The sequence below is a fragment of the Podarcis raffonei genome, chromosome 13 (assembly GCF_027172205.1).
Source record: "Podarcis raffonei isolate rPodRaf1 chromosome 13, rPodRaf1.pri, whole genome shotgun sequence".
Lineage (NCBI taxonomy): Eukaryota > Metazoa > Chordata > Lepidosauria > Squamata > Lacertidae > Podarcis > Podarcis raffonei.
Window position 1 is genome coordinate 49653897 of NC_070614.1, and position 142427 is coordinate 49796323.

At 48.5% G+C, this 142427-nt stretch overlaps 2 protein-coding genes and 1 non-coding gene across 6 annotated transcripts; all 3 read left to right on the forward strand.

Annotated features, from left to right (window-relative positions):
* The first annotated feature begins 507 nt into the window (after nt 1-507).
* Nucleotides 508-81975, forward strand: CARMIL3 (capping protein regulator and myosin 1 linker 3). 4 transcript variants are annotated; one of them, XM_053362927.1, is made up of 41 exons: nt 508-641; nt 18019-18113; nt 22934-22984; nt 24737-24796; nt 25695-25816; nt 29341-29438; nt 32663-32733; nt 33499-33572; nt 34685-34760; nt 37588-37676; nt 38801-38895; nt 38992-39078; nt 41680-41789; nt 42552-42629; nt 43651-43727; nt 44008-44112; nt 47047-47116; nt 47338-47419; nt 48227-48323; nt 49363-49417; nt 51515-51687; nt 52877-52945; nt 53382-53475; nt 54290-54388; nt 54551-54679; nt 56222-56335; nt 58375-58550; nt 60121-60208; nt 61259-61387; nt 61473-61536; nt 62705-62919; nt 65290-65402; nt 67971-68298; nt 68416-68550; nt 69436-69502; nt 71958-72047; nt 73494-73627; nt 76823-77024; nt 79396-79506; nt 81034-81150; nt 81274-81975. In XM_053362927.1, the coding sequence occupies exons 1-41, from the start codon at nt 602-604 to the stop codon at nt 81399-81401; spliced, it is 4407 nt and encodes a 1468-aa protein (XP_053218902.1). In that variant the 5' UTR covers nt 508-601; the 3' UTR covers nt 81402-81975. The 4 variants fall into 4 exon arrangements, with proteins under 4 accessions (XP_053218902.1, XP_053218903.1, XP_053218904.1 ...); XM_053362928.1 differs by having other exon boundaries at nt 76823-76967; XM_053362929.1 differs by having other exon boundaries at nt 81290-81421.
* TRNAE-CUC (transfer RNA glutamic acid (anticodon CUC)) lies at nt 19623-19701 on the forward strand. Its single transcript has one exon. It is a non-coding gene; the product is annotated as a tRNA-Glu (tRNA).
* Nucleotides 81976-94567: 12592 nt separating the features above from the next.
* On the forward strand, nt 94568-126337 carry CPNE6 (copine 6). The gene is made up of 17 exons (XM_053361797.1): nt 94568-94783; nt 100647-100807; nt 105027-105215; nt 107031-107105; nt 110018-110092; nt 111224-111307; nt 113669-113758; nt 114901-114999; nt 116726-116812; nt 119129-119188; nt 119983-120116; nt 120192-120246; nt 120356-120407; nt 121389-121522; nt 122260-122493; nt 124342-124515; nt 126021-126337. Exons 2-16 carry the CDS (start codon nt 100655-100657, stop codon nt 124462-124464), a joined length of 1644 nt encoding a protein of 547 aa, XP_053217772.1. The 5' UTR covers nt 94568-94783; nt 100647-100654; the 3' UTR covers nt 124465-124515; nt 126021-126337.
* Nucleotides 126338-142427: the final 16090 nt, after the last annotated feature.

Below are 142427 nucleotides of genomic sequence, written 5' to 3' on the forward strand. Positions count from 1 at the left end.
TAAAAATTATTAAATCTTGATCACTAAAATATAACCTAAAATTATCATTTTTAAAATTATAATTTTGGTAGTACAGCTTGTTCCCTAAGTTTTATGGCAGTCGCACAGAATTTGGCCACCCTTAGCGTGGTCTCTAGATCCTTGTCCTCTACCAGGAGTTTTAGACATTGGAGTTCGGACCCATTTGGAGATTTTTGTATAACAGGAGTGATAAATACCGAGCGTGTATCCCCATAGAAACGAAAATAAGAAGGTGAGATTGCGGGGGTCAGACTAGAAGACCTTTGGGGGGTCCCTCCTCAGCTTCTACAGATTTTTTTCCCCCTCCCCGGCTACCTGCTCAGGAAAACCCGCTTCTCGCTCCGGGTGGGGTGGGAAGAAGGCGCTTGGCCAGGTACTGGGGTGGGGGTGGAAGGGACTCAGGCGTCCGAGGAGCAGGGCGGGGCGAGAGGGAGTCTGCCTCCAGCCCGCCCAGCTGGTCCCCCGAGGGAGAGAGAAGGAAGGGGGGGCGGAGGGAGAGGGAGATCGGGGAGGCTGCGCAGACGCGCTCGCTGCCACCGCCGCCCTAGCCGGGCATGTGCCGGCTTCTGCCGCAGCCGTGATGGCCCAGGCCGGAGGGGAGGTCGCCCGGGAGCTGCAAGGTAGGGACCTACCTTTTGGGGGGGGGTGAGATGGAGTGGAGAGATCCCCCCCCGCAGGGCTTCCCCTCTCCCCATTCATCCTCAGCCCCCAGCACCATCCAGCACCAATCTTTGGCGACCCCCCCCCTCCTCTCTCCATCCCTCCAGCAACACTCCTCACCCCCCCAAATACCCCGGGGAGAAATGGTCTAAAGGGTTAAATCCACCCCCCCATTAAAAACACCTGTGGCCCCCCTCCCGCACGCTGCCTCCCCCCCAAATTCTAGCGCCCCATAAAAATTTAGGGCCACCCTCCTCAGTTCCCACCCTCCCCGGGGAAATCTCTCCCCCCCCGGGTTTGGAAATATACCCCCCTTTACCTGCGTCTCTCTCATTCCCCCCTCCCTCCAACAGGTGAATTGGCTCTTCCCAAGGCACCCCCCCCTAATTCTCAGGGCGAGCAAATGGTTGCTGCCCCAGAAACGCCCCCCCCACATGGTACTCAACCCCATCGCAGGGAACTATGTTGGCTCCTCTTATTATTATTATTCCTGCCCCCCCATGGATGGAGGGGCACTGCTCCATTCTCTCTCCCCCCCCCCCCCAATAACGACACTCCAAAGCTCCTAGCCGCTGCCCCACCCAGGTCAAGAGCCCCCCTCCCTCAGTGCAAGGAAAAGGCCCCCCTCCCTTTCTACACCTAGAGACCCCCTTTGCCTTCAGTCGCCTCCCAACCCAGTTCCTAGGATGTGACCACTGTGATGCAGGCTCCCCCCACAGATATACTCACCCCCCCAGCTGAATCTCCAAGCTGTCTCTCTGCTTCTCTCAGCACCCCCCCCCCAAATAAATCCCACAGTCTTCCCAACCAACCTATCACCTTCCTGTCATTCCAGCTCCAGGGATAATCCAAAAGTCCATGGGGAGCAGTGTGTAAATCCTGGCTACCCCCCATCACCCCACTTCTCTCCTCCCCCCCTTGAAAAATCGCCTCCCTCAACCCCAAACCTTTCCCCCTCCAATCTCCTGCAAGCTCTCATCCAAGGGGAATGGCCCACCCCCCCCCCTTTGCAATTGCTTTTATGGCCATTGCAATTCATTTCTCTGCAAACCGCCCCCCCCCCGCACAATTCCCTGTTCAGGGGCCTGGATTTTCCCCTGCCCACCCCCTTCCCTGGTACTTAAGCCCCTTCCCATCTCTCTCTCTCACACACACATAACATTCAATCTTGCAGGCTGTATCACTTAATGGCTCTTCAGGAGATAGCTGGGTCTCCCCTGGGGGTGGGGGGGGAGGGGGCGGAGGGAGGGCCAGAACTCCTGGGTTCTTTCCAGGGGTAGAGTAGAGTGGGGGTGGGAGGTAAGGGGTGGCTCTGATCCAGGACTCCTGGGTTTCCGCGCTGGGAAAGGGAGCTGTTTCTCTGTATCTGCTCACACCTCCTGCTTGCTATAATAGTGGATTTATTGCTGAAAGCTGCCTGTGGGTTAATGGGTTGTCTCTTGAGGCTTCTATAGGCTCTGGTGTGCCTCTCTATACACACACACACACACACACACACACACACACAGAGACACACTTCCTGCTGTTGTCACTCCTGGCATGTCCCTGCTTGGGTATCTGGGAACAGGGAGGAAGAGAAGGTGTCGAGACACAACTGGGATGGTGTGTTTGTTTGTGTGTGTGTTTTGCAATATCCCTTTTGTGTGCATGCATGCGCACACACACACACCCCAAGGATCTCCCCAGGCGTCAGAGAGAAGCACGCAAAATCATGCACACGATTCTGCCCCGCCACTTGAAACTGAAAAACACCATTGACACACCCAAAGTTCTTGTGAATTTCTCATCTGCCTATCTACTACTTTGATGTGTTTAGGGTTTCAGATGGGGGGGTGGGAAAGAGAGAGGTCTTTCTGCCCCCCCCCATTATTACCTGGTATCTGAACCTTTGGAGGGGCCTGAAATGGGCCCCTCCCCAAATAGTTCTGAGTCCGACAAATGCCATTCCAAACACCCACCCCGTGACCCATATACATATCCACATAATCTGGCGACCCACAGTTTACTCACAGGGGTCGGCTCCCTCCTTCCCGATCTCTGTTTCCATTTGCCAACCTGTCTCTTTAAGGCCGGGCGCCGATGTTAGTCCTACTCAGAGGAGACCCATTGAAATCAACGGGCCTCAGTTTGCCCCCAATCCCATCTGTTTCCCAAGCGTGCGAAAGGAAAATTGAAGGGAGCTTATCCTTTTTTTCTTTTTTACAATGCCTTCTCTGGTCAATTTCAGTTGCGAAAAAGAGAGAGCGAAAAAACCTGTGTCTGTTTATGTGATGCCTATGAATGTTCTAGATGATAGCAGGAGAAGCTGCGAGTGCCTTCGGCATCTTAACACACACACACACACACACACACAATGCAACCGCTTTGCTTCACGACAACAACAACGAAAAAACACATCTTCGCTCCAGAAGGAGAGCTTCCAGGGCTTATGCTTACGACTTCAGAAACCCGGTTTCCCATCTCGGCCACGAGGCGAGGCGGAAGGTGCTCTCTGCACATGCTCAGAGGCCTTCTCTCCCCTTGCAGTCACTGCACAGAGCCCGGCAGCAGGTGTTAAGTAAACACTGTGTTGCTGCTTTTGCCTCCTGCATTCATAAAAACCAGACAGGGATGCTGTAGGGCATGACACGGTTGGAAGGTGCAAAGGCGATGTCACACTTCTTCCTGGGATTTCTGTCTCTCTCACACACACTTTCACACACACACACACAGCCTGCCAGATAGTAAATAAAATGAATGGAGACTCTCGTATTTAAAGCGGCGGGCACACATGACTACTGTGTCTAAATGGCTGCTTTCAACTCCCCTCAAAATGAACGGGTGGAACTCAAGGCAGTGGCGGAGCAGACTGTATCACTTCACTTGGCAAAGAGGGGGTGCCACTGTGCTATTTCTGCCCCCCCAACACACAGGAAGGTGCCATTGGTCCACCTAGCTGAGTAGGTCTACACCACCGTTCTTCGACCTTGGGTCCAAAAACGCTGTTGGACTACAAAGCCCATCATCCACAGCCAGCTTAGGCAATGGTCATGGATGATGGGAGTTGTAGTCTAACAACATCCGGGGACCCAGAAGGTTGCATGACACCCAAAAGATGCTTCATGAGGCCATGGCTCATTGGTGGGGAGGCTGTGTCCCCCCCCAGCATGTTTGACCACAACTCCCATCATCCCCGAGCTGTGGGGCACATAGCGGCCAAAATGTTATTTAAGGTAACTTACGATATTCCCGAATCGGACCTACAGCAGAAAGGTAGCCCTTCCCACCATTCCTTTAAAAGAAATTCACTGTTAATTTATCGTTTGCACATTTAACAAGGGACAGAGAAAGCGAAGAAACGAGGTGAATTAAAAAAGAAAAATGAAAGGGAACGCAATCATAATAATATGCAAAAAAAAAATAAAAATACTAACTACAGCAGTAAAATGTTAGAGGCAGGAATGTTTCTGAATGCCAGAATGCCACAGGAGAGGAGAGGGATCTTGTGTTCAAATCCTCCTTGCAGGTTCCCCACAGGCTTCTAGCTGGCTGCCGTGAGAACAGGGTACTGGGTTGGGGGGTGGCCGTAGGCCTCATCTAGCAGGCCCTCCTTATTTCCTTAAATAGCCCTGCGGACACAGCAACCATCCAGACATGGATCTTAAATTGAACATCAGCCCTCCAGGCGCTATAGAGGGATCCAAACAAGTTTGATGCCTACATGAAACAAGTCGCCGAAGCGCTGAGGCCCTCAGACCATTGTGTGATAGTTGGCAGTGCTTATCCTTCCAACGCATAAGTCTCGGAGCCAAGTCCCTTCTGTCGTCCCCTCAGCCATGGCGACTGAGGCCGACAGGGGTTCCTCAACCACATGCCTCCTCTGCCTAATGACAGGACCGGCTCTGGCCCAACCTAAAGAGAATGCCAACCTGGTGTACAGCAGCTCTGAAAAGACTGGAAGTTTTGTTTCTGGCCCTTTCCCTAATGATTCCCTGTGGGAAATCCATCTTTTTCAGAGCTGCCCCCTCTGGGTTGGCATTTTCGTTCAGCTATCCACCGTGACCCTGAGTTCCCTTTCTTGGGTAGTCGCCAACAGCCCAGGCCCCTGTCAGTGCATATTTGAGTGTGTGTGGGGTTTACATCCCTTTACATTTACATTGTTTTTCCTTTCCCATTTTAACCCCCATTCCCCCAGTTTGGAAAAATCCTTTTGGAGCATCTTACCATCCTTTTAGGGACGCGGGTGGCGCTGTGGGTTAAACCACAGAGCCTAGGACTTGCCGATCAGAAGGTCGGCAGTTCGAATCCTGCGACGGGGTGAGCTCCCGTTGCTCTCTCCCAGCTCCTGCCAACCTAGCAGTTTGAAAGCACGTCAAAGTGCAAGTAGATAGATAGGTACCGCTCCAGCGGGAAGGCAAACGGCGTTTCCATGCACTGGTCTGCTTTGCCAGAAGCGGCTTAGTCATGCTGGCCACATGACCCGGAAGCTGTATGCTGGCTCCCTTGGCCAATAAAGCGAGATGAGCGCCGCAACCCCAGAGTCGGTCACGACTGGACCTAATGGTCAGGGGTCCCTTTACCTTTACCATCCTTTTGGGGGGGATGTCACCTGCAAACGTGGGTCACCTCACTTCTTACCCCTAACTTGAGCAAGTTCAGAAGCACAAGTCCCACTTCAGTTCCTTAGAGCACACCGACTTCCTACTTCCCTCCGGTGTGAGAAGTGTGAATTTGGTCCAGATCTGTGCTTCCTGTTCTTTAACCAATTCTCCATCCCTACCCAAGGACCCATCCTCTCACTCACTTGCTCCTAAGATTACCAAAAAGCCTTTGGAACTTGTTGAAAACTCTTTCAAAATCCAAGTACACAATGTCTACCTGATCAACACTCTCTTCGTTCTTACTGATACCCTCAGATAACCCAAAAATGTTAGAGAGGCGGGACTTCCTGTTACGGAAGCCATGCTGCTTTTTCTTCAGCAAGGCTTCTTCTTCTTCATGCTTGATCATCTGAGGCCTTCTGCCAGTTTACCTGGAACGCCGCATTAAGCTAACTCGTCTGTAATTTCCCAGATGCTCCCTAGAACTCCTTTAAAAAAATAAAATAAATCAGTGTTAGATTGGCTATTTTCCAGTCCTCTGATATGAAGACCGACCTAGGATCAAGTTAACATATTTTCGTTAGAGGATCAGCAGTTTTGCATTCAAGTTCTTGGGTGGGTGCTATGTATATCTACGGAATGATTTGTCAATTGTTCGTTTTGCCAAACCTCTGCTTAAAGGGAAAGGGACCCCTGACCGTTAGGTCCAGTCGTGGACGACTCTGGGGTTGTGGCGCTCATCTCACTTTATTGGCCGAGGGAGCCGGCGTACAGCTTCCGGGTCATGTGGCCAGCATGACTAAGCCACTTCTGGCGAACCAGAGCAGTGCACGGAAACACCGTTTACCTTCCCTCCGGAGCGGTACCTCTTTATCTACTTGCACTTTGACGTGCTTTCGAACTTCTAGGTTGGCAGGAGCAGGGACCGAGCAACGGGAGCTCACCCCGTTGTGGGGATTCGAACCGCCGACCTTCTGATTGGCAAGTCCTAGGCTCTGTGGTTTAACCCACAGCGCCACCCGCATCCCAACCTCTGCTTACCTTACACAAAATCAGTTTTTCAGATCCCACCCCACAGAAAAATGGGTTCAGGCATGGGCGTGTGTGTGTCCTACATCATCTTAAGTTAGACACAGATTAATCCTACTTTTCTATAACCTCCATTTTCCTCTCCTTTCGCTCCCTTGCTGCCTAGTGGCCCAGCCACCCCCAGCCCCTGATGTGTTTAAATATACTGTTTTGGTTGGCCTTAATGCCTTTATCAATATGCTGCCCAGATTTCCTCTTCACTTCCTTGCTCGCCAACGTCACATTTGCTTCTCCAGGTTTAGTGCTTCTTCTTTTTCTGTTCTCCGCAATTGGGCAAGCCTTCAGTTTTTTTGATAGAAGCCTTTCTTCCCCTTTTCATAGCTTCCTCGACGCTGCTAGTTAACCACATTGGCATCCGCTTCAACTTGACGGCATTAAAAAAAAATTAGCTTAAGCTTCTACTAGTGTGGTTTTAAATAAGCTCTGTGCAGTTTGGAGAGATTTTACTGGCTTTATCTTCCCTTTCAGCTTTCTTCCTATTGCCTCCCTCATTTTGGAGAAGTTTATTCTTTTGAAGTCAAATGCGACTGTGCTTGGAATCATATCTGGCTGTTGTCTGCTTGCGTTTGTGTTGAATTGCGTTGTCGGTTGCGGCTTCCAGTTGGTTCAACGATATGCCCATCTCATATCAGGTTTTAGGTGCTACTTCAATTATCATTATTAATTAAAATTTTATACCGCCCTTCATCCAAAGATCACAGGGCCGTATGCAACGTATTAATATAAGACTTCCTTCTCTTGACGCATTCCTTTTTTGATAATAATTTTTATTAGTTTCCAATTACAACAATCCAATAATATCCTCATTATAACGATGCCAAATTATATTACAATTAGTAATGCCGATCATTGCCAAATTATACAATTTAGGTGCCCCCTCCCCCGTGTGCTAGAATTGATGGTTTGATTATTCTCTTTGTTTCTGCGTACCAAAATCTTATAAATTTCAATTACACTCCAGTCAAAATACCAATCCCTTATGCAGCAACTGCAGTTTTAACTACTTCCATTCGTCTTGATCGCCCTTAGAATTCTGGTTGGGGGAAGGTGGAATTGTGCTTCCCCAGGGCTCAAATTATTTTTCCGATTCAATATTCCTACTCACAGTAGGTGTAAGAGGTAATTTAGGTCACACCTGCAGCATGAGCCCAAAACCCTGTCATAGCAGTCCTGGGGAATCCTGGGAAGTGTAGTTTGTTAACCTTGCTGGGAATTGTAGCTCTGTGAGGTCAGCAACCATCCACAAACTACAGTCCCCAGGAGTCTTTGCGGGACGTAGAGAAGCTGTGACAAAGTGGTACAAGAGCGCTCTAAATGGATGTTGTGTCTGTGACGGAGAGGCAACTTACACGTCATCCGAAAACAGGATAAAAGAGGGTTTAGATCTGTGTAAAATCTGTATATTCTGATTCATATGCAAATTTAGAAAGAATTGCTGTAATTTAGATAGAAGTGCGATACATCTCGTCATAGTGGGGGAAGCTATGTTTGTTGTTGAAGTGCTAACTGTTGATGGGCAATTTTGTTCTCCCTTCTTAGGGTTTTGTACTGGTTTTGTACTGGACAGCCTTTCAGGTAGAGGAGCGCCTGTCTAAAGTAGGGCAGCCGGCCTCAGTTGCTTAATACTACTACTAATAAATTTATTATTTATACCCCGCCCATCTGGCTGGGCTTCTCCAGCCACTCTGGGCAGCTTCCAACAAAATATTAAAATACAGAAATGCATCAAACATTAGAAGCTTCCCTAAACAGGGCTGCCTTCAGATGTCTTCTAAAAGTCTGGTAGTTGTTTTTCTCTTTGACATTGGGTGGGAGGGCGTTCCACAAGGCGGGTGCCACTACTGAGAAGGCCCTCTACCTGGTTCCCTGTAACTTGGCTTCTCACAGTGAGGGAACCGCCAGAAGGCCCTCAGCGCTGGACCTCAGTGTCCGGGCAGAACGATGGGGGTGGAGACGCTCCTTCAGATATACTGGACCAAGGCCGTTTAGGGCTTTAAAGGTCAGCACCAACACTTTGAATTGTGCTCGATGTGCTCCTCACTCCTCCTCTGACATGCCAAATTCTCTTTCCTGTCGAGCATTTCCTAAATCGAACCAGGAAACCGTGGTTTGCGAACCAGCCGTGGTCTCAAGGCATCCAGGGCCGGCTAGTCTCAGTGCAGATGCAACAGTAAACTGTGGTTATAGCAAACTATGGGAGGGAGAAGGGGAATTTGCATGTTAGATGGGAAGAGGAAAGGGGAGCCTGCCAGCTTCTGCCACATTCCTGCTTGTCAAACCATGGTTTGGCGTGCAGAGAGGATTGCCCCTGAAACCAGATCGCTATCACCGTCAGAAGAGTCTCAGCTCTTGCAGCTTCACATCTGAAATCCCGAGACCTGCAAAATGTCTCAGCCCACGCTGCTCCTTGATGCGCCAGCACGGAGGAATAATTTATAAAGATGCCATCAGTAATCCAAAACACGGACCTCTCTGCTGGGACTGGCTCTTAAAGAGCGTTCAGGAAAATGCAGATGTGTGCAGCACAGAGCAAATAGGAATCCATCTCAAATCACCCCCCACCCCCGTCTCACATGCACAGCGCTAATGCTGCTTTTAACCAAAGCACACCAGCTCTAAGCGCCCATTTAAATCCCCTAATCCGGCTCAAAACAAAATTGCAAAGGTGACCCTACCAAATCACTAAAAGGACACGCCGCAGGTTGGTGTTGCTGTGTGTATATTTTTTATTAAAAGGCTGCAGGCATCTGCCAGGGCTTTCGGTGTGAAGCAAAGGGGCGTTTGTTGCCTCAAGCCTTACAATATGCATTGGCAAAACTTCCTCCCGTCTTGAGGTTTTGTTGCCCAAGAGCCTCTCTGGGTGTTTTTGTGTGTGTTTTTTGTGGGGGCGTGGGATGGGTTGCTTTCTCCCCCAGCCCTTTTTCTTGAGACATACACAGTTCAGACAGGAAGAAGCCAAGACATAGAAATCTAAAAATGAACACCGTTTCCCCTTTTCCCTGAGCATAATTGCTCACGAGAGAAATTAGGTCACAGCACCCCAATCCTAGATGCTTCTTCTTCTTCCCAAAAAAGGACACTGTTAGGGTTGCTGCTGTTGCGATCTATTTGTCCCCCCTCCTTCGCGCTGATTTGGGGAGGGGCCTTGGCACCCTCTGATGGGGTATAGAATCATAGTCTCATGGAACCATAGGCTTGGAAGGGACCCCAAGGGACATCTAGACCAACCCCCAGCGATGCAGGAATCTCAACTGAAGCATTCATGGCCTCCCAACCTCTGCTTAAAAACCTCCAAGGAAGGAGTGTTCGCCACCTCCCGAGGAAGGCCAACTCCTTACTGCCGGAAAGTTCTTTTCGATGTTTAGTTGGAATCTCTTTTCTTGTCACTTGAAGCCATGGGTTCGAATCCTACCCTCCCGAGCAGGAGAAAACAAGCTTGCCCCACCTTCCACATGACAGCCCTTCAGATATTTGAAGATGGCTATCTCCTCTCAGTCTCCTCTTTTCCAGGCTAAACATACCCAGCTCCTTCAACCGTTCCTCATCAGGCTTGGTTTCCAGACCCTTCATCATCTTGGCTGCCCTCCTCCGCACACACATTCCAGCTTAAATCGTGGCACCCAGGCCTGGGCACAGTATTCCAGCTGTGGTCTTGAGGAAGGCAGAATTTGGGTGGCGCTATTACTTCTCTTTATCCGGACGCTATACTTCTGCTGATGCAGCCTAGAATAGCATTAGCTATTTTGGTGATGCATCACGTTGTTGACTCATGTTCAGCTTGTGGTCCACCAAGACCCCTAGAATTCTTTTCACATGTACCGCTGGCAAGCCAGCAGTCCCCCATCTTATATTTGTGCACCTGGTTCTTCCTGCCTAAGTGCAGAACCTGACATTTGTCCCTACTGAAATTCATTTTGTTAGTTTGGGCTCCAGTTCTCCAACCTATTAAGGCCACCTTGAATCCTGATTCTGTCTTCTGTGGCGTTGGCTACCCCTCCCAGTTTGGTGCCACCTGCAAATTTGATGAGTATCCCCTCAATTCCTATTTTGGGAGAGTTGGCACCTAGCAGGCCACACCTGATCGCCTCTGATTCTCTGTGCAAAGTGGAAATTGTTGCACCGTTAGGGTGGCAGACCCTGGCAATAGTCTCACCATACTACTTTCTGGAGCTTGGCCCTGCCTCCAAGGAGCTATAGGGAAAGTGCATGGTTCCTCCCACCTCACGCTGGGCTGAGAGAATGAATGTGAGCGGCTCGGGGTATTGAAAGAGGCCGAGTCAGACTGATGAATCACGCAGATTCAGCAGCCATCTTCCCCTGGGGACGGGTGTTTGGTTAATACCCATTGCACAGTTTGGGAAGTAGCTGGTGATTTGAGAGATTGATGGCAGAGAAGGGCAGTTGTTGGCTAACAGCTAAACCAGGTGATTCAAAACATCAGCGATCAGAAGCAAGATGCCTCTGAACAGCAGTTGCTACAGGAGACCTTAGCTGCCTTGTGGGAGAAGAAAAGTCTCAGGAGTAATAATAATAATAATAATAATAATAATAATAATAATAATAGTTTATTATTTATACCCCGCCCATCTGGCTGGGTTTCTCCAGCCACTCTGGGCAGCTTCCAACGGAATATCAAAATACAATAACCTATTAAACATTAAAAGCTTCCCTAAACAGGGCTGCCTTGATTTTTAGAAGACATCTGGTCTTCTAAAAATCTGGTAGTTGTTTTTCTCTTTGACATCTGGTGGAAGGGCGTTCCACAGGGCGGGTGCCACTACCGAGAAGGCCCTCTGCCTTGTTCCCTGTAACTTGGCTTCTCGCAGCGAGGGAACCACCAGAAGGCCCTCGGCGCTGGGCCTCAGTGTCCGGGCAGAACAATGGGGTGGGGAGGCTCCTTCAGTAAACCATACACAAATCTGGAGTCCTTAAGACAGTTGGATGGCACCTTGTTCACCTCCTTCCAGCAACTCCTGCAGCTGAGTTGGTGCCCAATGCCTTGTTCTGCTTTCCTTTGGACCACATCAGTGAGACTGGCGGGGGGTCTTGTTGTCTAGGCACCCCAGGACCTCCATACACCCTGGCCAGGCTTGTGCGCCAGGGAGGTCACTTTCGTGCTGCTAGTGCGGCTGTTTGTGACTTCACCCCCGGAGGTACACTTCATTGTCTCTGGAGACAGACAGCTGCCAAGCACACGAGCCAAAGATCACCCAGCGCATAGGTTGACTATGGAATTGGCTCCCACATGGTGTGGTGATGCCATCAACTTGGACCGGGCGAAAAGAGGATCAGAGAAATTTATTCTCACGTTCTTACACCTAGATATACTGGAGGGGTTGTGCCTCAGACCCTAGATGCTTGCTGTGTGAAGCACAGTGCCCTACTGCAGAGCTATGGCCCATCCCCCTGTTGAGGCAAGGGCATGCTGTGTACGCTCAGAGGCACTCTTTTTGCCACCCGCTCTGCATGTGCTCAGGAGACGAATCCCGGGTTGCTTGGCTACTTATGGCCGGATGGAACGAGGGATTCTTCAGATGAACAGTTGTGAGAATGGGGCTAGGTGGTTGTCGTGAGCTCTCAGTACAAAAGTATGATCAGGGGTCAGCAAACTTTTTCAGCAGGGGGCCGGTCCACTGTCCCTCAGACCTTGTGGGGGGCCGGACTATATGTTGCCATGATTATGACCTGCATTTTTGGCAAAAACACTTACTGGGACCAACCCCAATGTTGCCCGAAAGCGATATTTTTTTGGGCGGGGGTGTTCCCTCATACACCCACGCTGCTTCCTTTGCGTTTTATGCGTTGACAGTTATTATTTCTCTCGTAAGGTGGGGTGGAGGCTGGGGGGCTGAGGTAAGCGCGCCATTCCCGTCAGCCCTGGAAAGTGTGTGCGCATGCTTGGGTGAAGGGAAAAGCCATTGGCCACACTACGTCAGGCTGGCGCCGCTCAAGCAAAAACGTTCTTTTCCCCGCGTGAGGGAAGACGAGGCGGCGGCAGCGGCTATTTACCTTTCCATGGCTCACACCGTGTAGCTAACAAGCGGCCTCCCCAGCAGAGGCCATAATTGCTTTGGAGTGCAGCCGCCCAGGCGCTCCCCGCTTCCTTTGCTGCAGAGCACTGCCGCCACAGACACTGGTGGGTGTTGCTCCTGAGGCGCCTCTGAGCCCCTGTCGCCACAGCTGCCCTTCCTGAGGTCAGTCGCCGGCAGTTCCATGGTGGAAATCCGAACTGTGGCTCCTTTTCCCTCGTCCCTACCCCCCACCCTGGAAGAAAAGATTGCCGTGCGCGTGCGACGGACGGAGAAGGGGCTTGTCTCGAACAGCCGCCCGCCTCGCTTTTGACCCCCAAGCCTGGCTGAGTTGCAAAAACCATGGCGCGCACACGTTATGCCGGCTGCCTGGATTCCCAGACCGTCCGCGGGCCGGATCTAGAAGGCAATTGGGCCTGACCCGGCCTGTGGACCTTAGTTTACTGACCCATGAGTATGATCTTGTGCTAAAGCAGCGGTTCTCAACCTGTGGGTCCCCAGATGTTGTTGAACTACAACTCCCATCACCCCTAGCTAGCAAGGCCAGAGCTCAGGGATGATGGGAGTTGTAGTCCAACAACATCTGGGCACCCACAGGTTGAGAACCGCTATGCTAAAGGAAGGCACTGATCCTAATCTATGGGGATGCTCATAACTGCAGAGCAGTGACTGCCCAGGCAAGAGGAAGAAGGTCGGGAATCCCAGGCAGACTAGAAGGCAAGCGAAGGCAGGGATCAGCACCTTGGAGAGCGATCTAGGTGTGAGTTTCAGGACCATGGCCAGCGACCCTGCAGCAGAGGTAGAACATGCATGTTGTCTCAGCAGAGCAACTGGCAGAGAGAGGCCTTGGGCTATGCATTTATTGACTGAGGCTCTGCCCCCTGAGAGTTGCGTTAGGCCAAGTAAGGAGCTGCTGCCTTCCTCTTTGCCCAGGGGTTGGAGGGTGCAGAGAACCTCTTTCAGTCTGAGGACTGTGTTCCATGACGAGCAGCCCTTGGGTTGTGGCCAGAGGCAGAAAGTGGGCGGGATGACAGAGGCATCTCTTACCTTTATGTGGTTGGTGACTGTGCAGCCATGAAAAGGCCAGCAGTTCCTACAACCCCTACGCTTATCTCTCCCATTCTTCATCCAGGCAAGCAAGAGATGTTGTCACACACCTGGGGAGGCTCCCGAAGGCCTGATAGAGAGAGCTGGAGAGCCACATTCCCATTCTGCCCAAGATCTTGGGGCTTCATAGAATTGTTGAGTTGGAACAACTCATCTAGTCATCTAGTCCAACCTCCTGCAATACAGGAATCTTAGTTCTCAGTTCAAGCAGTGCAGATGTCTCCTCCGGGTTCTTCTGCTCCTCCAGAGTGTCTGTCATGCCCTCCACCAGCTCCAGTCAGCACACCTAATGGTCAGGGAGAATGCAAACTGTAGTTCAAAAGCATCTGGAGGGGACCCTGCTGGCTTCCTTGAAGCTGCGCACTCCTATGCCACGGGCCAGGTCTATTGGTGGAAGCCACGACACTTAGGCCAGTTTAAAAAGCTGTGAGGAAAATGGCCTCTGCGTGGCATGGCCACTCCTAGTGCTGCTACTTGCCTTTTATATTCCTTGATTTTGCCAACACTCTCCCTAATGGTCTTCAGCCAAATTTGATTTCCCATCTAGGCCTCGCCAGCAGCAATATTGGTTCCTTTCTCTCCCCGTTGCCTAAGATGGGGAAACCACACAGGGGGGAAGCGGGCTTGATATTGCTGGAGCGTTAGAAGCCGTCTCGGGTAACATTAGTTTTTCCACCACACTGGCTTGGATCTTGTCCCAAAATAACAAGCTGAGGAATCAGACTGTAGTAATATCGCAGGCTAATTTCTTAGCAGAAGGTGTATTCTCCGATCTTAATGTCACCTCTAAAACAGATGGCAAACAGTCGTTGCTCTGCGGGGAAGGGGAGAACTCTGCATTTGCTCAGAGGCATATTATCGTTGTCACTATTATTATTATTTTTATGTTCATTCATTCATTCCCTATGGGGAAGGGCTTTTAGCTCAGAGCATGGAGCATCTATTTTGCAAGCAGAAGGTCTCAGGTTCAGTCCCTGATAGGACTGGGAGAGAGCCATGCCTGAAACCTCCAACAGCGGCTGCCAGTCAGTGCAGACAGTACTAAACTAGAGCTAGTGTGAGGTAGCTTTCCATGATCTTATATTGTTCCATTGTCGTTAGCGGTATTTAGCTATCATTATTATTCTCAGTATTGCGCGGATTAATCAATCAAGCTTTAGTTTGAGTCGGAATCCGCTCATTCTCTCTTTGTCGTTTTCATCCTGGGGGAGGGGAACCCCACCCAGTGTGGAAATGTTGTAAGGGGAGAAGATTCACCAGTGGGATTTCTGCCTGGCGTGCAGCTGCTAAGTAGAGGTAACATGAAGCAAATTGAGTCAGTTGTTGGACTGCAACACACGTCAGCCCAAGCCGGCATGACCATTAGAGTAAGGCATTATGGGAGTTGTAGTTCAGGGCAGGGCAGTCTTAAATAAGGCCCATTAGTAAGCCCAACTGACTCACTAGCAGGGATGTGGGCCACGGATTTGTTTCATTTCTCTCTTGTTTCTTTTCTCCCCGCTTCCATTCCTATTATGTTTTATTGTAATTTTATTCATGTTAGCTGCCCTGAGCCCGGTTCTGGCAAGGGAGGGCGGGGTAAAAATAAAAAAATATTATTATTATTATTATTTATTAAATGCAACCCTACCTAATTTGTTCTTTCCAAAAAAGAGGCCATCTGAAACACACCCATGGACTTCATGGCAGGGCATGGATTTGAACCCTGGTCCTTGCAAGCTTGGGACGCAGGTGGCGCTGTGGGTTAAACCACAGAGCCTAGGGCTTGCCGATCAGAAGGTCGGCGGTTCGAATCCCCGCGACGGGGTAAGCTCCCGTTGCTCGGTCCCTGCTCCTGCCAACCTAGCAATTCGAAAGCACGCCAGTGCAAGTAGATAAATAGGTACCGCTGCGGCGGGAAGGTAAACGGCGTTTCCGTGTGCTGCTCTGGTTCGCCAGAAGTAGCTTAGTCATGCTGGCCACATGACCCAGAAGCTGTACGCTGGCTCCCTCGGCCAATAAAGCGAGATGAGCGCCGCAACCCCAGAGTCGTCCACGACTGGACCTAATGGTCAGGGGTCCCTTTACCTTTACCTTTACCTTTGCAAGCTATCGTCCAACACTAACCACCATGCCATGCATCACGCAGCCTGGCTTGATGGCACGAGTCGCCTGTAGTTATTTGCTCTGTTCCACCAGGTAGGGGAGCTAGTATGGCGTATGAATTGCGGACCTGCATTTGAACATGACTGAGGGGGTTTCAACTGGCCCTGATAAGTCTCAGAGAGACATATCCGACCTGGGAGCTTTGTGGGCCTCACAACCGCTGTGTGTGAGGGGAGGTGGTGGGGAAAGACCTTGGGGAGGCCTTGAAGCCTCTTTCCCTTCTCCAGAGGAACTGGGTCCTCCCTTCCTCAGCTGTCAGGACCAATTTGTCTCGGCCGCCAGGCCTGTCACCTCCAATGCTTCGCCCCAGTTCCCTGCACACCCAGCCGAGGACACCACACACACATACAAACACACGCTCATTCTCTTTCTCTCAGCTCACACCAGACAGAGGCGGCCGGTGGCCTCAGTTTACCCCGAGGCGTTGTGAGTCGGAAAGAAGCGGTAGTGGGGGACAGTTTCATCCTGTACGCTTTTGCTTGGCTGAAGCAGAGAAGCTACCCGGAGCGAAGCGATTGATTGAATGGTGCCTGCCTGCCTCTGGCGGGTCGATCCGAGCTCCCGAAAAGTCCTCCCTTCAGCTCCCAGGACAACGCGATGGAGCAATGCCATGAAGAGAATTCCCCCGGGCATGCGCAGAGCGCCTTCCTCTACTCCACGTCACTCCTTAACATATTTGGGACCCCCGGATCGGGGGCCCTTGAGCCCCACAGGACCTCTTCCTTTAGAAACTATGTGTAGGGTTTAATTTGATCAAGAGTCCAACATCTGAAGGCAGCCCTGTTTAGGGAAGTTTTTAATGTTTAATGCTGTATTGTGGTTTTTAATATTCGGTTGGGAGCTGCCCAGAGTGGCTGGGAAAACCCAGCCAGATGGGTGGGGTATATATATATATATATTTAATTTTTATTGGTTTTTTCCACACATAATATAAGACAATACAACACAATACAAGACAAACAAACATACAAACACGTATAATTTCTTGACCTTTCATTTCTTAAGCCTTCTTTCAGCGACTTCCCCATACCTCCCCTTTCTGCATCCCTGTTGACAATCTTTTCAGCATCCCCTAGTATCAATATAATATTTTCTTTAAGTCTTATTTCTCATATCCAATTGCTAATCGCTGCAATTCTATTTTACGTTACCCAAAGCATTTTAGCATTCATTAATTTTACAACAGTTCTTAAGATAGATTTTAAACTTCTTCCAGTCCTCTTCCACCGTCTCTTTCCCTTGGTCACGGATTCTGCCGGTCATCTCAGCCAGTCCCATGTAGTCTATTACCTTAGTCTGCCATTCTTCCAGTGTGGGTAGTTCTTGGGTCTTCCACAGATGGGTGGGGTATAAATAATAAATTATTATTATTATTATTATTATTATTATTATTATTATTATTATTAGTTGGGTCTCTGGACCATAATAAAGATTATTTATTTATTTATTTATTTATTTATTTATTTATTATAATTAACCCCAGAATCTCTTTCTTTTAAAGTTTTTGCCACAAAGGCAGGGGCTTAGAATGCATGGAATCCTGATAAGAAAGAGATAAGAAAGAGACCACTATTACGTATTTTATTTACATTTTTATCCAGCTTTTCTTATTCCCCCTCCTGTTTTATCTTCACAACAACCCTGTGTTGTAGGTTGGGCTGAAGAAAGTGGCTGGCTTAATGTCATCTAGTCCGCGTCATAGCTGTGTGGCGATTTGAATTTGGGCTAGGAAAGGGCTAAAAGGATGTAATTTGGGGGGAGTGCTTAATCTCTCCAGATTCTCAGTCACATTTTGTTTACCTTTGGTGTGCAGAGGCTGAAATCATGATTATCACTTTATATCCAGTGGGACATTTGTATGTTCTGGAAATGTTGCAAAATCTGCAGAATCTAACGTGTGTGTGGTTTTTTTTTAAAGAAATATTTTCTTCAGGATTCAATCTTTGAAAAACTTAAATGCTTTAAGCAGTTGCGTAAACATTTTCCTGGAATACCCCAGGATTCCTCATGGGTAACTCTGAAAACTCTAAACTAGGAGAAAGTATCAGACTCTTAGTTCTCCCCTTTTGCAGACATCAAAAAATACGTTTAGAGGCAGCGGTTACCTTGGTGGGGGAGGGAAAGGCACTCTGCACAAGCTCAGTGGCACCCTTCTCATTTATTCGTTCCCAAAACCCCAGACCCTTGCTTTTCTTTGGAAAGCTGACCTGAAGTTCACCAAGGGAAGGGCAGACAGGGCAACTCAGCGACTGTCCTTCCTTCCTGACACTGGACAGCGGAGGCTTATAGGCTCTGGCTCCCCCTACTGGCTGCCTCCTTGCATTCTGCCCAACCAGCCCCATTGAGTCCCAGCCACCAGATCCTAACCTGCTACGCTTCCTTTCCAGACAGCATCCGGAAGTTCCTGAACCGGCCTCCCATCCACCTGCTGGTGAGGGTGAAGCTAGAAACCAAGCCGAAGAAAAGCGAAGACAGGGTGCTGGTGAGAGACTCCCGGGGGGTTTGGGGACCAGGTGGTGGTGGTGGGGAAATACCGTATTTTTCCATGTATAAGACAACCTTTTTTCCCTGAATTTTTTTTGGGTGATAAATTGAGGGTCGTCGTCATACACGGGTTAATATGCTAAGATCACTGCAGATGGTGACAGCAGTCACGAAATTAAAAGACGCCTGCTTCTTGGGAGAAAAGCAATGACAAACCTACACAGCATCTTAAAAGGCAGAGACATCACTTTTCCAACAAAGGTCCGTATAGTCAAAGCCGTGGTTTTCCCAGTAGTGATGTATGGAAGTGAGAGCTGGACCATCAAGAAGGCTGATCGCCGAAGAATGGATGCTTTTGAATTCTGGTGCTGGAGGAGACTCTTGAGAGTCCCATGGACTGCAAGAAGATCAAACACATCCATTCTGAAGGAAATCAGCCCTGAGTGCTCACTGGAAGGACAGAACCTGAAGCTGAGGCTCCAAGACTTTGGCCACCTCATGAGAAGAGAAGACTCCCTGGAAAAGACCCTGATGTTGGGAAAGATGGAAGGCGCAAGGAGAAGGGGACGACAGAGGGCGCGATGGTTGGACAGTGTTCTCGAAGCTACCAGCATGAGTTTGACCAAACTGCGGAAAACAGTGGAAGACAGAAGTGCCTGGCGTGCTCTGGTCCCTGGGGTCACGAAGAGTCGGACACGACTAAATGACTCAACAACAAAAGCGAGGGCTGGTGCTGCGGCAGTAGCAGGGAAATGTTGGAGGGAAGGCTGCTTACCTGCTCTTCCCGGCTTAGGAAAAGTTTTTGGTGAGAGCCAGTATGCGGTGTGTTACGGCACCAGTTCCGTCAGCCAGAGTGGGGGATCATCAAGAAGCTGCTCAGCAGCTCAGCGAACTTACAGAAGAAGCTCAACAACTGCTGAGGGCTCCCAAAAATAGGGGTCGTCTTATACATGGGGTTGTGTTATACACGGGAAAATACGGTAATCCTGGTGGTGGCTGGACTGCTTTGCAAGCTGCTTGTTCGCCCAGGGCTGCTGGTGCCAAGGCTCTGCTCTGGCAGATATCTGCAGGGAGGCCCCCTCACCCAATCCAGCTTGGTGGTCTTTGGACCCGCTTCCTCCTTTTCACCTTGGGAACTACCTGCCACTTGCTCTGGCCGAGGTGATGGGGGGGTGGCTCAGGAGGAGAAGCTGCTGTTGTTATGTTATGTTTGCATTTTATATGTTTTCATTTCATTTTACTTGTTATGTTGTTGTTTTATCTTACTTTAATGTTTTTATTCTATTGTTTTCTTTTCTTTTAATTCATTTTCTTTTCTTTTCTTTTCTTATAATTCCCAGTGCTTTTTTAGTTTAGAGGTACTCTCATTTTGACTCAAGAAAATCACCATGTTGTAGTTCAGATCGGGGAAAATAAATACAGTAAATGGACAAAATTAAAAAGATTCACAAACTGTTTAGGGGTATTCGTTCCCCCACGTATCCCCATAAAAAAGAGCACGGATAATTCCCATGGTGGGATAGCTCAGTTGGTAAAGCATGAGACTCTCAATCTCAGAGACGTGGGTTCGAGTCCCACACTGGGCAAAAAGATTCCTGCATTGCAGAGGGTTGGACTAGATGACCCTTGTGGTCCCTTCCAGCTCTAAGGTTTTAAGATTCTCTGTTCTACTTATTTATCGCACTGATATCTATTGTTCTATGGTGAGGTGAGGGAATAAAGAAGGGAGGGACCCTGGGCCACAAATCGTAGGTCAACCACACATCTTGCTCTTGGGATTCTCCACCCCCCCAGCCCAGAGATAATGCCCCCCTGCTCAGATATACTCCCAAATAGTTTATTTCATTTGATTGTTCTCATTGCCCTCCTCTGAGTACTTTACGTGCACCTTCCTCCCCGTTTTATTTATCTTTACACCACTGATTGTACAGTGGTACCTCGGGTTACAGATGCTTCAGGTTACATACGCTTCAGGTTTCAGCCTCTGCTAACCCAGAAATATTACCTCAGGTTAAGAACTTTGCTTCAGGATGAGAACGGAAATTGTGCTCTGGCGGCGTGGCAGCAGTGAGAACCCCCATTAGCTAAAGTGGTCTTCAGGTTAAGAACAGTTTCAGGTTAAGAACGGACTTCCGGAACGAATTAAGTACTTAACCCAAGGTACCAACTGTAAATAATATCTATGTGGTGAACAAAGGAGTTGAAAGAAAGAAAGAAAGAAAGAGCGGTATAAAAATTATTATTATTATTATTATTATTATTATTATTATTATTATTAATTGAATTTATATACCGCCTTATATACCGGGGGTCTCAGGGCGGTTCACAGAATAAAATTAAGATATAAAACCACAAAAATCATAATAAAAATAAAAACCACAACCCAACAGCCCCCCCAAAACACATTTTAAAAGGGCATAGGGATGTAAAACAGAAATCAAATTTCATCTACATGACAACCCTACCAGGTAGAGTGGGCTAGAAGAGTGACTAGTGTAAGGATTTGAACCCAGGCCTCTCTGAATTCCTGGTCTTGGGCTGCATACACCCCAGGCATTTAAGTGTCTGGGGAACGGTGCAGGGAACTGTAGCTCTGTGAGGGGCAAACTACAGTTCCCTGGGTGCTTTGGGGGAAGTCCTGCGCTTTAAATAATATGGTGACACCAGGCGCTATTTCAGCTCCCTCTGATCACTGGTTCCTGGTCCCTTAAGCAAACCAGAGGAGCAGAGACAGAAAGGGTAAAAGACTCTCTAAACAAAGTGGGGAATTTCTGAAATTGTTCGGGGGGCCACTCACCCTGGCCCCTGTCCCTTCCTCCCAGTGGTACGGCCTTGGGGAGCGTCTCGCAGCCCTTCTTCCCTATTCCTCCCCCCGTCCATCATTTCTTCTCTTCTCTCAAACTCTCCAGCTCTCGAATCCTGTCCTCGCAAATTAGGTCAGGGTTTGCAAATTTGCTGCTGGCAGCAAAAGTGGAGGTCGCAGGCAGGAGCAGACAGGGGAGGGGGCTGGCGGAAAGGAGAAAAGGAGAGGGGGGGAAACTTTGCATCGGCTGATGCAAAAAGAGCCTATAGTTTTCCCCCACCCCACCCCCCGCAAGGATTCGGAAGAGGGGAGGTCTTGGCAAAAATGGGGTTTGGGCCAAACTCTCTGCAATGGTGTCTTGAGCCTGTGTGTGGATTTGCCAGGCCAGGTTCCGCCTCACAAGGTTGTTGTGATTGAATGATACAGAATAAAGGCCAAAGGATCTCTGAGGGTGGGAGGGAGCTGATTTCCGGGTGGCCAAGTGATGAGGAGGTTTGGTGGGGGGAAGGCTGTGGGTTGAAATTAAGGGGGCATCAGGAGCAGTTAACTTCTAGGGCAAAAGGGGACAGGACACCCCCCCTTCAGCTAAGGGGCAACAGGGTGATCTTCCAATCACTGCATCAGAGGACGCCCCCCCAAAGGTTGCCACCTCCCCTCCCCTCGTGGGTGCCAGGAACACCAGAAATCCATGCCTTTAAAGCTTTGCTACAGGCCAGTATTCAACAGGTGCAGCCACGGGGTTGAAACGCTGCACCTGTTGAATTTCCACCTTCTGCCCCACACTGTGATTTAAGGCGAAATGTGGCGATCCCATTTACGGGTCTGGAGAGTGAACGGAGCCAGTATGAGTTTTCCCCCTAGTTAAGTTCTAGCACAGGGGTCAGCAAACGTTTTCAGCAGGGGGCCGGTCCGGACCTTGTGGGGGACCGGACTATATTTTGAAAAAAATAATAATGATCAAATTCCTATGCCCCACAATAACCCAGAGATGCATTTTAAATAAAAGCACACATTCTACTCATGTAAAAACACCAGGCAGGCCCCACAAATAACCCAGAGATGCATTTTCAATAAAAGGACACATTCTGCTCGTGTTAAAAGCACACCGCTTCCCGGACCATCCGCGGGCCGGATTGAGAAGGTGATTGGGCCGCATCCGGCCCCCGGGCCTTAGTTTGCCTACCAATGTTCTAGCACATACGCATTCTGTTTTTTCCGATTGGCACAAAGTTACACATTTGTTTCCTTGCTGACCCCCTGATTTCTGGAGTGCCCTGAGTGCGGATCTTACCATCATGGCTTAGAGATGGAGGAGGAGAGCGAGAAAGACGTGGCAGGCTGGGAAATCAGTAATTCACTTCCCAACATTGCAAATGTGATTTCCAGCAGCAGCGTAATTTTTAGCTTGCTAAAGGTTTCTATAGGTTAGCAGCTCTTGCGCAACTTACTCGTGAAGCTGTCGAGAGCTCATGCGCTGTAATAAACAGGATAATAGAATTGTAGTGTTCAAAAGGACCCCGTGGGTCATCTAGTCCAACCCCTTGCAATGCAGGAATCTCCAGGACAGCCAGCCATCCAACCTCCGTTTAAAAACATCCAATGAACAAGAGTCCACCACCTTCATTTCACCACCACTGCACATGGCAATATTTTAATTCTGAATTTTCAAAAAATTTCGCCACCCACCCTGGGACCTGCAGGTTGAAGGGCAGGTAATAATGGCACTAATTGTTAAAAGGCCAAATGGCAAACTTGGGGAAATGGAATGCTTCCCTGCTAGAACGTTGCATCAGAGGCAAAATGTCTTCCGAAATAAACAAGTTCAATGCTCATCAGTATTCTAGAAGATCCAGGTTGGGAAGACATGTTTGGAGAGAGGTGGTGTCTGGAAAGACACCGATAGCAGAAGGCAGAAAAAGCAACGCAACATCCACATGAGGATTGTGTCTCAAAGGGAAACAGAAAAAGATTGTGCTGTCGTTCACCTCTTCTGTTCTTCGCCCTTTTTCCAACAGGTGCTCACCACTTGGCGAATCTATCTCTTTGGGCTAAAGGTACCAGCCAAGGTGAGTGGAGGAACAAATGAGAAATTGTGTGTGTGTGTGTGTGTGTTTGTGTGTGTGTGATTTAAAATACATTTATACCTCTTTACACACCGTACATTTAAAGCACAACAAAGTACAGTTTGGGAATTGTAACTCTGTGATGGATAAACTACAGTTCCCACGATTCTTTTTGGGAAATAAAGTGCTTTAAATGTATCATTGTGTACAATCCTATCTCTGAGCAGTGAGAGACTCTTTGGGTCCCAGTGCTTACCCCAGAGTTCGGTTTCCTTGGGACGAAGGTCCTTAGGGACAATGGTGTTTTTAAGATAAACGGTTTTATTTACACATATAACCTGGCTCACTCCCAGAGATCTTGCTTCCCCATTAGGTTCTCAGGGAAGCCCCAAATAGATCCCTTTGGGATCTAGCACACAGCAAGAGAAGCCTCTGGGTCTCCGGCTTCCAGTGTCAGCCAAAAAAACGTACACCTTGGCCTATAGTTCTCCATCGGGTGAGGTGGGAGAAGACCCATCTCCATGGCAACAGGGCAACCTCTTTGGACATGTAAATGGCGGTACTTAACTGGCCAGCTAAAGCCGTTACCTTCACAAAGGAACTGGCTTGGGTTTCTTCTTATCCATTCTAACCTCACGGGTACAGGATCACAGGCTTAGAAGGGACCTCTGGGTGTCATCCAGACTGACCCTTGAGGCGTTCCCAAAGTAAAGGAAGGATTGAACTCTGATTAATAAGAATACACACAGAGGCTTGAACCAGCAAGACTCTGGGAAGGGTGCGTATAATCATCTCTGTCTCCACCCTCCGGCCCAGGTCGTTTTATTCACAAAAGAACTTTTTACAGAGTGTTCGTAAGAGCCAATCAGATTTCTTCTGAGCATTTCAACAAACCCCACGTGGGGACAAAGTTAAACTACCAAAACTAATTAAGCACACATATTTCTGCGGTAAACAAAACAGAACTACAAAGGAGTGCATTTGGCAACCCCTGAGGTCATAAACAAGCAATGCACATGATAAGGAGGATGGCCAGGAAGACAGCGATCATTATCACCTTCAGGTGAGATCTATTTCCTGGTCCTAAGATTAACATCCTAAGATTAACATATCGGAAAAGCTACATCAATGAAACTTGCCCACTATCTTTATGGCCCAGGATCCCTTCCTGGCAAGCAACTGGAAGCAACTGGGCTGCATACGTGACTGGTCAAGAAAGAGAAATGGGCAGTAGAGGAAATGGCCAGAGATGCAGAGGGTTGTGGGATTTGATCAGAAATTATTGTCAATGAATTAAACCCAGTCAACACAATGTATTCATCGTGGACACAATGGCTTGATGCATATTTTATAATTCCTCATAGTAATCCCACCTGACCCCACACTCTGGATATTTGCACTTCTACAGACCCTCCCCAAACCTATAGCAGTATGATGTGTATGCAGCCTAACAGTCATGGCTTCCTCCAGAAAATCCCGGGAACTGTAGTTTATTTATTTGTTATTACATTTATATAGCCACCTTTATCTTCCAAGGATCTCTAGGCTTCTGGCTCTCCTCCTCCATATTTCGTCCTTACAGCAACCCTGCCAGGCGGTTGTTTATCCCTCAGAGAGCTACGATTCACAGCATCCTTAAAACTCCCGTTCCCAGGATTCTTCAGGGGAGGTTATGCGCTTTGAACGTGTGCCGTGGACGCGACATTCGCTTCTGTCGCGTCACAACAAGTGACTCTTCTTTTCCCTCCCTTGCAGCTCGAATGCTCGTTCAATGTCCTGGAGATCCGAGCCTTAAACGCACTGCATCACAACCAGGTAGGAGCAAGGGGCATCTCCCACAAAGGGGTGCTCTTGCGATACAATAATCTTTTTGTCATTGTCCCATACAGAACAACGAAATTGAAAAAATCCACATCAGACATTTAAAAACCAATAAGCCTGCTATCCCAGCTATCCCAGCCTGGTTAGCCCCCTAAAAACTCTGATAAGGTAAAGGGACCCCTGACCATTAGGTCCAGTTGTGACCAACTCTGGGGTTGCGGCGCTCATCTCGCTTTATTGGCCAAGGGAGCTGGCGTACAGCTTCTGGGTCATGTGGCCAGCATGACTAAGCTGCTTCTGGCGAACCAGAGCAGCGCACGGAAACGCCATTTACCTTCCCACCGGAGCGGTACCTATTTATCTACTTGCACTTTGACGTGCTTTTGAACTGCTAGGTTGGCAGGAGCAGGGACCGAGCAACGGGAGCTCACTCCGTCGCGGGGATTCAAACCGCCGACCTTCTGATCGGCAAGTCCTGGGCTCTGTGGTTTAACGCACAGCGCCACCCGCGTCCCTTAAAAAAACAACAAAAAACAACTCTGATACCCCATAATTAAATACAATATACTCCCACAGAGACTACCTTATACTGCATTTAAAACCAAAATCGCATTTGGATAGAAACTGTTTCTCAGGCGGCTAGTCCTAGTCTTTAGAAGCTGAAAGAGATCATTTCCGCACTATCCTGCGCTATCTCTGCAGCTTTCTTATGGCACCTGGAAGCATAGATTTGATCCAAGGTGGGAAGAGTGCACCCAATTATTCTCTCCGCAGTCTTTACAACCCTGGACAGCTTTGTTTTTTCCCTGAGCATGCAGCTCCCAAACCACACATGATGGCGACATTGGTGTCTGTCGGGTGCTGACGCCTTTTGCCTTCCTTCTGCATTCAGATCCTGGTGGAGACGGAGAAGGCCAACTACAGCTTGAAATTCCCCACCCCGGAAAGCGCTGACCAGGTCACGAGGCATGTCAACACTTCCTTAGCCAAAATCTTCCCTAGCCCGGCCTCTGTGTGAGTATGAAGAAGCTGTAGGGTGGGGAGAACACTGGCTGCGGGTGGCGGGGTTGCCAAATTCAGTCATTCGCCATAACAGCGCCTCTCACGACAACTTGTGTGTGGGGGTGTGAGCGGAGGACCAAGGTATGCTTCCATGTTGTGGAAAACATGGAGGCGACGGCGACGATGATGATAAACTACAGTGGTACCTCAGGTTACATACGCTTCAGGTTACAGACTCTGCTAACCCAGAAATAGTACCTCGGGTTAAGAACTTTGCTTCAGGATGAGAACAGAAATCGTGCTCCGGCAGCGGGAGGCCCCATTAGCTAAAGTGGTACCTCAGGTTAAGAACAGTTTCAGGTTAAGAACGGACCTCTGGAGCGAATTAAGTACTTAACCCGAGGTACCACTGTATAGAAAAGGCCAGAGTCACACAGCACAATTCAAAGTGTTGGTGTTGACCTTTAAAGCCCTAAACGGCCTCGGCCCAGTATACCTGAAGGAGCGTCTCCACCCCCATCATTCTGCCCGGACACTGAGGTCCAGCTCTGAGGGCCTTCTGGCGGTTCCCTCACTGCGAGAAGCAAAGCTACAGGGAACCAGGCAGAGGGCCTTCTTGGTGGTGGCGCCCGCCCTGTGGAACGCCCTCCCACCAGATGTCAAAGCGATAAACAACTACCTGACATTCAGAAGAGATCTGAAGGCAGCCCTGTTCAGGGAAGTTTTTAATGTGTGGCATTTTAATGTATTTTTAATCTTTGTTGGAAACGGCCCAGAGTGCCTGGGGAAACCCAGCCAGATGGGCGGGGTACAAATAAATTATTATTATTATTATTATTATTATTATTATTATTATTATTATTATTATTATTATTATTATTCTTGTCAGTGTGGAACTGACTTCCCTTTCTAAATTCTAATGTGGAATGTATAGGATTTTCACCACAGAGATGCTAAAGGCTAGACTAGCAGCCTTCCCTTGCACCCGGTACCCTCCAGACATCCAATTTCTTGAGCTTTCATCCTGATCTGCTTGTGCATAGCTTTCATTGCGCATCCAGCATTAATTCTGATTTGCTTGCAGGGCGTTTACGCAATAGCTCTGTGGTTGGAGGCTGGGTACTTCTGAAAACCAGTTGCTGGAAGCGGCAGGAGGGGGGAGTGCCGTGTTTCTGTTGCCCTCAGGTCTTGCTTGTGGGTTTTCCTTGCTTGGCCGCTGTGAGAACAGGACGCTGGACTAGATGGGCCCCTGGCCTGATCCAGCTGCCAATCTCTTCTCATGCTTTTAGACGTCTCCCCATTAGCAATCCATAGCCCATCCTTCTCCAAGCCACAAAAAGTCTTTCTCTTTTTTAAAGTGGATTTTTTAAAAAATGCTAGGCCGTGAGAGTGCTTCAGACCACTTTATATCTCCAAACTCCTGGAGTGCACTTGACTCCCTCTTGTGTGCCCCACAACTCCTGTTTGTTCCAGCCAGGCGCCAGGGGCGCTGGGAGTTGTAGTTCAACTTGATTTGGGGGTTGGAAGAGGCTGGCACACAGAGAGAGACCACCCTGTGCCCGCTGAGAAATATAGCTTTTGACAGTGCGTTTCTCCCCGCTCCCAATTGTTTTCACACTAATTGATTTCTATCTCCTGGGGTTAACAACATCCTTGCAGAGGCAGAGACGGCTTGGCCCCCAAAGCCACCACCCCCCTCGTACCTACGGGATCGCCTCTCCTGGTATGTCCCACAGAGGAACTTACGGTCTTCAAACAAAAACATCTTGGAGGTCCCAGGCCACAGGGAGGTTAGGCTGGCCTCAACCAGAGCCAGGGCTTCTTCGGCTGTGGCTCCGATCTGGTGCAACGCTCTGCCACAAGAGACTGGGGCCCTGCGGGACTTGACATCTTTCCGCAGGGCCTGCAAGACACAGCTGTTCCACCAGGCCTTTGGCCAGGGCACAGCCTGACTCCCTCCTTTGGTAATCCTCACAGAACTCTAGCCCAATGGTTGCCATTGGTTTGATTTGAATTAATTTTATAACGAATGATTTTAGAGTATTGTGTTGTACTGTTGTACTGTTTTATTGTTGTTAGCCGCCCTGAGCCCGGCTTCGGCTGGGGAGGGCGGGATATAAATAAAATTTATTATTATTATTATTTATTTATTATTATTATTATTTCTCATGCCTCACCCTTAATCCCAGAAAGCCTGACCCCAAGGTTGTTCTGGTGCCCCCCATTGCTGGTGTCTCATAAGCAGAGCCTTGCTGAACAGGTCAAAGTCCCCTGTGGCGCAATGGGCAACGCATCTGGCTGTTGACCCGAAGGTTGGTGGTTTGAGCCCACCCAGGGACGGCTGTGGGCAGGGTGCCTGCATTTCAGAGGGGTTGGACTAGATGACCCTCGGGTCCCTTCCAACTTCTCAATTCTATGATTCCAAGAGTGGTGGGGGGAAAACCTAGTTCTCACAGAGGCCGCATATGAAGCCCAAAAACAGGACCAGAGTGAAAGAGTGTCAAAGCTCTCTCCCTGCTTGCGATCCTCATCAACTTGTAGGGCTCCATTTCCTGACCCAGACAGCCGAGTTCTCTTGCAGGGGAATTTAAAACCCCCTTTTTGAAAGAGTGGGAGGGGGAGGCAGGCAAACAGGCGACAAGCTGTTAGGTCGGGGCGGGCAAACGTTTGGCCCTCCGGACATTGCTGAACTACAGCTGCCGTCATCGCTGGCCATAGGCAGTGATTGGAGTTGTAGTTTGGCAACACCCAGAGGGACCAAAAAGGGTCCCCCACTGCTGTGTTAGGGAAGAGGCGACCCCCAAATTTACAGAGGTGTGCGCATATCCCTCGCACTTTCAGTGTGGCAGAGTGGTTTGTGGAGAATGGGCCTAGGAGTTTAAATCTCTGCTCAGCTATGTCTCACCATGTTAGGATGTCCCTTTTTTCATCGGAGAAATGTTGGAAGGTGTGGATTATTGTGAGGATTAAAGGGGGGGGAAACCATGGATACCACTTTAAGCTCCTTGGAGAATGGATGAGTGGATCAATCGATCAATACCTTGTCGTGCTCTTGTGATGCAGTATTTAGACAAGACTATCAGATCAGTTAAAGCTTGGTGGCAGTGGGACTGTTACTATGATTATTTTTTTGTTATGCTGTCCATTGTTGTGCTTTTTTATTACAGTGGTACCTCGGTTTTTCAGCGTCTCAGAAGCTGAACGTTTTGGTTTTTGAACACCGAAAACCCAGAAGTAATTGCTTCTGTTTTCAAACGTGCCTTGGGATCTGAACGGCTTCCACTGTGTGCTTTTCCATTTTTCCAGTTGAAAAATGCCCTTTGCACCTCAGTTTTCAAACATTTCGGAAGTCGAATGGTCTTCTGGAACATACTACATTTGAGAGCTGAGATACCACTGTACTATGCTCCGTAAAATGTGTGTTTAATGTCGTACACCGTTACACTGAGATCTTTTGATAAAGGGCAGTATATAAATCAAATAAACGATAACAAAATAACTCAGGAAATGCCTTCCTTCTCCTCCTCTTGTTGCAGCTGCCTCATACGCCATGGGACCGTGGAGACCCCAGAGACGCCACGGGACATGTCCCCCAACTCTGAAAGCTCCAGCTCCACGACGCACAGCATTTGCGGTGAGGGGGGAAGATGGAGAGGCGGGGTGGTGGTGGCGGCCATTGGGTGTGTGGAATGTTCCGGAACCTGCCAGGGTTTTTCCTCCCGCTTCCCAGCGCCCAGAGAGGCAGGTGGTGCGATCTTCATTCACAGGAAATTATATGAAATTTTAATTACAGCCGCTGCATTATGCACTTAACCCACTGACCCGAATCCCGGAAGGGGTGTCCTGAAGAAAACACAAATTGCTTTCCTGGATCGGGCAGAAAAGTGCATTTAGCCCAGCCTTCTGTCTCCAGGGCTAGCAGCCAAATGGGCCTCGGAGGCCCACGATCCGGGCTTGGCGGTCAGAGGCATCTTCTCAAGCCTGCCTCTTAACAACAGATAATCAAAGGAATATTGCATCAAGGCAGATAGAGGTTTTCAACCTTTCTGAGTCCACGGCTCCCTTGATCAACTGCATTCTTTCTGCGGCACCCCTGTGGGGCTCAGAAGCCCAGTTATGACACCCCTTGCCTGCAGAGCGGGCAGCCCCACACCCCTTTTCAAACGCCCTTCTCTCGGATTCCCCTCCTTGGGAGTCCTCTGGGCAGCCGCTCCTGGTCTCTGAGCTGCCTCCCATGATCCATAGATAGGTGCTTCTTCACACTGTCCCACAGGGGCCTGGAACTTGCCTGTCCACTCCCATCGTGGGTCCTATGCGGCCTAGGACCCACGTACCTACGGGACCGCCTCTCCTGGTATGCCCTGCGGAGGACTTTTAAGGTCCACAAATGACAACACTTTGGAGGTCCCAAGTCGCAAGGAGGTTAGATCGGTCTAAACTAGGGCCAGGGCCTTTTCAGCACTGGCCCCGACTTGTGGAACGCTCTGTCACAAGAGACCAGGGCCCTGCGGGATTTGACATCTTTTCGCAGGGCCTGCAAGACGGAGCTGTTCCGCCTGGCCTTTGGTTTGGACTCAGTCTGACCCTCATGTCTTCCCTCCCCTTATGGTTTTGATTAATAATAAAAATAAATAAATAAATAAATAAATAAAAATAAAAATACAATTATTTATACCCCGCCCTCCCCAGCCAAGGCGGCTAACAAGCAATAATAAAAACAAGTTGAATACATCTTAAAAACAAATTAAAATACAGCATTAAAACGTTGAAACATTAAAATGCAGCCTCATCACAGGAGGAGAAAGGGCTACTACTAAAATGAGGCTGCATTTTAAATTGTATTTTAACTCATATTTTAACCCATATTTTAACCCGTATTTTAATTAACTGTTTTTTTTCTTTTTCTATTACGTTTTATTGTAATTTTATTGGTGTTGGCCGCCCTGAGCCCAGCTCTGCCAGGGACGGCGGAGTATAAATAAAATTTATTATTATTATTAACAGCAAGGGCTGAGGGCAGCATCTTACTCACTTTGGGAGGCGGCAGCAGGCACTGCTAGGCCTGCATGGTAGAAAGGCTCCCCCTCAGCACTGGGCACTCAGCTCCCAGGCAGGCATTGGACACAGCAAGCACAAGAAATGCCAGCACATTGCCTGTCTGCCCAGCTTCCCACCTATCTGTCCATTCCCAACAGCAAGCGCTGGCGGACTGACTGGCCGGACTCCCTCACCCACTTGCCTGCTTACTCTGAGGCCGCCTCAGCTGCTGGCAACCAGCACCCCCTGGCCAGCCCCAGAGGCACCATTTGCCTGCAGAGCTTGTAGCCAGGGCTGCTGCAACAAACAGCTGTGCAAGCCTTTGGGGGGCAGAGACATGAGAGGGCGTCAGAAGATGGAGGGAAGGAAATAAATTTAAAAATTAATCCAGAATGCAGCAGCTAGACTGGTGACTGGGAGTGGCCACCGAGAACATATAACACCGATCCTGAAAGATCTTCATTGGCTCCCAGTACGTTTTTGAGCACAATTCAAAGTGTTGGTGCTGACCTTGAAAGCCCTAAACGGCCTCAAAGGCCCAGTATACCTGAAGGAGCGTCTCCACCCCCATCGTTCAACCCGGTCCAGCGCCGAGGGCCTTCTGGCGGTTCCCTCACTGTGAGAAGTGAGGTTACAAGGAACCAGGCAGAGGGCCTTCTCGGTAGTGGCACCTGCCCTGTGGAACGCCCTCCCACCAGATGTCAAGGCAATAAACAACTATTTTACTTTTAAAAGACATCTGAAGGCGGCCCTATTTAGGGAAGTTTTTAATGTTTGAACGCTGTATTGTTTTTGATATTTGGTTGGAAGCCGCCTAGAGTGGCTGGGGAGACCCAGTCAGATGGGCGGGGTATAAATAATAAATTATTATTATAAGAGGGACAGAGGCCAGTATTGCCCACGGCACCCCTGACTATCATTCAAGGTATCCCAGGGTGCCAGGGCACACTGGTTGAGTACGAATGAGGACAGGGAAGCTCCATGTGAGCCTGAGACATGGGTAGGCAAATTAAGGCCCGGGGGCCGGATCCGGCCCAATCGCCTTCTAAATCCAGCCCGCGGATGATCCGGGAATCAGCGTATTTTTACATGAGTAGAATGTGTGCTTTTATTTAAAATGCACCTCTGGGTTATTTGTGGGGCCTGCCTGGTGTTTTTACATGAGTAGAATGTGTGCTTTTATTTAAAATGCATCTCTCGATTATTTGTGGGGCATAGGAATTCGTTCATTCCCCCCTCCCAATATAGTCCGGCCCCCCACAAGGTCTGAGGGACAGTGGACCGGCCCCCTGCTGAAAATGTTTGCTGACCCCTGGCCTAAGATATTCCATTTTCTTGCTGCCTGTGACAAATAGGGGTTTTCGGGAGGTTTGGATTGAATTTGACAGTGGCTCCCAAATCCCCCCCCCCACAGATGACTTGAAAATTGCTAAGGGTCTTGATGGACCACTTAAATTGTTTTTCTGCCTGTGGTAGCATTTGTAATGCGCTGTGCTAGGAAATGAATGATTCATAATCTTTTTTTTAATCGCTCCCTTTATTGCTCACATCCTGCATTTTATCGTATTGCGATTTCAATCCCACAGAATCCAAATTGCAATACAGTAAAACAAAATGTGAGTGATAAAGATCCAATTGCAAATCAATAGGAGCCTTGAATGCCACGGGTGTGCTGCTCCCATGGCGAATTCAGGCCTGTGAATTCCAGTAGGTCTACTTGGAGTAACAGTTAGCCAAAAGACATCCCCCGGCGTTTGCGAGAACAAAGCCTCCGTACAGAGGAGCCTGAGCGATAATATGCGCCCTTTTGCTTTTCCTCAGGAGGCTTTTCCGAAACCTATGCGGCTCTCTGCGACTACAACGGACACTCTTGCCGCGAGGAGGTGCAGTGGGTAAGTCGGTGGACCCGATTCTCAGGCGCCCTCTCCGATAACCTTGAGGAGAGAGACCCCCTTCGCCAGAGCAAGGGGGTTAGCGATTGTATCCTGAAAGAGAAACCGCCAGAAAAGTAGCAATTGTTCAGGATGTGGCTGCTTTGTGGCTTTCTCACCTCCTCGCTCGCCACAAGGACTTTTAGGTGGAGCAACTCGCACGGGGTGGCGGTTCCCCCCCCCTTCCGCCTCGCCCAGGGGTTTGGTGCAAATCGAGGCACCTTCGCTCTGTTTCCGAAACCCTCGCTTCCTGCTCTTCTGCTCAAAAACAATATGCAAATCTGCTCTGGGAGGTTTCTGGGCGAATGTGACAGGCAAATCCAGGCCACAGTCAGTGACGATGGCAGCCTTGGAAAAATATGTGTGTGGCTTGTTTTTGGTTTTTGGTTTTTTTTATAGTGGGAAGTTTGAGCTGGAAATAGAGAACCTGGGGGGTGGAGAAGATCTGGCAGCAGAATGGTTTCATGCACGCTTTGTGGGTGTATGAAGATGGATATATTATCTTGGTTTTTGTGGCGGGTGGGGAGGCCACAATTTACCTCTTCCTCCATTCAAAACTCTGAAACTCACTGGCTCATCTTGAGCCTACCTCACACGATTGTTGTGGGGGGACAGGGTTCGGGAGGAGAAAACCTTTATGTTGCCCTGAGCTCCTTAAGGCAAACTATATTAATCATCAATTGATTTATTTCCTTTCTGGCTACCGTCTTATCCCTCGTGCTGTAGGACGTTGACACAATTTACCATTCCGAAGACAACCGGGAATTCAACCTCCTCGATTTCTGTCACCTGGAAAGCCGGTGAGGAGAAGCCACGTAAAACCATCTCTGTTAATAATAATAATAATAATAATTTATTATTTCTACCCCGTCCATCCACAGACCTCAAATCCATCCTCAAACTGCTATGCGCTCACTAGGCAAGTGCCTCAGTCTCTCCCCTTCAATCTGCAGTATGGGTCTAATAGTGGCGGCCTACCTTGGAAGGCTGTTGTGCAGACTGCCTTGTGAAGCACACAGGTTGCCCGCACCATCCATTTAAAGTACACGGCTTCCCCCAGAGAATTCTGGGAGCTGTTGTTTGTGGAGGGTGCTGGGAATTGTAGCTTGGGCCAGGGGCAAACTGCAGTTCCCAGGTTTTCCTTGAGGAGAAGCGATGTGCGTTAAGTGTACAGCCAGTGCCGGATTTACGTATAAGCTAAACAAACTATAGCTTAGGGCCCCATTCTCTTGAGGGCCCCCAAAAAAATAAAAGAAAAAAAACCTGGATGTACATTTCCAAAATATAAGATAAAATACAAATAAATTAAAACCTACAAACAGCAACAGTGTTTGGTGTTGTGTGGGCTCCTATGATGTAAGTCATGGGCCCCGCCTGCTAGCCTGCTCCCTAAAATATCACTGGTTTGCTCCTTTCTATATGGCTTTAGATACCCATTAGGTCCATAAATTACCATATAGCATATATTCAACACAAAAAAACAGTGACAATTTGTTGTTGACACAGGACAGATGGACATATAAAGGGCCCCATTACCTTCGGCTTAGGGTCTCATCAAACCTAAATCCGGCCCTGTTGGGGCAACATAATTAACAGGGCACTGAAATATTAAAGAGGTCGAAACGAAACATTGCTAAGGGAAGTCGGATATAAAACACGCATTTCAAACGGCACAATTAGCAAGAGAATAAAATCAGAATGGAAGGTATCTGCTACCGTCGCTGGCGGTGGTTCATGGTGGGCAGAAGCGGCTGCAGAAGGTCAGGCCCCGTGACTTGAGTCTGCACTGAGAGGCAGCCAAGATTGGCTCAGCAGCCTTAGCTTTTTGCAGCTGGAGTCAGTCCAGGCAAGGATTTGCCACTCCCTCCCCTAATCCCATTTCCCTCTCCCCCCTTTCTGCTTCTCCTCGCAGGGACTTGGCTCTGATCGTGGCTGCTTTGGCATACAACCAGTGGTTCACCAAACTCTACTGCAAGGACTTGCGGCTGGTAGGTCTCCCAAACTGCGGGCAGGCGGCTGGGTGCCGATTGGGTCGGGAGGCAGGGAGGCTACCATTAGGTGGCGCCAGAGCCCACAACCGGAAGAGCCAAGTAATTCAAGTTTGGTCCTCCTCCCTGCCGAGTCCTCCAAAGGCCACTCTTGAGACAAAGGAGGAGGAATTCTGACAGCCAATGGCAACCCCGGGACTGGTTGTTAAGCAGGAAGGCGAGTCGGGGGCTGGCCAACAGCAGTGCAGTGTAGTGGTTAGCATGCCAGACTAGGATCTGGGAGAGACCAGGGTTCAATTTCCCGCTTGACCCACAAAGCTCACTACTGGGTGACCCTGGGTCAGTCTCACTGCCTCTCAGCCTAAGGTAAAGGTAAAGGGACCCCTGACCATTAGGTCCAGTCGTGGCTGACTGTGGGGTTGCGGCGCTCATCTCGCTTTATTGGCCGAGGGAGCCGGCGTACAGCTTCCGGGTCACGTGGCCAGCATGACTAAGCTGCTTCTGGCGAACCAGAGCAGCGCACGGAAACGCCGTTTGCCTTCCCGCCGGAGTGGTACCTATTTATCTACTTGCACTTGGACGTGCTTTTGAACTGCTAGGTTGGCAGGAGCAGGGACCGAGCAACGGGAGCTCACCCCGTGGTGGGGATTCGAACCGCCGACCGGTTCGGCCGACCGATCGGCAAGTCCTAGGCTCTGTGGTTTAGACCACAGCGCCACCCACGTCCCTGCCTCTCAGCCTAGCCTACCTCGAAAGGTTGTTGTGGGAATTTAAATGAGCAGGGAGAACTTGTGTACACCAGTTTGAGCTTCTTGGAGGGACTTAGGTGGGGCAGAAATGCAGTAAAATAAAAATACATTTTAAAAAGAACGAGTGCCTCCACTGACAGGAACCAAGTGGGTGCGCGGAACAAAGAATTTCCTTCTCTCTTAGGATAACCCACACCTGGGATTTTCGCTCTGCCGTCTTAGAGGCAAAGGAGCCTGTTCATAGGAATGGCTACCAGCTTTGGCAATAAGAATAAGAATAATAGTAATAGTAATAATAATTTAATATGTGTACCTGCCCATCTAGCTGGGTTTCTGCCGCCACTCTGGGCGGCTTCCAACAGAAGGCAGCAGCGATGCTCGGTCCAGGTTTGCTCCAAGCGTCGCCTCCCGCCGTTAACTCCCTTCCCACTGAAGGAATGGGTTTCCCAAATCTAAAGCCTGACTGTGCAGTCAGTCTGAAACGGGCCCCAAAATCCCCATTTTTCCTTCTCCAAGGGTCCATTAGCTAAAAACCGTTAACTTGAGCACTTGAGCCAATGTATAACAGGAACCCAGCTGTATAAACAAAGCCCTCTCCTTTATCAGTCCGTGACGCTTAATGGATGGCCTTGTCAGTTCCGAAGTGGAGACGGGATGGCAGGGCTGGGGCTTATCTTATCTTGTAGGTTGTAAATATCCTGACACACTGACGCACAGACTCTGCAAGACAGGGTCTGTCAGCCCCCACGGCCGGAGATAGAGATGGCGTCAAGGGAAACTCCTATAGCTGAGTGACCCTCTTAACCCCAAGATAAGAGTACAGGAACAGGAACATCTGTTTATGTTTATGGATTTCAACTTACGTGTATGAACGTACGAGGCTGGATTCCTGGGGAAGGGGGGAGAGGGTGCCTGGAGGATATATATACTGTGTGAAATCTCTCTTTCTTCGGACTTGCTGTGAACTGACCACGCAAGTGCCTTTCTGCTACTCCAGAGAGCAGAAATAAAGAACTCTTTTTCGGAATCTACCTCGGTGTCTTTTGACTCCTTCCTCCCTCTCCGGGAGCAACGCTCACCCTACCAATTGGTAATAATAATAATAATAATAATAATAATAATAATAATAATAATAATAATAAATTTTATTTATATCCCGCCCTCCCCAGCCGAAGCCGGGCTCAGGGCAGCTGACAACAATAAAACAATACAAAAGTACAACACAAACAACACTCTAAAATCATTCATTATAAAATTAATTAAATTCAAGCCAATGGCCACCATTGGGCCAGAGCTCTGCGAAGATTGCCAAGGGAGGGAGTCAGGCTGTGCCCTGACCAAAGGCCTGGCGGAACAGCTCTGTCTTGCAGGCCCTGCGGAAAGATGTCAAGTCCCGCAGGGCCCTAGTATCTTGTGACAGAGTGTTCCACCAGGTCGGAGTCACAGTCGAAAAAGCCCTGGCTCTAGTTGAGGCCAGCCTAACTTCTCTGTGGCCTGGGACCTTCAAGATGTTTTTATTTGAAGACTGTAAGTTTCTCTGTGGGGCATACCAGGAGAGGCGGTCCCGTAGGTATGAGGGTCCTAGGCCGTATAGGGCTTTAAAGGTTAAAACCAGCACCTTAAACCTGATCCTGTACTCCACCGGGAGCCAGTGCAGTTGATATAGCACCGGATGAATGTGATCTCGCAGCGAAGACCCCGTAAGGAGTCTCGCTGCAGCATTCTGCACCCGTTGGAGTTTCTGGGTCAGTCTTAAGGGCAGCCCCACGTAGAGCGAGTTACAATAATCCAGTCTGGAGGTGACCGTCGCGTGGATCACAGTGGCTAGGTCAGGGCGAGAGAGGTAAGGAGCCAACTGCTTAGCTTGGCGGAGATGGAAAAATGCCACCTTTGTTATAGCTGCAATCTGCGCCTCCATGGAAAGGGAGGTGTCAAAGATTACACCCAAACTCTTAACGGACGGTGCTGGCACTAACTGCGCCCCCGCAAGAGATGGGAGTCTAAGAAGGCTACACCACCCCGTTCAAAGCACCCACCCAAACCTTCCCTGGCACCCACACCTCTTCTTTCCTCCCTAGGGCTCCGAGGTCGCTGAGCAGGTTCTTCACACGGTGAGCAAATCCCACCACCTAGAGGAGCTGGTGCTGGACAATGCAGGGTTAAAAACGTGAGGCATTGCTAGATTCACCTTTGCGCAGCTGCATGCGGATTGGGGGCGGGGGAGAGAGAGTCTTCCGGTTTTTGTAGGTGCCTTTCGGCCGGGGCCAAGCCCATGCGCGATGCTGAGGGTGTGCCGCAAAGTATCAGGTCCAGTTTTTGCGGTGCGCACCTTCAGCGCTGGACATTGCTGTACTTTCAGTCGCACAGAGCCTGTTTCTATTGCTATTGCTATTTCATTGCTTGCAGTCTGCACCAGTGGGAGGGGCTTGGTGGAATGGGAGGGGCTTAGTGGAATGGGAGGGGCTTGGCGGATCGTATCCCCTGACGTTTCCTGTTCTGGGCACGTAATGCAGGTCTTTCTGTACCTGCGCACTCACACCTTTTCAAAGAAATAATATTCAAATATCCCAGTAATGTCATTTGAAGGTTGCAGGTTTTCCTCCCCATATGGGGCAGCTGCGTATTCCTGCATCGCAGCAGGTTGGACTAAATGATCCTCAAGGTCCCTTCCAACTCTGCAATCCCACGATTCTTTGAATACTCTGGGGTTTTGCTGCGTTGCCGCAAGAAAAACATACCACCTTGCAAAGGTGTGTACACCCTAAAAGATCGGTTTAAGGAGAAAAAAACCTGTAAAATGAATATCAGTTGAGTACACAAGTGCATATACTAGCAGCCTTGTTTACCATGGTTTGCAGTACAGTGGTAGCTCTGGTTACATACTTAATTCGTTCCAGAGGTCCTGAAACTGTTCTTAACCTGAAGCACCACTTAAGCTAATGGGGCCTCCTGGTGCCGTCGCGCCGCCAGAGCACGATTTCTGTTCTCATCCTGAAGCAAAGTTCTTAACCCGAGGTAATATTTCTGAGTTAGCGGAGTCTGTAACCTGAAGCGTATGTAACCCGAGGTACCACTGTAAAGGATTATGAGTAAGATGGAAAACATGCTTTGTTTCAATTAATTTGCACAAGGGTGTATATGAACAAATGCAAACATCCGAATTATGAAAGGAGATCTCACTCCTGTCTCATTTTGGCCCTGCGACCCTTGATTCAATCCAGCTCCCCCTGTGACTTCCCTGCTGGGGAGCTTTCCTCTCACTTGTTTTCATCTCTCCTGGTGCTTTTGCAGAGATTTCGCCCTGAAACTGGCCTGCGTCCTGGCGGAGAACCCAAACGCCGTCCTCCATGCCCTCACTCTCTCCCACAACCCCTTGGAGGACAAAGGTGAGGAGGGATCCTGAACCAACAATGGGGGTAAAAAAAGCTTCTCTGCTCTTTGCTCATCTTTGCCCCACTTTGCTTCTCGTCCCCCTTGAACAGGTCTCAGCGCCTTGAGCCAGCAGCTTCTGTGTTTCCCCAAAGGCCTCAGCAAACTTTGCCTTTCCAAGACCAGCATCACTGCTAAAGGTAGGCTTGGCAGGGGTGGGCAAGCTAGAGATGCTATACGTCCAGAATTTCCCATACATACCTGTGGGAATGTTCAGGGTGGCAGGAGAGGATATATTGTTTATTAATATCCTTCCTGTCCAGGACGAGGGTGGCGCTGTGGGTTAAACCACAGAGCCTAGGACTTGCCAATCAGAAGGACGGCGGTTCGAATCCCCGCGACGGGGTGAGCTCCCATTGCTCGGTCCCTGCTCCTGCCAACCTAGCAGTTCGAAAGCACGTCAAAGTGCAAATAGATAAATAGGCGGGAAGGTAAACGGCGTTTCCATGTGCTGCTCTGGTTCACCAGAAGCGGCTTAGTCATGCTGGCCACATGACCTGGAAGCTGTACGCCGGCTCCCTCGGCCAGTAAAGCAAGATGAGCGCCGCAACCCCAGAGTCGGCCACGACTGGACCTAATGGTCAGGGGTCCCTTTACCTTTACCTTACAAGTGTCTTAAAAAGCGGGTGATGCTGTGGTCTAAACCACTGAGCCTAGGACTTGCCGATCAGAAGGTCGGCAGTTCGAATCCCCGCGACGGGGTGAGCTCCCGTTGCTCGGTCCCTGCTCCTGCCAACCTAGCAGTTCGAAAGCACGTCAAAGTGCAAGTAGATAAATAGGTACCGCTCCGACGGGAAGGTAAACGGTGTTTCCGCGGGCTGCTCTGGTTTGCCAGAAGCTGCTTAGTCATGTTGGCCACATGACCCGGAAGCTGTATGTCGGCTCCCTTGGCCAATAAAGCGAGATGAGCGCCGCAACCCCAGAGTCGGTCACAACTGGACCTAATGGTCAGGGGTCCCTTTAAAAAAAAAACTCCTTCCTAACTTGTACTAGCAAGTTCCTTTACTTAGCAGAGTTACATTCCCCCTTTTACATGCACAGCAGATAGCTGGTTGCAAGCTTGTGCGAGCCTCTCGCTATTATACAATTCAGTCTGTCTTAGATTGAATTGTACATTCCTGGCAAGTTCCCTTGAATCCCTCTTAAAAGAATAAAGACGCCACAATCTTATTCAAAGTCAGTAAAAGAAGTTTACTCACATCAGTTCACAGTTGGATTCCTGAAGGCAGACTTAGTTACAAATATGTACATGTGGATCTACCCCATATGGGGGAATAATCCCAGTGCTTCTGCTAGCAGAGCAGTCCTAGCTAAATGCTGGTCAAACGAAGAAGGAAGTAAAAAAAAGGGAAAGGTTCCTGCGTGACTCGTCCTTTTGTTACCTGGACAGGTTAGGCCACGCCCACCTTCTATCTCATGCGAAGGGAAGGATGCTCTAGCCAGGAGGAACAGGAAGTTTCGACTGGCTGGACCAAACTTTCCATCGCATGTCTCCTCTAGCTTTTCAAGGAACGTTGTACTTGACTGCCTCTCATGGATCACATCCCACAATATCTGGGATTCATCTGTCGGAAATTGTGTCCCGACAGAATTTACAAAACTGGTAAAGATGTCCGGGAAAACACGGACATATGGCAACCTTTGTTGGAAGAGTTGGGGTTTTTTGGGGGGAACTTCCTAAAGAATTGCTCAAAAACTTGTGTGTCTGGATTTTCACTTTTTGAAATGTGGCAAGCTCAGTGGGCAGAGTGGGCACAGGAAAAAAGGAGCTTTCACAGCACTTTTGGTCCAGTTTGTATTTAAAGGCAGCCTCAGGCGGTTCCTATATTATTATTAGCTGCAATATTTAGTAGATTGAGGCATTAAGTCAAAATTCATTTGTTTGTGTATTTGTTCTATGATGTTTTTGACATTTACCGGCTGCCTCATGACCAAAAAAACCAAGATTTATCTGACCTGGGGAGAGGCTTCACCAGTTGGGTTTCTGCCTCTCATGCAGCTGTCAGGCAGAGGCAATGTGAGGCAAACTGAGCCAGGCACCTAGTCCACAGGCACCTCAGTCAACATGGCCTATGGAATGAGGCATGATGGGAGTTGTAGTCCTGAAACATCTGGAGGGCCAGAGGCCCAGGGCTGTGCAGTCCCAGGCACATTTACTCAGAAGTAAGCTGCACTGAGTTCCCCAATACGACTGACTCACTATTCATAGCTGTCAACGTTTCCCTTTATTAAAAGGAAATTCCCTTATTCCGTATAGGATTCCTCGCAACAAAAGGGAAAAGTTGACAGCTATGTCACTATTGGGGGGGACGGACAAATTCAACTCATTTCTTATTTAAGGATAAACCTAATTTGCACTTTGCAAAATAATACGCAAACCGAAATTTTGCCATCCTTCAAAGATTGACGTATCTCTGAATTTTGCTGTGGAGCTCTTTGGCCGAATAATTTGTACCAAACAAAATGCATAGACTTGAGGTAAAATGTGCCCAAAAATGCATATATTGTGAAGATAGCATTTATATGGGGGGAAATGGGTGCATTAGGCAAAATTGCGTACAAGGAACAGGTTTATAAGGAGAAATTCAGACTCAAATGCTGAGGAATGTTGATGAGGTTTATTTTTTTTTTAAGTAATAATCGTGAACCGCTTCCCTCACGAGTTGCGGATGGGGAAGCGTCCAAAGAGCTACATAAATTGAATGGCAGTGACAGTTCGTGGCCCTGTTTTCCTTTCCCAGGACTCGCCATTCTGTGCCAGACCTTTGGAGCCAACCCAGCCTTCACCAGCTCCCTCCGCCATCTTGACCTGAGCAAAAACCCAGGGTTACTGGGGACGGAGGAGGCGAATGTGAGTGACCTGTAACTTTTGTGGTGATGCAATTGTGGTGCATTTGTATTGGACAGCCACACATAGCTCTGCTTTCCTAGTTGTTCTGCTTTGTTTCCTCAGTGTTATCACCCTGGGTAGATTTGCACGATACATTTAGTGCGCTATGATACTGCTTTAAGCAGTCCTAGGCGTCCCCCAAAGCATTCTGGGAGCTGTAGTCCAGTGAAGGTGCTGAGAGTTGTTCGGAGACATCTATTCCCCTCACAGTACTACGATTCCCAGAGTTCCCTGGGAAGAGAGTGACTGTTAAGACGCTCTGAGAATTGTAACTCTGCGAGGGGAATAGGCATTTCCTCATAACTCTCTGCCCCCTTAAACTACAGCTCCCAGGATGCTTTGGGGGAAGCCGTGACCATCTAAAGTTTGATAGATAAAAATCTTTTATTTGCGTCAGCCGCAAGCCATAGCAAAGGAATCAAATGCAGCAAAACACCGAAATAGCTAGATGGCTAGCTATACAAAATACAGTGGTACCTTAGTTTACAACCATAATCTGTTCCGGAGGTCCGGTTGTAAACCAAAACAGGTTGTAACCCAAGGCGCGCTTTCGCCAATGGGGCCTCCCAAAAAAAGGGGGGGGGTTGTAATCCAAAAAAAATGGATTGTAATCCAAAAAAAGGGACACGCACTTCCGGGTTTGGCGTGGTTGTTCTGCCTGGTGTCGCCACCGCTCCACATACTTCGTCCCCTCTCACCCCTTTCCTTTCCCCTCTTTTTTAGGGCTTCTATTCCTTCCTGGCCCAGCCCAACGCACTGGTTCACCTGGACCTCTCGTCCACAGACTGCGCCGTGGATGCCGTAAGGTTTTAAGAGAGCCGTAGACTCCGGGGGTGGGGGGGGGCGGGGGCAAGGGTGACGTGGAAAGCCTGCCGGGTTATGAGGTGTCGATGCCGGAAAGAGGGATGGCCCCAGCCCCTTGGCGACCGGGATAATTACTCACTCCTCCTCCTCTTGGGTGTCCTTTTTTTTTTTAAAAAAAATATTTTTATTAGGTTTTTTTAACATATTATTTCCAACATTCATATAACATAATTTCTTATCTTATACAATATTTTTTCCTTCCATCAACTCCCCTGATGATTTTCCGTTTTTATCACTTATTCTGCATTTCTTAATTTCTCTATTACTCTTAAATATCATTAACTAATAATTCCCCTCATAGTCCTTCTTGCAATATTTCAAATAATCCTCCTTACAAAATGTCTTGCAATCCTACTGGCGTAGTCTGTTCATTACCATTACTTTTCAAATAGTTCGTATATTTACTCCGGTCTTCTAAGAATCTCTGGTCCCGCAGGTTTCGAATCCTTCCTGTTAATTTATCTAATTCTGCATAGTCCGTTAATTTCATCTGCCATTCTTCTTTCGTCGGTAATTCTTCTTGTTTCCATTTTTGTGCCAATAATATTCTTGCTGCCGTCATTGCATATAAAAACAACTTACAATCCTGTTTATTTATATCATCTCCTACAATGCCAAATAAAAATGCCTCCTCCTTTTGGGTGTCTGTCTTGTCAGTGTCTGTCTTGTCAGTGTCTGTCTATCTTGTCAGAGAGCCAGTGTGGTGTAGTGGTTAAGAGCGGTGGACTCGTAATCTGGTGAACTGGGTTTGATTCCCCGCTCCTCCACATGCAGCTGCTGGGTGACCTTGGGCCAGTCACACTTCTTTGAAGTCTCTCAGCCCCACTCACCTCACAGAGTGTTTGTTGTGGGGGAGGAAGGGAAAGGAGAATGTGAGCTGCTTTGAGACTCCTTCGGGTAGTGATAAAGCGGGATATCAAATCCAAACTCTTCTTCTCTTGTCTATCTGTCCCCATAGCTCTTTGGGGCTCTGCTGCACGGCTGCTGCCCACGGCTTAGCTACCTCAACCTGGCACGGAACACCTTCTCCCACAGGTAAGGAACTCCAGTCTGGACCAGTCCAGTAGGACCAGTCTGGATAGTTAGCCTTGGTGAAGACTTGACATTTTCATCCCCAAAAAAGTTTTTGATTTGAGTTTCCCCTGAAATGAGGCTGTGTTTTAATGTTTCAATGTTGTATTTTAATCTTGTTTTAAGTTGTGTTTCAATCAATTGTTTTTATATCGGGTGTTAGCCGCCCTGAGCCCAGTCTTGGCTGGGGAGGGCGGGGTATAAATAAAATTTACTATTATTATTCCTCTGTCTCCCTCTGCAGGAAAGGAAAGGGACTGCAGCCATCTCTCAAGCAGTTTTTCTGCAGTGCCTATTCCCTCACCTATGTAAACCTGTCAGGCATCAAAATACCCGTGGAGGCATTAAGGTGAGCACCCGCCACTCGCCTGTCCTGCACCCTGCCACTCCGAAAACACTGTGCATGTGCGAGTTAAAGACTCTATTCCGCCATTAGGTTTTCCAGCTGGCCACTTTGAGCGCCCCCCTCTCTCGTGTAGCCGGGTCTCTGGAACACAGAAAGACCCCTTAAGGTTGACAATAACAATAACAATAATTTTATTTGTATCCTGCCCTCCCCGGCCAAAGCCGGGCTCAGAGTGGCTAACATAATAAAAACCAGACAATATGCACAATACAATATACAATATGCAAGTAAAATAACATTCAGCATTCATTAAAATAATATAGAATATTAAATATGGCAAATCAAAATGGAGGATTTTGCAACACTGAACAAGATCTCTTTGATTTTATGAGTGAAGCAAGAAGAAAAAAGTATTATAGGATTCGAACAAGAATGAGCTTCTTTTTTGAGTCGGACCTTTTGGTCTATCTAGCTCAGCATTTCGTACACTGACTGGCAACAGGCGCCCAGGGTTTCAGGCAGGGGATGTTCCCAGCTCCTGGGCCTGTCTGCGTGCAAAGCTCTGTCCCTGAGCTGTCTTTGAGGCTCATGAGATGGGGTGTAGTGACCTCACGGCAAGGGGGACCTCACAATGTCATGGGGTCACCATCCCACAAAAGACAGAAAACAAAGCAAAACCCTAATACATAGAATGTGGTCCAGTGGTAAGGACAATGACTTATTATTATTATTATTATTATTATTATTATTATTTATTATTTGTACCCTGCCCAGCTGACTGGCTTGCCCAAGCCACTCTGGCCAGCATCCAACAAAATATAAAAACACAGTAAGACATACATCTGAAACGTCCCTGTTTAGGGCTGCCTTCAGATGTCTTCTGAAAGTCAGGTAGTTGTTTATTTCCTTGATGGGAGGGCGTTCCACGGGGTGGGCGCCACCACCGAGAAGGCCCTCTGCCTGGTTCCCTGTAACTTCACTTCTTGCAGCGAGGGAACCACCAGAAGGCCCTCGGAGCTGGACCTCAGTGTCCGGGCTGAACGAAGAAGAGACACGAAGGCCTAGAAGGATGAGAGCATTTCTGTGCCTTGCCTGGGAAGGGAATAATGGCTTCTTCAGAACTCTCAGCGCCTTTAACTACACTTCCCAGGATTCTCTTGGGGAAGCCATTTCTGTTTAAAGCAGTATGATACTGCTTTAAATGCATAGTGCGGATGGGACCTTCAACACGTGGACATCGCCAGAGTGAGGATGGCTGATGTAGGGTAACAGGCTAGCTAGCTCCCAGGACTTCTGAGAAACTACAGTTTCCCGCAACATTCTCACATGATTGCCATGACAAACCTAAGACTGGTTCAAGCTTCCAGTGCCACGTCCATGGGCTCTGCTGCCCTCTGCTGGAGGGAGGACCTGACTATTTGAGTGATAGCCACCACCTCGGAAAGCTGTAAACTTTGTACTGTTTTTTATGTTGTTAGATTTTTACCGTGTGCAGTGGTACCTCAGGTTAAGTACTTAATTCGTTCCGGAGGTCCGTTCTTAGCCTGAAACTGTTCTTAGCCTGAAGCGCCACTTTAGCTAATGGGGCCTCCTGCTGCTGCCGCGCTGCTGTTCTCATCCTGAAGCAAAGTTCTTAACCCGAGGTACTATTTCTGGGTTAGCGGAGTCTGTAACCTGAAGCGTATGTAACCTGAAGCATATGTAACCCGAGGTACCACTGTATATATATTGCTGCACAACGCTTTATTATACTGTGTGTATAGAAACACAAATGAGGGTTAGACAAATTCACGCAGAACAAGGCTCTCAGCGGTCACTGGTGACAATGGTTGTCGTCCCTTGCGCAGAGGTCAAGAAAGTCGAGGGTCACAAGAAGCAAGAAGCAGCAAGGTCTGGCCAGGAATCACAAACGTCATTTCCAGCAACTGACTGAGGCTGGAAACCCTGTTTAAGAACCAGCTGGTTCATATCAAGAGCAAGAAGGCTGGTCAGAGCAAGTGGAGTCACTCTGCTTCCTGCCCCTTCAGGCTGCTGCTCAGCAGGTGAATTCCTGGCCCATGACAACAATGGCTGTTCTCTCCCTCTGCGTCAAAGGAGCAGTCAGTAATCAGACGGTTCAAAGATGGTGTCAACTCTTCATCAGCAAAAGCACGACATCCACAGACTTGGTTGAATGTCTGGCCTCATGAGCACAGCTGCTCGTTCCTGGTGGTCTTCTTCCATGAAAATCATTTGCTGAGATTGAAAGTCCTCTCTGCCTCCTCAGGGGTTTTCCCCAAGGAATCGGAGACTGCACCTGCATGCAGCCAACCTCTCCTCCGCCCCTTTCATGCCTCTTCTGGTTCGGGGTAGGCCACAGAATACCACTTTCTGAGAACCACAAGCAGAAAGAGTTGACCTTTAAAGCCCTAAACGGCCTTGGTCCAGTATATCTGAAGGAGCTTCTCCGCCCCCATCGTTCAGCCCAGACACTGAGATCCAGTGCCGAGGGCCTTCTGGCAGTTCCCTCATTGCGAGAAGTGAGGTTACAGGGAACCAGACGGAGGGCCTTCTCGGTAGTGGCGCCTGCCCTGTGGAACGCCCTCCCACCAGATGTCAAAGAGAACAACAACTACCAGACTTTTACAAGACATCTGAAGGCAGCCCTGTTTAGGGAAGCTTTTAATGTTTGATGTATTACAGTATTTTAATATTTTTTTTGGAAGCCGCCCAGAGTGGCTGGGGAAGCCCAGCCAGATGGGCGGGGTATAAATAAATTATTATTATTATTATTATTATTATTATTATTATTATTATTACTATTACTATTACTATTATAATTACTATTATTATTATTATTGATGTTGAATTTTCTGCATGCAGAGCAGGATTTCGCTCACTCAGATGCCCCTAGTTCGCTTGTTTAAACCACAATATGTCCTTGCCTTCCTCGCTCAGGTCTCTTTTCCAAGGTCTGTCGGCCAACACCCACCTCAGCGAACTCCACCTGGACCTGAGTGGATGTGAGGTAAATCGGGGCGGGGCGAATGGGGTGGGCTTCTTGTGCAGACGTCTTCTCAGAGAGGAGGCGTTGGGGGCCGAGCTGCTTCCATGTGAGGCGATTTACCTCAGAGCTTCCCAGCATCCGTTTGATACGATAGGCCTCTTGAGCTCCCTTTCCTCTCTGAGTCACTCATTAAACCTCTCTCTCTCTTTCTCTCTCTCTGTCTTCCTTTCCTTCCTACCTAGTTGCGCTCCCCAGGGGCTCAAGTCCTTCAAGAGCAGCTGTCTGGAATCAGCGCCTTGAGTAGTCTAGATCTTTCTGACAATGGTGAGACCATGATGCTCCCCAGCTGCTGCTCCTGCCTTAATAATAATAATAATAATAATAATAATAATAATTTATTTATATCCCGTCCTCCCCAGCCGAAGCCGGACTCAGAGCAGCTAACAACAGCAAAATATTGTGTTTGCCCTTCCTTGTTGCAGATATTGATATTGTGGAGTCTGAAGTGACTAGAAGCATAAGAAATGACTCCTTCTGGAATAAATCATTGTCCAGACCCATTTTAAAAAAAATATTCAAACTTTTACTAGCAGATCTCTTTAAAATAAAACAGAATAAAGCAAATCATATGTCCGAAATATCCGTACAATGCCTTGTGCTCTCCAGCACAGGCTCAGCATCTTGCAAAAACCGAAATAACCCAACAGACCTATAAGCAAAGGTTTCTCTCTCTCCACAGTTTTTATTCCAGCCTCCAGGCTATTTACTCTCCCTTCAGGAGAGCTTCATTTTACATCTTCAATCCGTTGAGATTGGGAGAAAAGACTCACAAAGGCAGCGCCCTTCAAAATGGAGATTTGCAACTCAATACCTCTCACGATATGATCTAAGGTTACAACCCTTATGTGTTAGCTACCAGAGAAACAACAATCAGTTAGTTATTCATTAACTTAGCAAAAGCTCAGAGGGCTCTCCTTGGCTTTAATATAGCCCCATGGTGGGGAAAAACCCCATGTTGAATCTTCTCCAATATACCTTCAACCATTTTTCATTTCTGCGTCAATTAAAACATTGTACTTAACATTCCTGACCTATCCTGCCACTCCCTCCTCCTCCTCCTCCTCACACCAGGCTTTGATGCTGACTTGCTGACTCTCGTCCCGGCGCTGGGCAGGAACAAGTCTCTGAAGCACCTCTGGCTGGGCAAGAACTTCAATGTCAAATCCCGGTGGGTTTATTTATATATTGAATTTATATACCGCCCTATACCCGGAGGTCTCAGGGTGGTTCACAAAACCTGCGCTACGTAGAGGTGGATTTAGGGGAGCGCAAACGGTTGGCCCGCGCTGGATGCTGAGCCAAGAGGGAGCCGCAGGGTACACTGCAATAATGACGAACAACAGAAGGCGAGAGGCATTTGGGCGCTGAATGTTGGTGTCACAAAGGGCACCACTGAAATTTTAAAGCCCAAATTTCGTCCCTGGGCCACGCCCCTGGGTTGGGCGATCTAGGACCATCCTGGGCGATGGTGTCATGCTGTAGTTTAGTCACTAGGGGGCGTTGCACTTAAGTTGCTTCTTCGTTTGGAAGGTTTGTGAACCGTTTGACCATAGAGATCTCTGATTGATGTACGAGATGTTGAAAAAGTGCGGCTGAAATCCACAATTTTAAAAAAGAAATATGCACAAGTTGATGGTCATTAAAGCACAGGGGGAAACCCAGCGGAACTCTAAAAACAAACCGGAGGTTCCTTTTTCTGGAGAGATTTGTCAAAAGGCAAGCTTGATTCCATCTTATTAAGTTTATTCATGAAGAATCAGAAGCTCCACAAGCCCCTGGCGAGATATGCAAGCGTAGGAGCAGTTCTGCTGCAGAATCATTTCAAGATATACTAAAAAAATCATGCACCCACTGTTGCGTAGGGCTGCAATGGCACAAAAACGTGGTTACAAAGCACGGATCCACATGGATCCTCAGGATTTTTGCATTGGGCTACCGCAAACTCACCGTCAAATCACATGTCTGTAGCCACAGCATGAGCCACAAAAATCATACATCCAGTGTTTCATTCAGAATAGTTTTTTTCTTGTTTTCCTCCTCTAAAAACTAGGTGCGTCTTATGGTCAGGTGCGTCTTATAGAGCTAAAAATACGGTGCCTTATAGGGAGCAATTCGTAAATGGAATCAAATAAATAAACAAACTGCCCTGATATCCCCATGTTGCTCTTGTTCCTCAGCCTGACATTCCCCCTGTTGTCTCTCTGTAGGACCTTGGAGGAAATCCTTCAGAAGATTGTGCAGATGATCCAGGAAGAGGAGTGTGTAAGTCAGGGGTCAGCAAACCTTTTCAGCAGGGGGCCGGTCCACTGTCCCTCAGACCTTGTGGGGAGCCGGACTGTATTTTGAAAAAAAGAAAGAAAAAAGAACGAATTCCTGTGCCCCCAAAATAACCCAGAGATGCATTTTAAATAAAAGCACACATTCTACTCATGTAAAAACACGCTGATTCCTGGACCATCCGCGGGCTGGATTGAGAAGGTGATTGGGCCGGATCCGGCCCCCGGGCCTTAGTTTGCCTACCCATGGTGTAAGTCCTTTGCTGTGCGAAAGTGGTGTGGTGGTTTGTAGACTGAAGAGTGGGGCAGGAGGAGAGTTGCAAACTGCAACCTTTGGGGAAAATCAGTGTGACAGTGTGGGTATATCTGTGACTGGGTTGCCCAGTATGTTTTCTTTACTTCCACCAGCAGAGTTTGCTTGGGTTTTTCCCCCAATTTGAAAAGGGAAATGGAGATGAGGACAGAGTAGATTTTAACCACCGCCCTGCTTTTTCCTGATCTAAATGGGCCCCCAACACAGACACACAAATCTACTCTTAGTCCCTTTGGCACCACGAATGCTGGGGCCTGTATTTTATAGGTTTTAAAGATAAACGAGGTTGGCTTCTAAAACAAACATACATTTATTTATTGTCGTTGATTTATTAAATTTGTATACCGCCCTTTATCGACAGACCTCAGAGCGGTTCACAACATAAAATGATGATATAAAAAACACAGAATACATAATAAAAATGAGAACGACAACAAAGCAGTGATCCCACCCCCACCCTTCCACAACGCATTTTAAAAGAGATCGGATTTCAATCAGCCAAAGGGCTGGTTAAAGAGGAACATTTTCGTCTGGCTCCTCAAAGTATACAGTGGTACCTCGGTTTACGAACTTAATCCATTCCGGAAGTACGTTCTTAAACCGAAACCATTCTTAAACCGAGGCGCACTTTCCCTAATGAGTCCTCCCGCTGCCAGTGCCCTTCTATCATTCGGATTCTGTTCTTAGACCGAGGTAAAGTTCACAAACCGGGACACTACTTCCGGTTTTGCGGAGTTCGTAAACCGAATCGTTTGTAATAATAATAATAATAGTAATAGTAATAATAGTAATAATAATAATAAATTTTTATTTATACCCCGCCCTTCCCAGTTCAGAAAACTGGGCTCAGGGCAGCTAACAACAAATTTAGAACGCTTAATTGATGCAACAAAAAACAGCATAAAATACAAAACATGAATAACAATAAATTCAGAATTCAAAAATCAATTTAGGGGGGAAATCTATTCAATAAACATTAGATGATTACTAGTGCTAGCTGGCTAAATGAATCCTATTTGGGCCAGTGAGGAGACCAGGGGAGAATTAGCTGTGGGGTCTCAGAGCGAGTGATCTTCATAAAAAGGGGAGGGGGAGGGAAAGCAAATAAAAGATCAGGCTGAATTCAAATTAAAGGCCAGGCGGAATAGCTCTGTCTTACAGGCCCAACGGAAGGAGGTTAAATCCTGAAGGGCCCTGGTCTCATGGGACAGAGCATTCCACCAGGTCAGAGCCATCACTGAGAAGGCCCTGGCCCTGGTGGAGGATAGTCTGGCTTCCTTAGGGCCCGGGACCTCTAAACTATGATTATTCATGGACCTTAAGGTCCTCTGCGGGGCAGACCAGGAGAGGTGGTCTATAAACAGGACTGTTCTTAAACTGAGGTCCCACTGTATAATGAAGGCGCCACGACATCATCTTCACACTTTCTCTTACTGCCTGTGTATCTTAGGCTATCTATCAATATATATCGGTACCACAATGGCACAGGCAATTCTTCCCCTTCCCCTTTTATTCTCACAACAACCTTGTAAGGTAGGATAGTCTGAGAGGCGGTGACTGGCTCACACAGACCCTGTGAGCATCGTGGCTGAGGGGCGATTTGAACCCCGGCTGCCCTCCACCCCCAAGTTCTAATCTGGCCCTCTTAAGCCCTGTGCCACGATGAGATGCTCACTCTGTCCTTTTCTTTTTCCTCCTCCTCCTCTTCTTCTTCTTCTTCTTCTTCTTCTTCTTCTTCTTCTTCTTCTTCTCCTGCCTGCTACCCTGAAGTCCCTGCAGTCTTTTTCCGTTGCCGACTCCCGGCTCAAAACCCGCACCAGCATCCTGATCAACGCCCTGGGCAGCAACACTTGCCTGACCAAAGTGGACCTGAGTGGGAACTGCATGGAGGACATTGGAGCCAAGATGCTGTCGAAAGCCCTGCAGATCAACAGCACGCTGAGGTGGGCGGGGGAAACTGGCCGGTCAGGCAGGGCGGGGGCTTTCCGGTTAGTTTGCCCAGCCTTTGGATCTCTGGGGTACACTTGTCCCCCCCCCCCAAATTTTGCCACGTGGACCCGAAAATGCCTGCTTGGACTTCTTTGAGAGGGAAGAGGAAATTTACCTCAGCGCTCTCTCCGACTCCTCCCCATCAGCACAAGGATTGCTGCTCGCACAATGGGATCTGTGCAAGGATTAACGCTGGGATCACTTCTCTTCCTCAAATCTGCACTAGCAAATTGAGGAAATCCCCAATAATAGATTTAGAGGGTGAATTTGTGGAGGAGGAGAAGGGGTGGGGAAGTCCAATGGCAGTAGCCTTGTCCTGAGGGGACGCTGAGTTAGGGTAGCGCTGTGTTGGCTGCAACCCTACCCCCCCAAAAAACCCCAAATAGTATGGAGGTTTATATAATCATAGAGTTGGAAGGGACCGCAAGGGTAATCTGGTACAACCCGCTGCAAAGCAGGAATCTTTCGCCCAATGTATGGCTCAATCCCACAACCTGGAGATTATAAGTGGGGGATGAAATGGGAAACCAGGGAAGGGAAAACATAATGGAGTATTCTAAGAATGGGCTCCTGGTCAGGTGTACTGTGTCTTCCTATCTTCTTTGGCGATCACTCGTAGCCGAGTAAGATTGTCTTCCATAAACACAGTTTTATCAGTGAGTCCGTAGGTGACTGTGGAGGCCAATTCTTGATCCACACGTCCTTCCACAGTGGGGACATTGGTTTCCGGGCGGGAGTTGATCACGGTGAGGGTTTGCCAAGCGTGCCTTCCTCTTAGCGCATTTCTCCCTTTCGTCCTGAGTTCGAGTGTCTTCAAAGCCCACGACACCTTTGGTAAAGGCTGTTCTCCAGTTGGAGCGCTCACAGGCCAGTCTTTCCCAGTAGTCGGTGTTTATACTACGTTTTTAAAGATTTGCCTTGAGAGAGTCTTTAAACCTCTTTTGTCGACCACCAGCATTACGCTTCCCCTTTTTAAGTTCGGAATAGAGTAGTTGCTAACGGAGGCTGCTTCACATAACTGCTGTTTGGCAGCCAAGGAGGGAAGGAACTCAATTGCTGGTTGCGGGTCAGGAATTGATAAGTCAAAACAAGAGATGGGATCACAACCGCTACCTGTTCCCCCACCCCTTTCTTGCTTTCAAGGAGTATTTCCTGGGATAAGAACAATACAACTGCACAAGGCTTTCAGGACATCGCCAGGGCCTTGGAGAAGTGAGTAACTAGAGCGGTTTTGTACTCCTTTTCCTCAAAGGAATAGGGGGGTGCGGGGAGTCGAAAGCCAGTGTGGTGTAGTGGTTAAGAGCGGTAGATTTGTAATCTGGTGAACCAGGTTCGATTCCCCGCTCCTCCACATGCAGCTGCTGGGTGACCTTGGACCAGTCACACTTCTCTGAAGTCTCTCAGCCCCACTCACCTCACAGAGTGTTTGTTGTGGGGGAGGAAGGGAAAGGAGAATGTTAGCCGCTTTGAGACTCCCCTTAAGGAGTGAAAGGCGGGATATCAAATCCAAAACAACAACAACAAAAAACATGGCTTCTCATGCTCACATTTTCACGAGAGAAAGAGAGTACGTGGCTTAAAGGTTTCTGAAACGTTAAGTGGTTTATAAATGCTTTCGAATAAATAAATAAAACGGCCTCTTTTGCAGCAACTACACCCTCAAGTTCATGTCCTTCCCCATGAGTGACATCACGGCGGCCTACCGAAACGCCCCTGAGAGGACGGACGAGGTGTGGCAAAAGGTGAGCCCTGCCCCTTCCCTACAGGCCTCGGGATGAGGGGAATAATTTGGTCCCGTTTGCATTTTAGTGAGAAACTACCCAACTCGTTCCTCTCGAATGATCCTTCAGCACTTGCACTTCTCTGAATTTTGCACTTGCCCCCCCCAACCAAGTAATGTGTGTAAAAAATGGACATATGGGGAGAAAGTCTGGCTATAAAAGCCTTTATCGGCGGAAATAACATGCAAGGGGCGTTTTATGAGGGAGAATTACTTGAGAAACTGTGTATAAAGTGGTTCCGTTCCGTTCGACATCCGAAACGTTCAAAAACCAAGGCGCAAAGGGCGGCCTGCAAATTTACAGAGAAAATTGAGAACAATACAGCAGTACCTCAGCGGAAGCCATTCGACTTCCAAGGTGTGTTCAAAAACAGAAGCATTTACTTCTGGGTTTACGGCGTTCGAGTTCTGAAACATCCGTCAACAGAGACATTCGAGAACCGAGGTACCACTGTATCATAGCTGTCAACGTTTCCCTTTTTGAAAGGGAAATTCCCTTATTCCGAATAGGATTCCTCGCAAGAAAAGGGAAAAGTTGACAGCTATGCACTGTATTGGGTGGAGCAGCATACAGAAATTCAGGGCAAGAGGAAAATTGAGTTTTTGTGAGGATTTCTTTAGAAATCGCCGTCTGCGGCAGTTGTAGCGGAGAAACTTGAAACGAATAGATTTGGACCTCTGGAGAAATGCCCACTGGCGCGCAGGAGTGTCGCCAAACCTCAGCTTTGGTATGATCCCTCCCCTGTCTCTTTTCCCCCTTCCTCTCTCCCCTTCAGATCCAGTGGTGTCTCCTCAGGAACAACCACTCGCAGAAGTTCCCCCAGGACCAAGCCTTCCGCCTCCACCAGGGAATCGTCACCAATAGCGCCGAGCAAGTAAACGTTCCCATCTCCCTGTACGGCACACACTTGCCACCCCTTCCTGCAAATTCCTGTGGGGAACGAGCGCGGCCTGTCCGCCCCCTGCCAGCGGGTTCGGGACTTGGCGCCTTGGTGAGGGGCAGGAGCTAATGGCCCCGTGTCTTGCCCCTTCCCTAGATGATGAGCCGCCTCTGTGTCAGGGTCCAGGAAGAGGTGCGGTTGCTGCGGACCTGCTCCGCCGACACGATTCAGGAGGAAGTGCTCTACGCCCGGGAACTCATGAAGGAAGCCAAGAACTCGCGGGCGGTGAGCTTCATCTATTTATTTACATTCCTAGCCCCACGTTTCCTCCAAGGATCTGAAGGCGTTGCGCACGTGGTTCATTTCCCCCTCCTCATTTAATGCTCACGACAACCCTGTGAGGTAGGTTAGACTGAGAGGCAGTGACTGGACGAAAGTCACCCCGGGGAGCTTTGTGGCTGATATAACTTCATATTGAAATTGAATTGAATTGAAATACTTTATAGTCACTTGTACAACTTGTATACCGTGAGATTACACGAGCGCTCCCCACTCAGCTCTCGTAGTCTTAATTCCCCTCATTTACTGACGCACAAGGGACGCGGGTGGCACTGTGGGTTAAACCACAGAGCCTAGGACTTGCCGATCAGAAGGTTGGCGGTTCAAATCCCCGCGACAGGGTGAGCTCCCGTTGCTCGGTCCCTGCTCCTGCCAACCTAGCAGTTCGAAAGCATGTCAAAGTGCAAGTAGATAAATAGGTACCGCTCCGGCGGGAAGGTAAACGGCATTTCCGTGCGCTGCTCTGGTTCGCCAGAAGCGGCTTAGTCCTGCTGGCCACATGACCCGGAAGCTGGACGCCGGCTCCCTCGGCCAATAAAGCGAGATGAGCGCCGCAACCCCAGAATCGGCCATGACTGGACATAATGGTCAGGGGTCCCTTTACCTTTACCTTTTACTGACGCACACCCACCAAACCCGAAAGTCAGTTGCCCTGTTGTTATCTTTTCATTCAGCAGCCTAACAGCCCATGGATAGAAGCTGTTCTTTACCCTTTTGGTGCGACTGCTTCTATATCTTCTGCCCGAGGGCAGGAGATCAAGAAAGTGCCGGCCAGGGTGTGAATCATCCCTGAGAATTTTCCTCACTCTCCTGAGGCAACGTTCTTCCGCTATTTCATCCAGCGGATTCATGGACAGCCCATAATATCTTGTGCTGTATTCACCACCCTTTCTTCGCCTTGTCAGCTATTTATTTATTTAAAGGGATGCGGGTGGCGCTGTGGGTTAAACCACAGAGCCCAGGACTTGCCGATCAGAAGGTCGGTGGTTTGAATCCCCGTTACGGGGTGAGCTCCCATTGCTCAGTCCCTGCTCCTGCCAACCTAGCAGTTCGAAAGCACACCAGAGCAAGTAGATAAATAGGTACTGCTCCAGTGGGAAGGTAAACGGCGTTTCCGTGCACTGCTCTGGTTTGCCAGAAGCGGCTTAGTCATGCTGGCCACATGACCCGAAAGCTGTATGCTGGCTCCCTCGGCCAATAAAGCGAGATGAGCACCGCAACCCCAGAGTCGGTCACGACTGGACCTAATGGTCAGGGGTCTCCTTTACCTTTACCTATGACCGTAATAGAGATTTGTAGTGTACTGAACTTCTCTCCCAAACGTTCTCTGTGAAAATCCGTATCCAAACCCAAACTGCAGAAAGGTCTCTGTAGGTGTGTTCCTTGTGTGCTTTTTAATGATAATATTTCTATTGCAGTTTATTGAATAAAAAACACACAGAGAGAGAAAAGCACCCGCGAAGCATCCTTTCTCTTTTTCTCTCTTAGCTCTTTCCCAGCCTGTATGAGCTTGGGCACATTTTGGCCAGCGACGGTCCAGTCCGGCACAGGCTAGAATCAGTGGCCAACGAGGTCTCAAAAGCAGTCGACAAGGAACTGCAGGTATTGCGAGGGCACGGTACTGTTATCATTTTTCTTTTCTGTTGTTCATTTACTCCATTTAAAAACCCCACTTTTCTTCTAAAGGAGCTCAAGGGCGGCATACGTTGTTCTCCCCGCTCCTTGTTTTATCTCCACAACAGCCCTGTCAGGTAGGTTGGGCTGAGCGGTTGTGCATGGCCCAAGGTCACCCAGCGAGCGCCCCGTGATCTGAACCCAGGTCCTAATCCATGCTTCCTCAACCTCGGCCCTCCAGATGTTTTTGGCCTACAATACCCATGATCCCTAGCTAGCAGGACCAGCGGTCAGGGATGATGGGAATTGTAGTCTCAAAACATCAGGAGTTTGAGGAAGCCAGTCCTAATCCAACCCTCTGATCCAGGCTTCCAATAGAATATTAAAAACACGATAAAACATCAAACATTAAAAACTTCTCTAAACAGGGCTGCCTTCAGGTGCCTTTGTTTGTTTCCTTGACATCTGAGGGGAGGGTGTTCTACAGGGCGGGTGCCACTACCAAGAAGGCCCTCTGCCTGGTTTCTTGTAACCTCACTTTTCGCAGGGAGGGAACTGCCAGAAAGCCCTCGGAGCTGAACCTCCGTGTCTGGGCTGAACGATAGGGGTGGTGATGCTCCTTCAGGTATACTGGGCCGATGCCGTTTAGGGCTTTAAAGGTCAGCACCAACACTTTGAATTGTGCCCAGAAACCTCCTGGGAGCCGTTGTAGGTCTTTCAGGTGTTATATGTAGGTCTTTCAGGTGTGATATGTAGGTCTTTCAGGTGGCCACTTCCAGTCACCAGTCTGGCTGCCACATTCTGGATTAATTGTAGTTTCCGGGTCACCTTCAAAGGTAGCCCCACGTAGAGCACATTGCAGTAGTCCAAGCCAGGAAATAACCAGAGCATATTGAAGCAAGGGAGTATAAACATTTATGAGCTCATTGCTGCAACTGCTACCAATTAATTGCGGGGTTATCTTTGACTACGAAGATCAGGCATAGGCAAACTTGGTCCTCCCGATGTTTTGGGACTACAACTCCCATCACCCCTAGCTAACAGGACCGGTGGTCAGGGATGATGGGAATTGTAGTCCCAAAACATCTGGAGGGCCGAGTTTGCCTATGCCTGACCAAGATGGTGTTTGCAGAGTTTTTGGAACGGTTCACCTTTGGTTCAACACACCAAGAGGCTCAAAGAAGCCTGCGGTTGCCATGGTGACCAAATAAATGGAGGAGAAGGCCCCTTGGGTCTTTGGGAACCGGTCAGCCCTCTGCAGGAACACCCGTCGCCTTATGCGAAAGGGCAGGTTTGATTCTTGAGAAAGACGCCCACCGCGTGGTTGGCATAAGGGCAACCCACGATGCTCTTCTCTTGCCCAGCCGGCTGCTCTACTGTGCTGGGCCATGGGGTAACACGAGTAACGCGGTCCAGGTCCAGTCCCAAATCCAAGGGTTCCGCGAGAAGTCAGTCCAACAGGGCCACGGCAGGACATGAGGCAGAAAACCAGGCCAGGTCAAGATCTCAGGCAGGTTCTGGCAAACAGCAATGTTGCTCCCACAACCTGAGGCATGGTCCAACAGCCTTTTATTTTTGTCTGGGTAACGGCCAGTCCTGATCCCCCGGTGACTCACCTCCCTGTCTCGCCCGAAGGCGAGCACTCCTCCTGCAAGTACTCAGGTCTCTCCTTCTCTCAGACCTCAGTCTCTGCAGCTTGGGAGATGTCGGTGGGTTACTAGACCCAGAGGCCGCCTCAGCCTCTCCTGACCCAACCGGTAGTGGAGCAGCTGTAAGTGATGGCCCAGCTGAAGGCAAGAAGGTAATCCCCGCATCTGGAGCCAGGGCAGGCTCAGGCCCCTGACTCGGCCCAGCTGGTGCTTGTTGCAGGGGAACCTGTACAGACTGGGGCTCTTCAGAATCAGGCCCCAGACTTGGTTCAGATGCCACCTGAGGCAAAGGATCCGGTGCGGACTGAGACTCCTCTGGTTCCGAGTCCAAGCCCGAGTCCCAGGCCATCACACCTGCCTCTTCTCTCACCTCTGCAGGTGATCCTGGAGTCCATGGTTTCCCTCACCCAGGAGCTGTGCCCACACGCCGTCCAGGCGGCGGAAGAGCACAACAAGATGCTGGCAGCCGTTTCGGAGCGCGTCACGGTGCCCCGAAACTTCATCCGGGGGGCTCTGCTGGAGCAGGCTGGCCAGGACATTCAGAACAAGCTCAAGTGAGGAGCAGGAGGGCACAGAGGGGATGCCATGCGGGGACTGAGAATGGCGCTTTTCACAAAGCGGGTTCTATGCCACTGAGCTGCCGCCCCATAAGCTGGGGGGGGGGCAGTCATGCTATCCGAAGTGGCGCCTGGCCAGGGCTGGATTTAGGTTTGATAAAGCCCTAAGCAACTGGAGGTAATGGGCCCTTTATATGTCCAGTTGTCCTTTGCCAACAACAAATTGCCGATGTTTTTCGTGTTGAATATGTGCTGTATGGTAATTTATGGACCTAATAGGTACTGAAAGCCATTTACACATAACAAAATATGTATTTTATCAAAGTAATTGTTGAATTCAAATACAATTAAGAAGAAGTATATTAATAGTGAAATAGAGTAGTACTTTGACTTACCACCACCCCTACTCGCGAACAATCCGACTCGCAACCATGGCAAACCCAGAAGTAAATACTGGGTTTACCGCGATTCACGCACGTGCAGAATGGCGCTTTTCCCAGTGACCCGGATCGACTCACGAACAGACCTCTGGAACGGATTACGTCCGTGAGTAGAGGTTCCACTGTACAATAATTAAGGAGAAGTATATTAATAGTGGGGATGCGGGTGGCGCTGTGGTCTAAACCACAGAGCCTAGGGTTTGCCAATCGGAAGGTCGGCAGTTCGAATCCCCGCAACAGGGTGAGCTTCCGTTGCTCGGTCCCTGCTCCTGCCAACCTAGCAGTTCGAAAGCACGTCAAAGTGCAAGTAGATAAATAGGTACCACTCTGGTGGGAAGGTAAACGGCATTTCCGTGTGCTGCTCAGGTTCGCCAGAAGCGGCTTAGTCAGGCTGGCTACATGACCCAGAAGCTGTATGCCGGCTCCCTCGGCCAGTAAAGCGAGATGAACACCACAACCCCAGAGTCGGCCACGACTGGACTGGTCAGGGGTCCCTTTACCTTTACGTATATTAATAGTGAAATATTTATTAAGCTCTAACTTAAAATGATTTTTTATTCATAACAAACTTAATAATGCAAACACATTGGCATTTGTCAATAACAAAAGTTCCTTTAGAAACACAATTTACAAAGTCTCGTAATCTAGTCTCTAGAAACTTGCTGCAATGTGAAATAATAATGGGTGTAAATATATGATGCAAACTAGTCACGAAGAGTCGGACACGACTAAACGACTAAACAACAACAACAACAACAGTAATAATTATAAATAGCTTTATTAATATGAAATGAAGTGTGTTATAACTTGTACAATCCAATTGTAGTTAATACAATTCATTTTTTATATAATATCAATGTCACCATAGTAGTCAACTAATGGGCGGGGCCCATTACTTACATCATAGGAGCCTGCACAACACAAAACACTGTAGGTTTTGTTTTATTGCTTTTTGTCTTATATTTTGGAAGTGTACATCCAGGTTTTTTCTCCTTTAATTTTTTTGGGGCCCCTAAGCTATAGCTTGTTTAGCTTATATGTAAATCTGTCACTGGGACTGGCACAGGGGTTTGGGAGGGGGGTACGTGAACCTCTCTGACCCTCTCGATCTCTGATCCCACGCCCAGCGAGGTCAAGCTGTCGGTGGTGACCTACCTGACCAACACCATTGTGGAAGAGCTGCTGCAGGAGTTGTACTACGCTCACAAGAGTCTGGTGAGAGCAAGCCCCATTCCGCCCATAATTACACCCCCCCCGGGGGTTCATTTAATCCAGGGCTCAATGCTAGAAACAGTGCTGAGGGGGCATTGAACCAGGCCTCAGCCCTGACCTCTGCAAATTGCTACCTAACCAACTCCCCCCAGGGCATGTGCAGAGTGCTTGGCCACCAGCCCTGAGCCAACGCATGGAAGCCCCCCCCCATTGGAATTAGCACGTAGAATGCCCCTTTCACTATTTTTAGCAGGAGAGGGAATGAATTCAGGCACGTGTACCGCAAAACCCGCTGTAGTTGTGTCCTATATGTATGTGTTCAGCTGATTCCAATTACAAGTCTCTTCCCCTAAAAGTATCTCAAAGCGATTTCTCTGTAGAATCATAGACTTGGAAGGGAGGGTCACCTAGTCCGACCCCCTTCAAACATGGATATGCAGCAGGAATCAAACCCGCCACCTTGGCATTATCGAAAGCCATTCAGTGTGTGAAAAGCACAGTTGAAAATAACTTCAGATGCCACGTATATATAATAATAATAATAATAATAATAATAATAATAATAATAATAATAATATAATAATAATAATAATAATAATAATAATAATAATAATAATAATAATTTATTATTTGTACCCCGCCCATCTGGCTGGGTCTCCCAGCCACTCTGGGCGGCTTCCAACAAAGATTAAAAATACATTAAAATGTCACACGTTAAAAACTTCCCTGAACAGGGCTGCCTTGAGATGTCTTCTAAATGTCAGGTAGTTGTTTATCTCTTTGAAATCTGATGGGAGGGCGTTCCACAGGGCGGGCGCCACCACCGAGAAGGCCCTCTGCCTGGTTCCCTGTAGCTTTGCTTCTCGCAATGAGGGAACCACCAGAAGGCCCTCGGTGCTGGACCTCAGCATCCGGGCAGAATGATGGGGGTGGAGACGCTCCTTCAGGTATCTGCTGACGTTCACCTGCAGACCTTCCTCTCTTGTGCATCGGGGAGGCCTCCCTCTCCCCTCTCAGCCTTTAATGCCTCCCCAATCTCCTCCCCAACCTCAGGCCCAGCACATCAGCCACCTCCGCCGGCTTTCCGAGGGCCAAGACAACGCCGCCCTCCTGGAGCAGGTTGGGAAACCCCGTCTCCACGACCACGAGGAGACCACGGACGACGAGCTGGGCTCCAGCATTGTAAGTGGGTGAGCTCTGGGGAGGCCCCGGGCTCCCATCTAGCCCTGGAAGGGGTTCGCCTGACCACTCTCTCGTCTCGCCCCAGGACACCATGGCCATCAAGAGGCGGAAGAACTGCCGCAGGATCCGGCCCGCTTCTGCCTTCATTAGTGAGTGCGAGAGCTGCTTGCCCCAAACGCCACCCTCCCAACCATACATTTCGCGTCTGGGGACAGGATGTAGTTCAGTGGTTGAGTGTCTCTTTTGCATGCAGTCTCAATTCCTAGTGATGCTAACTAGGACTGGAAAACCCTGGCCAGTGTGGGCCAACGCAGCGCCCTCTGGAAGATAGGGGGCTCCAGCTCACATCCTGACTGTTTGCCGTGCTGGCAGGGGCTGATTGAGATCTGGGTCCCAACATCTGGAGCATTGGCTACCCCTAGTGTACCCCTGGGTCCCCAGTTGCTGGACTACAACTCCCATCATCCATGTCCGTTGGCTAAGCGGTCCGTGGACGATGGTCGTTGTAGTCCAAGCAACGTCACGGAACCCAAGGTTGAACCCGCTCCAAATGTCTATATATTTCCCCCCCAACCAAGTCTGCATCTATAAGCAGTCCGCTCATGTGTTGTGAGTGTTGTCTTGTCATCAATCCATTGATTAAAGGGGATATCTTTTTATTCTTCCAGCTCATCAATAACGCTCTCTTGGCCAAACGCTCTCTTGGCCACTGTGGAATATAACAACACAATAAAATTCAGGACAGAAACATTTAATTGCACATTCTTTTTTCCCTGGAATCCAATTGAAAATCTTTAACGAGTTCACCAAAGCTAATGAACTTGATACGGTCATTCCAGCTCTTTGACACCCGATAGTCATTTAATAATAATAATAATGATAATAATAATAAATAATTTATTATTTATACCATCAGTTTGATTTGAATTAATTTTATAATGAATGATTTTGGTATGTTGTACTATTTTATTGTTGTTAGCTGCCCTGAGCCCGGCTTCGGCTGGGGAGGGCGGGATATAAATAAAATTTATTATTATTATTATTATTATTATTATTATTATTATTATTATTATTATACCCCGCCCATCTGGCTGGATTTCTCCAGCCACTCTGGGCAGCTTCCAACCTCCAGCCTGCCCCCTAGGTAATTCCACTACCCCCCACTTTGAGAACTGCTGCTGCAGCCGAAGCCCATCACCGTTTCTTCCATTGCATCTGAAAATGCCCACCCTGTTGCAAGGCACGCTTCCCCCCTGTCCCTCCCCTCTAAGTGGTATAGTCTTTCCAACCAGACAGACCCCCATCCTTCTCTTGCAGGTGGTTCTGAGCAGGATGGCGACCTGGTTGTGCCCAGGATGGACTCCCCGCTGGGCTGGATCTCGCTGGCCAGCAGCAGCCAATATTTGCATTCCCGCAGCACGTCCTTCGAAGCGCTCTCCGACCTGCCGACGGAAGGGGCCCGTCTGGAACACCGCACGCGCAGCCGCCCCCGGCCGCCCCGTGCCGCCCCACAGGGCAGGTTCCGGCCCAATGTGAGTATCCTGCACACGAGCCCCTGCGGCTTTCGGCTCTCCTGTCCGCCTTTCCGTTCCTCCGCTTGCTAAGCTTCTCCCCTCGTTGCTTTCCCGTCCTTGCTGGGTGCAAATTTGGCCTCTTGGTGTGAGAGGTGGGGCTGCACAATTCCTTAAGGCCTTTTGCAACTTGGCTGATCTCGTGCCTAATGCTATCATGTGGTGGCGAACTTCAATGTCTAAAATCCCTGGTAGAGGACAAGGATCCCGAGATCACGCTAAGGGTAGCCAAATTCTGTGCGATTGCCATAAAACTTAGGGAACAAGCTGTGCTATCATAATGATCAAGGTTTTAAATGATAATTTTAGGTTACCGTATTTTTCGCTCTATAAGACCCACCAGACCATAAGACGCACCTAGTTTTGGGAGGAGGAAAACAAGAAAAATAATATTCTGAATCTCAGAAGCCAGAACAACAAGAGGGATCGCTGCTTTTGCTGCGCATCGATCCCTCTTGCTGTTCTGGCTTCTGGGATAGCTGCACAGCCTGCATTCAATCCATAAAACACACACACATTTCCCCTTACTTTTTAGGAGGGAAAAGGTGAGTTATAGAGCAAAAAATACGGTATATGTTAGTGACTAACTTTTAATTTATATATTTTAAAACTGTTGCTATATCTGTATTGTCCCTGTTATACCTAATTGCAAATTCAAATGTATCCCTATCGTGTTTTATGACTTTCTTGATATTTTATGTGGGATGGAACTGGTCTGTGATCGAAATAATAAAATTCAATTCATGTGGTGGCTCAAATCCCAGCTCAGCCCCGCCTTCCCACCCTCTGAAGCCCGCATTTGGGGGCTTTCTGCTGGATTCGGCCGGCAGAAGGGTCCCAGCAGAGGGGCATCTCTGCCCCATCCACACACACCAGCCTGACGCAAAGGTCTCTTGATTTCTCTGTTCGTCACCTCCCTCGTTTCCTGTCCACAACCGGTTGAATTCACCCACTTTCCACTCACTTAACTTCCTCATTTCTTCCTTTTTTAAAAAAGTTTTTATTTATACTTTTTTTGAGTTTATACATTTTGTTAATTTTACATTCATTTTAACCTTTCATAGTTTGACTTCCCTCCCCCTCTTTCTGCCGCTCCTTAAATTTATTTTTTAATACCTTCCGCATATCCAAATTCATTTAATTTGCTCATTTAATGATCTAATTTAAATATATACTCTTCTGAAACTGCAGGTTATTACAATAATCCTGCCAGTGTTTTTTTATCTGTCAACAATTTATCTGTGAATATTCCATAAACCATTTCCATTCATTTGTTTAAAAAAGTTTGTTATCTTGATTTCTTATTCTTCCAGTAAGTTTCACCGTTTCTGCATATTCCATAAGTTTCTGTATCCATTCTTCCTTTGCTGGGACTTCCGCTTCTTTCCAATTTGGGGCGAGTAGCATTCTTGCCACTGTAGTAGCATACATGAATAAATTTCTATACAATTTAGGTAGTTCTATCCCAATAATTCCCAAAAGAAAAGCTTCTGGGTATTTTTTGTTTGTTTGCTTGTTTTTACAAAGGTTATTTTGAACATCCTTTTCAATTATATATCATTTCCCAGTAAGCTTTAATCTTATTACAAGACTATCACACAAGACCACCACCTCATTTATTTCCTCTGCCTTATGGTGCTGGAGGAGACTCTTGAGAGTCCCATGGACTGCAAGAAGATCAAACCTCTCCATTCTGAAGGAAATCAGCCCTGAGTGCTCACTGGGAGGACAGATCCTGAAGCTGAGGCTCCAAGACTTTGGCCACCTCATGAGAAGAGAAGACTCCCTGGAAAAGACCCTGATGTTGGGAAAGATGGAGGGCACAAGGAGAAGGGGACGACAGAGGACGAGATGGTGGGACAGTGTTCTCGAAGCTACCAGCATGAGTTTGACCAAACTGCGGGAGGCAGTGGAAGACAGAAGTGCCTGGCGTGCTCGGGTCCATGGGGTCACGAAGAGTCGGACACGACTAAACGACTAAACAACAACAAAAAATTCCCATTTTATATTCATTTGCCCATTTGTAGGTTCCTCTCTTGTTACCTTTATTCTCTCATTCTATGTGTTCTTTTTAACAAATCCATGCACTTCTTTCCTCTTCCTCATTCATTCCCATTTCCCAACTTTCGGTCCGTTCGCCCTTTGAACCCAACCGAACTATAGAACAATACAAATCAGATGTACCTTTTTCATACCTTCCTAGACAGGAAGTCTCGTCCACTGAAGGTGGGACTTCCTCTTTTCCTTTAGACATATGAATAAGGAGGAGATGTTCCTTGTGAACTAGGCGGTGCAAGATAACCAGGCATTCATCGTCCTTCCCCATTTCAGAACCGAATCCTGGGCTCTATAGAGTCCCGAGAACAGGAGAACGGGTCGGTGCCCCGACTGGACGAGGGTCTCGATGAATTTTTTAACAGGAGGGTCCTTGCCGACAACACTGGGTGAGCCTCATTATTATTAGTTTTTATTTATTTAATTAATTTAATTTATATACCGCCCTATATCTCAACTAGTCTCGACTAGAGCCAGGGCCTTTTCAGTACTGGCCCCAACTTGGTGGAACGCTTTGTCACAAGAGACTAGGGCCCTGCGGGACTTGACAGAGCTGTTCCGCCTGGCCTTTGGTTTGGACTCAGTCTGACCCTTATGTTTCCCTCCCCTTATGGTTTTGATTTATGGGCTACTATTAAAATGAGGCTGCATTTGAAATTGTATTTTAACCCGTATTTTAAATTGGGTTTTTCTTCTTCTTTTTTTCCTCATTATGTTTTTATTGTAATTTTACTGGTGTTAGCTGCCCTGAGCCCAGCTCTGGCCGGGGAGGGCGGGGTATAATTAAAAATGTATTATTATTATTATCTGGAGGTTTCAGGTCGGTTCACAGAATAAAATCAAGATATAAAACTACAAAATACAGAATAAAAATAAAAACAGCAACCCTATAGCCCCACCCTAAAAAAAAAAAAAATTAAAGAGCGTCAATCAAATCAACCAAAGGCCTGGATAAAAAGGAACGTTTTTGCCTGGCGCCTGATAGTGTATAAGGAAGGCACCAGGCGAACTTCCCTGGGGAAGAGGAACATTTTGGCCTGGTGCCTAAAGGTGTATAATGAAGGGGCCGGGCGAACTTCCCTGAGGAAAGCATTCCACAGATAGGGAGCCACTGCAGAGAAGGCCCCGTTCTCATGTTCTCTTGAGGAGGACACACATGAAGGAGGGCCTCGGAAGATAATCTCAGGGTCCAGGATGGTACATAAGGGGAGAGGAGGTCCTTGAGGTATTGTGGTCCTGAGCCGTTTAAGGCTTTATAGGTCAAAAACAGCTCTTTGAATTGGGCCCAGAAACTCATCAGTAGCCAGCGCAGTCGGACCAGGATCGGTGTAATATGCTCAAAGCGTCTTGCTCCAGTGAGCAACCTGGCCGCTGAATTCTGCACCAGCTGAAGTTTCCGAACTGTCTTCCGAGGCAGCCCTGCGCACTGCAGTAATCTAACCTTGAGGTTACCAGAGCATAGACAACAGTAGTTAGGCATCGCCCCCTTCCCCACTCCCTGGAATCTATGCTTCCAGGTGTCACAAGAAAGCTGCAGAGATAGCGCAGGATAGTGCGCACCCCGGAAATGATCTCTTTCAGCTTCTGCCTTCTGGAAGAAGGGACAGGGTTATAAAGACTAGGACTAGCTGCCTGAGAAACAGTTTCTACCCAAATGCGATTTGGGTTTTAAACACAGTGTAAGGTAGTCTCTATGGGACGCGGGTGGCGCTGTGGGTTAAACCACAGAGCCTAGCACTTGCCGATCAGAAGGTCAGCGGTTCGAACCCCCGCGACGGGGTGAGCTCCCGTTGCTCAGTCCCTGCTCCTGCCAACCTAGCAGTTCGAAAGCACGTCAAAGTGCAAGTAGATAAAGAGGTACCGCTCCGGAGGGAAGGTAAACAGCGTTTCCGTGCGCTGCTGTGGTTCGCCAGAAGTGGCTTAGTCATGCTGGCCACATGACCCGGAAGCTGTACGCCGGCTCCCTCTGCCAATAAAGCGAGATGAGCACCGCAACCCCAGAGTCGGCCACGACTGGACCTAATGGTCAGGGGTCCCTTTACCTTTAAGGTAGTCTCTATGGGAGTATATTGTATTTAATTATGGGGTATCAGAGTTTTTAGGGGGTTAACCAGGCTGGGATAGCATGTTCGTTGGTTTCTGAATGTCCGATGTAGGTTTTTTCAATTTCGTCGTTCTGTATGGGACAATGACAATAAAGCTTATCGTATCTGTTAAATTGTGGGTAGAGCAGCTCTTTATATGTAAGCTGGGACAGAACTGAACAGCAAACGGCAGTAGAGGCACGAGTGAAGCCATGGTTCTGATGCCGACATGGAGGGTGATCGATGGAACACAGTGCTCTAGCCAGAACGGTCAGCTCTGAATTGGTTCTGCTCTGTGATTTCGCTCAGTGTTTCAGCTCCGTGATTCAGCTCAGCTCAGAGGGTGGCCGCATCTGGCTGTGCTCTGATGTCCATCAATCCCACCTTCGCCGCCAGTGTTAAATTGTGGGTGGACATAGCAGACGACACAGCAGCTCTTGATTTGTAAGCTGGAACAGAACTGAACAGCAAACAGCTCAGCCGGCCTGCTTTTATAGGCCGCCGGCTGTCAACATTGTAGCAACAACAACCCAGGGTTTCCCGCCTAAAGTAACTGACGTGGACCTGAGTGAAAACTATATACATGATACTCCTGGTGGCCAGGGTGAGAACTTCAATACATAACGGTATCGTTTCAGAATTTGCAATATAGACCCCCCCCAGACGTCCTTTTTATTGCGCCTCCACGATGGAGAATTTTAAAAAAGTGCTAGTCCAGGGGGCCCTGTGGCTCTCCCTCCGCAGCCATTGCAATGCTCAACAATCATAGAACTGGATGGGACCCCGAGGGTCATCCAGCCCAACCCCCCCGCAATGCAGGAATTTCAGCTGAGATTCCCCTCCCTCAGTTCCTCCGACTTTTCCTTCTTCCAGGTACCCTCGGACGCCCAAGGGCTGTGGGGTGAGGCCGGGACCCTCCGACCCCCTCCCGCCCCTCCAGAAGAAGAGGAGGAGGGGCCTCTTCCACTTCCGCAAACATCGCAGCATCAAGGGGGAGCGAGACCCCGAGGACCTGCCCCCCAGCCCTCCCCCGCCACCCACGGGTGGGGACGACCAGAAGCCCCCGCTGCGCCCCTCGGGCAGCCAAGAGGAGGAGAGGCGGCTGGGGCAGGATGGCCTGGGGGCGGCTGTGCCCCTTCCGGGAATGGGGGTCCTCGGCCCCGGAAGTGGGGTGAAGGGTCTGCCCAGCAGGGCTAAGCAGGTAAAGGAAGTCTCTGCTCCCGGGAATGGCGGGAGGGTAGAAAGCAGGGGGCTGTCCAAGGGGTTCTTGCGTTTCATTTGCTCTGCTCTCTTCTCTTCCCGCCCACGCCGCAAAAAGAGCTCCAATCCTGACACGGGGAGGGCGGAGCCAGACTCCAAAGGGGCGGAGCTCCTGCAGCCGTCGCGGGTCCAAGGCGTGGCCCTGCCCGGAATGGGGCGTGCTAAGGGGTGGAGCCTGGATGCCAAGCTGGAGGTAATTGGCGGCTTACTGGGGAGGAGGCGGGGCTAGGCAAATTCACGTTGTCAATGGCTGCCAGCCACTTTAGAAGCCTGAAGGTGTTTGCCTCTGAAAGCCCAGTCCCCAGGAGAGGGAGTGTGTCGCTGTTTCTATCAATATCATCAATTGGAAACCCCTTTGGGGAATTTTCATGTGAAAACGGAGATCAGCACGTGATAGTTGGGTTTGATGACTGGGAAAATACCGGTCTGTGGGAAGTGGAATAGTATTAGAGTCAAATGAGGTCGCGGGCAGGATTCGAGATGAAAGCAGCAGAAGGAAAATGATAAAATAACTATAACAGAGAAAGTTTTTGTAATGGATAAAGATATAAAGGTTTAGGAAGGAAAGGTTAGAGGAAAAACACTGTGGAGATGGGTACGGGAAGTCGTCTTGCGGAACAATGTAATTATTTGATATGAAGATTATTGTGAAAGCGTATGAAAAGATTAATAAAACATTCTACAGAAAGTGGAGTAGTTGGATGTTGTCGTTGTCGTGGAGAAAATGTTTTGAATAATTCATTTTATGCAACAGAGAGAATTGGAAGCCCTTTTTCTTTTCTTCTGTTTTCTTTCTTTCTTTCTTTCTCATCACTTCTCCTTTTTATCATTTCCCCCTTTTAAATCTGTCTGTCTCAAAAAGGCTTTAATAATAATAATAATAATAATAATGCAAAAAGGAGAGTGTCGCTGTTGCCCTGAAGTTCTGCTTGTGAACTTCTTATTGGGGCCCCTGTTTGGCTGCTGTGAGAAGAGGGATGCTGGACTTAGATGAGCCCTCCCCTCTTCCCTTGGTCCTGATCCAGCAACCAGCCTCCTCCGACCTTCTTAACCCGCCTGCTTCCTCTTCCGGTTCTAGAGCGTGGACCTGGGGCGAGGAGGCAGCTTGAGGGAGCAGCAGAGAAGGCGCTCTTCGGACGACTCAGGTCAGCATCCCACAACCCAACAACCCTTCCCCATTGATCTCCGCTCCTTCCTCGCCTCCCTCCCACTGCCCCCCCCAAGCAAAACTCTTAATAAGATGCTATGAACTGGACTGAGCAGAAGACGCTTCCTTCTGCATGAGTCCAGACTGTTAACGGAGAAATCTGAAGGCTCCCTTGGACAAAAAAAACAGGGACACCAGCCAGGAATACCAGAGCAAAACAGCAGCCAGTAGGCTTGGTCTTTATTGAAGACTGTTGAGACAGGACTCCCACCTGCCACAAGGTGGAACAAAATGGAAGCCCCGAACAAAAGAGCCCCCCAAACTTTTATTAGCTGCTCATCCCCATGTTACACCCCCCCAAACTACATCACTCATACATCACAGTTACATCATGAAAGGGGAGGTCTGGTGGCCATAATCTGAGCATCCTGGACCCTGCCCCATGGTTCTCCTTGCCCTCCACCAAACACCCATCAAGTGTAACAAAAGACATATTTACATTTCCCTGTTTCCCAGCCAAGTTCATCATACCCGTTCATCTTCATGTGGGTTTGTTATTTCTGGAATGGCTACCTGTCTGGCACTCAGGTATCAGGATGCCAGGGATTATCACTCAGGCAGAGGGGCTGCTGAGGAGCTGAGCTCACATGTCTAAATGAATTTCTGAAGTTTTCCCAGTGAGCCAGTACATAGATGCATTGATCAGTGAATTCTTACATTTGGTATTGTGCAGCAAAGGCCCCTTGAATAGATAGGAAGAAACTGTGATGAAGTGTTTTGTGGGGACAAATCACAAAAGTCACAAAAGTGATTGTTGCTGGTTTTGGTAGTGGGCTGCATGTGCATATCTGCTGGAGGGGCAACAGCCCCCCCAACCTATACATAAATTCCTGCAACAGGTACCAGAGAGATGCCTAGGGAGCAAATCCTGGCAGCCTGATGAGCTCCCTGCCCTGGCACCTTCCCCACCCACCTCCTGCTAGTCTGGCACAACCGTCCCTTTGGACCAGCACAATGGGAACAGCATAGCAAGATGTCCTGGGACTTGGAGGGAACTCAGTTGGCCAGCGTGCTCTATAGAAGAAGCCTCAGATTGTGGCGGGGAAAGTAATTGAGGAGGAAGCGGTGGTTCTCCTTGCCCTCCACCAAACACCCATCAAGTGTAACAAAAAAGATCACACCCTTTTGTCTTCATCTGGGTTTGTTCTTTCTGGAATGGCTACCTGTCTGGCACTCAGGTATCAGGAGGCCAGGGATTATCACTCAGGCAGAGAGGCTGCTGAGGAGCTGAGCACACGTGTCGATATGAATATCTGAAGTTTTCCCAGTGAGCCAATACATAGATACATTTATCAGTAAATTCTTACATTTGGTATTGTGCAGCAAAGGCCCTTTGAATAGATAGGAAGAAACTGTGATGAAGTGTTTTGTGGGGACAAATCACCAAAGTCACAAAAGCGATTGTGCTGATTTTGGTAGTGGGCTGCGTGTGCACAATATCTGCTAGATGGGCAACCCCCCCAACCTATACATAAATCCCTGCAATAGGACGTTTCATGCATCTTGAAATTTGCCTGGTTTCAATATTACCCCCCTCCGGTTCAGTTTTCTTGGGGCGCCTTAAATCCCAGGGGCACAATTCTGCCAAAATTAAGCCCTCTGGGGTCCCACTGAGCTCAGTGAGGGAGCTGAGCAGCCGATGGGGACTCAAAGGTGCACAATCTAGGCTGAATTGTGCCCCAAGAATTTTGAAGTCTTGCTTGCAAATAAATAAATGTATTTACCCTTTCCCCCTTCCCCCCCAAAACGATCAAAACCACAGTTTTTAGGATGATCTGATTTATTATTATTATTATTTTGCACGGGGTGGTGGTGGTGGAATTCTATGAACAATTTGAAGAACTGGGGAGGGGATGTACCGTATTTTTTGCTCCATAGGACGCACTTGACCATAAGACGCACCTAGTTTTTAGAGGAGGAATGTAAGGGGGGGGGATTCTTTAAAGGGAGCATTGAGCAGAGCCTGTATGCATCCCAGGCTCTGCTCAGCACTCCCTTTCACAGCCCATCACTGATGGGTTGCCCTTCTCTCTCCTCGGGGAAAAGCCCCCAAGAGCCGCACACACGCTCCGCGCAGCTCTTGGGGGCTTTTCCGGGAGTGGGGGAAGGGACTGAGCGCGGCTAAGCCAGAAGCTAGAGCAGCGAGAGGGAGCACAGCGATCCCTCTCGCTGTTCTGGCTTCTGGGATAGCTGCGCAGCCTGCTCCATAAGACGCACACACATTTCCGGTTAGTTTTTAGAAGGGGAAAGTGTGTCTTATAGAGCGAAAAACACGGTATTTGATCTAGAATACCTACAACTGCAATTTTGGCCTCACATTTTAAGTGTGCGCACAGGACTGCAGCTCTGGCTGAAATAGAAAGATGGACTTTTCTGTTTTCTGAACCCCACAGGGCAAGCGGGCTGGAGGCCTCACCCCCCATTGCAGAGCACCAAGCCAAGCTTTGCCACCATTCGCCGGGCAGAAGCAAGCTGGGACATAGGTGGGCATATGAGGTTTTGTGAGTTTCTTGGGTAAGATCACTGACGACGGCTCAGATGTGATGCTCTTCAATGTGATGCTTGGTTCTTGTTTTAGGGATCCACCCTCACCCTGTCCCCTAAAACAAGCAGCCCCCTCGTCCAGAGCCACCTTAGCCCAGGTCTCCTGTGCTGTGTTTGTATCTACAGGTGAAACTCGGAAAATTAGAATATCGTGGAAAAGTTCATTTATTTCAGTAATTCAACTTAAAAGGTGAAACTAATACATGAGATAGACTCATGACATGCAAAGTGAGATATGTCAAGCCCTTCAGGCCAATCAAGCACAGTAATCCCATGGGCATTGAACCAGGTTTTGGTACTTTTGGCAGTGTGGGCAGGTGCCAAAGTCCTGCTGGAAAATGAAGTCAGCATCCCCATAAAGCTCGTCTGCGGAAGGAAGCATGAAGTGCTCCAAAATCTCTTGGTAGATGGCTGCGTTGACCCTGGACTCAATGAAGCACAGTGGACCAACACCAGCTGATGACATGGCTCCCCAAATCAACACAGACTGTGGAAACTTCACATTGGGCTTCAAGCATCTGGCATTGTGTGCCTCCCCGTTCTTCCTCCAGACTCTGGGTCCTTGGTTTCCAAATGAGATGCAAAAGCTGCTCTCATCAGAAAAGAGATTTGGGGAGCCATGTCATCAGCTGCATGCTTCTACTGCTCAGAGGTCCAATATTGCTCTATTTGCAGTCCTTCTTTTTCTGATTTCATTTAATATTCTAATTTTCTGAGATTGTTAGTTTGGGGTTTTCATCAGCTGTATGCCATAATAATCACAATTATAACAAATAAAGGCTTGACATATCTCGCTTTGCATGTCATGAGTCTATCTCATATATTAGTTTCACCTTTTAAGTTGAATTACTGAAATAAATGAACTTTTCCATGATATTCTAATTTTCCGAGTTTCACCTGTATATTTACAGCATTAATTCCCCGTTCTTTAGCTAAAAAGACTCTCAGAGCAGCTCTAAGGCAGCCCCTTCCCTCAGGCACACAGTCTCTTAAAAAGACACAGCACGCGAGGAAAGGCACGTGCGGAGGGAGGAGGAAAAAGCAAGCCAAAGCACAACTCTTTAAGTTTCAGCCAATGTTAGTTAGCCAATGTCAGCAGCTATCTTGCCCCTTGATGAAAAGCAGTTCCTCCATTTCCCAGGAGCAGGACTGGCAGCCCTGAATCAGAATTCATGGAATCATAAGTTGTAGAGTTGGAAGGGACCTCTGAGGGTCATCTAGCTCAACCCTCTGCAATGCAGGAATCAACAAGGCAGGGCAGCTCTTGCCACCAGGTTCCCCCCCCCCCAGACATCCCTTTACGCTTCTAATAGGTAGAAGGAAATATTTTTTTAAAAAAGGATTTGCCACATGCATCTCATTTTCCTACTCCTGGTCGCCAACAGCTGAAGAAAGCTCGCCGAGGGAGAACAGGGGACAGGAACCCCTCAGAGACACCCCCCCAGAAGAAACGGACGAAAGGGCCATTGCCGTGGCAACACCGACCTCCGAAAAGGACCGACCGACGCCGCCAGCCAAGGCAAGCAGCTCTGCTGAACGATGTAACACAACACGATGGCCCATAAGAATGGCACTAAACGCTATTTATAGACTAATACAAATGATCAGAAATACAGCCAAGGTCTCTCAATCTTCTTCACCAGTCTCACGGTAGAATAATTCAAAAGTTTGATATATAAATAATCTGTCACCAAATATCGCCGGAACAGAGTTTCCAGATAACCAATCTGTTTCGTTCAATGCTTCATCAGCCAATCTTGATCAATTCTTCATCAGCCAGACTTGTAAGAATTAATATGAGAAGGATGCAGTTCAATTTGGTTTGGACTCAGTCTGACCCTTATGTTTCCCTCCCCTTATGGTTTTGATCTATGGGCTACTTTTAAAATGAGGCTGCATTTTAACCTGTATTTAAAATTGGGTCCGTCCCCCCTTATGTTTTTACTGTAATTTTATTGGTGTTAGCCACCCTGAGCCCTGCTCTGACCGGGGAGGGCGGGGTATAAAATTATTATTATTATTATTATTATTATTATTATTATTATTATTATTATTATTATTATTATTAACAACCTGAAATTGCAATATACATGTGATGAAACCTGCGTCTGAATAAAATAAAGTGCATAATACAATATGTACAACTAAAATATGCTCTGAATCAGTGCTCATATGATACTGTAGTCACTGATGCTAGTATAAAGTTGTAAAGAACATGATATAGTTAGCCACAGGTGAAACTAATATGCTGTAAGGGAAATTAAAGACACGATGCCACATTAACAGCAAGAAGGCCTGACAGCCAGATGAAAACAGTTGAAAACAGTCTCCCCCTGGAGAGTGAAAACTGCAGGCGAACTGGGCCTGTAGTACTGATTTTCTCTCCTTGCCCCCCCCCCCGCCCCCAATTCAGTTCGGTTTTTGCCATCATAGAACTCAGCAGCGGGAGGACAGGAACCAAGCAAGAACGAGTTGGCTCTGCTGCTAGTTTGGCGCCATCTACTGTCGGCTTCCCTCCCTTCCCCCTTGTTGTTGTTTAGTCGTTTAGTCGTGTCCGACTCTTCGTGACCCCCTGGACCAGAGCACTCCAGGCACTCCTGTCTTCCACTGCCTCCCGCAGTTTGGTCAAACTCATGCTGGTAGCTTCGAGAACAGTGTCCCACCATCTCATCCTCCGTCATCCCCTTCTCCTTGTGCCCTCCATCTTTCCCAACATCAGGGTCTTTTCCAGGGAGTCTTCTCTTCTCATGAGGTGGCCAAAGTCTTGGAGCCTCAGCTTCAGGATCTGTCCTTCCAGTGAGGGCTGATTTCCTTCAGAATGGAGAGGTTTGATCTTCTTGCAGTCCATGGGGCACTCAAGAGTCTCCTCCAGCACCAGAATTCAAAAGCATCCATTCTTCGACAATCAGCCTTCTTTATGGTCCAGCTCTCACTTCCATACCAATCTCAAATTGCTAGCAGGCAATTTCTTTGCTCTCATCTCAAGCCACATTGCGCTCTACGTTTAAGCACACCTCCCTTGCAAGGGGGGTCACGGGCGAAACTGGACCCTGGTGCCTGGTGCGGACAGCATTTCTGCACCATCGCTATTTTCTTTTATCCACATTACCTCCCTGACTCTTTAGAGCCTATCGACTTCCTTCCCTCTTGCCTCATGGCTTTCAAAATTAACTTTTATATCATTACCTTTTTGTATGTTTCCCAATTCAGATTGCACTCATTACTTAATACCGTGGTACCTCGGGTTAAGTACTTAATTCGTTCTGGAGGTCCATTCTTAACTTGAAACTGTTCTTAACCTGAAGCACCACTTTAGCTAATGGGGCTTCCTGCTGCCACCGTGCGATTTCTGTTCTCATCCTGAAGCAAAGTTCTTAACCTGAGGTACTATTTCTGGGTTAGTGGAGTCTGTAACCTGAAGCGTCTGTAACCCGAGGTACCACTGTAACTCAAAATTTAAATAAATATAGAAAGGTAGAAAACTTCTCCTTACAAGTCTTCGGATAACCCTGCTAGTGATGTTAATTGCTTACAATAATCTTTTAGATATTGTATTAATTTACCCCAGTCCTTTTGGAATACTTGATCATGCTGGTTTCGGATTTTTCCTCTTAGCTTCACCAGTTCTGCAAAGTCCATCATCTTCGTCTGCCACTCTTCTTTCGTCGGTCCTTCTTGTTGTTTCCATTTTGGGGCTAAAATAATTCTTGCTGCAGTTGTTGCATACGTAAACAGTCTTTTATCTTCCCTTGGTACCTCTTCACCCGCTATACCCAATAAAAAGGCTTCTGGTTTTTTAACAAAAGTATTTTTAAATATTTTCTTTAACTCGTTATATACCATTTCCCAGAAAGCTTTTACCTCCTTGCAAGTCCACTACATGTGGTAGAAGATACCTTCCGTTTCTTTACATTTCCGACACTCATTGCTTCTTGTCTTGTACATTTTAGCAAGTTTAGCTGGTCTTAAATACCATCTATACATCATTTTCATAACATTTTCTTTAAGTGCACTGCATGCAGTAAAATCAATACCTTCCTTCCACAAAGACCATTGCTATTTTCGGGACGGATTCAGTCACATATCGGCACACTCAGGTTGCATCATGAGGGTTGACTGGGAGCTGTTGCACAACGAACTCAAGAAATTGGGCTTCTTCTATTTTTGCTATGAGGAAAGTAACAGGGGAAGCGCAGGGCAAAAGTGTGGCATGCCCGAGGTACCACTGTACTTTATTTATTTTTCCCAATTTGAACTATAAAATGGTGATTTTCTTGAGTCAAAATGAAAGTAGCCCTAAACATTTTTAAAGGAAAAAGCAATACAGTCATACCTCATGTTACGTCCGCTTCATGTTATGTTCTTTCAGGTTACGTCCCGCAGTGACCCAGAAGTACCGGAAAGGGTTACTTCCGGGATTCACCGCTCGCGCATGCGCAGAAGCGGTGAATCGCAACCCGCGTGTGCTCAAACACGCCGTTGCAGGTTGTGCTCTTTTCATGTTGCGAACAGGCCTCTGGAACAGATCCCGTTCGCAACCAGAGGAACCACTGTAGCAATAATAATAATAATAATAATAATAATGGTTCCTTACATTGACACTGCTGAGATTGGCAGAATCCCCTGCAGGGTTCTGCGTTTCACAGAACTCTTCTGCGAAATACACTTCTGACAATAAGATCTGTTTGACTCTACGATTCTCTTTTTTTGGCAGCAATTCAGGGATCCCCCGCCCGCCCCTCGGCCTCCCAAGCCCGTCGCCCTCCCCCGGGGCCGGAAGCCCCCCAGCCAGCCCGAGAGGAGCCGCAGCAACGAGGAAGCAGGCGGCGCAGGAGGAGGGGCAGTCCCGGAGGAAACACGTACGTCCCCCCCAATTGCCCAACCCCGACGCAGAGCCGAGGAGCGGGAGAACGAAGGTGACGTGAGACTGGGGTGGCAGGATCCGACTGGGCCTTCCTCTCTCCCCCTGGGTCTGGTGGAAGGAACTCCTTCTGGGGGCCACAGATTCTGCTTGGTCTGTGGCTGTTTCCCTCCATGCCATAAAGTGGGCTCTTGCGAACATCTCTCCAGGGTTTTTCAGCCCTACCTGGAAATGCCGTCAGGGGCTGGACCTGGGGCCTTCTTCCTGAAAAGCAGCCACCGAGCTACAGCCCTTTCCCGAAAGCTTTTGGAGCAGCAGTGTGGGGCAGTGATTAGAGCAGTGGTTCTCAAAGGGTGTGGCACCGGAGAGGATGGCGAGCGTGGCAGAAAGATTCAAGGACAATCATGTAAACATTTTAGCATGCTGTAGGACGCGGGTGGTGCTGTGGGTTAAACCACAGAGCCTAGGACTTGCCGATCAGAAGGTCGGCGGTTCGAATCCCCGCAACGGGGTGAGCTCCCGTTGCTCAGTCCCTGCTCCTGCCAACCTAGCAGTTCGAAAGCACGTCAAAGTGCAAGTAGATAAATAGGTACTGCTCCGGCGGGAAGGTAAACGGCGTTTCCGTGCGCTGCTCTGGTTCGCCAGAAGCGGCTTAGTCATGCTGGCCAATAAAGCGAGATGAGCGCCGCAACCCCAGAGTCAGCCACGACTGGACCTAATGGTCAGGGGTCCCTTTACCTTTAGTATCATAGAATCATAGAATCATAGAGTTGGAAGAGACCACAAGCGCCATCGAGTCCAATCCCCTGCCAAGCAGGAAACGCCATCAGAGCGTTTTGTTTTTATTGTTTGCAGAATACGGATAGATACTTTTTCCAAATGAGAGCAGGAGAGTACCGAGTGATAACGGAGGACGATACCAGCTGCGTTGTGGGGGTTTTTTTGTGTTTTTTTTTTTTTTTGCTTTCCAGTGTATTGCTTATCAATTACAAAGTTCAATGTGGCGCAAGCAAAGTTTTATCCTGAAATTCATGGCCCAGAGGAAAACGTTTTGAGAATGACCGGGTTAGAGTTTTGGGTTAGGACCTCGTAGACACCAGGGCTCAAATCCCTTCTCCTTGCTCAGTCGGTGGAGCATGAGGCTCTGAACCTCACGGACATGGATTCGAGCCCCACGTTGGGTAAAAAGATTCCTGCGTTGCAGGGGTTGGAATAGATGACCATCGGGGTCCCTTCTAACTCTGCCACTCTCTGATTCTCTCAGCCTTGAGGCTCGCTGGCCAACCTTGGGGCGGTCCCTGCCTCTCTCGGCCTGAGCTGCCTCGCAGGTTGTTATCGGGATTAATAAGGGGAGAAGGAGAACGTCGCCCTTCACATTGAGCTCTTTGGCAGAAAAGGGAGGCTGCAAATACAATGATAAATAAGTTGGAGTTCCTCTTATTAAATATACCAAGAAATAAGTACACCAAGAACTCAGGCCAATGTAAGTTTCAGCAGTGGGAGTGGTCCCTACTCACAACACAATAATTCGTTACTGGCTTCTAATCCACAATTGACTTCTGACTTCTGTTCCGTGATTGAAACTGAGTCTCCATCTGCAAGCTGATAAAATATAAGGATCAAGTGAAAAAGAGGAAATCTTTGTAACGAATTATTGTGTTATACATATCTTTATGAGTTTGTAATCTTTGTTAGAATTTGTAATCTCTATTTGAGTTTGTAATTCTTGTCAGAATACATACTTTTGAGTGGATTAGTAAAAGGTAAAGGGACCCCTGACCATTAGGTCCACCCGTGGCCGACTCTGGGGTTGCGGCGCTCATCTCGCTTTATTGGCCGAGGGAGCCGGCGTACAGCTTCCGGGTCATGTGGCCAGCATGACTAAGCCGCTTCTGGTGAACCAGAGCAGCGCACGGAAATGGCCTTTACCTTCCCGCCGGAGCGGTACCTATTTATCTACTTGCACTTTGACGTGCTTTCGAACTGCTAGGTTGGCAGGAGCAGGGACCGAGCAACGGGAGCTCACCCCGTCACGGGGATTTGAACCGCCGACCTTCTGATTGGCAAGTCCTAGGCTCTGTGGTTTAACCCACAGCGCCACCCGCATCCCTACCCTTGAATGGATTAGTTTTTGTTATTATTGACTATTGACTTGTGAGTAGGGACCACTCCCGCTACTGAAACTTACATTGGCCTGAGTTCTTGGTGTGCTTATTTCTTGCAAATACAATGAGCCAATAAATTAATGGCAACGTTCGCCATCAGTACATCTCCTAATTCTCCTCCGGGGGTCTTTCCCGGAGAGGAGGAGGCCTTTAAATACCGTAAGCTGGCCCAATTCCCACCTTGCGGTTCTGGAAAGAGCGGCAGAGATGGGGCACAGGAGACGCAAGGCTTGCTGAATCTCACATTTTTTTCCCTTCCAGGGGACCCTGAGGTGGGAAGGAAGGCAGCCCCCCTCAAACCAAAGAGGACGCGGCGGGCGCAGTCGTGCGACAAGCTGGAGTCGGATCGGGGCCGAAACCCAGGCTCTGGAGGTGAAGCCCTTCTTACTACACGCACGGTTCCTGCTCCCTGGCATGGGACCTGGCAGGGGAGCGGGGGGGGGGGAGCTAAAAGGGATAGGCTGCACATTCCCCCACTGCCTGCCTGTTGCTTCTGCTGGGCTGCAAACGCACCAGGCGCTTAAAGGACATTTAGAGCATGACTCTTCGCCCCCTAAGCATCCGGCAGAGGCCGTCGGAAATTGAGGCCCTTCCACCGAGAGAAAGAAAGCAAGAAGACTCTCGTCGGCTTGCTTTCCCAAAGCGGCCCTTTCCAGATACAATGCCTTGGAAGCTGGAGGCTCCATTTTGGTCCCAGGGCAGCTGCGGAGAGGCCTTTTCGTTTCCCTCTGTACTCTGCTCACAACGTACCCATTTGAAGCCCCCTGGGGCAGGACCGGGAGAAGGGGTCAGATGCAGGCCAAAGCAGGGTCCAAACTTGCCCAGCATCCGTGGGGGCCAAATGGGCAGCCCCAATGGGAAGGCGACCAAAGGGCCCAAGCGCAACAGCAGTGCTGGTCCCCCAGTACAAGCCCAGAGTGGCAGGAGTCAAATTGGGGGTGCGTGGGTACAGTGGGAGGGCACCCGGTATGTCCATGGGCTAGTCATTGGAGAGCAGGGCAACGTGGTGCAGTGGTTAGAGTGCTGGACTACGGCCTGGGAGAGAGCAGGGTTCAAATCCCTACTCTCAACCTAATCTCGCAGGGTTGTTGTGGCAATAAAATGGGAAGGAGGAGAACAGTACAGGCTGCCGCCTTGAACGAAGGTGGGATATTAATAATAATAATGATGATTTTATTATTTAATGTGCTGCCCATCGAACTGGGTTTCCCCAGCCACTCTGGGCGGCTTCCAGCAAAATATTAAAACACCGTAAAACATCAAATATTAAAAACTTCCCTATACAGTCATACCCCATGTTACGTCCGCTTCATGTTACGTTCTTTCAGGTTACGTCCTGCGGTGACCTGGAAGTAGCGGAAAGGGTTACTTCCGGGTTTTGCTGCTCGTGCATGCGCAGAAGCGCAAAATGATGTCATGCACATGCGCAGAAGTGGCGAATCGCAACCCATGCGTGCGCAGACACGCCGCTGCGGGTTGCGTTCTTTTCATGTTGCGAATGGGCCTCCGGAACGGACCCCATTCGCAACCAGAGGTACCACTGTATAGATCTGCATTATTATTATTATTATTACTATTATTATTCCTCCCTAGCTTGCATGAAACCTCCCTTGAGGACACTTTAAATTATTTTTAAAGTGTTGCGATATCTCACGTGCCAGTGGCGGACTTTGGGCTCTCCCATATTGATGGTGTCCTGTGCAACGCTAAAGCACCCCACCTCTCGCACTCCATTCCGCAGAATGGCCGTGGCGCCCCCGCAGCACAGCCCACCTGACCACACGACCCAAAAACCTCCTCTGCTCACGCGCAGAACGCTTGGTCCCCGTGGCTAACTTCCTCTCGTCTCTCCCTTTCTCCCCGTCCTCCTTCACCACCTTCCTTCCCCCCCCCCACCAGGTGCCAGCGACACACCCCTGCCTGACCCCCCTCCCGCCCCCCCTGAATGTGGCCTGCACAGCTGGAACGCCCGCCCCGCTGTTTCCTACCCTCTCCTTCCTCCGGACCGGACCGCCGGTAAGATTCCAGCGCCTTCCTTTGCCCCGTAGCGTGGGGGCCGACGAAAACGATTCACGCTCGGTTTTTTCTCCCCCCCCTGCCCCACTCCTCTCCCCCCTTCTCCCCCCTGCAACTTTACAGCTCCCTCTTTCTTCAGGAACTCCCGAATCTGGGACAGAATGATGGACAGGAGATCCCTCGACGTCGCCGCAACTGCCGGAAGCTGCGATGCCCTTTCATCTCCTGGTGGAACGAGTGAAGAAACATGAGAGAGGGGGGCAGAGGTTTTGGGGGTCCTCCTCCCGCTGCCCTCAGCTCTCCCCCTCAGAAGAGGGGCTGACCTCCCGCCCTAGAGAAACTGTCCGTCGGGACCTGTTGGGTCTCCAGTGCTGCTGACCCGACCCCAACCACCCTTCCTCCTTCCCCGCCCTCCTCCGTTTGTGCCTGTATCCTTCCCTCGCTTCTGGGTCGGAGCCACCCCCCCGACCCTCGTGCCCCAGAGGGACTAGGGACACCGCCGCCACCCCTTTTGAAAATCGGGGGGGGGGGGTGAGAAAGAGAAAAGCCACAATGAACCACCCCCCTCCCACCTCCTGCTCCCTTTCACCCATAATACTTGGGGTGTTGTCGAGACTTGGGTGAAATATGCACCATTTTCCCCTGCCCCCCCAAACGCCTTTGCTGCCCCCCTTCAAAGTCCTCTCCATAATCTGCCGGCCCCTCGCATTTCGCGCCTCCTCCCCTCCTCCCTTACATTCTTACCGTTCTATTTTAAGCTTGTACAAAAGGGAAAGAGAAAGAGAATCATAATAAATTATATATGGAAATAAATAAAAGCGAGAAGCTTGTCGGGTGTTGCTGGGGCGTCCTGCCTGCTTTGGGGAACGCACCGGGAAGGAAAAAGACCCTCCCTAGAACTGTAGCATTGGAAAGGGACCATGAGGAATCGTTCACCCAACGTGGGGCCACGAGTCTGAGTTTTAATATCCCTGCCCCCTTGTCACCTACAGAGGCTTCCGCAAGTCCAGCAGGCAGGTCGATAATTTGAGTTTCCTTCCTTTAGAGCAGGGGTGGGTTACTATGCCAATTTCAGTTTCTCATGGAATGGTCGAGTTGGAAAGGGGTCCAGGGGTCATCTAGTCCAACCCCCTAAAATGCAGGAATCACAGCTGGATCATTCCTGGCCGGTGGCTATCCAACCTCTCTCTAAAAACCTCCAGTGAAGGAGAGTCCCCCACCTTCGCAGGTTCTCTCAGTTTCGCATTTTCAGCTCCCCACATTTTTGCACCCGTTTGCAATTTATACACTTTTAAAAAAATTCTCACGCCCTCAGTCTTTTTGTGCAAATTTCTCCTACTGTTTTATATGCAACTTGGCGTTTTTGCAAGGCAATTCGCCCTGATACATTGCCTTTTCGTCTGTTGTTTCCACGAAGCTGCACATTGACAGGCACACTTTTTGCCCTTGTGCACACACATTTTTGTACGCCTCGCTTGGCCAGAGAACGGCGTTGCAAAATTCAGACAGGTGCGAATTTCAAAGGTTCCCTGTGTGTCGTTTCGCACATTGCTCTGGTGTCCTTGAGATGCGAACTGAATCAAAGGCCTCTACTTTTGAGCAAGGTCTGTGGCTGACGCTGATTAAATGGCTATTGAGCTAACTTGAGGGTGAGGAGCTGTTGTAAACAAAAATTGCCCTTTTCCCTTATGGGGTATCCAAGAGCCCATATAGAGTCCTTACATAGGTTCCCTATTGGCAGGAGAGAATAACAGAGGCCAACCAGAGAATATTGAGAAGCAAAGCAGCTAGTAAGCCTGATCTTTATTGATCTGTTGCAACAGGGTGCTCCCCTCACACGCAGGAGAGAGGAGGGGCCCAGAAAAATGGCATGCAAGGCCTTATAAAGACTTTTGAAATTGCCACCCTGTAGATCAAGACCACCCCCAGAAACATCATACATACATCACAGAAGGGGTGTAACCTAAGACCACGCCTCAGATACATCACACCTACATCACAGAAAAGGCGGTCTAAAACAGAAATTTGAATATTGTTTTTCTCCTGTTGTTATTTATCTCCTGTCTGGCAGGTTACTTGATTGGATTGCCTGGGGAGCCCGGCCATTCTTTTGTAGTGATAAATACTTATTTCCTGGGCCAGGTCACAGGCTCACACCCTATTCATATATTAAATGTGTCCTTAAGACAGGATTTGTGAGGAAAGAGACAATGGGGAGGTTTCCCACTTTGACCTTGCAGAGAAAACATTTGGTCAGTTTAGGAATTAAAATGGTTCCAGGTTGGTCTTCCTGTGCTGATCTATGTACGTGTGGTTATGAACATTACCATATATCTAAGACCTCAAAATTCCTATCACAGGAGCCTGCACTGAGAAATTCTGCCTACCCCAGTTTCCTTTTTCCAACATAAGAAGAGCCCTGCAGGATCAGGGCCTGTGGCCCATCTAGTGGGAAACCTGCAAGCAGGATTCAAACACAAGTACCTCTGGTTTCCAGCCACTGGCATTCAGAAGCATCTCTGGCTCTGAGTGCGAGTCCTTGTGTTTACGAGAGGAGAAACGCTTTCTTTCGTCTGTGAATAATTTTATAAAGTTCTATCATGTCGCCGCTTACTCGCCTATTCTCCAAACTAAAACGTGGAGGAAAACTCCGGCCAAAAGCAATCGGACACTGGTGAGGGCTCATCCCTGAGCCTCCTTAGTGGCAGCGAAGGCAGAAAATAAAGCATATTTTGCTGCCTCCGTTGATTCCTTGTGCCGTCCAGCACAGCTTTTCTGGGTAGTGTGGGCCTCTTACAGTCCAGCCCAAAGGATGACGAGAAAATTGCTTTCTTGACTATGCTATCATGGCAGCTGAATCCACCTTACACCCATCAAGTAAGACAAAAAAATATTTGCAAGTTCCTGGTTTCCCAGGCCAGGTTAATCACACCTCTTTGTCCCGACCAAATGCATTCCTGGATGGTTTGCTGTTGTCCACAGGATTATACCTGTCTGGCACCCATTTGCCAGGATGCCAGTGATTATCTCTTATGCAAGAGGCTGCTGTGTACATAATCCTATGTTTCAGGGATTATGGTTGTCTTTTCCCAGTCCCCCAAGTCCCCCCTTCGGTAGCCATCTTTTCCCTGAGTGGAACAACTGCTGGAAATTGTGTGGTGTCGTGTGCTATGTGGTGCTTTGAGGAGACATTGTGTGTGAACAAAGGGGTTGGGGTACACACTGCGTGCTGGAGGGGCAACCCCCCTTCCAATTCATTATAAAAATTCCTGCAACAATGTGACCAGAGGAAATAGCTTTGAAAACGAGAAGGGTGGTAATACAAAGTGAGGAAAAAGTTTTTTCCCTATAGGCCAATGGTCCCGCTAGCTAGGGATGATGGGAATTGTAGTCCAACAACAGTTTGAGACCCAAGGCTGGGAAACCGTGATCTAGGTTCTAGATCTGGAAGAGATTGATGCACTGGGAGGGACTCGCATCCAGTGCCCCCATTCCGCCCCCTTGCCTCCTAGCACTCTCCCCAGTAATGCCACTGCCCCCCGGGATAGGTTGGGGGTCGTACTGCCCACTTTTGGAAATTGTAAACTGCCCCCAGCTCTGTAGGTCTAGGGTTGCCATGTGTCCTCTTTTTCCAGGACAGGTCCTCTTTTCCAGGTTAAATTTATTTCTGGGTGATTTTAAAAATATATATATATTTGCCAAAATGTTTTTGGCTATATTTTCTGGATGAGACCTAGACATAACTGGTGGTTGAAGACGTGCTTTCCTTTCTTCTCTCCTCCTGCCCCCCTCAGCACTATATCACAGCTTCTATCGCCTACATATTGTAAAGGTAAAGGGACCCCTGACCGTTAGGTCCAGTCGTGACTGACTCTGGGGTTGCAGCACTCATCTCGCTTTATTGGCTGAGGGAGCCGGCGTACAACTTCCGGGTCATGGGGCCAGCATGACTAAGCCGCTTCTGGTGAACCAGAGCAGCACACGGAAACGCCGTTTACCTTCCCGCCAGAGTGGTACCTATTTGTCTACTTGCACTTTGACGTGCTTTCGAACTGCTAGGTTGGCAGGAGCAGGGCCGAGCAACGGGAGCTCACCCCGTGGCGGGGATTCGAACCGCCAACCTTCTGATCGGCAAGCCCTAGGCTCTGTGGTTTAACCCACAGCGCCACCCACGTCCCCCTACATGTTGTAGGGGGGATTTAAAAGGAGAGTTGCCATAGCGCCCTCTTTTGTGCTCTTCAAAATATGGCAACCTATTAGGTCCAGCCTATACTCTGCCACTGTCCTCCCATGCCACCCCTTTTAACGAAAGGGCATCATAAATCCCATTTCAGGTCAGGAAGGAAGGTCTGCTTGCGACGAGGGACCTTGTGGTGTGAATTGCTCAGCCATGAGGTCTGCAGTCCAGCTCCCCTGTCGGGACTTATTGGGAGTGAGGGACTCTCCCTTCTCTGAATCTATCCATGATGCAGGACTCTGGGTTTCATACCTAATTCAGCATACTTAATTCATACCTAATTCATACCTAAAGGTAAAGGGACCCCTGACCATTAGGTCCAGTCGTGGCCGACTCTGGGGTTGCGGCGCTCATCTCGCTTTATTGGACGAGGGAGCCGGCGTACAGCTTCCGGGTCATGTGGCCAACATGACTAAGCCGCTTCTGGCGAACCAGAGCAGCACACGGAAACACCATTTACTTTCCCGCCGGAGCAGTACCTATTTATCTACTTGCACTTTGACGTGCTTTCGAACTGCTAGGTGGGCAGGAGCAGGGACCGAGCAACGGGAGCTCACCCCGTTGCGGGGATTCAAACCGCCGACCTTCTGAATGGCAAGTCCTAGGTTCTGTGGTTTAACCCACAGCGCCACCTGCGTCCCTTAATTCATACCTAATTCAGCAGGGACCCAGAGACCAACCCCCACCCCCAAATTTTGGCATTTGATTAAAAATCACGGTGCCCATTGCTGAGTACATGGGTGGGTGCAGCTAACAGGCCCCAAAGAAGAGCACCCTTCCCCAATCTGGTGCCCTTGAGATTACTGGGGTTGCAGCTCCTTCCAGCCCCAAACATCTGGAATACTCTGAGCTTGGGAAGGCTGGTTGAGAGATAAACAATGTGACTGCAGTACCGCCAAATGGCCAGCAGGTGGCAGGAGCGGTATCACTGAAAGGAAGGCATAGTCCTGTCTGAGAATTTGTTCTGCATTCTTCCTTTCAGGTTTTTTTCTCCCCTCTCTCTCTTTGAGATCTCCTCTTTTCCTCTTTTTTCTTTCTCTCTCTCCTTCTGCTCCACTTACTCTTAAACATGTTCTCTCATGGGACCCTCAGGCCATCACGGAGCAGAGAAAACGGCCTCAGGCGATCTCAATACAGGCCCATATTACATACTCTGGCCGGCAGTCACTCTCTCCGAATCTACCTGCAAACTGATTCTTTGAACAGGAGGTGTCCAGAGGGACAGTTTCCGTTCTCTCCGTGTCTCTTCTTTCCAGCATTAAGCCCATTTCTCCACATTATGGCGGCAATTTACAAATTCTCTTCTAAAAACCCCTCACAAAAATTCTTCAGCCTTTTTGTGCAGATTTCTTCTAGTGACCCCCTTTTTTCGTACGCCGCTTTGACTAAGGTACACATTGTACAGGCATATTCTCCTAACGGGATGCATATTTTTCTATTTTATTTTCTTCAGTGCGTTCATTATTTATGCTTTCATTCCCTCTAATACATTCATTTTTGTAAACCCTTCTTGGCTGGAGAACCGCACAACAAATTTTGGATAAATGCGAATTTCGAAGGAAGGCTGCATTTTGGTTCTTGTGTTGTTTTGGAAAGTGCGAATTGGGTCAATTTGGCTTTGAAGGCAAACTTCCTGTGGAGGAGGCACACAAAGAAGGGCCTCAGAAGATGATCACAGAGTCCCGGTCAGTTCATATGGAAAAAGGCGGTCTTTGAGGTATTGCGGTCCTGAGCCGTTTAAGGCTTTATAGGTCAAAACCAGCACTTTGAATTGGCCCTGGAAACTAACTGGCAGCCAGTGTGGTCTGAGCAGGATTGGTGTAAAATGCTCAAACTGTCTTGCTCCGGTGAGCTGCAAAATTTTGCACCAGCTGAAGTTTCCAAACCTCCTTCGGAGGCAGCACTTTGTATAACACATTTCAGTCATCTAACCTAGAGGTTACCAGAACCTAGGCGACAGACATTAGACTATCCTTTGTTATAACGTAATTTTTTTATTGAATTTTCAAAAACTTAACATATATACTTTAATACATAATAAATTTGTCTTTTTGCGAGTTCCTACCCCGTTTTCCAGTGTTTTAATTCCCCCCTCTGCTGCACAATGCCTTATTTTCCTTATCCCGACACATCAATACTGTATTTTCTAATTCCTTCCGTTGCTCATATTTCAAATCCTGCTCTCAAGGCCATCACGCTATAGCAGGGGTCAGCGAACTTTTTCAGCAGGGGGCCGGTCCACTGTCCCTCAGACCTTGTGGGGGGCCGGACTATATTTTGAAGGGAAAAAATGAACGAATTTCTATGCCCCACAAATAACCCAGAAATGCATTTTAAATAAAAGGACACATTCTACTCATGTAAAAACATGCTGATTCCCAGACCGTCCATGGGCCGGATTGAGAAGGCAATTGGGCCAGATCCGGCCCCCGGGCCTTAGTTTGCCTACCCATTATCTATAGCATTTCCTTAAATAGTCCAAAAAGGTCTTCCATTCCTCCACAAGCAATCATTGTTCGATTCTCTTATTTTAGCTGTTAACTTCAGCCATTTTGCAGAGTCCAGCACCTGACTTATGTGTTCTTCTTTCTTGGGCACCTATTCTTCCTTCGATTTTTTGTGCATTGAGAATCCTAGAAGCTGTTGTTACATGCACAAAGAAGTTAGGCTATCCTGATTGAAATGGGACACTCTTGCAACAATCCCTTCCCAACCTCAACTATCTGGGTACTTTTTTCCCCAGATAGGCAGATATTTTGCCGCTGGAGCAGAGTGACCCCCCTCCCTCTCCAGCACAAACTCAAGTTGCATAATATCTAAGGCAGGCCAAGTTATTTTGGCACCGGGACGCCAATCATTCCCCCAAGTGCCTGCCTCACTCCCAGGTGGGGGGAAAATACAAATACAGCAATAATTAGCAACTTGCTGCCTTTTGCTTTCAGAGGCCTCAAACCATCTGCCTGGGGTGGCTGCCTCACTCATAGAGCCGGCCCTAAAAAATCAACATATATATCATTCCTGCCAGATTTCCTAGGCTCAGGGGCAAAATCTGAGCCCCCAAAACTCTCCATTTGGGTCTTTGGACTCTCCCCACCTTGAAGCCTCTCTCCTCAGGCCCTGCCCCCTCACCAATCCAGCTTCACACCATCCCCGAACATTTTTTCACATGGCCAAAATGTTTTCGAAGCTACGAACATGAGTTTGACCAAACTGCGGGAGGCAGTGGAAGACAGGAGTGCCTGGCGTGCTCTGGTCCAGGGGTCAAGAAGAGTCGGACACGACTAAACGACTCAACAACAACATGTTGAAACTGTAAGCCACCAGCAACTTTGCCCATGGCCCCTTTAAATACAGCTTAATTTGCAACACCCTATGGCACAGGAAAAGGGACGAGGGTAGCGCTGTGGGTTAAACCACAGAGCCTAGGACTTGCCGATCAGAAGGTCGGCGGTTCAAATCCCCGTGACGGGGTGAGCTCCCGTTGCTCGGTCCCTGCTCCTGCCCACCTAGCAGTTCGAAAGCACCTCAAAGTGCAAGTAGATAAATAGGTACCACTCCAGCAGGAAGGTCAATGGCGTTTCCGTGCGCTGCTCTGGTTCGCCAGAAGCGGCTTAGTCATGCTGGAGACATGACCCGGAAGCTGTACGCCAGTTCCTCGGCCAATAAAGCGAGATGAGCGCTGCAACCCCAGAGTCGGCCACGACTGGACCTAATGGTCAGGGGTCCCTTTACCTTTACCTATGGCACAGGAAGTACCGTATTTTTCGCCCTATAGGATGCACTTTTTCCCCTCCAAAAATGAAGGGGAAATGTGTGTGCGTCCTATGGGGCGAATCCAGGCTTCAGGAAGCTATCTGCAAGCCCTGCAAGCCTGGCGGGAGTTGCCGCTGGGCTCTCCAGGCTTGCAGGCAGCAGCCTGCAGCCCGAAGCACGGGGTGCCCTCCAGAGGGCACCCCGTGCTTCGCGCAGCTGTCCGCAAGCCTTGCAAGCCCGCCTGTTCTGGGGGCTGGGGGAAAAAAATAATTTATTTTTATTCATTTTCCCCAAAAAAACCGAGGTGCGTCCTATGGGCCAGTGCGCCCTATAGGGCGAAAAATATGGTAGCTTTGGCAGCTTAAGGGCTTTTTGTGGTGGTCCTGGCAAATTTGGGACGAATGGGGGCTTGGTCACTGCTGTATAACAGTCCCCGTGAACCAATCGGAACAAATGTGCAGCTATAATGCAGCCTCTGTGATATAATTCAGCAAGCAGATCAGGGCGAAAGCTCAATAAACAGGTCATTTGTTTGGGCCAGGCCACAGCCACGAGCAAGCTTTTGAATTTTTCAAGACCCTTCTGAAACTGGAGGTGGAACAACACGAGAGCGTACGATGAGAGTGCTGGATTAGTCTAACGACCCATCTAGTCCAGCATCCTGTTCTCACGGTAGCCAGCTGGATATTCCAGCGGGAAATTCGCCAGCAGGATCCGAGCACAGGAACCAGTGCCGGATTTACGTATAAGCTAAACAAGCTATAGCTTAGGGCCCCACTCTCTTGGGGGCCCCCAAAAAAATTAAAGGGGGGAAAAACTGGATGTACATTTCCAAAGTATAAGATAAAAAACAAATAAAATAAAACCTACATACAGCAACAGTGTTTTGTGTTGTGCAGGCTCCTGTGATGTAAGTATTGGGCCCCACCTGCTAGCCTGCTCCCTAAAATATCACTGGTTTGCTCCTTTCTATACAGTGGTACCTTGGTTCTCAAACTTAATCCGTTTCGGAAGTCTGTTCCAAAACCAATGCGTTCCAAAATCAAGGTGCGTTTTCCTCTAGAAAGTTATTGCCAAATGCCAATGCGTTTGCATTATTAAGTTTGTTATGAATAAAAAATCATTTTAAGTTAGTGCTTAATAATTATTTCACTATTAATATACTTCTTCTTAATTGTTTTTCACTATTAATATACTTCTTCTTAATTGTATTTCAGTTCAACAATTACTTTGATAAAATACATAATTTGTTATGTGCAAATGGCTTTAGATACTTGTTAGGCCCATAAATGACCATATAGCATATATTCAACACAAAAAAACAGTGACAATATGTTGTTGACAAAGGACAGCTGGACATATAAAGGGCCCCGTTACAATATGATAACAACAACAACAACAGCAACAACAACTTTATTTATACCCTGCCCTCTCCAGCCAAGACCGGGCTCAGGGCGGCTAACAACCAATAATAAAAACAAGTTGATTAAAATGCAATTTAAAAGAATAAGATACAACATTAAAACATTAGGATGCAGCCTCTTCATAGGAGGAGAAAGAAAAAAGAAAGAGGGGGAGGGAATCAAACTGATTCTAAGCCAAAGGCCAGGTGGAACAACTCTGTCTTACAGGCCCTGCAGAAAGAAATCAGATCCCGCAGGGCCCTGGTCTCATAGGGCAGAGTGTTCCACCAGGCCGGGGCCAGTGTTGAAAAGGCCCTGGCTCTGGTTGAGGCTAATCTGACTTCCTTAGGGCCCGGGACCTCTAGGGTGTTGCTATTTATGGACCTTGAGGCTCTCCGTGGGGCATACCGGGAGAGGCGGTCCCGTAGGTACGAGGGTCCTAGGCCGTGAAGGGCTTTAAAGGTCGAAACCAGCACCTTAAATCTGACCCTGTACTCCACCAGGAGCCAGTGCAGCTGGAAAAGCACTGGGTGAACATGCTCCCATGGCTCAGGAAACCATAAGTTGTCCTGCAAGAGGTTCTCAACCATCCACAATCTGCCTTGGCGGCTGCAGGGTGGGGGAAAAGGAGCTGCGCACCGCATGGTGCCTTAAGGAATCACGTGCTTGCAAGGATGCCGGAGACCCTGTCTCGCAGCACTCGAACCCGGGTCACCGAATGAAGCTGAGCATCAGAAGGTTTGGGACAAATAAAAGAAAGCGCTTTTTCACATGCAGTGACAGAGTTAGAGCAGGAGACTCTTAATCTCATGGTTGTGGGTTCGAGTCCTCCCTTCTCCCCTTCCCCACCAATGTGATGTCACAGCATTAAAAGCTTCACTAAACAGTCAGGTCTTCTAAAAGTCAGGTAGCTGTTTATTTCCTTGACATCTGATGGGAGGGCGTTCCACAGGGCAGGCGCCACCACCGATAAGGCCCTCTGCCTGGTTCCCTGCAACCTTACTTCTCGCAGGGAGGGAAGCACCAGAAGCCCTTGGAGCTGGACCTCAGTGTCCAGGCAGAACGATGGGGGTGGAGACGCTCAATGAGGCTTTGAGACCCATCGGCTGCCCTCACCTGGTTTAGCTGGCCAGTTGAAGCTGTTTCCCAGGGTGTGGCCACTGTCACATGCTGGCAGCTTCTAGAAACCACAGGTGAGAGCTGAGTGGGGACCAAAGGCAGGCAAACCACCCCAGAACAAGCATGGCATGTCTGCCACTAGAAGGACTGCCCCTCCCCTAACACCCCATCTATATGAGATTGTTGTTGTTGGTGTTCTCCTTCTTCTTCTTCCTCCTCCTCCTCTTCTTCCTCCTCCTCTTCTTCCTCTTCCTCTTCTTCCTCTTCCTCTTCTTCTTCTTCCTCTTCCTCTTCTTCCTCTTGTTCCTCTTCCTCTTGTTCCTCTTCCTCTTCTTCCTCTTCCTCTTCTTCCTCTTCCTCTTCTTCCTCCTCCTCTTCTTTCTCTTCCTCTTCTTCCTCTTCTACTTCTTCCTCTTCTTCTTCTTCCTCTTCTTCCTCTTCCTCTTCTTCCTCTTCCTCTTCTACTTCTTCTTCTTCTTCTTCTTCTTCTTCTTCTTCTTCTTCTTCTTCTTCCTCCTCCTACTCCTCCTCTTCTTCCTCCTCCTCTTCTTCCTCTTCCTCTTCTTCCTCTTCCTCTTCTTCCTCTTCCTCTTCTTCCTCTTCTTCTTCTTCCTCCTCCTCCTCTTCTTCCTCCTCTTCCTCTTCTTCCTCCTCCTCTTCTTCCTCTTCCTCCTCTTCCTCTTCTTCCTCCTCCTCTTCTTCCTCTTCCTCTTCTTCCTCTTGTTCCTCTTCTTCTTCTTCCTCTTCTACTTCTTCCTCTTCCTCCTCCTCCTCCTCTTCTTCTTCTTCTTCTTCCTCTTCTTCTTCCGCTTCGTCCTCTTCTTCCTCTTCCTCTTCTTCCTCTTCTTCTTCCTCCTCCTCTTCTTCCTCTTCCTCTTCTTCCTCTTCTTCTTCTTCCTCTTCTTCTTTCCCCAACATGCCACTTCTTCACACTGAGCTGCAATTGCCAGTTTTCATGCCTGCCCCCCCAGTCTGGGGTCGCTCCTTGTGGAGTTCCTCGCTATCCCTTTTCGCCTTAACCCTCCTGAACAATTAGGTATTTTCTGCAAACTTGGCTCCCTCGCAGCTCACCCCGGCTCTGGATTATTTATGAACAAATTAGAAAGCAGAGGCCCCATTTCCTATCCTTGGGGAAGCCGCTGCCTTCTACATCCGTCCGTGGGGAAAACAAACTCCATTTATTCCTGCTCTCTCGTCTTCCTGCTGCTTAACAAATTACTAATCCACAAATGGAGCTTCTTCTTTTGCCCCACAAATGCAAGGTTTGCTCAGGAGTATTTCCTAAGGGACGCAATTGAATTTTCCTGCGAGATGTATTATGTTCCGAATTCGATTAGCTGTCAGAAGGGGACCCATCGCTCCAACCTGCGTGGAAGAATCTTCCCCCTGCTGTTTTCATTGCTATCCCCTGCTATCCTGGCAGCAATTTATCAGCACAGCAGGGCGGGGAGGTCTGTTCTCCAAAGTTAGATTAATGCTCAGCCTGTCAGCTGAGCATAGGTGCTCGGAGACTTTGTAATGAAAGCAACTTTATTAGCTCAGCCAGCTTTTTTGTGTGGGATCGCCTCAGATATATGGAAACGCAAATCTGAAACAATCCCATTCCAGGAAAAAATATATGTGCTGTTAAAAAGTCTTTTGTCCCTTTTGTCTGTCCTAAATTTACTCATGGGATGACCTAATGATCTACTATTAGAGAGAGAAAAACTATTATTATTATTATTAATAATATTATTACCACCTTCCTGTCCAAGGTCACTCAGGGAGCTGTATGGCAAAGTGGGGATTTGAACCCTGCTCCCCCAGGTCCCTTGTCTGGCACTCTAACCACTACACCACACTGCCTCTCCTCTTTATGTTCGTTCCCTGCACAGCGTTACGGATCTCCAGCTGGTGCCGTCAGGGTAAGGACTTTTGGGAATAAATCTGCAGTCCCACTCAGCAGAATGAGCAGAAGCCCCCCCCCCCAAAAACACAGCAGGGCAGCTGTCCTGCCATATTGTGATATAAGGAGGGCTGGGGGGGTGGGGAGGGGGGAACTGGGTTCAATTAGCATTTAAAGGCAACCCCACACCCAATCCCACTTCCCCGAACAACGCACAGACCGAATACACACAGTTGTCCTTCAGAATTGGCACCTCTCTGGGTTTTGCAACGCTGTTCTCCATCCAGCCCAGTAAATGTGCACAAAAATGCATTTATTAGGGTAAAGCATTCATTTTTAAAAAATATGCATGCGTTAGTGAAAATAACATAATTGAAATGCATCCCATCTGGGAAGATAAAAGCTATGCAAAAGGGGGGGGAGTATATAACGGGCAAAATTGCATAATAGAATTGGGAAGCGTTTGCACAAAGATGCTGATGAGTTTTCACGAGGACTTAAAAAACAACAAACAAACAAACCCAGAAATCCTGATGTGGAAACGTGAAGAACTGAATTTACGATTGGGGAAATGGGGGAGGAGGAAAAGCTGAGGACGAGCCCCAGATTGGCAGATCAACTCCCTCCCTGGATGCAAGTCAAGCGATATCACCTTAGACGCACAGACGCACATCAATTCTGTGATGTCCGGTGCCTAAAACCACCCAGACGTTTCACTGTATCTTCTCTTGCACAGAAAGTGACTCAACTCCTCGATCGTTTCTGTCTCCCCTTATAGATCTATCTATTTCCCCTGCATCTTTAGAACAATTTTGTGTGTTTTGTTTTTTCCACACGGGAACGACCAAGACTGCGCGGAGCGTCCCAAGCCCAGATCTTTTCCGCCCAGAAGTGCCTCTGATCTTTCCGCCCGCCTTGCGGAGCCAGAGGTGTCCCATCGCCGCTGCCACCGCCAGGCAGGGCTCTGAGTGAGTGTGTGGCCTCCCCCTCCCTTACACTGCGGAGTCTAGGAAGGGGGAGGAGCCAGCGAAAGACATGGGATGGAGGGAACGTGACAGCAGCAGAAAAAGAGAGAGAGAGCGCGCACGAGACGGCAGGAGGAGCGAGGAGGTGGAGGGGAAAACGACAGAGCCACAACAAGGACTTGCCGGGGAGAAAAGAGCCGATCAGCAGGAGAGGAAGGAAAGGAAGAGAGCAGCCCAGAGGACCTTCGATCCTCCGCAGCCTTCTGCCAAGGTAACAGCTGCCTCGCCTCCTTCTGTCTCAGCCGAGCCCTGCAGTGGTACCCAAGGAAAGCCATTTCCCCCGCCCACGAGGGATGCTCCGGGAGCTGTCCCTGGTGCTGAAAGGATGCTCTGCAGCGCACTGCCCTGTCTGTGCGGGTGCTGCTGCTGCTACTGCGACGCGTTTGGCAGAGTTGTGTGATGTTGCCGGTGTCCCGGGAACCCTCCCCCAGGAAGGGGTGCCCCTCGGGTGGGGAGGAACCCCTTCCCACCTAGGAGTCCCTGTGGCTGCGCGTCTCTTTCCACGGGGCTGTGCCTGCTTATGTGTGCATTCATGGGCTCCTCTGCCCGGATCGTGGCGCCTTCCCTGCCCCACGCCTCCAGCCACGAGTCAGGTCATGCGTCGCGCAGCTGCCTTGCACCCCCGTGTCTCGTGCGCCCGCCTGGGGCCAGTGACGTATGTCACAAACTTGAGCACCGCGCTTGGCATGTTTGTGCACCTTTCCCTCTGTTTTGGTGTTGTCCTGTCCTGCGTGTGTCTGGCACTGCGAATCCTGCCCATCTTTAGGAGATCCTAACCATGTGCGTTAGGCATGCCCTCCCGCTTTGCAGGGCAGGGCTCGGCTGAGTTGCTGCCCTGGGTGTGGCAGGAACTGAGCCCTGGCTAGGCTTGCTCGCCCCTCTTCCTCGCCTCTCTCCTTGCCCACGGAAAGATTATGAAAACAGCCCCTCCCCTCTCCTCACTCCCTGTGTCCCGGTCTCTTTCGGTGCTGCGTGGAACTGCACTTAGTTCTTCCCAGTCTCCAGGCAAACCTTTCAGGATCACCCAAAGATTCGAAAGCAGGAGTTTGCAGGCAAAACTTTATTTAACTTAGACAAGCTGCAATGGCCTGAACTCAGGCCCGGTTTTGCAAAAATTATATTATTATTATTATGTGAAAAGTATTAGACAGATTCTGGGCGGGTTCATAATCCTTCTCCTGGAAGAGTGAAAAAAAATGGAGCCTCCACATTCAGTCGCAGTAGAGCTCTAGAGACAGACAACAACAAAATCAGGGGATTATTGCCACATTTCTGTCCTGCTTGGGAGCACCTGGGGTGTCTGGGTGTCCCCTTCAGCAGGATCAGAAAAGGGGTCCTATTTTGTGCCTTTGGTGTCGTGCTTTGTGACAACACTGCACAGCTACAAGGGGTGTCTGTTTCACATTTTGTTAGATCTCTTCTTCTTGTGTGTGTGTGCTTTATGTCGTTCCTCCTTTCTGATGTGGGTCCTTGCGGTTTTGGGGGTCTCCGCTGACCACACCTGCGCTGTCCCCTTCCCTGTGGCCACGTGGCTTCTCCCCGCCTCCTACCTTGGCCTCCCTCTGCTTCTCAGAGACATACCGCCCCTTATTCCAATTGCTTGCTGTGGACCCGTCTCCCACGGTTTCCTCCAATCCTTGCCTTTCAGCCGCACAACAATCCAAGATGAGAGGCGGTATCCGCCCCAGTGAGCGAGGATTTGAACCTGAGTCTTTCTGGACCCGGTTCAGCCCTTGATCCACTCTGTCAAACTGCCGTCCGGTTTTGCACAGGTGTTGGTCTTATACACAGTTTGTGTGTATGTGTAGTTTTCTTCCGTGTGGGCTGCTCCATTTCACTGCATCTCTCCACATTCTGAGCTGTGGGGCTTGGCCATAGTTATTCTCCCAGCTGATCCTCAGCTTGTGTTACCCTCAAGTCCCTAGTCCTCTTGGTGCCTCTGCATAGGGTGTGCCTGCACTTCGAATTGTGCAGTCCCAGCGCCTTAGACATCGCCTCCTTCAGGCCATCAGTTGTCAGTCACCTTCTGTGTTCCTCAACAGTGCTGGCGGGGTTGTCACATACCCTCATGTCCTTTGGGGAAAGGCAGTAGCTCAGTGCCAGAGCAGAAGGTCGCAGGTTCGATCCCTGGCGCCTCCAGGAAGATTTGGGAGACGTTCCCTGCCCGAAATCTCAGAGAGCTGCTGGAAATCAGTGTAGACAGTATGGAGCTAGATGGACCAGTGGTCTGACTCAGGATAAAGCAGTTTCCTATGTAGCTAACACATTTTGCTGTGTAATCTTTGCTTGCCCCGGGCTGTGTGTACTCTACCAGCAAATGGGAGTTCTTTGGTCTACAAAGTGTACAAATTAAGTCAAATGACGTTTCATGGCATTAACCTAGATTTCATCATTAGAGGTGCGTGTGTGCAAGCTTCGGGGTTCCACAGAGCTCTTTGGCAAGGCAATTCTGGGGTAGGGAAATGATTCTCCATGCAATGCCGAGATTTACTGATGGGATTGACTGCTGCAAGCTGTTGTGCTGGCCTTGGAAATGGGATTTTCCCAATGATTGCATCAATGGAAATTAGCCGGGACAGCTAAGAGATCGTTACGCATTGGGGGGCAGCTGTGGTGGACAATTATAGGCCATCTCCCTCTGTCAGGCCAGGCTCATGAGCTGCCCAGCAACACCTGGTCGGCCTCTGGACCAATCGGGAGGAGCCTTCCCATTCTTATGAACTCAGCCTGACAAAGCGTTCTGTGGCCCTCCAAAGCTTGCATACCCAGCCCCTAACTGAAACAGTTCCAATTGCAGCTACAATTGACCTGCTTTTAGCCTGCTGTGCTACACGCCTCATCTCTTGGTCCTTGAACTCTTTAGACGTGATGCCATTTGGATGTTTCTTGAGAACATTTGTCTCCTTGCAACAAACTTGGTGGGTTGCCAGACTCTCCTCTCTGCATGGGCTAGGGCTGACCTGTTCCTGTTAGGTTTCCAAAAAAATCTCCCTGATGCTGTTGAGTTAGGCAGCTCCTTCAAAGCCAAAAGCGGCCCAAGTTCCAAAGGCAATTGAGCATCCATACGTTGCACACCAGCACAGCCTCTAAGAATGGAAGATTGTGGAATTGCCACAGCACTGAAACTGCCCCCAAACAAGTCTTTTCGTTCTAGACATGCTGATCCTCGGAAACTGCAATTGTGTTGTGTCTCTTGATGAGAAACTGCTCTGATCCTGCCTCTGTTCAGTCAACAGAGCATAGGCTGAGTTCTGCAGTTGGATCAGGAATTTGTCTAATCCTCTTTTAAAGCGATCCAATATGGCGGCCGTTGCTGCTTCATGTGGCAGTGGGTTCCACCGCTTATGCTCTGTGCGAAGAAGGAATTCCTTTTGTTGTCTGGAATCTGGTCCCGCTCAGCTTCCTTTGAGGACGCCCACGGGTTTCTACTCTTGTGGAAGAGGAAGAAAAAGCTCTCTTTCTTCGCTTTCGCCACACTGTGCAGAAGTTGGAACATCTCATATCCCTTGCTTGCCATTCCCCCCCCAAAAAAACTATATAAAAAAAACCCCACCCAAATGTTGTAACCTTTGCTCAGAGGGAAATTGACATTGCTTAAGGAGGTGGGGACTGGGAAGCAGTTCTGGCCGTGTGCTCAGATCGTTCAGAGACACGACAATTTCCTCTTCACCCTGAGGAGTCGTGCCAGAACAGGGACTCATGCAGAAGTGGACAGAGGTACTCCTCTGTTTTCCCCCTCACACACTTTACAGAATGAAGTGGGGCTATGCAGCCGTCTCAGCTCTACTTCCTTGGGGTATCTGAGTTTGGAGCAACCATCCAAACTCCTGGTCTCTGAGGGCCTGGTCCAAAGCTCTAACTGCTATGCACACTGCTGCACAAATGCACCCAAACCTCACAGAGGCCTGAAATGAGTCGAGAGAGCTAGTGTGGATGAACCACAGTGCCGTTTGGTGTAATGGTTAGAGTGTTGAACTACGACTCGGGAGACCAGGGTTCAGACCTGCACTCTGCTGTGAAACTCGCTGGGTGACCTTGGCCATTCCCTTCCTCTCAGTCTCACCTACTCTTCACAGGGCTGTTGTGGGGGTCAAACAAGGAGAACGATGCACACCGCCTTGAGAAAAAGGAGGGATATCAGTGCAATAAATTATGACAATAATCCGAGAGTGCCGTGGTACTTTCTGTTTAAATCCTTCGTCAGCCACTGTCGTTCTAGGAAGGGGTTTTGAACTGGGTGGAGATCTCTCTCGTACACCAAATCAGTTTGCAGTCAGCCATGTGGTACAGCACACACACACACACACCAAAATACACAGACACCAAAATCTTCATGCATTTGGAAAAGTAAGACATGGGGGAGGAGGAGCTGAGCAGGAAGAGGAGGCAGCGAGCCAGGAAATGACATTTTTTCGTGCAGCCGAGGTTCCCTTATCACAGAACCTGAGCGCTGGAGCAAAGCGCTGGTCCCCGGCGCATTAATGCACATCGCAGCGTCCGTAAAACCTTTTCCAGGAAATACTCAGTGGGCACAATTTCCCCTTCTTTCTTTTCTGCTGAGCCTGGCTGCGGTGCATCAGCGCAGGCTCCGAGCAAGCTTTGCTGGATCAGACCCAAGGCCTGCTTGATCCAGCTTCCTGTTCCCCACAGCGGACAGCTGAGGATGACAGGGAGGCGACGGCACCCCTCTGATGTTCTGCACCGTTCAGGGATAAACTGCTTCTAAACCTGGGGTTTCCATCTGGCCAGCTGGGATTTCTGTTTGTGCCTATCCCAGCTAATTCTGTATATATTTTTTGTACATAACTGAATACACAGCCACCAAGTCTTCGTGTTGTTATGAGTGTGCGTGTGTGTTGCTTTTACAAATGCAAAGGTCTACGGCGGCCCGTGAAACTAGACCCACGGCATCTCAGATGTCCCTCTCGCCCCCCCCCATGGCTTTCTGCTCCTCCCCACACAGGCTGGAGCCTCTCGCTTTTGACCTGACTCAGGTCCCTAGTGGGAGCCAAACCAGCCGTCCAGGCCGCAGTGTAATAAATCAGGGCTGGAGCTGACTCAGCACCCTTTGGTCCCAGAAGCTCCCCTGCCAGTTTGGAACATGTCAATATATATTTTCCTCCCAAAATTCTGCATCCAGAGCTGGAAGCAGGGCGGATGGTGAAGGGAGGGGGGAAGACTGGGGGAACGGGGCGGGAATCTCCATAACACCCCCCACACCCCGACTTGAAAACCTAGAAGCTTCTTTTCAGTGCCATTTTTCTGCTCAGACTTCTGAGCACGCACAGAGCGCCATCGTCATTGCCAAATCCGCCCAAAATTATGTGATTCTCACGCCCCCCACAGGCCACCACCTTTGTTTGACTCACAGCACCCCCTCCTTTTAGCACCCCCTCAGATTGGACCTCTGTCCCCCTCAGAGACTCTTATATACAACTGCAACCCTCCTTTTTTGCAAAAAAAGACTATTTTTTGATTGCCCACACCTCTGAAGAGCCCTGGCACTGCCCGAAACAGAATTTTGAGGCACTTGGACGAAAAATGCTTTCTCTGAACTTTCACCTCGCTTTGTTGTTGTTTTTTTGCTATGGGCTGGGGTTCCCAAAGGCATCTGTTTTCTGCCTCGAAAGCTCAGCTGTGGGGAAGGATTTGAACAGAAGTGGAAAGGCCTTTCTGACTGAGCAGGTGAAGAGCCCGTTTCTCTCACTGGGGAGGAACTGCAGAGTGTTCCTCCCCACCCCAAAAGGCAGGAATATATTTTGGGGGTCACATTAGGTGGAAGATATTTCCAGATTGACACGAGCCCCCTTTTTCGCTAGATTCCAGAAACTGTCCTCTGCCATTCTGGCTGTGTGCAATTGACCGTTCGGCTGTCCCATGAATATCTGGACATTTTCCATTCCTCTCCTTTCTTATTGTCCTATTCCTTCACTCGGACCTCTCCCAGTTCCATCCATTCTTTCCCATCCACCCAGCTCCCCGTTCCGTTAAGCAATATCCTTCTGCTTGTGTCCGCCCGCCAATCTCTTCCCCTTCTTCCTTTCTGCTCCCTTCGACCCCTTGACCCCACTCAGGACCCGCCATGTCGGAAGGGGTTGACTCTCAACCCGTGGCGCTGGGCGCCAGCCGAGTGGAGCTCAGAGTTTCCTGCTGGAGCCTGTCGGAGCGCGAAGATGCGGCCAAACCCGACCCATGCCTGGTTCTTCACCAGCTCAGCGCTGGACAATGGAGCGAGGTAAGAGTGCCGCTTTCGACTGGGCTGATGACCTCTGAGGGTCCCTATTTTCTTTTTAAAAATCATTTCTATTGATTTTCCAATAAAAAACATCCTGTTAATATATCCATTCATGATAATCCAATTAAAATAAAAAACTAAGATTAAAAATTATAATCCAAATTATAATTATTGATTTTTCAGAGCTCCCCACAGTCTGGACCTCTGAAGCATATCTACACATCTCAGTTCAGTCTCTCCCATATTTTCCGCATCTCGATTTTAATGCTTTAAAATTCTCCATCCCTGGTTCCATGATTCTCAATCATGTCAAACGTCATATATCCTTTCATCCGTCGAATACAGCTTTATTTGTATATACATATTTTTCCTACTGCCTTTTTACCAGCGCAGCTTCCTCTGACTCCATTTCAATCCAGGATGTTGTCCAAGTCTGTTATCCGAAGTTTAATGGCGCAGCAACTCCCAATCATTAATTGTCCAAACCTTCCTTTTGAGCTTTAATGAACCAGTGCCTTCCACATTAAATTGTTGGGCAAAACTGCTTGCAATACTGCAGTGTAAATAAACTGCATTCCACAAATATCAGTCATTTGGCGATCCAGAGGCTGATCGAGTGTCCCTATTTTCCAGGGACGTCCCTGATTTAGAGAAGCCGTCCCGGTTTCTGATTTGATCCCGGAATGTCCCGCTTTCCCTTAGGATGTCCCTATTTTCCTTGGAGGGTATGGAGCTATCCGACTCCCGAGCTGTTGGAAGGCAAACTAGAAGGTTTTTTAAATGTTTAATGTTTTATTATGTTTTTATATATGTTGGGAGCTGTCCAGAAGCTGGCTGGGGCAACCCAGTAAGGCGTGTGGGGTATAAATAGTAAAATTATCATGATGGAAGGGGACGTCCCTATTTTCGTCAGAGAAATGTATGTGATGAGTGGGAACTGTAACACTTTGCTGCAGTGCGCAGGGCTTCCTGTTTAGACGTCTCTCTGTGCTTAAGGTTTCCCTCCCACATAATATTATCTGCAAACCTTGTGGGGTTTCCCCCAGACTCCCGATTCTGGCCATTGGTCACAGAATCATACCGTGGGAAGGGACCCCAAAGGACATCTAGTCTGACCCACTGCAATGCAGAAATCTTTTTAGCCCAACGTGGGGCTCGAACCCACGATCTTGAGATTAAGAGTCTCATGATCTACCAACTGAGCTAGCCCAGAGTGCGATGCTTTTGTTAAGATTCCTGCATTGCAGCGGGTCAGATTAGATGACCCCGGGGTTCTCATCCATCTCTGCAATTCTATGATTTACAATTCCTCACCTGTGCGTGGCTGACCACCCCGACCTGCAGATCAGGCACTTTTGCAAGTCCCACAAAACATTTATTCCGTGGCTGCAGGAATGCCACGAGTACCAATAGTAATAATATTGATTCGGAAGCGGTAGCCGGTGCAGAATGCTTCAGCACAATTGCTGACAGGGGTGAGGCCTTGTCAGCATACAGCACCTGTGCTCAGAGATCTGACACTGGTAGCCAATTTGCTACATGGCCAAGTTCAAAGGATTACTTTTAGGATATAAAACCCCTGAGATTACAGGTGAAACATCAGACCTGTTTTGCACCTGTCAGATTTTAGTGTGGCAGCACCTGTACTTGGGAACTCCTTGCCACTTGATATCCCGCAGGTGCCTTCCCTGTTCTCTTTTCGGCACCTGCTAAAAACATTTTTGTTTCACCAAGCCTACCCAGATATTTAGAATGCTGATGCGTGTTTTAATCTGATTTTAACTTTTTAAAAGGTTTTTAATAGTTTTAAACTGTTTTCACAGAGAGGTTTGTTATTTTCGTAAACTGCTTTGAGGTGTGTGGTTTTTTTCAACGATCAAGCAGTGTATAAATATTATGTAATTAATAAAAAATAATAATATTATTGGCATCATCTTGACTTTCTGCTTATAAAGCACTCGGAGTAGATTTCATCAGAAAGAAAACCACAACAACACAAAATACATATTTAAAACATTGCCGTCTGAAAGCAGGAATTGATTTGTAAATATCCCTTTTGCTCCTTTTTCACCCATTATGATTATATCTGTAATATCAGCGATTTTAAAAATGCTAACATGGCCATTTTCAAGAAGAGCATTGGGAGGAAGTTGATTAGCTATTGGGATAAAATGTACCCATGGATGAGGATTTAAGCGAAAATTTTAGTACTGTGGAGAGGTAGGAGATAGTTAACTCTTATAGCAGTTTTATTATTGTATTGCTTTTAAAAGCTGCCTTTAATTCTTTGAAGGAAAGATGACACAAACAGGGAATAAATTCAAGTTAAATCAGTTCAAAACGGCAGCCGAATCACATGTTAACTAGCTACTGAAAATTTCTGGCGAACTGGAAGAATACAGATATGATTCCCTTAATCAATGGCTTGACAATATGACAATCTTGGCAATATATGAACACAATATATAGACGCAGACTTTCTTTGGAGAAATATAGTGATATTTGGAACGACTATACACAGAATGTATTAGGTTACTGATGAATATATCTGTACAAGAATAATAAGACCAGACACATCTGTATACGAATGTGCGGAAATGTGATTGTTTTCCTTTTGTTTCTATTTTCATTCGCTTTTTTCCTTTTTTATCACTCTTTCGTTTTACGAATGAAATTCTTCTAATAAAATATTAATTTAACAACAACAACAAGCTACAGATTTTTTAAAAAATGGCTTTCCATTTCTAGCTAAGAGCTTATCCAGACTAAACTTCCCTCCACTCTTTCCAGGACGACCAGTGATTTAAAGCTCTCTGTCCAAGCACCCCTCTTTTTGAACGCTAGACCATGGGTAGGCAAACTAAGGCCCAGTGGCCGGATCCGGCCCAGTCGCCTCCTAAATCTGGCCCTTGGACAGTCCAGGAATCAACGTGTTTTTACCTGAGTAGAATGTGCCCTTTTATTTAAAATGCATCTCTGGGTGATTTGTGGGGCCTGCCTGGTGTTTTTACATGAGTAGAGTGTATGCTTTTATTGAAAATGCATCTCTGAGTTATTTGTGGGGCATAGGAATTCGTTCTTTTTTCAAAATATAGTCCGGCCCCCCACAAGGTCTGAGGGACAGTGGACCGGCCCCCAGCTGAAAAAGTTTGCTGACCCCTGCTCTAGACCTTCCCCTGCGAAAACCTGCACAAAACCCCACACTCGGACATGAAGCGTCAGCGGGACAAAAGAAAAGAGGGGGATAAGCCCTATGTCAGCCTCTGCCAATCTGAGGCTGATGGGATTTGTAGTCCAACACATTGGAAAGGCCCTGGAAAACATCAGAAGGTTTTCTATTGGGAATAGTACCAGGAAGTCTAACGGAGGAAGACAAGACATTATATTTATACGCAACAGTAGCGGCAAGGCTATTGATTGCGAAAAATTTGAAAAGTGGTATTATACCGACAAAAAGAGAGTGGCTTGCCAAATTATTGGAGTATTACAATATATCCAAAACAATGGGAGAAACTGGAAGGATCTCAAAAGAGAAGATAGACAGGAACTGGAATAATAATAATAATAATAATAATTTATTATTTATACCCCGCCCATCTGGGCCTCCCCAGCCACTCTGGGCGGCTTCCATAAAAACCAAAAGTACAGGTGTTTAAAGGATACTTGCAAAACCATATTGAAAAATCAGAACTCCTATTAGAATAAACAAGTTCCGTTTTAAATACTGAAATACTAAATAAGACGGATAACAATGTGTAATAGAAAAAGAAGCAGAAAATTGGGTTAATGGTGTGTGAAAGAAAGTAATAGAAGTGGAAAGAAATTGCAATTGAGTAGATTGGAAGTCTAACACAAGGGTGGGGTGAGGGGTGGTGGTGGGAAAAGGAAGTATCTGTGGTATTGAGTGTGGGTATGTATGAACATTTTTAAGGATTGTATGAAATGTATGTTTGTATATTCGTAACATGTGTGTATTAATGCTGAATTATTTTAATAATAAAAACTTTTTTTAAATAAAAGAAAGGCCCTGGATTGGCAGGAGCCTGGCCTGAAGGCCCATTTTATAAGAAACCTGCTTCCTTTAGTGCTCAGCCTCGTAGAATCAAAGGAGCATAGAAAGGCAGAGTTGGAAGGGTACCCCCAGAGCTCATCTAGTCCAACCCGCACCAAAACCACCTCCCAAAACCCCCTCCTTCCCCCTTTCTGCCTCTCCTCCCAGGTGGGGCGCTCCGAGGTCCTCCGCGGCTCCCAGAACCCCGTCTTTGGTCATGTCTTTGCCCTGGACTACTTCTTCGAAGAGATGCAGATTTTGAGGTTTGACGTCTTTGACGCCGATGGAGAGAGCGCCGAAGACGTGGGTTCCGAAACGGGGGTCCTTCTGGGCACCATCGAGTGCACCTTAGGCCAGGTAAGGCTGGTTTGACCCCATGGGGGGGAATAAACCTTTCTCTCGTTGTATTTTTGGGAAATAGAGGCCCAAATGTCAATTTATTAGGATTTTTCCAAAGGGTTGTGGGTGGGTGGGTGGGTGGGGAAGGGACAGCAGGAGCAGCGATGTCATCTGCCCGGGGGGCAGCACTCGGGAAACTCATGGGCTTTGCTTGCTCCGGCAACCAAATGCGGCGATAACAAGGCTTTCAAGTTTCGCCGCGTGGTATGCTCGTTTCACTTTTAAATAGGCAGTGTCGTTTCCTGCAGCCGAGGCACAATCTACGTGCCCGAGGTTTTGAGAACGCCAATAGTTAAAGAGCTGGTTTTCAAAATGTGTGTAAAATTTAATCATTTCACTATTTGGGAGCTAGAATAAATGATCGAAATAGTGTCTGATATGTTGGAGCAGAACCTTCAACAGGTGTTTGACTTGTTTTCCGTGTTGTTTAAAGCTTTCCGCTTTTCCTTCGGTTGCTAAACACAGACGATCCATTCCTTGCTAAACACAGATAATCCATTTCCTGTTCTGAAATTCCCAATTCCCTTTCGATATAATCAGTTACTAGGATTCTACTTATTTATACTAAACTCCTCTCTTTCCTTAAGTCTGGCTGTTAGCTGAACAATATTTAAGTGTTCCAATACTTCCCTTACTAAAATCTGATCTATTAGGCTTCTGGTCTCCCCAAGACTTTGGATAAAGGATTCCTGCTGGATTTATGATGCCTAAAGCTTGATCTTGCCTTCCTTCTAAATAGTTTAAACATTAGGGGGGGCAGCTAATGTAATGCCCAGCTGATTTTCTAGAATAAACCCAGAAAGCTTTCTGCATGTTTAAACTCTTCTTGGGAATGTGGCTTGTATTTTTATGAACCACCCTGAGATTTGGGGATGATGTGCGGCGTACAGATTTAATAAATAACAATAATAACAATTGCCCTTAGGCCCGGATGAAGTGCAGTGTGCTAGCCACTCACGAGGACTAGAAATTTGTTGGATGACTTTTTTTAAAAGGAAAGTGGAAATTTCCAGGGAGCTAAATCATATGCTAGGTTTTGAACCCTGGGCAAGTTCTCTTGCCATATGCATGGGGTCGTTTGTGGTCCTGTTTATTGAGCGTTAATCCAGATCTGCTTGTACGACATTTGTGGGAAGGTCAGATAATGCCAGCTATTCATTAATTCCACAGTTTCCAGTGCATTTTCCCATCACTTTTGTTACTGCAAGAAGTCCGATGGCGGGATATTAATATTAACCAATATTAATTCTACAAGCTGAATTTGTTGGTATACAATCCGAGTCTCACCTGAAAACAGCAACAGTCTGGAAACCCCTGTAATTTGGGACAGGAAGACTCTTTCCACCTCCCTTTTCATTCTTTATTCTCCCTCCTTTCCTTTCTCGTCTCGTCTCCCTCCCTCCTTCCTTCCTTCCTTCCTTCCTTCCTTCCTTCCTTCCTTCCTTCTCTTTCTCTTTCTCTTTCTCTTTCTCTTTCTCTCCCTCCTTCCTTCTACCATCCTTCCTTCCCTCTCTCTTTCTCCCCTTCTCTTCATCAGCTGATGTGGATTTTAATTTGTTTAGTGTTTTTAACTTCAATATTTTAACGCATTACGAATATTTCCTGATTTTATGGTTTTTATCTTTTTTCGTAAACCGCTTTGGCCTAGCGGTGTGTACATTTTAAACAAATAAATATGACCCTCTCTTCCTTCCCCTGAAGCACAGTTAATTCTCTGCCCTTCTTCCCTCCTTCCTCGCCTGCCTGCCTGTGACTCAACTGCCGGCTCCCCAGATTGTCTCCCAAACCAAGGTCACAAAGCAGCTGCAGCTGACAAGTGGAGAGATTGTGGAGAAGTCAACCATCACGGTACAGAAATCGGTCGGTCGGGGGGTGTGGATGGCGGGGGGTGGAGGAGGATGGGAGAGCCTGTTGAGGGACAAGGAAGGACGAAGACACTCAAAGGACAGGCAGGAGACAAAGAGCCAGGAGGGAGCCTCTTTTCCGTGTCTAAACGTCAGCCTCGGAATCTGCGGGTCGCAAGAGCGCTCCTGAGCATGTACAGAGTGCAATTGGCTACCTGGAGTCCGCTGGGGTTAGAATGATAGAATCACAGGTTTGTAGAGTTCGCAGTGATCTCAAGATTCATGTAGTCCAAACCCCTGCAATGCAGGAATCACAACAGTGCAGGAATGGCAGACGGCCACCCAACCTCTGCTTAAAAACCTCCAAGCAGCAGAGAGGGAGACCGTTCCACTGTCAATCAGCTCTTGCTGTCAGAAAGGGGCAGGGCTTCACTTAAGGCGTGGCGTTTGTTTACCAGACTGGTCCACCTTGCAGGGGTGTCGCAAAGGAGATTGGACCAGAACACTCGGGAAGTGCCGAATGATGAATGCAAAGCCTTGCCGTTGCTTTTCCAAGGACCTGGTTTTTTAAAATAATAATAATAATTTTTTATTTATACTCCGCCCTTCCCAGTTCAAAAAACCAGGCTCAGGGCGGCTAACAAATTTAAAACACTTAATTGATGCAACAAAAAACAGCATAAAATACAGTATAAAATGTAAGCAACAATAAACTCAGAATTCAAAAATCAATTTAGGGGGGAAATCCATCCAATAAACATTAGATGATCACCAGGGCTAGCTGGCTAAATTAGTCCTATTTAGGCCAGCGAGGAGACCAGGGGAGAATTAGCTGTGGGATCCCAGAGCGGGTAATCTTCATAAAAAGGGGAGGGGGAGGGAAGGAAGGGGAATAAAAGAGCAGGCTAAGTTCAAATTGAAAGCCAGGCGGAATAGCTCTGTCTTACAGGCCCTTGCGGAAGGAAGTTAAATCCTGCAGGGCCCTGGTCTCATGGGACAGAGCATTCCACCAGGTCGGAGCCATCACTGAGAAGGCCCTGGCCCTGGTGGAGGATAATCTGACTTCCTTAGGGCCCGGGACCTCTAAACTATGATTATTAATGGACCTTCAGGTCCTCTGCGGAGCAGACCAGGAGAGGCGGTCCCGTAAATACGAGGGCCCTAAGCCACAAAGGGCTTTAAAGGTCAAACCCAGCACCTTACACCTGACCCGATACTCCACCGGGAGCCAGTGCAACTGGTAAAGCACTGGGTGAATATGCTCCCATGGCAGGGACCCCGTGAGGAGCCTTGCTGCAGCATTCTGCACCCTCCTGTCAAGAAGCTAGGCAGTTCCCAGCCAATGCAGGAACCTGCTTTATCCTGAACCAGACCACCAGACCGTTTAGCTCAATGTTGGACACACTGACGTGACAGCGGGATTTTTGGCAGGAGTCTGTCCCAGCCCTGCTTGCAGATGCTGTTGGTTTTCGAACCCGGGACCCCCTGCATTCAAGGCAGAGGCTCTACCCTTTAGCTACAGCGCTTTCTCTCCCCACTGGAGGCCCAGGGAGCTAAACTTCCTTGTTCCGGCGCACCAGGAGGATTGCGCTTCTTACTGTGGGTCTGGCTGGCACATCTGCAGTTGCCAGTTCTTGACGTAATACCCCTCAGGCAGAACATTCGCATCGCCTCTCGTCCCCTCAGACACCAGCTTCACCAGTGCAAGTCCCCCCAGTTTATCTATTGCACATTTAAACTACCTATTTTTTGCTCTATAAGACCCACTTTTTCCCTCCTAAAAAGTAAGGGGAAATCTATGTGCGTCTTATGGAGCGAATGCAGGCTGCGCAGCTATCCCAGAAGCCAGAACAGCAAGAGGGATCGCTGCTTTCACTGCGCAGCAATCCCTCTTGCTGTTCTGGCTTCTAAGATTCAGAATATTTTATTTCTTGTTTTCCTCCTCCAAAAACTAGGTGCGTCTTGTGGTCTGGCGCGTCTTATAGAGTGAAAAATACGGTATATGTTTTAATGTTTCGATGGGTTTTCTTTACTTCGTATTTTAATTATGGGGGCAGGAGGGAAGCTGGCCCCCTAAATCAAGTAAATAAATAAAAACACTCAACTAAAAGTAGAAATTGCAGGAAGATTTTGACAGATTCTTCAGAGCGCTTGAGATCAAAAGAAAGTAATTTAAAAGAACTGTTGTTGAGACATTTCATTCCAAATCTGCTAGATGGAGCCGGACAGAGGATAATGACAGGGGGGTGTCCTGCCTCCCCACAACATAAAATAAATCCTGGGTGTTGAATGCTTGTCAGATTGGTTTTTAAACGTGGAAACTGTTCACCTGTCTTGGCATTAAGTGGCGTGCACATTAATTCAGCTGTCGTTTGTCAATATGGGCAGGAATGGAACATAGGAATATAAATTGAGTTGGGTGAATCTGGTGCCTTGAAGTCCGAAGGAGTTTTTGCCCTGGCTGCCTGGCCATAACCTCAATTTCCACCCACCTCTGCAGCTTGGCTTACTTACACGAGGCTTCTGGAATCACCTGTTCTGATTTCCGGAGCCAAGATGGCCTGTTCATAGTGTGCTTGTTTGTTTTGCATTACGCTGATAGCCTGCCTTTCCCCAAGGAGATCATGGCTCCCCACTCCCTCATTTCGCTCCTTTACAACACCCCTGTAAGGTAGGTTAGCTGAAAGATAATGACCGACTAAAGGTCAGCCGCTCAGTTTTTGAACATGGGTATGCGGCGACTCTCTTATATTTAAGCACAGTCTATGGGGGGGGGACAGGGCCAGTGCCAGGGGTTTAGGGGGGGGGCATTTGGCACACTGCAAGTTTGTTTTATGGTAGTCAGAAGGCCTGTGTTCAAGAAAGCAGAATGAAGGCTTGGAGATGTTTATCCACCTGGGACTTGTATCACCGCAGATTGAAGCAGAGGAGGTCTCCAGAACCAACGAGTTTGTGCAGCTGGAATTTCATGGGCAGGAGCTTGACGACAAGGTAGGTAAAAAGCAGCCTTGCAAAAAAAAAGTGGTTTTTCGAGTTCCACAGAACTCTTCTTCACTTTGAGGAATGTATTCAGTGGTCTGTGTTTGCCTGAGCTTGAGTCTGGACTGAGGATTCTGAGCTCCCGTGTTCTGATTGGATACATGACATCCAATCACAGAACATTTCAGGATTTGGGCCTCTGCCATTGGCCCTTCAACTCTTGAGTCCTGATTCGCAGTGTGGAAGTTTAGACAGCCAATCACATTGGGAGTGGGAGTGGCCCAGGCTTTCAGAAATGTATATAGGCAGTTGCTTTGCCTCTGTTTCCCAGCAATGTACGTTCAATAAAGGTTCTTGCTGTTATCACTGTGTCTTGCCTTGTTGGAACCCACCTAGACTTCACTGGCGACGAGGATGGGATGCTAGGCTGGTATGCAGCCCTGGCTAACTTCCACAAGCTGAAATCACCGCTGAGCTGAAATGGCTGACTGCAGCCACAAGGCAGATCACACAGAGCAGAGCTCTGTGGAACCCGAAAACTGGCCACATTTTGAGGTGTTTGGAGTTGGTCCAATAGACAGGATTATCTCATCAATCATACATTTCTAGATGTGGAAGTGGAGAAAGGGGGAGATTTGGTCGCCTGTTAGGTATATTTGCATAAAGTCACACTAAAATCCTGATGAATGTTCGCAAGGACACTTTTTAAAAAATCACAAGCTGAATTGATGTGTTTACTGATTTAAATAAGCCCTTGATGTATGCTAGACCAAGGATCTTTTGAGCTAATTCTTGAAACACTGTAAAGAAAACATAAAGGAGAAAGAAATAGTTAAGATTATCAGTATGCCTCGTTATCGAGCTGTCTTAAGCTGGTTATGTTAGTGACTCAGCCTCTACATCTGCTTTCCGTCGTTTCATTTTTCGTTTGTACTTTCAAAAATTTTTTTAAATAAAGACTTTAAAAAGAAAGAAAGAAAGAAAGCTGATGTGGAAATCTGGAGAAATGAATGTAAGACTGGGAAAATGAGAAGCTGATGGAAACTGAAATTGACTGATTAAGCCCCCCATCCCTAGCCAAACCTCAGCTCTGTCTTGCCCCATAGCATTCAGACGACTGAACCCTCTCCCTGATCCTTGTAGGATTTCTTCAGCAAATCCGATCCTTTCCTGGAGATCTATAAGGTCAACAGCAACGAGAAAGAACACCTGGTCTGGAGGACAGAGGTGAGCTATTATGGGCTGCATGGCGTGCTTAGCGGCAGAGGACTAAGGGGAAGTTTTAGGAACTGGCTGCTTTTAATGAGGGGGCTGGTTGTGTGCTGTATATGCAGTTTTAATTTTATTAATGCTTAATCATTTTTAATGCCCCCTGCCAATATCTTTAGCTGTTCTTGTTTTATCTTTAAGCCGCCTTGAGTCCCTGTCAGGAGAAAAGGCACGGTGTGTGTGTGTGTTTATATATATAGGGACGTGGGTGGCGCTGTAGTCTAAGCCACTGAACCTCTTGGGCTTGCTGATCTGAAGGCCGGCAGTTCGAATCCCCGCAACAGGGTGAGCTCCCATTGCTCTGCCCCAGCTCCTGCCAACCTAGCAGTTCGAAAGCATGCCAGTGCAAGTAGATAAATAGGTACCACTGTGGCGGGAAGGTAAACGGCGTTTCCATGCACTCTGGCACTCATCAAGGTCCTCCATGCGCCAGTAGCAGTTTAGTCCTGCTGGCCACATGACCCGGAAAACTGTGGACACTGGCTCCCTCGGCCTGAAAGCGAGATGAGCGCCGCAAACCCATAGTCGCCTTTAACTGGGCTTAACCGTCCAGGGGTCATTTACCTTAACCATTGAGTGTGTGCGTGTATTTCAAGAAGTAGAAATCCGAACACAAAGAAGTTGTTGAGCTTTATTTTTTTTGGAAAATAACTCCCCAAAAGGCACTTCCTGGTTCTGTTGGCAAAAAACCTGATTTTTTTGAAATCCCCCCCCCTAATTCCGCCACTTGAATCCCAGACAATCTAAAAATATCTGGATGTATGTCAACCCTATAATACTGCAATCATCATCTTCCGATTCATCCATGGACTGGGAAGATGAAATTGCACGTAAGGTGGAGAAGAATGACTTGAAGGCAGGGTGTGTGTGATAGGGCCATGAGGAAGAGATGCTGTCAGGCAGCGGGAAAAGATGTTTGGGTGGTCAAACCATTGAAGGCTAATGGATCCATTTTAACCAGTTGCATTGGCATAAACAGAGTCTTTGCCAAAGACACCAGCTGCCTGGAACCTCTGAATCAGAATTTCTTTTCCCACGCAATCTGCCGCGGAGACGCAGCCGCTGAGCTGATCCACACATAGCTTTGCCTCCATCCCCTTTTAAGTATGGGAATATATAAGATTAGGGACACAGGAAGTTGCTCCACCCTAAACCCAGACCGTTTTGGTCCATCTAGTTCAGTGTAGTTTACTCTTACTTGACAGCAGCCTTCTTAAGTAAGTTGGCAAACATTTGCAAAACAATAGCAGCAGCAGCAACACGGCTAAGGTTGTTGTTGCTGATGGTGCTGGTTTATATTTTCTGAGTTTGTCCGCAGTTTCCCCACAATGATTTTCACCCAAGTACTGGTATTTATTTTCTTTTACTTAACAAAATCCATGTACCTCTTGATTGTACACAAACCTCTTAAGCAGTTTACAAGAAATATTAAAGGTTTTGATCAAAAACAGTTAACAACACATAGAGAGATAATTTAAAATGAACAGCAAACAGTGTTTTAATCTTGTTTTTTTAATGCTGTGAACAGCCCTGAGATCTACGGGTGAAGGGCAGTATATGAAATAAATAAACAAACAAAAGGGATTGAAACTTAACATTTATGTGTCTGGTTAGGCTTGCCTAGGCAAAAATGTTTCTAAAAAACACAGTGAAGGCCCCTGCTTGATATCAATAAGCAGTGAGTTCCAAAGTGCTCATTCCAGCACACGAAAAGGTTGATTTCTTGCAACTGCAAAACAAGTACCATATTTACTTGAGTCTAAGGCGCCATCAAATCTAATGCATGCTTCAATTTTCAGAACCTTGAAACCAAAAAAGTATTTGCTGGCGAACGCAAAGGTGGCATCAAATCTAATGCGCACCTTAAATTATGCATTGTAATTTGGCCGAAAAAACGGTGTGCATTACACCTGCGTAAATACAGTATTTTGGGGGCTCGTAACAGTGCCAGTTTTGCAGATACGGTGTACAACAATAAGGTCTAGAAGCAATTTGGTACATTCAAAATGTTCATGACAATCACCCAGCCAGATGAGATACAGTGCTTAAACAAGCCGCTTCATGTAAGATAAGAGTCTCAAGGTCCAAACCAAAACATCCTGGCAAGGCTGGCTCGACAGAACTCTCTGTGAAGGGTATCCTGGAATTTCGGTGCAGCCACCAAAAAGTCCCCGTCGCTTTATGCTGGCCTGGACAGGAGAGTAGAGATCCATTTTAGGGAGAGGAAGTTGTGTAATGCAAGTGACAGGAGGGCGGGAACGTCTTTGGTACCAGTTTGTGGGTCTACTTGATTTTTGTGCATTTCCCTTCATGCACCAGGTGGTGAAGAACAACCTGAGCCCCCGATGGCAACCTTTCCGTGTCTCCCTGCAGTCCCTGTGCAGCTGCGATCCGGGGAAAAGCATCCGGGTGAGCGTCCTCTGGAGCGCAGGAACTCCAGGAGAGTCAAAGGGGTGGGGGCCGGGGTTAGGGCAGGGGGTCAAGGACCTACGGGGAAACAGGCGCACATTGGGACCCAGGCACCCAGGGTAAAAATAATGTTATTTTTATTTTTCTTATATTTATATAGGGATGTAATAGGGGTGGCATATTTCAAAAAGTAAAATTCCTGACACCTGTTGAGCTTTTTTGGGGAAACCATGCATTTGGGTTTTCCCTGACATTTTGCCAATTCCTCCTTGATGCCAGTTCTATGCCCGAAAACCAGGACTTGTCAGGAATTTTCCTAATTTATGGCAAGCCTAGGCTATAAGGTGGCATGGTGTTATATACCACCCTGGGATATTTTGATGAAGTGAAGCATATAAATTTAATAAATAATAATAAGTTGTTATAATAATGATAAATAATGGCTGGACTCTCTCTGTGTGTGCATGTTTCTGTGTGTTGCATTCATGATTTCAGGTGTTGGGACAGGTATAAATAAAACTCCTCTTCTTCTTCTTCTTCTTCTTCTTCTTCTTCTTCTTCTTCTTCCCCCCATCTTAAGCACATTTCCCCAGGGGATTAGAACCCATTGAACTTAAGTCCATATGCTTAGAAACGTTTGCGTAAACTTGGCTGAGCAAAGAGCATTCAATTAAAATTAAATTAACATGTTCGCATTCCGTCAGTACAGTGGTACCTCGGGTTAAGAACTTAATTCATTCTGGAGGTCCGTTCTTAACCTGAAACTGTTCTTAACCTGAAGCACCACTTTAGCTAACGGGGCCTCCCGCTTCCGCCGCACGATTTCTGTTCTCATCCTGAAGCAAAGTTCTTAACCTGAGGTAATATTTCTGGGTTAGCAGAGTCTGTAACCTGAAGCGTCTGTAACCCGAGGTACAACTGTATTGCGGAAACCTTTTCTTCTGGGATTAGAAGCCACAGGCAATTAGAACAGACAATTTCAATCATTCTGGGTCTCACATCGGGATTTCCCACAATACTGATGGGACTTGAACTTGTTTGTTGCATTGGGGGGGGGCAGACAAACCACAGGAGCAGGTATCCCCAGGGCACCCGGTCACCATTCCCAGCCTCTCACCTGCTTTCTACTCCTCTCCTCCTAGTGCATCATCTACGACCACGACTCCAGCGGAAAGCACGACTACATCGGCGAGTTCAGCACCACTTTCCAGGAGATGCTTCAGGCTTCCTCGGGGGATGAGGTAGTTTGAACGGCCAGCCGGGAATGATGCTCCGGGGTGTGGGGCAGCGAGGAAAGCGGAGAAGAGTGAGGACAGGCCTCGCGTGAAAACGGAATTTGGTGACGGCCCCTTAGTTATGGGAGGGGGCGTGTCCTGCGTGAGAGGGAGGCCACGCCCACTTTAGGGCACACCCACTGCTGATATGCGGCAGGTGAGCTGTGGCTGAATGGGTCCCCTGTCCCAAGAAGGCCAGCCAACTCTGGTTTAAGCCTTGAAGTCCAACACCTGTACAGTGGTACCTCGGGTTAAGTACTTAATTCGTTCCGGAGGTCTGTTCTTAACCTGAAACTGTTCTTAACCTGAAGCACCACTTTAGCTAATGGGGCCTCCTGCTGCTGCCGCTCCGCCGGAACACGATTTCTGTTCTCATCCTGAAGCAAAGTTCTTAACCTGAAGCACTATTTCTGGGTTAGCAGAGTGTGTAACCTGAAGCGTATGTAACCTGAGGTACCACTATACTGGCAAATGCCGGAATACAGGAATCTTTGACTGCAGAAATCTTCCCAGTCCTTTTCTCCTTGCCCCCAATAATCCTGGAAAATGTGTATTTTGGGGGGGAGGATACGATGCAAAGGGACGCAACAGAGGTCGATCAAAACCGTGGTTTGGAGGAGAGAGGCTGGTTATCTCGTATGTGAGCAAACACCTGCCTTCTATACGGCTGGGATAAAAGATAAAGTTAAAGGGACCCCTGACCATTAGGTCCAGTCATGGCCGACTCTGGGGTTGCGGCGCTCATCTCGCTTTATTGGTTGAGGGAGCCGGCGTACAGCTTCCGGGTCATGTGGTCAGCATGACTAAGCCACTTCTGGCGAACCAGAGCAGCGCACGGAAACACTGTTTACCTTCCTGCTGGAGTGGTACCTATTTATCTACTTGCACTTTGATGTGCTTTCGAACTGCTAGGTTGGCAGGAGCAGGCACCGAGCAACGGGAGCACACCCCGTCGCAGGGATTCGAACTGCTGACTTTCTGATCAGCATAGCTTGGATATTACTGTGCAAAGGCCAGAGTCGCACCGGTTGCTCCACCCCTTTTCTTCTGGCCCCGCCCCTCTGCTCCTGGCCACGCCCACCTCTGGCAAGCGCCTCTCCCGTTCTTGGGCAGAGAAGTTTCCCCGCTCTGGCCCAGGTCTCCGGTTTTGGAGCGCGCTGGAAGCACCTGTTCCCTCCTTTGGCACAATGGGTCAATTCGTCTGGATGTTAACCAGAAGGCTGGTGGTTCGAGCCCACCTGGGAACGGCTGTGGGCAGAATTCCTGCATTATTCTACATTTGATTGGGAGCCGCCCAGAGTGGCTGGGGAGACTCAGCCAGATGGGTGGGGTATAAATAATAATTATTATTATTATTATTATTATTATTATTATTATTATTATTATTATAATATTCTGCCTGCTCCGCCAGCTCGAGGAGTAGAGTGGTGGCCTCTGTGAGCCCCTGGACGGATCCAGCAAGGCTCTCCTTTGACTCTGATGGTCTGTATAATAATAATAATAATAATAATAATAATAATGGTTTATTATTTATAACCCACCCATCTGGCTGGGTTTCCCCAGCCACTCTGGGCGGCTTCCAACAAAGTATTAAAATACAGTAGTCTGTTGAACATTAAAAGCTTCCCTAAAGAGGGCTGCCTTCAGATGTCACGTGGTGCTCAGATAACCCTGTATGCTTCTCTCCCGGCAGGTGAAATGGGAATGTATTAACCATAAATATCAAGAAAAGAAAAAGCACTACAAGAACTCCGGGTATATCGTCCTCGCTCAGTGCAAGGTAAGTTGGCAGTCCGGAGGTTGTCGTTATCATGTTGCACAGACAACCTAGGGAATTGTTGCTGGCATCTGTCTGTCCTGAGAGACAATGGAGTGTGCCTCTGGGGGTGAAGTCAAGCTGCTGCGTTGCAGCACCAACGTGACCTCCTTGGGGCACAAGCCTGGGCAGTGTGTCTGGAGGTCCTGGGGTGCCCGGATGACATGGACTCAAGGGCATCCTGATCAAATTTGCAGATGACACCAAACTGGGAGGGGTGGCTAACACCCCAGAGGACAGGATCACACTTCAAAACGACCTTGACAGATTAGAGAACTGGGCCAAAACAAACAAGATGAATTTTAACAGGGAGAAATGTAAAGTATTGCACTTGGGCAAAAAAAAATGAGAGGCACAAATACAAGATGGGTGACACCTGGCTTGAGAGCAGTACATGTGAAAAGGATCTAGGAGTCTTGGTTGACCACAAACTTGACATGAGCCAACAGTGTGACGCGGCAGCTAAAAAAGCCAATGCAATTCTGGGCTGCATCAATAGGAGTATAGCATCTAGATCAAGGGAAGTAATAGTGCCACTGTATTCTGCTCTGGTCAGACCTCACCTGGAGTACTGTGTCCAGTTCTGGGCACCACAGTTCAAGAAGGACACTGACAAACTGGAACATGTCCAGAGGAGGGCAACCAAAATGGTCAAAGGCCTGGAAACGATGCCTTATGAGGAACGGCTAAGGGAGCTGGGCATGTTTAGCCTGGAGAAGAGGAGGTTAAGGGGTGATATGATAGCCACGTTCAAATATATAAAAAGATGTCACATAGAGGAGGGAGAAAGGTTGTTTTCTGCTGCTCCAGAGAAGCGGACACGGAGCAATGGATCCAAACTACAAGAAAGAAGATTCCACCTAAACATTAGGAAGAACTTCCTGACAGTAAGAGCTGTTTGACAGTGGAATTTGCTGCCAAGGAGTGTGGTGGAGTCTCCTTCTTTGGAGGTCTTTAAGCAGAGGCTTGACAACCATATGTCAGGAGTGCTCTGATGGTGTTTCCTGCTTGGCAGGGGGTTGGACTCGATGGCCCTTGTGGTCTCTTCCAACTCTATGATTCTATGATTCTATGACCCCCCTCTCAGCCTGGCTGATGTGAACCAAAGGAAAGCAGAGCAAGACGTTTGGCACCAGATTGGCTGCAGAAGTTGCTGGAAGGAGGCGTACAAAGCGCCATCCAACCATCTTAGGGACTCCATTTCGGATCTGAGTAGGGTTTACTCCTTAGCCCTTTCATCCGTAGATAGCCCACAAGACAGTGGAGGTTTAGGATCAGAGTTTTCCTTCTCCTAGATGGGCTCCCTTTCTAGGTGGGCGACCGCCATCGGCCCCTCACTTCCCTCTACAAGACATGTAGAAACCACCTTTAAAATAATAATAATAATAAGGGCCGGGGGCTGGATCCGGCCCAATCGCCTTCTAAATCCAGCCTGCGGACGGTCCGGAAATCAGCGTGTTTTTACATGAGCAGAATGTGCCCTTTTATTTAAAATGCATCTCTGGGTTATTTGTAGGGCCTGCCTGGTGTTTTTACATGAGTAGAATATGTGCTTTTATAGAAAATGCATCTCTGGGTTATTTGTGGGGCATAGGAATCCGTTCATTTTTATTTTTTTTCAAAATATAGTCTGGTCCCCCACAAGGTCTGAGGGACAGTGGACCGGCCCCCTGCTGAAAAAGTTTGCTGACCCCTGTTCTCGACCATCGGACCCATTCTTGGTTGCCTCCACTCAACCAATTTTTGCATGCAGAGAATGTGGTCTAGGGAATATTGAGCATTCGAAAACAACTCCCCCCAAAAAAACCAGGCAATTGCCTTTGAAGTTCTTAAGCTGAGAAGCGCTTAATTAGTGCAAAGCGATTAAAGCCTTTCGTGATGCTCTTGAGAACCTCAGCAATTGCAAACCTTGCCCTCTTCCTAAAACTGTTCTCAGGAACAGATGAGTCAAATTGCTAATTATTGTTTGTTTGGGTGGGCGGCTGCTGGAGCCTCGATGCAGAATCAGGGATTGCTTCATCCGGCAGGGCAAGGGAGCTGGACCTTTGGGGTTCCATCAGTCCCATCTAAACAATATATTTTTCAGAAGACGCCTGAAAGAAGGCAAGGACAGTTCCTGCAAAACTTCTACTGGCAGGGAGTTCCACAGGGCGGGATCTGCCACACTGAGTCCCTAGGGAAGGCTGACCAAACTTCAGGGGTTGTGAGTGGGGAGCCACCAGAAATTGGGGGAATTTGAAAATGGCTGACAGTATTCCTTTCCCCCTTTTCCCTTTGCAGATGGAGAAAGTTCACACCTTCCTGGATTACATCATGGGTGGTTTACAAATTTCCTTCACGGTAAGAAAAAGAGAATTATGAATTTGGTGATATTATTGTTTATGAAAAGTATTTTTTCCCTTTTGTCTTTTTGTTGTTGTTTGCATTTTGGAAACATGTACAGTGGTACCTCAGGTTACATACGCTTCAGGTTACATACGCTTTAGGTTATAGACTCCACTAAGCCAGAAATAGTGCTTCAGGTTAAGAACTTTGCTTCAGGATAAGAACAGAAATCGTGCTCCGGAGGCATGGCGGCAGCGGGAGGCCCCATTAGCTAAAGTGGTGCTTCAGGTTAAGAACAGTTTCAGGTTAAGTACGGACCTCCGGAACGAATTAAGTACTTAACCTGAGATACCACTGTATATAAATGTGTTTATAGTGTTAAAAAAGGGGGGGAGGAAAAAAAAGGAAAAAGGGAATTAGTGGGCAAAAGACCTCAGGAGGGCAAAGAGGGGGTGAACAACTCAGGGAAGATCTACCTTGGTGTAAGGCGCGTTCCTTCACAAGTTACTTTCAATGAGTGTGCAGTGTGTGTATCTTCGTGCACAATGTTCACCAGAGCGCAGGGTCTGTGTGTCCGCTTACACGGCAGCCGAGCTGCACAAATCAACAACGTTGCACTCTTTGCACTTCTCCTGATTTTGGGGCGCTGTTCTCTGATCAAGTAACGTGAGGGGAAGCGCAGGTTAGGGAGCGGCCGTCTCAAGCCTCCCCCAGCGAGCTTGTTGGCGAAAAGGGGTGTGTGATCCCGGATTTTGTCAAGAGGACACCGTAACCCTGGTTCCCCCCGCTCTGCTTTCTCGCTTGCCCAGGTGGCCATCGACTTCACAGCCTCCAACGGAGACCCCCGCAGCGAACACTCCCTGCACTTCATCAACCCGAAGGAGCCGAACGAATACCTGAAGACCTTGTCCTCCGTGGGCGAGATCTGCCAGGACTATGACAGGTAACGTTTGCGCTCTGCACGCGGGCAGGAAGCCGTGCCGCTCGTTCTTCGGTGACCCAGATTTTTCTCTTCCAGCGACAAGCAGTTCCCGGCGTTTGGCTTCGGCGCACGGATTCCTCCAGACTTTGAGGTAAAGCCCGGGGGATTCTGGGATCAGATTAGACGGGGCTGGCGGTGAGTCATTCATCTTCTTCTGTTCTTGTTCGTTGACCTTTTTCTCCTCCTTTGTCTTTTCCTAGGTGTCTCACGATTTCGCCATCAACTTTGAGCCGGACAACCCGGAATGTGAAAGTACGAAGATCAGATGCGTTTAGGAAAGGCGGATGATTTATAGCCTTTCTCAACAGGGGGATATTTTAGGGCAGAGGTTGAGACTGAAAACTTGGGGCTTTTGAGGGAATCGGGGTGTGGGAAGGAATGGATTGACACTGGAGAGGAAGAAAGCTCTAGAGGCCTTAAGAAATAAAACAGGGGTGTTCCCTGGTCCTTTGTGGGGAGTCTTTTAAACATAGCACATGTACAGACCCTCTGTTGCAAAGATTTGGGCGAGGATAGGCCATCGTTTTCCAACCTGATGCCTGCCCATGATCTGACTCGGTTGCCCCAGCCAATCTGGGCGGCTTCCAACATATATAAAAAACATAATTAAACATTAAAAGAAACTTCCCTCTACAGAGCTCCCTTCAGATGTCTTCTAAAGGTTGTAAAGTTACATATCTCCTTGGCTCGGGGGTCAGATAACTGCCTATAATTTTCTCCGATGAAAATAGGGATGTCATAAGGAAAAGCGGGACATTGCGGGATCAGATCAGAAACTGGGACGGCTTCTGTAAATCCAGACTGTCCTTGGAAAATAAGGACACTTGGAGGGTCTGGGACCTGCGCCAAATGCATAATGCGCCTGGTGCCTGGTTAATTTTGAACACTGTTTGGCCACTACAGTGGTACCTCAGGTTACATACGCTTCAGGTTACAGACTCTGCTAACCCAGAATTAGTGCTTCAGGTTAAGAACTTTGCTTCAGGATAAGAACAGAAATTGTGCACTGGCAGCGCGGTGGCAGCAGGAGGCCCCATTAGCTAAAGTGGTTCTTCAGGTTAAGAACAGTTTCAGGTTAAGTACGGACCTCCAGAACGAATTAAGTACTTAACCCGAGGTACCACTGTATGAGAACAGGATTCTGGGCATTGACTTCATCCAGCAAGCTGTTCTCACATTCGTAGTATAGAAGCATTTCTGCTCCTTCATTTCCTGTCCATTCGTCCCCCACAGGGATCGCCGGTGTGATTGAGGCCTACAAACGCTGCCTGCCCCAGATCCAGCTCTATGGCCCAACCAACGTCGCCCCCATCATCAACAAGGTGGCGGCTCCTGCAGCTGAGGAGGAGAAAACAGGGCTGCCAACGGTACGTGAAGATGCGCCGGGGGGGGGGCATTGGACACGGGTGGCGCTGTGGGTTAAACCACTGAGCCTCTTGGGCTTGCCGATCGGAAGATCGGTGGTTCGAATCCCCGCAACGGGGTGAGCTCCCATTGCTCTGCCCCAGCTCCTGCCAACCTAGCAGTTTGAAAGCACGCCAGTGCAAGTAGATAAATAGGTACCACTGTGGCAGGAAGGTAAATGGCTTTTCCATGCACTCTGGTTTCCGTCATGGTGTCCCGTTGTCCCAGAGGCGGTTTAGTCTTGCTGGCCACATGACCTGGAAAGCTGTCTGTGGACAAACGCTGGCTCTCTTGGCCTGAAAGCGAGATGAGCGCCGCAAACCCATAGTCGCCTTTGACTGGACTTAACCGTCCAGGGGTCCTTTACCTTTACAGTGGTACCTTGGGTTACATACGCTTCAAGTTACATACGCTTCAGGTTACAGACTCCGCTAACCCAGAAATAGTACCTTGGGGTAAGAATTTTGCTTCAGGATGAGAACAGAAATGGCGCAGCGGTGGTACGGTGGCAGCGGGAGGTCCCATTAGCTAAAGTGGTGCCTCAGGTTAAGAACAGTTTCAGGTTAAGAACGGACCTCCGGAACGAATTAAGTTCTTAACCCAAGGTACCACTGTATTTGGAGCAGAGGGAAGGAGCCCAGGGGAGGTTCTGGCTGAGTTTGGGCCTGGGTCCAACCCCGTCGCCTCTCCCTCTCCGCAGAAGTACCGTGTGCTGCTGATTCTGACGGACGGCGTGGTGAGCGACATGCCCGAGGCGTGTGACGCTGTGGTCCGGGCCTCCCGCCTTCCCCTCTCCATCATCATCGTGGGCATCGGCAACGCCGACTTCTCCGACATGCGAGAGCTCAATGGCGACCGCGGAATGCTGGAGTCCGACGAAGGCCGGGCCGTCCGCGACATCGTCCAGTTTGTGCCGCTCCGTGAATTCAAGAAGGTGAGGGAGCCTCCCTGGAGACTTCAGGCCGCAGATATAAAAAGAGGTCCTTCTTTGCATGGTTAGACTATGGAACTGATCCAGCAGGCTATTCTTTGTTCCTGGGACGGGGGCCACACCCAGCAGCTGGGGGTGTGCTCAATAACTAGTAGTCACTAGTAGCTATCTAGCTTGGTGGCCGTCACTGCCTCTTGTGGCAGCAAGTTCCATAGTCCAGGCTTCCTCAAACGCGGCCCTCCAGATGTTTTTGGCCTACAACTCCCATGATCCCTAGCTAGCAGGACCAGTGGTCAGGGATGATGGGAACTGTAGTCTCAAAACATCTGGAGGGCCAAGTTTGAGGAAGCCTGGACTAGATTCTATGATACAGTCATACCTCAGGTTACAGATGCTTCAGGTTGCGCAATTTTGGGTTGTTCACCACGCCAAACTCAGAAGTACCGGAACAGGTTAATTTCAGGTTTTGGTGCTTGCGCATGCACAGAAGCGCTGAATCGCAACGCGCACGTGCGCAGACGCAGCACTGCAGGTTGCGAACGTGCTTCCCGCATGGATCATGTTTGCAACCCAAGCGTTCGCTGTATTTATTAAAGATTTTCCTTCCTTCGTCACGTTTTCAAGTCCCTAGAATCATGGGAGCTTTCTCAAAAGCCTTACCAAAATCAAGATACACTACATCCACAGCATTTCCCTGATCTACCAAATTTGTAATTCCATCCAAAAAAAAAACAAAAAAGAAAGAAAGAAAGAAAGATGAGTGAATCCCTTTGCAGCTTAAAGAGAAGCTTAGACAGGCTAGTCTTTGGCTTTTCAGTTTAACAATCCAGGATGCCTTAAGGCAGACGGGATTCTCCTGCTATTTCCCCCTTTTTCTGCCCCTTAAAACAATAATCGCAGAGACAACCTTGCAAAAGGTAAAAAAGACATTTACTCACTCGGAATGCTTGCTGGAGAGTAACAGCTGCAGCAGCTTTGCTCAGGTGGCTTAAAATGGTGATTCGGTTACAAAGATATCCTCCGGTCTAGCTTAAAAGGGTGAAGCTCAGACCTAGCTGATGTTCCCTCATTTCTGACTTGGGGGTTGAAGAGACGAAAAAGAGAGGATGAGAGGAAATATTTAGCTATGCCCTCTGCCTGTCAGGGTCCAGTGGGAGTGTCTCACAATACGATACAATACGATACGATAATCTTTATTGTCATTGTCTCATACAGAACAACAAAATTGAAAAAATCTACATCAGACATTCAAAAACCAACAAGCCTGCTATCCCAGCTATCCCAGCCTGGTTAACCCCCTAAAAACTCTGATACCCCATAATTAAATACAATATACTCCCACAGAGACTACCTTACACTGCGTTTAAAACCAAAATCGCATTTGGGTAGAAACTGTTTCTCAGGCAGCTGGTTTATAACCCTGTCCCTTATTCCAGAAGGCAGAAGCTGAAAGAGATCATTTCCGGGGTGTGCACTATCCTGCGCTATCTCTGAAGCTTTCTTATGGCACCTGGAAGCATAGATTTGATCCAAGGTGGGAAGAGTGCACCCAATTATTCTCTCCGCAGTCTTTACAACCCTGGACAGCATTGTTTTTTCCCTGACCGTGCAGCTCCCAAACCACACACACAGACCATAAGTTAATATACTCTCCACAGTACAATGGTAGAATGCCATCAACAGATCCTTTGAGAGATTATTTTTCCGGATTCTCAGAAAATATAACGTCTGCTGTGTAGCCAATTTGCAGGAAAACTCTGTGAGCTTCAGCCCCTGTCGTGTGCCCTATCTAGCAAGGCACAGATTGTTGGTTTGACTGCATTTTTAAATATATATTTTTTCCTTGTCTAGGCTCCACCCAACGCTCTGGCCAAGTGTGTTCTGGCTGAGGTCCCCAAACAGGTGGTGGAATACTATGGCAGCAAAGGCATCGCCCCGGCAACACAGAGGTCCTCTCCCCCCCTGCCCCAGTGAGACCCACACGCACCTATCCCCCCATGGGCATGGTCTGTCCAGCACCTTAATGTGAGTTTCCCGAAAGGGGGTGTGCGGGGGCAGGAAGCAGATGGAGATAACGGAGACATGGGAAAGATGGAGATTGACGGGAGAGTGGGAGGGTGTTGACAAGAGGAAGACGACAGCGGAAGCTTTGATCCACAGATGGGCTGAGAGCTGAGATTCGGTGAAATGACAAAATGGGCCTAAGCGCTTGAATTTCAACAAGCGGGGGGGTGGGGGGGTGAGTCCTGGGTTCAAATCCCCCCCTATAGCCAGGAACACTACCTCGCAGGCTTGCAGTGAGTGGAGAATGAGGCAGCAACTACACAAACTCATTTATTTTATTTATTACATTTATATTACATTTACATTTATATTATAAGGGACGCGGGTGGCGCTGTGGGTTAAACCACAGAGCCTAGGACTTGCCGATCAGATCAGACTTGCCGAATCCCCGCGACGGGGTGAGCTCCCGTTGCTCGGTCCCTGCTCCTGCCAACCTAGCAGTTCGAAAGCACGTCAAAGTGCAAGTACATAAATAGGTACCACTCCGGCGGGAAGGTAAACGGCGTTTCCGTGCGCTGCTCTGGTTTGCCAGAAGCGGCTTAGTCCTGCTGGCCACATGACCCGGAAGCTGTACGCCGGCTCCCTCGGCCAGTAAAGCGAGATGAGCGCCGCAACCCCAGAGTCGGCCACGACTGGACCTAATGGTCAGGGGTCCCTTTACCTTTACCTTTACGATCTCTTCCAAGGATCTTGAGGTAATGGACATGGTTTTCCTCCTCCCCATTTTATCCCCACAACAACCCTGTGAGGTAGATGAGATGGTGACTAGCCCAAGGCCACACCCAGTGAGCATTGTGGCCATAGCTGTCAACTTTTCCATTTTCTTGCGAGGAATCCTATTCAGAATAAGGGAATTTCCCTTAAAAAAAGGAAAACGTTGACAGCTATGGTTGTGGCTGAGTGGAGATTTGAACCCGCTACTCGATCCGTTGCGCCGCACCGTGTCTCCGTTGAGGAAGGGTGGGAATATCAACCTGATCAATCAAAACCAGAGGGTTTTTGGGTAGGCAGTGGCAAAATGGCAGGTACGTCCCAAGATGGCTGCCTTTGAATTTGGGGCCACTATCAGTTGGTGGACGACGGGAACGCCAGACGGGAGGCGAGTTCTAGAGATGGGTGGGCTGTTTCGTCATCCCCTGTTTCTACTTGCATACATGATGCCTCTGGCGCAAGCAATGTGCTATCCTGCGGCAATCATGGCTGCTGGTGGAAGCGGGGCAGCGTATTTTCCCACAATGCCTCAGAACGAAGCGCTGGGGAGGGGGCGCAAAATGGTGTCCGCAGGCAGGAGGGCAGCCATGGAAAAGGGGGTCTACTGTATGTCCCCTCCAGCTGAAGACTCCCTGAAATCTGGACCTGCCCCCTGGAGGGGGTTGCTATAAAGTGGGTCCCCCTTTTTTGCGACATGCGCACACCTGGGCTCACAGATTCTCTCCTTCCTTCCCCTCCCCTCTTTCTCTGCACAGGTGCCTGTTTCTCTTTCCCCACACCTTTGTCTTCCAGCCCTCGGTCCTGTAGGCGCCCTCCCACCCTCCCCTCTGCCTCTTCTGGTGGGGAAGAGAGAGAAAGAGAAAGAAAGAGAAAGAGAGAGAGAGAGAGAGCGCACTTCGCCTCTGACCTTGGGCCTCCACCCACGACTCAGGACGGCAGCGGGAACTGCATTCCATCCAGACGTTCTCAGCTGTTCCCCATCTTCCTCCTTCCCCCCTCACAGATCCTCACCCCAGATAAGCCTGCGACTGTGACTCCCATCTCCTTTAATAAACCAGCTCTCTTGAACACAGCTTTGTTGTTGTTGTTGTTTAGTCGTGTCCGACTCTTCGTGACCCCCTGGACCAGAGCACGCCAGGCACTCCTGTCTTCCACTGCCTCCCACAGTTTGGTCAAACTCATGTTCGTAGCTTCGAGAACACTGTCCCACCATCTCGTCCTCCGTCGTCCCCTTCTCCTTGTGCCCTCCATCTTTCCCAACATCAGGGTCTTTTCCAGGGAGTCTTCTCTGCTCTTGAGGTGGCCAAAGTATTGGAGCCTCAGCTTCACTAGCTTGTCTCCCCCCAAAAAACGGGGCTCTCTCCCCCCTCCTTCTTCTCTCCGCCTCTAATCTTTCGCGAAAGTCTAGAAAAACAGGAGACGGTCGGCACCTGTTTTCGCAGCGGTGAACGTCCATATTTTTTTTATTGATTAGAATCATTCGTCGGCTTTCTTTCCTTCTTGCAAAAAGTTAACTCAAAGCCAATTACAGCCAGCAGCTCTCCTTCAGTGGAGATCTTTAAACAGGTCATCAGTCAGGGATTCCTTAGCCGTGATTCCTGCATTGTGACAGGTTCAGCTAAATAATAATAATAATAATAATAATAATAATAATAATAATAATGATGATGATGATGATAATCATTTTATTATTTATACCCCACCCATCCGGCTTGGGTTTCTCCAGCCACTCCGGGCGGCTCTCAACAGAACACTAAAAACAGAATAAAACTTCAAACATTAGATGACCCTCGAGGGCCCCTGATTCTGCGAAATAATGCATGCAACATAAAATGAAAACAGAGTGAAATTTAATTTAGTGGAGAGATTATCGATATTGGCCAGCAGATGTTGGCAATCCCCATTTCCTGGCATTTGGCAAGAGTGCATGCCTTTGTTCCGGAGGCAGGCAGTGATCTCAGAGGAGATGTGCCAAGCAAACCATATTGGGATCGGGACCCAGACGGGAGATAGGGGCTGGGAGGGAGAGAGAGCACCCCATAGGCACCATCAGGGGTTGTAAATAGGGGAAATAAACCTACTAAGTGGTAGAAACAATGGCTTAGCATAATTAACTCAGCCAGCCCCCGGAAATTTGTGAAGGGTGCCTCTGAGCATGCACAGAGTGCCTTAGCTAGACCACTAAACAAGGAAGCACAGCCAATCTGTTCCCCGTGGCCCATCAAAGGACACAGTGGCTTACGGGTCAGGCTGGAGCCCTGGCTGCTGAAATTGCCCTCTGGCTTTGAACAGCTGCACAGCAGACAGAAATTCAACAGAGAGCGCTTCGCCCGGGGTGAGCTGAGGCCTATGGCAAGAAAGTAAACATTGGGCCAGCACTGTGTCTTTCGGAGCCTCGGTTTCCTGTATGCCATAAAGAATTTATGCCTGCTTTTTCATATTTCCTCCCCCGAGAGCCACGATGGAGCGTGCATTAGAAGATGCTAAGTTCGCTTGCATAAAAGTCCAGAAGTGGGGCGAGGAATGGATGCCTGCAACCCCCTTCACTAAGTTGCTTCTCCCTTGATAAGCAGCAATTCTCTGCAAAGTGAGGGGCCCGGAAAACACTTGCCTTTACTTATTTATGCAGAGCGCCCGATCGCATATGCGGCTCTTGGAGCTAGCTGTTTTGAGCGCAGTCACGCAATGCTGATAAATGGAGGATGGTGGCTGCAGAACTCTCCCAGTGATAGCCCGGGGCCACAATAAGCTGGGTGGGAGATTCCCCAGGATAGAATTGCGGGGGAGAAATTGGATTAAATTCACATTTGAAGGTGAACCTATCTATTTCACACTCTCTGCTTGCTCCGGGGGGTAGGACCTGAACCAATGGATTCAAATTCCATGAAAGGAGATTCCGACTGTAAATGAGAAAGAATTTTCCAGTGGAAAGAGACATTTGAAAGTGGAACGGACTCCCTCAGAAAAGTGGGGCTCTCTCCCTCCTTAGAGGTTTTTAAACAGATGTTAGATGAACATTCGTCAGGAATTCTTTAGCTATGCACTGCAGGGGATTGGACTAGAATATTTTTGGGGGGGCGTCCCTTCCAACCCCACCCTTCTATGGCTCTGTGAAACCACCCGAGAACCAAACCACAACCGTCTTTTGACCTTTGCACTTCTCTGAATTTTGCAATGCGTTTCTTCGACGTGTACAAAAATGCACATAGATACCAGGCCAGGGACGCGGGTGGCGCTGTGGGTTAAACTACAGAGCCTAGGACTTGCCGATCAGAAGGTCGGCGGTTCGAATCCCCACGACGGGGTGAGCTCCCGTTGCTCAGTCCCTGCTCCTGCCAACCTAGCAGTTCGAAAGCACGTCAAAGTGCAAGTAGATAAATAGGTACCGCTCCGGCGGGAAGGTAAATGGTGTTTCCATGTGCTGCCCTGGTTCACCAGAAGCGGCTTAATCATGCTGGCCACAGGACCCAGAAGCTGTACGCCAGCTCCCTCGGCCAGTAAAGCGAGACGAGCGCCGCAACCCCAGAGTCGGCCACGACTGCACCTAATGGTCAGGGGTCCCTTTACCTTTACCTATACCAGGCCAGTGATGCGTTAAAATGTATTACAGTGGTACCTTGGTTCCCGAATGGCTTCGTTGTCAAACAAAATCGGCTCCCGAATGCCACAAACCCGGAAGTGAGTGTTCCGGTTTGCGAATGTTTTTCGGAAGCTGAATGTTCGACACAACTTCCTCGACTTCCAGCTGAGTGCAGGAAGCTCCTGCAGCCAATCGGAAGCCGCGCCTTGGTTTTTGAACCATTTCGGGAGTCGGACGGATTAAGTTCGAGAACCAAGGTACTACTGTACTGGTGAAAATGCACTGCATTCGGGGAAATCGCTTTGCAAAAATGCACGTGTTATGGACAAGAGCATGCAGACACACATCTAAGATCCTGATGGATTTTCATGAGGACTTTTTAAGAATACACTTTGCAAACCGAGGTGGAGGAGTCAAGAAGGGCAAAACGAGAAATTGAAAGAGACTGAAATTTTCAGATTCATTGTTCCCAATGCTGGGATGGAGGGGGGTGGTGAAAGGGGGCAACTTTAAGGAACTGTTTGATCTTCCATCAACTAAAATTGCCCCCTGGCAATGTCTGAACAAGAAGGTCTTATCCTGCCAGTGGATAAAGAGGGAGCCAGTCTAACCTCTCCTGAGGGGGAATTCCACAATCTGGGTGCCACTGCAGAAAAGGCCCTCTCTCATGTCACACACATAAAAGAGAGAGAGAAAAAAGTATTCCAATAAAATCAACAGGCTTGAAAAACAAGGAGGCATGATGATATTATCAGGATATGGATATAGGCAACAGAGTAAGAACAATCATATGTAATAAAAGATCGCATAAACAGAAAAGGTTTCAGCAGATGTCAAAAACTGGACAGCAAAGGCAGGGAGGTTCAGACGTGCTGCCAAACTAAAAGACTAGTTCCTTGCAGGTGATATGGCGCTTGTAAAAGTGTCTGTTCCGCTGATCAAAGTGGTCGACAAGGCATGTTCAAATGTGGCAGCTAGACTGGTGACTGGGAGCGGCCGCCGGGACCATATAACACTGGTCCTGAGAGACCTGCATTGGCTCCCAGTACATTTCCAAGCACACTTCAAAGTGTTGGTGCTGACCTTTAAAGCCCTAAACGGCCTCAAAGGCTCAGTATACCTGAAGGAGCGTCTCCACCCCCATTGTTCAGCCCAGACACTGAGGTCCAGCTCCGAGGGCCTTCTGGCGGTTCCCTCATTGCGAGAAGCAAAGTTACAGGGAACCAGGCAGAGGGCCTTTTTGGTGGTGGCACCCACCCTGTGGAACGCCCTCCCATCAGATGTCAAGGAAATAATCCACTATCCTACTTTTAGAAGACATTTGAAGGCAGCCCTGTTTAGGGAAGTTTTTAATGTTTAATGCTGTATTTTAATATTCGAATGGGAGCTGCCCAGAGTGGCTGGGGAAACCCAGCCAGATGGGTGGGGTAGAATAAATTATTATTATTATTATTATTATTATTATTATTATTATTATTATTATTAGTTGAAGTATACTTGTCAAAGTATTAATCAAAATGGCATTACCTCTGAGCATGTGCAGAGTGAGGCCTCCTCACCGTGCAACGGCCACAACCAGCACCAGCTGGGAATTAATTTATTTAAAAGGAGGCAAAGACGACATTTGCTTTCTTCTTCCGAGGCCCTGTTTCCCAAGCTGGGCTGCGATGAGTCTCCTGGCACGGCTTCCTTCCATTGCGGTGTTCCCTCGTCTTTCATTTGTGGTAACCTCTGAGAAACCCTTTTAATCTGGTGGTGATACGTAGTTGTTCTCCTGGCGCCAAGGCTGTTTCGGGAATGGAAGCCGGCCGTGGAATGGTTTCTGAATACATCAGGCCCTGTTACTTAAAAAGAACCCGCTGGGTTGAATCCATAATCAGAGTAGACCCAAGGAAACTAATGGATTTAAGTTTGTTATGTCCATCCAGGCTGAGTATAGCTAACATATGACCCATTACAATGGGGCAGTTCTGCACCATCCATTCAAAGCACATTATTTCCCCCAAAGAATCCTGGGAGCTGTCGTTTGTTAAGGATACTGCAAATTGTGGTTCTGTGGGGAGAAAACTACAGTTCCCAGCATTCTTTGGGGGAAACAAAGTGCTTAATAATAATAATAATAATAATAATAATAATAATAATAATAATTTATTATTTATACCCTGCCCATCTGGCTGGGCTTCCCCAGCCACTCTGGGCGGCTTCCAAAAAAAATATTAAAATACTGTAATACATCAAACATTAAAAGCTTCCCTAAGCAGGGCTGCCTTCAGATGTCTTCTAAAAGTCTGGTAGTTGTTCTCTTTGACATCTGGTGGGACGGTGTTCCACAGGGAGGGCGCCACCACCGAGAAGGCCCTCTGCCTGGTTCCCTGTAACTTATGTGTGCATCGGGTGTGCTTTAAACTGCTGGTGTTGATCCTTTCCCCCAGCCTTAAGCATTTATGCACAGCAGCCGCCCTACTTACTGAGAAATACCCTTCGCACATGCTCAGAAGCACTCTTTGCCGTTTAGCAAACTGTAGGTTTGTGCCATGTATGTACACCTTCTGTAGGTGCCATATCCACTCCAGCTCTGAAATTTGGCAGGTGCTGACTCGAGCCAGCTCACAGATACAAGGCAGCAGGAGCGGTTTGCTCTGCAGACGCTTTCTCGTGATGTGGAGCGCACGTGCAGATTGGATTTGCTGTTGTGCTGAGTGCGCCGCAGAACCGGCCGCCTCAGCTAAATCGGAGTCCCCAGGCTACGCGGTGATTACATGGAAGCTTCCTACCCTGGCCCTGCTCTCCGCCAGAATTGCTTTCAAAAATTCCTTGAGGCTTAAGAGGTCGGCGTTTATCAAGCTGGTGTCTTGCAAAGTACACCAAGGAACGGCACCTATTTGATTAGCGGTTCCTGAACTTGTGTTCACAGGGACCCCAGAGTGCCTCAGAAGCCTCTCCTTGCTTCCTTAGCGTGAGATCAGCCATGGCGGAGAAGCCACCTTCCAAATCAGTTTGCCAACACGTCTCCCAGAAAGCACACTTTTTACTCTCTCAAGTCGACCCAACAGGCCCAGTGTAAATGGTTGCAGCTGTGGGTCCCGTGTCCCTTCCCATCGCCATCCCAGTTTCAAATGTCATCCCACAGAGGATTCTCACAATTCCCCAGATATCTTGGGGGAGCCGTGATGCTTAAACTGGTATAAAACCGATGTTTGAAGGGCAGGTATATTCTAGGAAGGTTGCCATCCTGTGCTTCCCATAATCCTTTGCAGGATGCAGGAGTTTGTCAGCAGACAAATGAACAGGGATGGGAAGGGTTCTCCAAAGTTAGGAAATGTGGAGTTGGGGGGGGAGAGCAAACCTGGATTACCGGGTGAGAACTTCACTACATAGCATATTCCCCCCCCAACCAATCCCTAAATGGCAGAAGCCTTTGTAGGGTCCATTTTCTGAAGTAAGTTTCACAGGAGCAGAACAAAACTCTCCCACTTGCATGCGCGGGCCAGCTTTTCTGTTTACAGGAAAACTAAGTTTATGAGTCTCATTTTGCCTTGATGGCAGTCCATTTCTATTCCCCCACCCCCCAACACCTTGCTAAGATATTTATCACTGATGGCTTTCTCCGTGCACAGGGCATTCAACGATTCCCATTTCGCTCTCGGTGTGTGTGCGCGTGCTATTGTGAAATCACACCTGCTTGCGGGAGCCGTTATTATCAGAAGATTTGCATGGGGGGGTATTGCTGTGTCAGCCACAGATCTCAGATGCAAAAGTAGTATCCACACCACTTCCTTTGGTATCATCACATATATTGCTTGCGTCTGCGTCTCTCAGATGGCATTATGAATTCTTGCAGCTGTGGAATTTTTAATTATGCTCCAGCGCTGTTTGTTACCAAGTCTGATATTTGGGAGCTCAGAGTGGGAGGAAGCGGAGATCCTAAATCTCCCTGCCTGCGCATCCTCCAGCGTTGTTTCATTTTTCGGTGGAGAGAAGCATCAGCTGGTCCAAGCTTTCCTGGAAGGGAGAACGCCAGCCCTAAAGCCCTGCTCTCTGCAGAATCGAAAGGAAACACTGTGTGTGTGCTTAGTCAGCTTAGTTATGTTAATTGCTTTCATATGGACTAGCTTCTATCTTGAAAATCAATTCTGGGGCTGTGCCTGGGCACAAATTAAAGTGCATTTAAAGCACTTTGATACTACTTGGAACAATCTTGGTGCCCCCCCCCCCAAAAAAAATCTGGGAGTTGTAGTTTGTTAAGGGTGCTGAGAGTTGAAAGGAGATACATATTGCCCTCAAGAGAACTACAGTTCCCACAATTCCCTGTTAAGAGGGATTGATTGTTAAACCGCTCTGAGAATTGTAGTTCTGTGTGGGGAATAGGGGAACTCTTAACAACTACCAGCAGCCTTGAAGGTACCCCTGCCCGTACGGGCCAGTCGTGTCCGACTCTAGGGTTGTGCGCCCATCTCACTTAAGAGGCCAGGGGCCATCGCTGTCCGGAGACACTTCCGGGTCACATGGCCAGCGTGACGAAGCTGCTCTGGCGAGCCAGCACCAGCGCAGCACACGGAAACACCGTTTACCTTCCCGCTATAAAGCGGTACCTATTTATCTATTTGCACTTTGATGTGCTTTTGAACTGCTAGGTGGGCAGGAGCTGGGACCGAACAACGGGAGCTCACCCCGCTGCGGGGATTCGAACCGCCGACCATACGATCGGCAAGTCCTAGGCGCTGAGGTTTTACCCACAGCGCCACCCGCGTCCCTACCAGCAGCCTTAGCAAACTACAATTCCCATAATTACCTGGAGGAAGCCAGGGCTGTTTTAAATGTATGGTGTGAATGTGGTCTATGTCTGGTACAAGAGTCGGCTCCCAGAACCTCCTGGGCCAATTTAATAATAATCATATTATTTATTATATAATTTATTTCTACCCCACCCATTTGGCTAGGTTTCCCCAGCCACCCTGGGCAGCTCCCAACAGAATACTAAAAACACGATAAAATATGAAACCTTAAAAAAATTTGGTGGTGCAGGAGTATGGATCTTTCAGAAGCCAACCCCAAAATTGTTGAGTTGTTTTCTACCAACACAAAAACACACAATTTTTCGATTGACTTGTCTAAGATCCAGGACAAAGCGCTGTCTTTCGGAAATCCCCCCCCAGATGTCAATTCCACTTTTGAAATCCCGGAAATATCAGGGGAAACCCAACGTATGGCAGCCCTAATCAGGCCCCTTTGGGAAGCGGGTGCATTGCCCTTGTTCTGTCTCCCCAGGGTCACCCTCTCTGGCCAAATCTACACCACACATTTAAAGCGCTTTTGTACCACTTTAATCCCTATGGCTTCCCCCCCAAACAATTCTGGCAACCATAGTTGTTAGGAGAGCCCCATTCCCCTCCATCACAGAGCTGCAGTTCTTAAGAGGGGTTCAGGAAAATCCATCCCTCTTCCCAGGGAACTCTGGGAACTGTAGCTCTGTGGAGGGTCTCCAAACAACTACATTTCCCAGGATCCTTTGGGGGAAGCCATGAGTGTTTATAGTGGCACAATGGTGCTTTAAATGTGGATCTGGTGGCTGGTGTTGCACGTCAAAGGGGACCTTTGTGGGCTAGACAACCTCGCAGGCTTGTTGCAAGGGGAAGGGGTAGCCTGTGCACCACACTAAGCCATTTGGAGGCTTTGAGGAAAACAACAACGAAAATAAAGCAAATTAATAAAATTGTTGTTGCAGTGCTGGGAGAAAGGGAGAAGTGAGTTAGGCCTGGTTGCTAGGCAACCGCTCGGGCCTAGTTAGTGATTGCAAGCCTGGCTGCTTTGCTGGGCAGTGAGGTAAGGTATGGGGGGTGAGCTCCATGGTTGCTAGGCAACCACAGGTTGCTGCATTCTCTGACCCACCTTGGGTATGTTAACGGAGAAATCTGAAGGCTCCCTTGGACAAAAAAAAAACAAGGACAGCAGCCAGGAATACCAGAGCAAAACAGCAGCCAGTAGACTTGGTCTTTATTGAAGACTGTTGAGACAGGACTCCCACCTGCCACAAGGTGGAACAAGATGGAAGCCCCGAACAAAAGGGAACCCAAACTTTTATTAGCTGCTAATCCCCATGTCACATCCCCCCCCCAACTACATCACTCATTCATCACGGTTACATCATGAAAGGGGAGGTCTGGTGGCAGTAATCTGAGCATCCTGGACCCTGCCCCGTGGTTCTCCTTGCCCTCCACCAAACACCCATCAAGTGTAACAAAAGAGATATTTACATCTCCCTGTTTCCCAGCCAAGTTAATCACACCCTTTTGTCTTCATCTGGGTTTGTTATTTCTGGAATGGCTACCTGCCTGGCACTCAGGTATCAGGATGCCAGGGATTATCACTCAGGCAGAGGGGCTGCTGAGGAGCTGAGCTCACATGTCTATATGAATTTCTGAAGTTTTCCCAGTGAGCCAGTACATAGATGCATTGATCAGTGAATTCTTACATTTGGTATTGTGCAGCAAAGGCCCTTTGAATAGATAGGAAGAAACTGTGATGAAGTGTTTTGTGGGGACAAATCACAAAAGTCACAAAAGTGATTGTTGCTGGTTTTGGTAGTGGGCTGCATGTGCATATCTGCTGGAGGGGCAACAGCCCCCCCAACCTATACATAAATTCCTGCAACAGGTACCAGAGAGATGCCTAGGGAGCAAATCCTGGCAGCCTGATGAGCTCCCTGCCCTGGCACCTTCCCCACCCACCTCCTGCTAGCCTGGCACAACCGTCCCTTTGGACCAGCACAATGGGAACAGCATAGCAAGATGTCCTGGGACTTGGAGGGAACTCAGTTGGCTGGCGTGCTCTATAGAAGAAGCCTCAGATTGTGGCGGGGAAAGTAATTGAGGAGGAAGCGGAAAGTGGCGCCGTGGCAGGATGCTCAGAGCGGCTGCCCGATGGGTGCCGCATTGCAGCCAGCGAGGAAGAAACCCCAAGGCAGATTCGCATGGGAGTCAGCCTTCAGCAGGCATGAGGCTTGCTGGGTTCTCTCAGGCCGGTCGTGGTCTCCCCCTGCCTAACCCACCCCGCATGGTTGTCACCGCAAGATAAAAGGCAGCCACTACTAGGCCGCACTGTGGTCATTGGAGGGAAATGAACAGTGCAGGTGGGGTGCCAGAAGAAGGAGAAATAAGTGTAACTGCGGCTCCGATACACAATTGTGCAGCTGACACCCGTGCATTCTATACTTTGCAGATCTTAAATTTAAGCTTAATAAAGTGCAGCGCATCCTGCTGGTGACTTTGCAACCACCAGTTTTCCTTTTGCTCCCCCTTGCAGAATTCAGCCTAAGAGCATGTCCATGCTCGGAAGCAGCAATGAGTGCTTCTGACCGTGCGCAGAGTGCAATTCCCTCGTCACTGACTCTTCACACAACCAGAGGATTTGGCACCCTGGGGGCAGTTTGGGTGGAGTTTGAGACCTCTTTCTGTAGGAATTAACTACAGTGACACCAGTGTGCTGTAGCAGTTAGAGTGCTGGACGAGAACCTGGGAGACCAGGGTTCAAATCCTCACTCGGACATGAAGCTCTCTGGGTGACTCTCGGGCCACGCACTCCTACTCAGCTTAACCTACCTCATAAAGCTGTTGTGAAGACAAAATGAAGGGGAGAACCACATATGCCGCGGAGCTCCTTGGAGAAAAAGGTGGGAGAAAATGCAATAATAATAATAATAATAATAATAATAATAATAATAATAATAACAATAATAATAATAATATTTTATTTATACCCTACCCTCCCTGGCCAGAGCTAGGCTCAGGGTGGCTAACACCAGTAAAATTACAGTAAAAACATAATGGGGGGGGGGACAATTTAAAATACAGGTTAAAATGCAATTTAAAATGTAGCCTCATTTTAAAAGTAGCCCATAGATCAAAACCCTAAGGGGAGGGAAACATAAGGGTCAGACTGAGTCCAAACCAAAGGCCTGGTGGAACAGCTCTGTCTTGCAGGCCCTGCGGAAAGATCCTGCAGGGCCCTAGTCTCTTGTGACAGAGCATTCCACCAAGTTGGGGCCAGTACTGAAAAGGACCTGGCCCTAGTTGAGACCAATCTAACCACCTTGCGACCTAGGACCTCCAAAATGTTGTCATTTGTGGACCTTAAGGTCCTCCGCGGGGCATACTTAAATAAGTAAATAATGAGGACCAGAAGCATGGAAAACAAAACAAAACAAAACCCAGATTTTTTACTTCAGTCTGCCCAAACTACTATACAGTGGTGCCTCGCAAGACGAAATTAATCTGTTCCGCGAGTCTCTTCGTCTTGCGGTTTTTTCGTCTTGCGAAGCACGGCTATTAGCGGCTTAGCGGCTTAGCGGCTATTAGCGGCTTAGCGGCTTAGCGGCTATTAACGGCTTAGCTGCTTAGCGGCTATTAACGGCTTAACGGCTTAGCGGCTTTAAGAAAAAGGAAACAAACTCGCAAGAACTCGCAAGACGTTTCGTCTTGTGAAGCAAGCCCATAGGGAAATTCGTCTTGCGGAACGACTCAAAAAACGGAAAACTCTTTCGTCTTGCGCGTTTTTCGTCTTGCGAGGCATTCGTCTTGCGAGGTACCACTGTATCTCCAGGGTCTTGGGTTATATTCTGTTCTCTGTGACATCCTTCTTAATGATAAAGTGTTTGAATAGCTCTGGTCGGCAGAGCACAATCTCTTAATCCCAGGGTCAGGTTTGAGCCCCAAGTTTGGTAAAAGATTCCTGCCCTGCAGGGGGTGGGACTAGATGACCCTGCTGCCCCTTCCAAAGCTACAATTCCATGAAGGCTTTTTAGTAGGGGGTGTCTCCCGGATAGATGCGGTTGTCGCTTCCCTCGCCCGTTTCAGAACAATTTAAACGTCGGCTCTGCAGCGAGAGCTCTTTTCTTCCTCCTCGATCAGCGTGCCAGATAGCCGCCCACGCCTGCCCCCCATCCGCTGGGGGAAGCTCTGTATTTGGGACACTGTCAGTAGGAATTTGAAGAAGCAAAACAAAAACACAATCTCTCCCACTTTCAACAGAAGGAGAGACTCGCGGGAGAAACCGAGTGTGCCTTCCTCCCCTATCTCTTTCTCAAGGCCTCGTAGATGATGTGCAATGCAGTCATCTGTTCTCCTACCTCAATGCCATCATGTCCTAAAAACAGCCGCCCCAGGGGCTGCTGGAGAGGGGAGGAGGTGGGGAGCAGAGATATTAATTACAGGGATATTCATTAAGAGGAGAAAGGGCAAATATGGGATTGCTGGCGACAGGGTGGCTACCGAGAACGGCACTTCCACCCCCCTTTCCGAGGAGAAAAAGCCCGGGCAGGGTGCCAGCCTTGGGCACAGGCCAGCTTTGCAAGCAGAAAGCGCATTTCACAACAGCTCTCGGCAGGGTTCCTGGGGTGGGTGATAGCAGGGCTGAGATACTGGCAGGGGGTCAGGGCGAAAGACCTTGGGGAACTTACCTGCAGAGCTGAGCATATGGAGGCGCCCCCTTTCTGCCCATTCATCCTGCCCACTGGGCATCAGACACTTGGAGAACCCACAAGCAGGGCCGAGAAGTAAAAATAAAATACCGCTCCACTTGCCTGACCTGCCAGCAACTGGTAATCGGGGATAGAGTGCCTTTGAACGCTGAGGTTCCATTCAGCAATCGTGTTTAGAAGCAATCTAAGGATCTTCGCCATAATCTTCCCCCTTTTTTCTGTTAATCGGGGTGTTGAAGCCAAGAGCTGCTTGGGTATGATTGAGATGACGGGCTGTGCATATAAGAAGGAAGAATTGCTCACTGGATCAGGCCATTTAGTCCAAAATCCAGTTCTCACAGGGACGTGGGTGGCGCTGTAGGTTAAACCACAGAGCCTAGGACTTGCCGATCAGAAGGTCAGCGGTTCGAATCCCTGTGACGGGGTGAGCTCCCGTTGCTCAGTCCCTGCTCCTGCCAACCTGGCAGTTCGAAAACACGTCAAATTGTAAGTAGATAAATAGGTACCACTCCAGCGGGAAGGTAAACGGCGTATCCGTGCGCTGCTCTGGTTCACCAGAAGCGGCTTAGTCATGCTGGCCACATGACCCGGAAGATGTACGCCGGCTCCCTCGGCCAATAAAGCGAGATGAGCGCCACAACCCCAGAGTCGGCCACGACTGGACCTAATGGTCAGGGGTCCTTTTACCTTTACCTTTACCAGTTCTCACAGTGGCCAGCCAGCCTCTACACTACAGCAAGCCTGGAGGGTGTCAGCATCTTTGGGAAAACGGATGAGACCCTGAGTGGAATTCAGTGCCCCTGAAAATCTTAGCAACCGTTTTGTTGTTTAATGTGCCAAGGCCTGGGTTAAGTGAGAGGACTACTGCCTGCTGGCTGGCATTAAGTCAGCCGCTGTGAGAACAGAATGCTGGACTAGATGGGCTCTTCTGGAAGCAATAAACAAAGTACCTCTGAGCACGTGCAGGCTGCTTTTCTTCCTCACCACCACCATTCGAGAATCACAGCCTTGCCCTCGCAGCCGCTGCTTTGAGTCCCTGCTGGGGAGCTTTCGGTTTCTGAAGTGAGCGTGCATGGGCACAATCCCTTAGCACTTAGGGCAGAGCTCAGTTGTACCCGGGTTGCAAAGCCAGTTCAGATCACAGCACAGCATCCTTTGCCAGAATCCCAGACCTGGAGGCGGGGGGGGGGGTTAAACCCTGACCCAATTTACATCCAACATGCCCCCGATCTTGGGTATCATTGTGCACAAATCCCTTCACCTTCCACCAATAGCTCATATTTTTAATCGCAATTTAGTCATACTTTTTGTGGAGGAAAGCAAACCTTGGGGTCAAGGAAGGCTACGGATCGTGTGGGGCGAAAGTGCCAAGGAGACGCCAGGGCTCAGGACAGCAGCCAACTTCTACAGTGGTTCTGCCAGGCTGATCTGAGATCCGCGGCTTTGGGGTCTAATTACAGGGCTGCCAGGAACCAGGCTGGCACGGCAGCTGGCAGGCGGTCTTTGTGTCACCCTCCTGAGAGGGGGGACATTTACCCAGCAGGGGGCGCCACACAGAGGCAACAGCCTATTATGCACCCATCTGCAGCCCAGCCTCCTAGCAGATGTTTCCGGGAACAAAACAAAAAAATTGGGGGTGTCCCTAACTGCCACCTCTCAGGGAAGGAATAGGGAAGGGAGTTGATGAGTTGTTGGGAATTGCAAGAGGGGAGAAGGCTGCTGTGTTCAGGTCTTCTGGGCTTCCCGTTGTGGCGCCCGGGGCAGATTAAGACCTTTAGAGGCCTTGAGCACTTAAAAGATTTTGGTGCCCCTGTATATATCTAATTCAGAATTCATCACGTGCTGAAATAAACTGAAGTCACTACCACGCGAGGAAAAACCCCACTCAGGCTGTCCTAATAAACTAAACCTAAAATAAACTTAGGGACGCGGGTGGCGCTGTGGGTTAAACCACAGAGCCTAGGACTTGCCGATCAGAAGGTTGGCGGTTCGAATCCCCACGACGGGGTGAGCTCCTGTTGCTCGGTCCCTGTTCCTGCCTACCTAGCAGTTTGAAAACACGTCAAAATGCAAGTAGATAAATAGGTACCGCTCCGGCGGGAAGGTAAACGGCACTTCCGTGCACTGCTCTGGTTCGCCAGAAGCGGCTTAGTCATGCTGGCCACATGACCCAGAAGCTGTACGCCGGCTCCCTCGGCCAATAAAGCGAGATGAGCGCCACAACCCCAGAGTCAATCGCAACTGGACCTAATGGTCAGGGGTCCCTTTACCTTTACTTTAAAATAAACTTACAGTAACATAATCACACTATTCCGTACACGATAGTCAATTGTCATTCGCTTTTTACATGATGCCTTGGAATCAGTAATAAATAAAACAAAACTCCAGGGTCATTCCCTTATCAGTTATCCCGAACAAGTTTGGTATCTTAGTTGACGATGTGACAAGTTCATAGTGATGCGTGTATCATTTCTTTGCGAGTTGGCACATCGGTTGCCTCCAAAATCTATGCGGTTAATATTTTGCTCACTGAGAAAATGCCCAATGAAAAGTTATCTCTGATGGCTGGACTGGAGTGGTTTGTTCCTCTTGATGAGGTGCAAAGGAATGAGAGCGTAAACGTTTAGAACAGAGCTTTCCAAACTTCTCATGTTGTGACACACTTTTTAGAAACGCTGCATCATTTTCCAACACAGTAATTCAGTTTTACTAGCAAACCAGAGGTTAAACTAACCCTTTTCCAGCCCCGGAAAGAGCACAAGGAGTATTTGTGCGATACATCTGCACACTGCAGCCGACATGCTAATGTGTCGCGACACACAGTTTGAAAAGCTCTGGGTTAGAGGCTGTGATTAATCAAATTCACATGGGAAGGCAGAAACCTAGAACAAATGTTTCTGAGCATGTACAGAGTTCCTTCTGTAACCTTTGCATCTCTAGGACTGGAAGCAGGGAGGTGGGGGGGCACAGTATCTGTGGTAAAACATGGGGTCATTTCATTCTACACTTGGTGTTTTTATTATGTTTTTAGATATGCTGTAAGCTGTAAGCTGTAGGACAGCGGTGATGCTGTGGGTTAAACCACAGAGCCTAGGACTTGCCGATCAGATGGTCGGCGCTGCAACCCCAAAGTTGGCCACTACTGTGAGATGAGCGCTGCAACCCCAAAGTTGGCCACTACTGGACCTAATGGTCAGGGGTCCCTTTACCTTTACCTTTAAGCTGCCCAGAGTGGCTGGGAAAACCCATCCAGATGGGCAGGGTATAAATAATAATAATAATAAATTATTTTATTTTATTTTATTTTATATTCTGGTCCTTGGATCTCCTAGCCTTTAGGGCTTGCTTGTCCTCTGGCGCCACCTTGTGCTCAGGTATGGCAACACCCCGTCTTATGGTTCATCATCTCCCTTGGCCCCAGGGACAAAACTCAGCAAAACTGAAGCATCCAGCAGGAGGTGGGCTGTTGTTTTTTCCAGCTATGCTTTCAGTAGAGCTTTGACTATTATTAATCACAGCACTTATTAGTTCAGCACTTTTTTTTAGAGGGGGAAGAGAAATAATATACGTGGTGTTTTTGCAGTCCTTGCTTGTGAACATCGTGCAGAATAGACTTGCCAGGAAGCTGTCGTACACAAAGTGAAGCCATTGGTCTATCTAGATCTGCAGGATTCTCTCTCCCAATCAGGGATTGAACCTAGGAGCTTCTCCATGCAAGCAGATGCTCGGCCACTGAGCTACAGCCCTCCAGTGCCCACCCCACCCAACATTGTTAGCATCCCATTGTACAGATGTGGAAACTGAGGCATATGCGACTTGCCCAGGTGATAAGACCACGGCTAGGCAGACTTTGAGCCAAGGTCTCTTCACACCTGGGCCTTTTATCCATTGGATTGTATCCAGATCAGATTGCCAGGGAGCAAAAGGGAAAAGTCTCTCATTGATTATCTTAGCACAAGAAGGGAGTAAAGTACAGGAACGCTATGCAGTCTTCTCTCTTCGAAATGTTCAGAAAGCAGCCAGGCCTGACTACGTGGCCGTAAACAGGCCGTAAACAGGCACCATGCAGAAACTGAAAGAACTCCACACTCTTTGTTACCTTCTTTT

Coding starts and splice junctions, on each gene's coding strand:
- CPNE6 (XM_053361797.1), top strand. CDS start 100,655: ATGTCGGAAGGGGTTGACTCTCAACCCGTGGCGCTGGGCGCCAGCCGA. Junction 105,216..107,030: donor TCGAGTGCACCTTAGGCCAG/GTAAGGCTGGTT, acceptor CCGGCTCCCCAG/ATTGTCTCCCAAACCAAGGT. Junction 113,759..114,900: donor ATCCGGGGAAAAGCATCCGG/GTGAGCGTCCTC, acceptor CTCTCCTCCTAG/TGCATCATCTACGACCACGA.
- CARMIL3 (XM_053362927.1), top strand. CDS start 602: ATGGCCCAGGCCGGAGGGGAGGTCGCCCGGGAGCTGCAAG. Junction 61,388..61,472: donor ACGAGCTGGGCTCCAGCATT/GTAAGTGGGTGA, acceptor GTCTCGCCCCAG/GACACCATGGCCATCAAGAG. Junction 81,151..81,273: donor TCCTCCGGACCGGACCGCCG/GTAAGATTCCAG, acceptor GCAACTTTACAG/CTCCCTCTTTCTTCAGGAAC.